This window comes from Hyla sarda, chromosome 1 (assembly GCF_029499605.1).
Source record: "Hyla sarda isolate aHylSar1 chromosome 1, aHylSar1.hap1, whole genome shotgun sequence".
In the NCBI taxonomy this organism is placed as follows: Eukaryota; Metazoa; Chordata; class Amphibia; order Anura; family Hylidae; genus Hyla; species Hyla sarda.
In genome coordinates, this window is record NC_079189.1 from 620,602,174 (window position 1) to 620,746,352 (window position 144,179).

Genomic DNA, 144,179 nt, shown 5'->3' on the forward strand with positions numbered 1-144,179 from the left:
TATAGATATACACACCACACATATACTATAGATATATACATCACACATATACTATAGATATATACATCACACATATACTATAGATATAGACATCACACATATACCATAGATATACACATCACACATATACTATAGATCTACACATCACACATATACTATAGATATACACATCACACATATACTATAGATATATACACATCACACATATACTATAGATATACACATCACACATATACTATAGATATACACATCACACATATACTATAGATATAGACATCACACTTATACTATAGATATAGACATCACACATATACTATAGATATAGACATCACACATATACTATAGATATAGACATCACACATATACTATAGATATACACATCACACATATACTATAGATTTATACACCACACACATATACTATAGATATACACATCACACATATACTATAGATATATACATCACACATATACTATAGATATTTACATCACACATATATTATAGATATATACATCACACATATACTATAGATATACACATCACACATATACTATAGATATACACATCACACATATACTATAGATATATACATCACACATATACTATAGAGATATACATCACACAAATACTATAGATATAGACATCACACATATACTATAGATATAGACATCACACATATACTATAGATATAGACATCACACATATACTATAGATATACACACCACACATATACTATAGATATATACATCACACATATACTATAGATATATACATCACACATATACTATAGATATAGACATCACACATATACTATAGATATAGACATCACACATATACTATAGATATAGACATCACACATATACTATAGATATACACATAACACATATACTATAGATATATACATCACACATATACTATAGATATAGACATCACACATATACTATAGATATATACATCACACATATACTATAGATATACACATCACACATATACTATAGATATATACATCACACATATACTATAGATATATACATCACACATATACTATAGATATATACATCACACATATATTATAGATATATACATCACACATATACTATAGATATACACATCACACATATACTATAGATATACACATCACACATATACTATAGATATATACATCACACATATACTATAGAGATATACATCACACATATACTATAGATATAGACATCACACATATACTATAGATATAGACATCACACATATACTATAGATATATACATCACACATATACTATAGATATATACATCACACATATACTATAGATATACACACCACACATATACTATAGATATACACATCACACATATACTATAGATATAGACATCACACATATACTATAGATATAGACATCACACATATACTATAGATATAGACATCACACATATACTATAGATATAGACATCACACATATACTATAGATATATACATCACACATATACTATAGATATAGACATCACACATATACTATAGATATAGACATCACACATATACTATAGATATAGACATCACACATATACTATAGATATAGACATCACACATATACTATAGATATATACATCACACATATACTATAGATATATACATCACATATATACTATAGATATACACATCACACATATACTATAGATATATACATCACACATATACTATAGATATATACATCACACATATACTATAGATATATACATCACACATATACTATAGATATACACACCACACATATACTATAGATATATACATCACACATATACTATAGATATATACATCACACATATACTATAGATATATACATCACATATATACTATAGATATACACATCACACATATACTATAGATATATACATCACACATATACTATAGATATATACATCACACATATACTATAGATATATACATCACACATATACTATAGATATACACACCACACATATACTATAGATATATACATCACACATATACTATAGATATACACATCACACATATACTATAGATATACACATCACACATATACTATAGATATATACATCACACATATACTATAGCGATATACATCACACATATACTATAGATATAGACATCACACATATACTATAGATATACACATCACACATATACTATAGATATACACATCACACATATACTATAGATATAGACATCACACATATACTATAGATATATACATCACACATATACTATAGATATAGACATCACACATATACTATAGATATAGACATCACACATATACTATAGATATACACACCACACATATACTATAGATATATACATCACACATATACTATAGATATAGACATCACACATATACTATAGATATAGACATCACACATATACTATAGATATATACACCACACACATATACTATAGATATACACATCACACATATACTATAGATATATACATCACACATATACTATAGATATATACATCACACATATACTATAGATATAGACATCACACATATACTATAGATATATACACATCACACATATACTATAGATATAGACATCACACATATACTATAGATATAGACATCACACATATACTATAGATATAGACATCACACATATGTTATAGATATATACACCACACATATATACTATAGATATACACATCACACATATACTATAGATATAAACATCACACATATACTATAGATATAGACATCACACATATACTATAGATATAGACATCACACATATACTATAGATATAGACATCACACATATACTATAGATATATACATCACACATATACTATAGATATATACACCACACATATACTATAGATATATACACCACACATATACTATAGATATATACATCACACATATACTATAGATATAGACATCACACATATACTATAGATATATACACCACACATATATACTATAGATATAGACATCAAACATATACTATAGATATAGACATCACACATATACTATAGATATATACACCACACATATATATATACTATAGATATACACATCACACATATACTATAGATATAGACATCACACATATACTATAGATATAGACATCACACATATACTATAGATATAGACATCACACATATACTATAGATATAGACATCACACATATACTATAGATATAGACATCACACATATACTATAGATATACACACCACACATATACTATAGATATATACATCACACATATACTATAGATATATACATCACACATATACTATAGATATAGACATCACACATATACTATAGATATACACATCACACATATACTATAGATATACACATCACACATATACTATAGATATACACATCACACATATACTATAGATATACACATCACACATATACTATAGATATAGACATCACACTTATACTATAGATATAGACATCACACATATACTATAGATATACACATCACACATATACTATAGATATACACATCACACATATACTATAGATATACACATCACACATATACTATAGATATACACATCACACATATACTATAGATATAGACATCACACATATACTATAGATATATACATCACACATATACTATAGATATAGACATCACACATATACTATAGATATACACATCACACATATACTATAGATATATACATCACACATATACTATAGATATAGACATCACACATATACTATAGATATATACATCACACATATACTATAGATATTCACATCACACATATACTATAGATATATACATCACACATATACTATAGATATATACATCACACATATATTATAGATATATACATCACACATATACTATAGATATACACATCACACATATACTATAGATATACACATCACACATATACTATAGATATAGACATCACACATATACTATAGATATATACATCACACATATACTATAGAGATATACATCACGCATATACTAGAGATATAGACATCACGCATATACTATAGATATAAACATCACACATATACTATAGATATAGACATCACACATATACTATAGATATAGACATCACACATATACTATAGATATAGACATCACACATATACTAAAGATATACACACCACACATATACTATAGATATAGACATCACACATATACTATAGATATATACACATCACACATATACTATAGATATAGACATCACACATATACTATAGATATAGACATCACACATATACTATAGATATAGACATCACACATATACTATAGATATACACACCACACATATATACTATAGATATACACACCACACATATATACTATAGATATACACCACACATATATACTATAGATATACACATCACACATATACTATATATATATACATCACACATATACTATAGATATAGACATCACACATATACTATAGATATAGACATCACACATATACTATAGATATATACACCACACATATATACTATAGATATAGACATCACACATATACTATAGATATATACACCACACATATATACTATAGATATAGACATCACACATATACTATAGATATACACATCACACATATACTATAGATATAGACATCACACATATACTATAGATATAGACATCACACATATACTATAGATATAGACATCACACATATACTATAGATATAGACATCACACATATACTATAGATATATACATCACACATATACTATAGATATATACACCACACATATACTATAGATATATACACCACACATATACTATAGATATAGACATCACACATATACTATAGATATAGACATCACACATATACTATAGATATATACACCACACATATATACTATAGATATAGACATCACACATATACTATAGATATAGACATCACACATATACTATAGATATAGACATCACACATATACTATAGATATAGACATCACACATATACTATAGATATAGACATCACACATATACTATAGATATAGACATCACACATATACTATAGATATAGACATCACACATATACTATAGATATACACACCACACATATACTATAGATATATACATCACACATATACTATAGATATATACATCACACATATACTATAGATATAGACATCACACATATACCATAGATATACACATCACACATATACTATAGATCTACACATCACACATATACTATAGATATACACATCACACATATACTATAGATATATACACATCACACATATACTATAGATATACACATCACACATATACTATAGATATACACATCACACATATACTATAGATATAGACATCACACTTATACTATAGATATAGACATCACACATATACTATAGATATAGACATCACACATATACTATAGATATAGACATCACACATATACTATAGATATACACATCACACATATACTATAGATATATACACCACACACATATACTATAGATATACACATCACACATATACTATAGATATATACATCACACATATACTATAGATATTTACATCACACATATATTATAGATATATACATCACACATATACTATAGATATACACATCACACATATACTATAGATATACACATCACACATATACTATAGATATATACATCACACATATACTATAGAGATATACATCACACAAATACTATAGATATAGACATCACACATATACTATAGATATAGACATCACACATATACTATAGATATAGACATCACACATATACTATAGATATACACACCACACATATACTATAGATATATACATCACACATATACTATAGATATATACATCACACATATACTATAGATATAGACATCACACATATACTATAGATATAGACATCACACATATACTATAGATATAGACATCACACATATACTATAGATATACACATCACACATATACTATAGATATATACATCACACATATACTATAGATATAGACATCACACATATACTATAGATATAGACATCACACATATACTATAGATATATACATCACACATATACTATAGATATACACATCACACATATACTATAGATATATACATCACACATATACTATAGATATATACATCACACATATACTATAGATATATACATCACACATATATTATAGATATATACATCACACATATACTATAGATATACACATCACACATATACTATAGATATACACATCACACATATACTATAGATATATACATCACACATATACTATAGAGATATACATCACACATATACTATAGATATAGACATCACACATATACTATAGATATAGACATCACACATATACTAGAGATATAGACATCACACATATACTATAGATATACACACCACACATATACTATAGATATACACATCACACATATACTATAGATATACACATCACACATATACTATAGATATATACATCACACATATACTATAGATATATACATCACACATATACTATAGATATACACATCACACATATACTATAGATATATACATCACACATATACTATAGAGATATACATCACACATATACTATAGATATAGACATCACACATATACCATAGATATACACATCACACATATACTATAGATATACACATCACACATATACTATAGATATACACATCACACATATACTATAGATATATACATCACACATATACTATAGATATATACATCACACATATACTATAGATATAGACATCACACATATACTATAGATATAGACATCACACATATACTATAGATATAGACATCACACATATACTATAGATATAGACATCACACATATACTATAGATATAGACATCACACATATACTATAGATATAGACATCACACATATACTATAGATATATACATCACACATATACTATAGATATATACATCACACATATACTATAGATATATACATCACACATATACTATAGATATATACATCACACATATACTATAGATATATACATCACACATATACTATAGATATACACACCACACATATACTATAGATATATACATCACACATATACTATAGATATATACATCACACATATACTATAGATATATACATCACATATATACTATAGATATACACATCACACATATACTATAGATATATACATCACACATATACTATAGATATATACATCACACATATACTATAGATATATACATCACACATATACTATAGATATACACACCACACATATACTATAGATATATACATCACACATATACTATAGATATAGACATCACACATATACTATAGATATAGACATCACACATATACTATAGATATAGACATCACACATATACTATAGATATACACATCACACATATACTATAGATATACACATCACACATATACTATAGATATAGACATCACACATATACTATATATATATATATATATATACACACATATACTATAGATATATACATCACACATATACTATAGATATAGACATCACACATATACTATAGATATATACATCACACATATACTATAGATATAGACATCACACATATACTATAGATATATATATATACACACATATACTATAGATATACACATCACACATATACTATAGATATAGACATCACACATATACTATAGATATATACATCACACATATACTATAGATATAGACATCACACATATACTATAGATATATACATCACACATATACTATAGATATAGACATCACACATATACTATAGATATATACATCACATATATACTATAGATATATACATCACACATATACTATAGATATATACATCACACATATACTATAGATATATACATCACACATATACATCACACATATACTATAGATATACACATCACACATATACTATAGATATATACATCACACATATACTATAGATATAGACATCACACATATACTATAGATATAGACATCACACATATACTATAGATATAGACATCACACATATACTATAGATATATACATCACACATATACTATAGATATATACATCACACATATACTATAAATATATACATCACACATACTATAGAGATATATACATCACACATATACTATAGATATATACATCACACATATACTATAGATATATACATCACACATATACTATAGATATATACATCACACATATACTATAGATATGCACATCACACATATACTATAGATATGCACATCACACATATACTATATATATATATATATATACACACACACACACATATACTATAGATATATACATCACACATATACTATAGATATATACATCACACATATACTATAGATATATACATCACATATATAATATAGATATATACATCACACATATACTATAGATATACACACATCACACATATACTATAGATATACACACATCACACATATACTATAGATATACACATCACACATATACTATAGATATATACATCACACATATACTATAGATATATACATCACACATATACTATAGATATATACATCACACATATACTATAGATATAGACATCACACATATACTATAGATATAGACATCACACATATACTATAGATATAGACATCACACATATACTATAGATATATACATCACACATATACTATAGATATACACATCACACATATACTATAGATATACACATCACACATATACTATAGATATATACATCACACATATACTATAGATATAGACATCACACATATACTATAGATATATACACCACACATATATACTATAGATATAGACATCACACATATACTATAGATATACACATCACACATATACTATAGATATAGACATCACACATATACTATAGATATACACATCACACATATACTATAGATATAGACATCACACATATACTATAGATATACACATCACACATATACTATAGATATAGACATCACACATATACTATAGATATAGACATCACACATATACTATAGATATAGACATCACACATATACTATAGATATATACATCACACATATACTATAGATATATACATCACACATATACTATAGATATAGACATCACACATATACTATAGATATACACATCACACATATACTATAGATATAGACATCACACATATACTATAGATATATACACCACACATATATACTATAGATATAGACATCACACATATACTATAGATATACACATCACACATATACTATAGATATAGACATCACACATATACTATAGATATACACATCACACATATACTATAGATATAGACATCACACATATACTATAGATATACACATCACACATATACTATAGATATAGACATCACACATATACTATAGATATAGACATCACACATATACTATAGATATAGACATCACACATATACTATAGATATATACATCACACATATACTATAGATATATACATCACACATATACTATAGATATGTGGTAGCCCTTGGGGGGGTGTAGGGTAGTTTGGATGTTGTAGTAGATAATGGGTTAATGTTAACCCTATAGTTCGTGACGCCAGGCTGAGGGCTAGTATGCTGAGGCAATTCTCCGGCCTATCGCCGCCCTTCCCAGTAACGATAGGTGCATATAATGACTGAAGGTCCACAAGGTGGTTGAACTTTAACTTGAAGAACTTTACTTAGATGCTTGCGGTACATCCAATGCACAGTAACAGTCTCAGGAATACAGTCTCTATATATCTCTATGACTGACAATTGTTACGGACCTTGAAATAGATTAAAGTCTCTGAATTTAGGGTAATTATTGCAGATCCGTCCGGATTTAGGGGATAGATAAGGTCCGGTGATGCTGCAGAGTGTTTAGGGATTGATACACTCACGATTTTGAAGATATCAGCTGTTGCCGCAAGGCTCAGGCCTAACTCACTGCGATAGACAGCTGCGCAGATCCTGCTCGTTTGACAGCCTGGAACAAGGGAGCGAGAACATGGCCGCCGCTCCCTTATAGGGGGAGGGGCGGGGCGAATCTGATTGGTCCGAACATCTGTCACTCACTGTTACACAGTGTGATACGATTGACTATGTCACAAGGACCTCCAAAGGTCCTTAAGCAGAAATACCATAGAGTTCACCTGACCACATGACCCGCAGGTCCTGCTACGCTAGGGACAGGTAATTAAACATTTATTTACATTTATACAATCCTATATATCCAAATCCTAAGTGGTTACTGGACAATTTCTATCTGGATGAGGGGGGACATGGGGTGAACTAGACAATTAGGACCCCGACGTCCTAGGGACTCTGGCTAAGGGGACCCACATACACAGGTACCGGATAGGATACGGTACCGGGACACACAGATATATACATCACACATATATACATCACACATATACATCACACATATACTATAGATATATACATCACACATATATACATCACACATATACTATAGATATATAAATCACACATATACATCACACATATACATCACACATATATACATCACACATATACTATAGATATATACATCACACATATAAATCACTCATACACATCACACATATATACATCACACTTATATACATCACACATAGTATAGATAGATATATAAATCACACATATATACATCACACATAGTATAGTTAGATATATAAATCACACGTATATACATCACACATATACATCACACATAGTATAGATAGATATATAAATCACAAATATATACATCACACATAGTATAGATAGATATATAAATCACACATACATCGGGGGAGATTTATAAGAGGAAATGTCCTTTAGTTCCCCATAGCAACCAATCAGATTTCTTCTTTCATGTTGGAAACGGTCTGTTGTCGGGATTCGAACCCGTGACCAGCCACATCCCAGGCGGTTGCCCTGCTTACTAGGCTGCCGTCTTCTCTGGACATTCCTCCCTATTAGCCTTCCTCATCACCCCTGATTCCCCACACTTGGTACTTCCCTATATAAGTCCAGCCCCTTGCACTCTAACTTGCTGATTATTGAGCTCCTGAGCCTTGATCAAGCGTCTCCTCATCTGCTGCTCTTGCTACTACTGAAGTCCACTGCTGACCAGGAATTGTCTACCGACTACTCTTCTGCTTTGTCCCTACTTACTGAACTGCTACCACCGTTGCCATCTGGATTGTCTGACCACGCTTACTGCCGCCTGCCCTGACCCACCGCCTGCCTACGCCTCTGCCAGACTTCCTGCACTTACTACCTGCCTGGGGTCCTTGTCACTGGGCTCCACTCCTACCTCCAGCCAGCGGTCCTCTGACTCAGGTGAGCCTGTAGGATTGTTACACCTGTAAAAAATTAAAGCAGCAATCTCATTGGTTGCTATGGGAAACTCAGGGACCTCTGGACAGAACAGTAAGAAAAGACGATCACTGAAAACTCTGATCTGAAGAAATATTTCTGCTGCAGAAGGTTCTCAAGAGCTCAGAGGCCTCCATGATTCTTATATAGAGGAAGGAACAACCAGGACTCTTCTAGAGCTGAGGGGCCTCCATGATTCTTATATAGAGGAAGGAACAACCAGGACTCTTCTAGAGCTGAGGGGCCTCCATGATTCTTATATAGAAAAAGGAACAACAAGGACTCTTCTAGAGCTGAGGGGCCTCCATGATTCTTATATAGAAGAAGGAACAACAAGGACTCTTCTAGAGCTGAGGGGCCTTCATGATTCTTATATAGAAGAAGGTAACAACCTGGACTCTTCTAGAGCTGAGGGGTCTCCATGATTTTTATATAGAACAAGGAACAACCAGGACTCTTCTAGAGCTGAGGGGCCCCCATGATTCTTATATAGAACAAGGAACAACCAGGACTCCTCAAGAGCTCATTGGCCTTCATGATTCTTATATAGAAGAAGGAACAACCAGGACTCTTCTAGAGCTGAGGGGCCTCCAAGATTCTTATATAGAAGAAGGAACAAAAAGGACTCTTCTAGAGCTGAGGGGCCCCCATGATACTTATATAGAAGAAGGAACAACCAGGACCCATCTAGAGCTGAGGGGGCTCCATGATTCTTATATAGAAGAAGGAACAACAAGGACTCTTCTAGAGCTGAGGGACCTCCATGATTCTTATATAGAAGAAGGAACAACCAGGACTCTTCTAGAGCTGAGGGGCCCCCATGATTCTTACATAGAACAAGGAACAACAAGGACTCTTCTAGAGCTGAGGGGTCTCCATGATTCTTATATAGAAGAAGGAACAACAAGGACTCTTCTAGAGCTGAGGGGCCCCCATGATTCTTATATAGAACAAGGAACAACCAGGACTCCTCTAGAGCTCAGTGGCCTTCATGATTCTTATATAGAAGAAGGAACAACAAGGACTCTTCTAGAGCTGAGGGACCTCCATGATTCTTATTTAGAAGTAGGAACAACCAGGACTCCTCTAGAGCTCATTGGCCTTCATGATTCTTATATAGAAGAAGGAAAAACCAGGACTCTTCTAGAGCTGAGGGGCCTCCAAGATTCTTATATAGAAGAAGGAACAACAAGGACTCTTCTAGAGCTGAGGGGCCCCCATGATTCTTATATAGAACAAGGAACAACCAGAACTCCTCTAGAGATCAGTGGCCTTCATGATTCTTATATAGAAGAAGGAGCAACAGGACTCTTCTAGAACTGGGGGACCTCCATGATTCTTATATAGAAGAAGGAACAACCAGGACTTTTCTAGAGCTGAGGGGCCCCCATGATTCTTATATAGAACAAGGAACAACCAGGACTCTTCTAGAGCTGAGGGGCCTCCATGATTCTTATTTAGAGGAAGGAACAACCAGGACTCTTCTAGAGCTGAGGGGTCTCCATGATTCTTATATAGAACAAGGAACAACCCGGACTCTTGTAGAGCTGAGGGGCCCCCATGATTCTTATATAGAACAAGGAACAACCAGGACTCCTCTAGAGCTCAGTGGCCTTCATGATTCTTATATAGAAGAAGGAACAACCAGGACTCTTCTAGAGCTGAGGGACCTCCATGATTCTTACATAGAGGAAGGAACAACAAGGACTCTTCTAGAGCTGAGGGGCCCCCATGATTCTTATATAGAACAAGGAACAACAAGGACTCTTCTAGAGCTGAGGGGCCTCCATGATTCTTATATAGAGGAAGGAACAACCAGGACTCATCTAGAGCTGAGGGGCCTCCATGATTCTTATATAGAAGAAGGAACAACCAGAAATCATCTTGAGCTGAGGGGCCTCCATGATTCTTATATAGAAGAAGGAACAACTAGGACCCTTCTAGAGTTGAGGGGCCCCCTTGATTCTTATATAGAACAAGGAACAACCAGGACTCCTCTAGAGCTCATTGGCCTTCATGATTCTTATATAGAAGAAGGAACAACAAGGACTCTTCTAGAGCTGAGGGGCCCCCATGATTCTTATATAGAACAAGGAACAACCAGGACTCCTCTAGAGATCAGTGGCCTCCATGATTCTTATATAGAAGAAGGAACAACCAGGACTCCTCTAGAGCTCATTGGCCTCATGATTCTTATATAGAAGAAGGAACAACCAGGACTCTTCTAGAGCTGAGGGGCCTCCAAGATTCTTATATAGAAGAAGGAACAACAAGGACTCTTCTAGAGCTGAGGAACCCCCATGATTCTTATATAGAAGAAGGAACAACCAGGACTCCTCTAGAGCTCATTGGCCTCATGATTCTTATATAGAAGAAGGAACAACCAGGACTCTTCTAGAGCTGAGGGGCCTCCAAGATTCTTATATAGAAGAAGGAACAACCAGGACTCTTATAGAGCTGAGGGGCCCCCATGATTCTTATATAGAAGAAGGAACAACAAGGACTCTTCTAGAGCTGAGGGGCCTTAATAATACTTATATAGAAGAAGGAAAAACAAGGACTCTTCTAGAGCTGAGGGGCCTCCATGATTCTTATATAGAAGAAGGAACAACAAGGACTCTTCAAGAGCTGAGGGGCCTCCAAGATTCTTATATAGAAGAAGGAACAACAAGGACTCTTCTAGAGCTGAGGGGCCCCCATGATTCTTATATAGAAGAAGGAACAACAAGGACTCTTCTAGAGCTGAGAGGCCTCCATGATTCTTATATAGAAGAAGGAACAATCAGGACTCTTCTAGAGCTGAGGGGCCTCCAAGATTCTTATATAGAAGAAGGAACAACAAGGACTCTTCTAGAGCTGAGGGGCCCCCATGATTCTTATATAGAACAAGGATGAACCAGGACTCCTCTAGAGCTCAGTGGCCTTCATGATTCTTATATAGAAGAGGGAACAAACAGGACTCTTCTAGAGCTGAGGGGCCTCCATTATTCTTATATAGAAGAAGGAACAACCAGGACTCTTCTAGAGCTGAGGGGCCCCCATGATTCTTATATAGAACAAGGAACAACCAGGACTCTTCTAGAGCTGAGGGAACTCCATGAATCTTATATAGAGGAAGAAACAACCAGGCCTCTTCTAGAGCTGAGGGGTCTCCATGATTCTTATATAGAACAAGGAACAACAAGGACTCTTCTAGAGCTGAGGGGCCTCCATGATTCTTATATAGAGGAAGGAACAACCAGGACTCTTCTAGAGCTGAGGGGTCTCCATGATTCTTATATAGAAGAAGGAACAACAAGGACTCTTCTAGAGCTGAGGGGCCTCCATGATTCTTATATAGAGGAAGGAACAACAAGGACTCATCAAGAGCTGAGGGGCCTCCATTATTCTTATATAGAAGAAGGAACAACCAGGAGTCTTCTAGAGCTGAGGGGCCTCCATGATTCTTATATAGAAGAAGGAGCAACCAGGACTCTTCTAGAGCTGAGGGGCCCCCATGATTCTTACATAGAACAAGGAACAACAAGGACTCTTCTAGAGCTGAGGGGTCTCCATGATTCTTATATAGAAGAAGGAACAACAAGGACTCTTCTAGAGCTGAGGGGCCCCCATGATTCTTATATAGAACAAGGAACAACCAGGACTCCTCTAGAGCTCAGTGGCCTTCATGATTCTTATATAGAAGAAGGAACAAAAAGGACTTTTCTAGAGCTGAGGGACCTCCATGATTCTTATTTAGAAGTAGGAACAACCAGGACTCCTCTAGAGCTCATTGGCCTTCATGATTCTTATATAGAAGAAGGAAAAACCAGGACTCTTCTAGAGCTGAGGGGCCTCCAAGATTCTTATATAGAAGAAGGAACAACAAGGACTCTTCTAGAGCTGAGGGGTCTCCATGATTCTTATATAGAACAAGGAACAACCAGGACTCTTGTAGAGCTGAGGGGCCTCCATGATTCTTATATAGAGGAAGAAACAACCAGGCCTCTTCTAGAGCTGAGGGGTCTCCATGATTCTTATATAGAACAAGGAACAACCAGGACTCTTCTAGAGCTGAGGGGCCTCCATGATTCTTATATAGAGGAAGGAACAACCAGGACTCTACTAGAGCTGAGGGGTCTCCATGATTCTTATATAGAAGAAGGAACAACAAGGACTCTTCTAGAGCTGAGGGGCCTCCATGATTCTTATATAGAGGAAGGAACAACCAGGACTCATCTGGAGCTGAGGGGCCTCCATGATTCTTATATAGAAGAAGGAACAACCAGGAGTCTTCTAGAGCTGAGGGGCCTCCATGATTCTTATATAGAGGAAGGAACAACCAGGACTCATCTAGAGCTGAGGGGCCTCCATGATTCTTATATAGAAGAAGGAGCAACCAGGACTCTTCTAGAGCTGAGGGGGTCTCCATGATTCTTATATAGAAGAAGGAACAACCAGGACTCTTCTAGAGCTGAGGAGCCTCCATGATTCTTGTATAGAAGAAGGAACAACCAGGAATCTTCTAGAGCTGAGGGGCCTTTTTGATTCTTATATAGAACAAGGAACAACCAGGACCCTTCTAGAGTTGATGGGCCCCCATGATTCTTATATAGAAGAAGGAACAACAAGGACTCTTCTAGAGCTGAGGGGTCTCCATGATTCTTATATAGAAGAAGGAACAACCAGGGCTCTTCTGGAGCTGAGGGGTCTCCATGATTCTTATATAGAAGAAGGAACAACCAGGACTCTTCTAGATCTGAGAGGCCTCCATGATTCTTATATAGAAGAAGGAACAACAAGGAGTTTTCTAGAGCTGAGGAGCCTCCATGATTCTTATATAGAAGAACGAACAACCAGGACTCTTCTAGATTTGAGAGGCCTCCATGATTCTTATATAGAAGAAGGAACAACCAGGAATCTTCTAGAGCTGAGGGGCCTTTTTGATTCTTATATCAAACAAGGAACAACCAGGACCCTTCTAGAGTTGATGGGCCCCCATGATTCTTATATAGAAGAAGGAACAACAAGGACTCTTCTAGAGCTGAGGGGTCTCCATGATTCTTATATAGAGGAAGGAACAACCTAGACTCTTCTAGAGCTGAGGGACCTCCATGATTCTTATATAGAGGAAGGAACAACCAGGACTCTACTAGAACTGAGGGGCCTCCATGATTCTTATATAGAGGAAGAAACAACCAGGACGCTTCTAGAGCTGATGGGTCTCCATGATTCTTATATAGAAGAAGGAACAACCAGGACTCTTCTAGGGCTGATGTCCCTCCATGATTCTTATATAGAAGAAGGAACAACAAGGACTCTTCTAGAGCTGAGGGGTCTCCATGATTCTTATATAGAAGAAGGAACAACCAGGACTCTTCTAGAGCTGAGGGGCCTCCATGATTCTTATATAGAGGAAGGAACAACCAGGACTCATCTAGAGCTGAGGGGCCTCCATTATTCTTATATAGAAGAAGGAACAACCAGGAGTCTTCTAGAGCTGAGGAGCCTCCATGATTCTTATATAGAGGAAGGAACAACCAGGACTCATCTAGAGCTGAGGGGTCTCCATGATTCTTATATAGAAGAAGGAACAATAAGGACTCTTCAAGAGCTGAGGGGCCTCCATGATTCTTATATAGAGGAAGGAACAACCAGGACTCATCTAGAGCTGAGGGGGCTCCATGATTCTTATATAGAAGAAGGAACAACCAGAACTCTTCTAGAGCTAAGGGTTCTCCATGATTCTTATATAGAAGAAGGAACAACCAGGACTCTTCTAGAGCTGAGAGGCCTCCATGATTCTTATATAGAACAAGGAACAACCAGAAATCTTCTAGAGCTGAGGGGCCTTTTTGATTCTTATATAGAACAAGGAACAACCAGGACTCTTCTAGAGCTGAGGGGCCTCCATGATTCTTATATAGAAGAAGGAACAACCAGGACTCTTCTAGAGCTGAGGGGCCTCCATGATTCTTATATAGAAGAAGGAACAACCAGGACTCTTCTAGAGCTGAGGGGCCTCCATGATTCTTATATAGAAGAAGGAACAACCAGGACTCTTCTAGAGCTGAGGGGCCTCCATTATTCTTATATAGAAGAAGGAACAACCAGGACTCTTTGAGAACTGAGAGGCCTCCATGATTCTTATATAGAAGGAACAACCAGGACTCTTCTAGAGCTGAGAGGCCTCCATGATTCTTATATAGAGGAAGGAACAACCAGGACTCATCTAGAGCTGAGGGGCCTCCATGATTCTTATATAGAAGAAGGAACAACCAGGACTCTTCTAGAGCTGAGAGGTCTCCATGATTCTTATATAGAAGAAGGAACAACCAGGACTCTTCTAGAGCTGAGGGGCCTCCATGATTCTTATATAGAGGAAGGAACAACCAGGACTCATCTAGAGCTGAGGGACCTCCATGATTCTTCTATAGAAGGAGCAACCAGGACTCTTCTAGAGCTGAGGGGGTCTCCATGATTCTTATATAGAAGAAGGAACAACCAGGACTCTTCTAGAGCTGAGAGGTCTCCATGATTCTTATAAAGAAGGAACAACCAGGAGTTTTCTAGAGCTGAGGGGCCTCCATGATTCTTATATAGAAGAACGAACATCCAGGACTTTTCTAGATCTGAGAGGCCTCCATGATTTTTATATAGAAGAAGGAACAACCAGGAATCTTCTAGAGCTGAGGGGCCTTTTTCATTCTTATATAGAACAAGGAACAACCAGGACCCTTCTAGAGTTGATGGGCCCCCATGATTCTTATATAGAAGAAGGAACAACAAGGACTCTTCTAGAGCTGAGGGGTCTCCATGATTCTTATGTAGAGGAAGGAACAACCAGGGCTCTTCTGGAGCTGAGGGGTCTCCATGATTCTTATATAGAAGAAGGAACAACCAGGACTCTTCTAGATCTGAGAGGCCTCCATGATTCTTATATAGAAGAAGGAACAACCAGGAATCTTCTAGAGCTGAGGGGCCTTTTTGATTCTTATATAGAACAAGGAACAACCAGGACCCTTCTAAAGTTGATGGGCCCCCATGATTCTTATATAGAAGAAGGAACAACAAGGACTCTTCTAGAGCTGTGGGGTCTCCATGATTCTTATATAGAGGAAGGAACAACCAGGACTCTTCTAGAGCTGAGGGACCTCCATGATTCTTATATAGAGGAAGGAACAACCAGGACTCTTCTAGAGCTGAGGGGCCACCATGATTCTTATATAGAGGAAGGAACAACCAGGACTCTTCTAGAGCTGAGGGGTCTCCCTGATTCTTATATAGAAGAAGGAACAACCAGGACTCTTCTAGAGCTGATTTCCCTCCATGATTCTTATATAGAAGAAGGAACAACAAGGACTCTTCTAGAGCTGAGGGGTCTCCATGACTCTTATATAGAAGAAGGAACAACCAGGACTCTTCTAGAGCTGAGGGGCCTCCATGATTCTTATATAGAGGAAGGAACAACCAGGACTCATCTAGAGCTGAGGGGCCTCTATTATTCTTATATAGTAGAAGGAACAACCAGGAGTCTTCTAGAGCTGAGGAGCCTCCATGATTCTTATATAGAGGAAGGAACAACCAGGACTCATCTAGAGCTGAGGGGTCTCCATGATTCTTATAGAGAAGAAGGAACAATAAGGACTCTTCAAGAGCTGAGGGGCCTCCATGATTCTTATATAGAGGAAGGAACAACCAGGACTCATCTAGAGCTGAAGGGGCTCCATGATTCTTATATAGAAGAAGGAACAACCAGGACTCTTCTAGAGCTGAGGGGTCTCCATTATTCTTATATAGAAGAAGGAACAACCAGGACTCTTCTAGAGCTGAGGGGCCTTCATGATTCTTATATAGAGGAAGGAACAACCAGGATTCTTCTAGAGCTGAGGGTTCTCCATGATTCTTATATAGAAGAAGGAACAACCAGGACTCTTCTAGAGCTGATGTCCATCCATGATTCTTATATAGAAGAAGGAACAACAAGGACTCCTCTAGAGCTGAGGGGTCTCCATGACTCTTATATAGAAGAAGGAACAACCAGGACTCTTCTAGAGCTGAGGGGCCTCCATGATTCTTATATAGTAGAAGGAACAACCAGGAGTCTTCTAGAGCTGAGGGGTCTCCATTATTCTTATATAGAAGAAGGAACAACCAGCACTCTTCTAGAGCTGAGAGGCCTCCATGATTCTTATATAGAACAAGGAACAACAAGGACTCTTCTAGAGCTGAGGGGTCTCCATGATTCTTATACAGAAGAAGGAATAACCAGGACTCTTCTAGAGCTGAGGGCCTCCATGATTCTTATATAGAAGAAGGAACAACCAGGGCTCTTCTCGAGTTAAGGGGCCTCCATGATTCTTATATAGAAGAAGGAACAACCAGGGCTCTTCTAGAGTTGAAGGGCCTCCATGATTCTTATATAGAAGAAGGAACGACCAGGAATCTTCTAGAGCTGAGGGGCCTTTTTGATTCTTATATAGAACAAGGAACAACCAGGACTCTTCTAGAGCTGAGGGGCCTCCATAATTCTTATATAGGAGAAGGAACAACCAGGACTCTTCTAGAGCTGAGGTGCCTCCATGATTCTTATATAGAAGAAGGAACAACCAGGACTCTTCTAGAGCTGAGGGGCCTCCATGATTCTTATATAGAAGAAGGAACAACCAGGACTCTTCTAGAGCTGAGGGGCCTCTATGATTCTTATATAGAAGAAGGAACAACCAGGACTCTTCTAGAACTGAGAGGCCTCCATGATTCTTATATAGAAGGAACAAACAGGACTCTTCTAGAGCTGAGGGGCCTCCATGATTCTTATATAAAAGAAGGAATAACCAGGACTCTTCTAGAGCTGAGGGCCTCCATGATTCTTATATAGAAGAAGGAACAACCAGGGCTCTTCTAGAGTTGAGGGGCCTCCATGATTCTTATATAGAAGAAGGAACAACCAGGAATCTTCTAGAGCTGAGGGGCCTTTTTGATTCTTATATAGAACAAGGAACAACCAGGACTCTTCTAGAGATTATTGGCCTTCATGATTCTTATATAGAATAAGGAACAACCAGGACTCTTCTAGAGCTGTGGTGCCTCCATGATTCTTATATAGGAGAAGGAACAACCAGGACTCTTCTAGAGCAGAGAGGCCTCCATGATTCTTATATAGAAGAAGGAACAACCAGGACTCTTCTAGAACTGAGAGGCCTCCATGATTCTTATATAGAAGGAACAATCAGGACTCTTCTAGAGCTAAGGGGCCTCCATGATTCTTATATAGAAGAAGGAATAACCAGGACTCTTCTAGAGCTGAGGGCCTCCATGATTCTTATATAGAAGAAGGAACAACCAGGGCTCTTCTAGAACTGAGAGGCCTCCATGATTCTTATATAGAAGAAGGAACAACCAGGACTCTTCTAGAACTGAGAGGCCTCCATGATTCTTATATAGAAGGAACAACCAGGACTCTTATAGAGCTGAGGGGCCTCCATGATTCTTATATAGAAGAAGGAATAACCAGGACTCTTCTAGAGTTGAGGGCCTCCATGATTCTTATGTAGAAGAAGGAACAACCAGGGCTCTTCTAGAGTTGAGGGGCCTCCATGATTCTTATATAGAAGAAGGAACAACCAGGAATCTTCTAGAGCTGAGGGGCCTTTTTGATTCTTATATAGAACAAGGAACAACCAGGACTCTTCTAGAGATTGTTGGCCTTCATGATTCTTATATAGGAGAAGGAACAACCAGGACTCTTCTAGAGCTGAGGGGCCTCCATGATTCTTATATAGAAGAAGGAACAACCAGGACTCTTCTAGAGCTGAGGGGCCTCCATGATTCTTATATAGAAGAAGGAACAACCAGGACTCTTCTAGAACTGAGAGGCCTCCATGATTCTTATATAGAAGGAACAACCAGGACTCTTCTAGAGCTGAGGGGCCTCCATGATTCTTATATAGAAGAAGGAACAACCAGGACTCTTCTAGAGCTGAGGGGCCTCCATGATTGTTATATAGAAGAAGGAACAACCAGAACTCTTCTAGAACTGAGAGGTCTCCATGATTCTTATATAGAAGAAGGAACAACCAGGACTCATCTAGAGCTGAGTGGCCTCCATGATTCTTATATAGAACAAGGAACAACCAGGACTCTTCTAGAACTGAGAGGTCTCCATGATTCTTATATAGAAGAACGAACAACCAGGACTCTTCTAGAGCTGAGGGGCCTCCATGATTCTTATATAGAACAAGGAACAACCAGGACTCTTCTAGAGCTGAGGGGTCTCCATGATTCTTATATAGAAGAATGAATAACCAGGGCTTTTCTAGAGATGAGGGGCCTCCATTATTCTTATATAGAAGAAGGAACAACCAGGAAACTTCTAGAGCTGAGGGGCCTTTTTGATTCTTATATAGAACAAGGAACAACCAGGACTCTTCTAGAGCTTATTGGCCTTCATGATTCTTATATAGAAGAAGGAAGAACCAGGACTCTTCTAGAGCTGAGGGGCTTCCATGATTCTTATATATGAGAAGGAACAACCAGGAATCTTCTAGAGCTGAGGGGCCTCCATGATTCTTATATAGAAGAAGGAACAACCAGGACTCTTCTAGAGCTGAGAGGCCTCCATGATTCTTATGTAGAAGGAACAACCAGGACTCTTCTAGAGCTGAGGGGCCTCCATGATTCTTATATAGAAGAAGGAACAACCAGGACTCTTCTAGAGCTGAGGGGCTTCCATGATTTTTATATAGAAGGAGGAACAACCAGGACTCTTGTAGAACTGAGAGGTCTCCATGATTCTTATATAGAAGAAGGAAAAAACAGGACTCTTCTAGAGCAGAGTGGCCTCCATGATTCTTATATAGAACAAGGAACAACCAGGACTGTTCTAGAACTGAGAGGTCTCCATGATTCTTATATAGAAGAACGAACAACCAGGACTCTTCTAGAGCTGAGGGGCCTCCATGATTCTTATATAGAACAAGGAGCAACCAGGACTCTTCTAGAGCTGAGGGACCTCCATGATTCTTATATTGAGGAAGGAACAACCAGGACTCTTCTAGAACTGAGAGGTCTCCATGATTCTTATATAGAAGAAGGAACAACCTGGACTCTTCTAGAGCTGAGGGGCCTCCATGATTCTTATATAGGAGAAGGAATAACCAGGACTCTTCTAGAACTGAGAGGTCTCCATGATTCTTATATAGAAGAAGGAACAACCAGGACTCTTCTAGAGCTGAGTGGCCTCCATGATTCTTATATAGAACAAGGAATAACCAGGACTCTTCTAGAACTGAGAGGTCTCCATGATTTTTATATAGAAGAACGAACAACCAGGACTTTTCTAGAGCTGAGGGGCCTCCATGTTTCTTATATAGAACAAGGAACAACCAGGACTCTTCTAGAGCTGAGTGGCCTCCATGATTCTTATATAGAAGGAACAACCAGGACTCTTCTAGAGCTGAGGGGCCTCCATGATTCTTATATAGAAGAAGGAACAACAAGGACTTTTCTAGAGCTGAGGGGCCTCCATGATTCTTATATAGAAGAAAGAACAACCAGGACTCTTCTAGAGCTGAGGGGCCTCCATGATTCTTATATAGAAGAAGGAACAACCAGGACTCTTCTAGAGCTGAGGGGTCTCCATGATTCTTATATAGAGGAAGGAACAACCAGGGCTCTTCTGGAGCTGAGGGGTCTCCATGATTCTTATATAGAAGAAGGAACAACCAGGACTCTTCTAGATCTGAGAGGCCTCCATGATTCTTATATAGAAGAAGGAACAACCAGGAATCTTCTAGAGCTGAGGGGCCTTTTTGATTCTTATATAGAACAAGGAACAACCTGGACCCTTCTAGAGTTGATGGGCCCCCATGATTCTTATATAGAAGAAGGAACAACAAGGACTCTTCTAGAGCTGAGGGGTCTCCATGATTCTTATATAGAGGAAGGAACAACCAGGACTCTTCTAGAGCTGAGGGACCTCCATGATTCTTATATAGAGGAAGGAACAACCAGGACTCTTCTAGAGCTGAGGGGCCTCCATGATTCTTATATAGAGGAAGGAACAACCAGGACTCTTCTAGAGCTGAGGGGCCTCCATGATTCTTATATAGAGGAAGGAACAACCAGGACTCTTCTAGAGCTGAGGGGTCTCCCTGATTCTTATATAGAAGAAGGAACAACCAGGACTCTTCTAGAGCTGATTTCCCTCCATGATTCTTATATAGAAGAAGGAACAACAAGGACTCTTCTAGAGCTGAGGGGTCTCCATGACTCTTATATAGAAGAAGGAACAACCAGGACTCTTCTAGAGCTGAGGGGCCTCTATTATTCTTATATAGTAGAAGGAACAACCAGGAGTCTTCTAGAGCTGAGGAGCCTCCATGATTCTTATATAGAGGAAGGAACAACCAGGACTCATCTAGAGCTGAGGGGTCTCCATGATTCTTATATAGAAGAAGGAACAGTAAGGACTCTTCAAGAGCTGAGGGGCCTCCATGATTATTATATAGAGGAAGGAACAACCAGGACTCGTCTAGAGCTGAGGGGGCTCCATGATTCTTATATAGAAGAAGGAACAACCAGGACTCTTCTAGAGCTGATGTCCCTCCATGATTCTTATATAGAAGAAGGAACAACAAGGACTCTTCTATAGCTGAGGGGTCTCCATGACTCTTATATAGAAGAAGGAACAACCAGGACTCTTCTAGAGCTGAGGGGCCTCCATGATTCTTATATAGAGGAAGGAACAACCAGGACTCATCTAGAGCTGAGGGGTCTCCATGATTCTTATATAGAAGAAGGAACAATACGGACTCTTCAAGAGCTGAGGGGCCTTTTTGATTCTTATATAGAACAAGGAACAACCAGGACCCTTCTAGAGTTGATGGGCCCCCATGATTCTTATATAGAAGAAGGAACAACAAGGACTCTTCTAGAGCTGAGGGGTCTCCATGATTCTTATATAGAGGAAGGAACAACCAGGACTCTTCTAGAGCTGAGGGGTCTCCCTGATTCTTAAATAGAAGAAGGAACAACCAGGACTCTTCTAGAGCTGATTTCCCTCCATGATTCTTATATAGAAGAAGGAACAACAAGGACTCTTCTAGAGCTGAGGGGTCTCCATGACTCTTATATAGAAGAAGGAATAAACAGGACTCTTCTAGAGCTTAGGGGCCTCCATGATTCTTACATAGAGGAAGGAACAACCAGGACTCATCTAGAGCTGAGGGGCCTCTATTATTCTTATATAGTAGAAGGAACAACCAGGAATCTTCTAGAGCTGAGGGGCCTCCATGATTCTTATATAGAGGAAGGAACAACCAGGTCTCATCTAGAGCTGAGGGGTCTCCATGATTCTTATATAGAAGAAGGAACAATAAGGACTCTTCAAGAGCTGACGGGCCTCCATGATTCTTATATAGAGGAAGGAACAACCAGGACTCATCTAGAGCTGAGGGGGCTCCATGATTCTTATATAGAGGAAGGAACAACCAGGACTCTTCTAGAGCTGAGGGGCCTCCATGATTCTTATATAGAGGAAGGAACAACCAGGACTCTTCTAGAGCTGAGGGGTCTCCATGATTCTTATATAGAAGAAGGAACAACCAGGACTCTTCTAGAGCTGATGTCCCTCCATGATTCTTATATAGAAGAAGGAACAACAAGGACTCTTCTAGAGCTGAGGGGTCTCCATGACTCTTATATAGAAGAAGGAACAACCAGGACTCTTCTAGAGCTGAGGGGCCTCCATGATTCTTATATAGAGGAAGGAACAACCAGGACTCATCTAGAGCTGAGGGGCCTCTATTATTCTTATATAGTAGAAGGAACAACCAGGACTCTTCTAGAGCTGAGAGGCCTCCATGATTCTTATATAGAACAAGGAACAACAAGGACTCTTCTAGAGCTGAGGGGTCTCCATGATTCTTATATAGAAGAAGGAATAACCAGGACTCTTCTAGAGCTGAGGGCCTCCATGATTCTTATATAGAAGAAGGAACAACCAGGGCTCTTCTAGAGTTAAGGGGCCTCCATGATTCTTATATAGAAGAAGGAACAACCAGGGCTCTTCTAGAGTTGAGGGGCCTTTTTGATTCTTATATAGAACAAGGAACAACCAGGACTCTTATAGAGATTATTGGCCCTCATGATTCTTATATAGAACAAGGAACAACCAGGACTCTTCTAGAGCTGAGGGGCCTCCATGATTCTTATATAGGAGAAGGAACAACCAGGACTCTTCTAGAGCTGAGGGGCCTCCATGATTCTTATATAGAAGAAGGAACAACCAGGACTCCTTTAGAGCTGAGGGGCCTCCATGATTCTTATATAGAAGAAGGAACAACCAGGACTCTTCTAGAACTGAGAGGCCTCCATGATTCTTATATAGAAGGAACAACCAGGACTCTTCTAGAGCTGAGGGGCCTCCATGATTCTTATATAGAAGAAGGAATAACCAGGACTCTTCTAGAGCTGAGGGCCTCCATGATTCTTATATAGAAGAAGGAACAACCAGGGCTCTTCTAGAGTTGAGGGGCCTCCATGATTCTTATATAGAAGAAGGAACAACCAGGAATCTTCTAGAGCTGAGGGGCCTTTTTGATTCTTATATAGAACAAGGAACAACCACGACTCTTATAGAAATTATTGGCCTTCATGATTCTTATATGGAAGAAGGAACAACCAGGACTCTTCTAGAGCTGTGGGGCCTCCATGATTCTTATATAGGAGAAGGAACAACCAGGACTCTTCTAGAGCAGAGTGTCCTCCATGATTCTTATATAGAAGAAGGAACAACCAGGACTCTTCTAGAACTGAGAAGCCTCCATGATTCTTATATAGAAGGAACAACCAGGACTCTTCTAGAGCTGAGGGGCCTCCATGATTCTTATATAGGAGAAGGAACAACCAGGACTCTTCTAGAGCTGAGGGGCCTCCATGATTCTTATATAGAAGGAACAACCAGGACTCTTCTAGAGCTGAGGGGCCTCCATGATTCTTATATAGAAGAAGGAACAACCAGGACTCTTCTAGAACTGAGAGGCCTCCATGATTCTTATATAGAAGGAACAACCAGGACTCTTCTAGAGCTGAGGGGCCTCCATGATTCTTATATAGAAGAAGGAATAACCAGGACTCTTCTAGGGCTGAGGGCCTCCATGATTCTTATATAGAAGAAGGAACAACCAGGGCTCTTCTAGAGTTGAGGGGCCTCCATGATTCTTATATAGAAGAAGGAACAACCAGGAATCTTCTAGAGCTGAGGGGCCTTTTTGATTCTTATATAGAACAAGGAACAACCACGACTCTTCTAGAAATTATTGGCCTTCATGATTCTTATATGGAAGAAGGAACAACCAGGACTCTTCTAGAGCTGTGGGGCCTCCATGATTCTTATATAGGAGAAGGAACAACCAGGACTCTTCTAGAGCAGAGTGTCCTCCATGATTCTTATATAGAAGAAGGAACAACCAGGACTCTTCTAGAACTGAGAGGCCTCCATGATTCTTATATAGAAGGAACAACCAGGACTCTTCTAGAGCTGAGGGGCCTCCATTATTCTTATATAAAAGAAGGAACAACCAGGACTCTTCTAGAACTGAGAGGCCTCCATGATTCTTATATAGAAGGAACAACCAGGACTCTTCTAGAGCTGAGGGGCCTCCATGATTCTTATATAGAAGAAGGAATAACCAGGACTCTTCTAGGGCTGAGGGCCTCCATGATTCTTATATAGAAGAAGGAACAACCAGGGCTCTTCTAGAGTTGAGGGGCCTCCATGATTCTTATATAGAAGAAGGAACAACCAGGAATCTTCTAGAGCTGAGGGGCCTTTTTGATTCTTATATAGAACAAGGAACAACCACGACTCTTCTAGAAATTATTGGCCTTCATGATTCTTATATGGAAGAAGGAACAACCAGGACTCTTCTAGAGCTGTGGGGCCTCCATGATTCTTATATAGGAGAAGGAACAACCAGGACTCTTCTAGAGCAGAGTGTCCTCCATGATTCTTATATAGAAGAAGGAACAACCAGGACTCTTCTAGAACTGAGAGGCCTCCATGATTCTTATATAGAAGGAACAACCAGGACTCTTATAGAGCTGAGGGGCCTCCATGATTCTTATATAGAAAAAGGAATAACCAGGACTCTTCTAGAGCTGAGGGCCTCCATGATTCTTATGTAGAAAAAGGAACAACCAGGGCTCTTCTAGAGTTGAGGGGCCTCCATGATTCTTATATAGAAGAAGGAACAACCAGGAATCTTCTAGAGCTGAGGGGCCTTTTTGATTCTTATATAGAACAAGGAACAACCAGGACTCTTCTAGAGATTATTGGCCTTCATGATTCTTATATAGAAGAAGGAACAACCAGGACTCTTCTAGAGCTGAGGGGCCTCCATGATTCTTATATAGGAGAAGGAACAACCAGGACTCTTCTAGAGCTGAGGGGCCTCCATGATTCTTATATAGAAGAAGGAACAACCAGGACTCTTCTAGAGCTGAGGGGCCTCCATGATTCTTATATAGAAGAAGGAACAACCAGGACTCTTCTAGAACTGAGAGGCCTCCATGATTCTTATATAGAAGGAACAACCAGGACTCTTCTAGAGCTGAGGGGCCTCCATGATTCTTATATAGAAGAAGGAACAACCAGGACTCTTCTAGAGCTGAAGGGCCTCCATGATTCTTATATAGAAGAAGGAACAACCAGGACTCTTCTAGAACTGAGAGGTCTCCATGATTTTTATATAGAAGAAGGAACAACCAGGACTCATCTAGAGCTGAGTGGCCTCCATGATTCTTATATAGAACAAGGAACAACCAGGACTCTTCTAGAACTGAGAGGTCTCCATGATTCTTATATAGAAGAACGAACAACCAGGACTCTTCTAGAGCTGAGGGGCCTCCATGATTCTTATATAGAACAAGGAACAACCAGGACTCTTCTAGAGCTGAGGGGTCTCCATGATTCTTATATAGAAGAAGGAATAACCAGGGCTCTTCTAGAGTTGAGGGGCCTCCATGATTCTTATATAGAGGAAGGAACAACCAGGACTCTTCTAGAGCTGAGGGGCCTCTATTATTCTTATATAGTAGAAGGAACAACCAGGAGTCTTCTAGAGCTGAGGGGCCTTTTTGATTCTTATATAGAACAAGGAACAACCAGGACTCTTCTAGAGCTTATTGGCCTTCATGATTCTTATATAGAAGAAGTAAGAACCAGGACTCTTCTAGAGCTGAGGGGCCTCCATGATTCTTATATAGGAGAAGGAACAACCAGGACTCTTCTAGAGCTGAGGGGCCTCCATGATTCTTATATAGAAGAAGGAACAACCAGGACTCTTCTAGAGCTGAGAGGCCTCCATGATTCTTATATAGAAGGAACAACCAGGACTCTTCTAGAGCTGAGGGGCCTCCATGATTCTTATATAGAAGAAGGAACAACCAGGACTCTTCTAGAGCTGAGGGGCTTCCATGATTTTTATATAGAAGGAGGAACAACCAGGACTCTTCTAGAACTGAGAGGTCTCCATGATTCTTATATAGAAGAAGGAAAAAACAGGACTCTTCTAGAGCAGAGTGGCCTCCATGATTCTTATATAGAACAAGGAACAACCAGGACTGTTCTAGAACTGAGAGGTCTCCATGATTCTTACATAGAAGAACGAACAACCAGGACTCTTCTAGAGCTGAGGGGCCTCCATGATTCTTATATAGGAGAAGGAATAACCAGGACTCTTCTAGAACTGAGAGGTCTCCATGATTCTTATATAGAAGAAGGAACAACCAGGACTCTTCTAGAGCTGAGTGGCCTCCATGATTCTTATATAGAACAAGGAACAACCAGGACTCTTCTAGAACTGAGAGGTCTCCATGATTCTTATATAGAAGAACGAACAACCAGGACTTTTCTAGAGCTGAGGGGCCTCCATGATTCTTATGTAGAACAAGGAACAACCAGGACTCTTCTAGAGCTGAGTGGCCTCCATGATTCTTATATAGAAGGAACAACCAGGACTCTTCTAGAGCTGAGGGGCCTCCATGATTCTTATATAGAAGAAGGAACAACAAGGACTCTTCTAGAGCTGAGAGGCCTCCATGATTCTTATATAGAACAAAGAACAACCAGGACTCTTCTAGAGCTGAGGGGCCTCCATGATTCTTATATAGAAGAAGGAAAAACCAGGACTCTTCTAGAGCTGAGGGGCCTCCATGATTCTTATATAGAAGAAGGAACAACCAGGACTCTTCTAGAGCTGAGGGGTCTCCATGATTCTTATATAGAGGAAGGAACAACCAGGACTCATCTAGAGCTGAGGGGTCTCCATGATTCTTATATAGAAGAAGGAACAACCAGGACTCTTCTAGAGCTGAGGGGCTTCCATGATTCTTATATTGAGGAAGGAACAACCAGGACTCATCTAGAGCTGAGGGGTCTCCATGATTCTTATATGGCAGGAACAACCAGGACTCTTCTAGAGCTGAGGGGCCTCCATGATTCTTATATAGAAGAAAGAACAACCAGGACTCTTCTAGAGCTGAGGGCCTCCATGATTCTTATATAGAAGAAGGAATAACCAGGACTCTTCTAGAGCTGAGGGCCTCCATGATTCTTATATAGAAGAAGGAACAACCAGGACTCATCTAGAGCTGAGGGGCCTCCATGATTCTTACATAGAAGAAGGAACAACCAGGACTCATCTAGAGCTGAGGGGTCTCCATGATTCTTATATAGAACAAGGAACAACCAGGACTCTTCTAGAGCTGAGGGGTCTCCATGATTCTTATATGGCAGGAACAACCAGGACTCTTCTAGAGCTGAGGGGCCTCCATGATTCTTATATAGAGGAAGGAACAACCAGGACTCATCTAGAGCTGAGGGGTCTCCATGATTCTTATATGGCAGGAACAACCAGGACTCTTCTAGAGCTGAGGGGCCTCCATGATTCTTATATAGAAGAAAGAACAACCAGGACTCTTCTAGAGCTGAGGGCCTCCATGATTCTTATATAGAAGAAAGAACAACCAGGACTCTTCTAGAGCTGCTGCCCCCTAAACTAAGAAGTCAAGAGGAGACCGAGAACCCAGGGAGCACTGCGCCCCACACATCCTGTGTACAGATGGGAGAAACTTCCAGAACCATCACTGCTCCGCAATTTGTGCTTTAAGAGAGAAAGAAGCCTCTACCCTGTAGGCACTGCCCATCACCTGCTCAATCCTATCTCTGAGCTCTACAGGCAGTTCTTTCTACCTCATATCTTGGTGTTTGCTCTGATATACATTGTCAGCTGTGAGATCTTATATAGACAGGACCGTTGGGGGGGCGGAGCAAAGCTAGCAGTCTGTGTGAGGGGCAGCATACCTAGCAGTCTGTGTAGGGGGCGGAGCATAGCTAGCAGTCTGTGTGGGGGGCAGCATACCTAGCAGTCTGTGTGGGGGCAGCATACCTAGCAGTCTGTGTGGGGGGCAGCATACCTAGCAGTCTGTGTGGGGGCAGCATACCTAGCAGTCTGTGTGGGGGGCAGCATACCTAGCAGTCTGTGTGGGGGCAGCATACCTAGCAGTCTGTGTGAGGGGCAGCATACCTAGCAGTCTGTGTGAGGGGCAGCATACCTAGCAGTCTGTGTAGGGGGCGGAGCATAGCTAGCAGTCTGTGTGAGTGGCAGCATACCTAGCAGTCTGTGTGGGGGGCAGCATACCTGTTACGCCGAGCGCTCCGGGTCCCCGCTCCTCCCCGGAGCGCTCGCTTCTCTCTCGCTACCGCAGCGCTCCGGGCAGCTCCACTGACCCGGTGCGCTGCGATACCGTCTCCAGCCGGGATGCGATTCGCGATGCGGGTAGCGCCCGCTCGCGATGCGCATCCCGGCTCCCGTACCTGACTCGCTCTCCGTCTGTCCTGTCCCGGCGCGCGCGGCCCCGCTCCCTAGGGCGCGCGCGCGCCGGGTCTCTGCGATTTAAAGGGCCACTGGGCCGCTGATTGGCGCAGTGGTTCCAATTAGTGTGTTCACCTGTGCACTTCCCTATATCACCTCACTTCCCCTGCACTCCCTTGCCGGATCTTGTTGCCATTGTGCCAGTGAAAGCGTTCCTTGTGTGTTCCTAGCCTGTGTTCCAGACCTCCTGCCGTTGCCCCTGACTACGATCCTTGCTGCCTGCCCCGACCTTCTGCTACGTCCGACCTTGCTTCTGTCTACTCCCTTGTACCGCGCCTATCTTCAGCAGTCAGAGAGGTTGAGCCGTTGCTAGTGGATACGACCTGGTCACTACCGCCGCAGCAAGACCATCCCGCTTTGCGGCGGGCTCTGGTGAAAACCAGTAGTGACTTAGAACCGGTCCACTAGCACGGTCCTCGCCATCCCTCTCTGGCACAGAGGATCCACCTCCTGCCAGCCGGCATCGTGACAGTAGATCCGGCCATGGATCCCGCTGAAGTTCCTCTGCCAGTTGTCGCCGACCTCACCACGGTGGTCGCCCAGCAGTCACAACAGATAGCGCAACAAGGCCACCAGCTGTCTCAACTGACCGTTATGCTACAGCAGCTACTACCACAGCTTCAGCAATCATCTCCTCCGCCAGCTCCTGCACCTCCTCCGCAGCGAGTGGCCGCTTCTGGTCTACGACTATCCTTGCCGGATAAATTTGATGGGGACTCTAAATTCTGCCGTGGCTTTCTTTCACAATGTTCCCTGCACTTGGAGATGATGTCGGACCAGTTTCCTACTGAAAGGTCTAAGGTGGCTTTCGTAGTCAGCCTTCTGTCTGGGAAAGCTCTGTCTTGGGCCACACCGCTCTGGGACCGCAATGACCCCGTCACTGCCTCTATACACTCCTTCTTCTCGGAAATTCGAAGTGTCTTTGAGGAACCTGCCCGAGCCTCTTCTGCTGAGACTGCCCTGTTGAACCTGGTCCAGGGTAATTCTTCCGTTGGCGAGTACGCCGTACAATTCCGTACTCTTGCTTCAGAATTATCCTGGAATAATGAGGCCCTCTGCGCGACCTTTAAAAAAGGCCTATCCAGCAACATTAAAGATGTTCTGGCCGCACGAGAAATCCCTGCTAACCTGCATGAACTCATCCATCTTGCCACTCGCATTGACATGCGTTTTTCCGAAAGGCGTCAGGAGCTCCGCCAGGATATGGACTTTGTTCGCACAAGGCATTTTTTCTCCCCGGCTCCTCTCTCCTCTGGTCCCCTGCAATCCGTTCCTGTGCCTCCCGCCGTGGAGGCTATGCAGGTCGACCGGTCTCGCCTGACACCTCAAGAGAGGACACGACGCCGCATGGAGAATCTCTGCCTGTACTGTGCCAGTACCGAACACTTCCTGAAGGATTGTCCTATCCGTCCTCCCCGCCTGGAAAGACGTACGCTGACTCCGCACAAAGGTGAGACAGTCCTTGATGTCTACTCTGCTTCTCCACGTCTTACGGTGCCTGTGCGGATATCTGCCTCTGCCTTCTCCTTCCCTGCTGTGGCCTTCTTGGATTCCGGATCTGCAGGAAATTTTATTTTGGCCTCTCTCGTCAACAGGTTCAACATCCCAGTGACCAGTCTCGCCAGACCCCTCTACATCAATTGTGTAAACAATGAAAGATTGGACTGTACCATACGTTTCCGCACGGAGCCCCTTCTAATGTGCATCGGACCTCATCACGAGAAGATTGAATTTTTGGTCCTCCCCAATTGCACTTCCGAAATCCTCCTTGGACTACCCTGGCTTCAACTCCATTCCCCAACCCTGGATTGGTCCACTGGGGAGATCAAGAGTTGGGGGCCCTCTTGTTTCAAGGACTGCCTAAAACCGGTTCCCAGTACCCCTTGCCGTGACTCTGTGGTTCCCCCTGTAACCGGTCTCCCTAAGGCCTATATGGACTTTGCGGATGTTTTTTGCAAAAAACAAGCTGAGACTTTACCTCCTCACAGGCCTTATGACTGTCCCATTGACCTCCTCCCGGGTACTACTCCACCCCGGGGCAGAATTTATCCTCTCTCTGTCCCAGAGACTCTTGCTATGTCTGAGTACATCCAGGAAAATTTAAAAAAAGGCTTTATCCGTAAATCCTCCTCTCCTGCCGGAGCCGGATTTTTCTTTGTGTCCAAAAAAGATGGCTCTCTACGTCCTTGCATTGACTACCGCGGTCTTAATAAAATCACGGTAAAGAACCGCTACCCCCTACCCCTCATCTCTGAACTCTTTGATCGCCTCCAAGGTGCCCACATCTTTACCAAACTGGACTTAAGAGGTGCTTATAATCTCATCCGCATCAGAGAGGGGGATGAATGGAAAACGGCATTTAACACTAGAGATGGACACTTTGAGTATCTGGTCATGCCCTTTGGCCTGTGCAACGCCCCTGCCGTCTTCCAAGACTTTGTTAATGAAATTTTTCGTGATCTCTTATACTCCTGTGTTGTTGTATATCTGGACGATATCCTGATTTTTTCTGCCAATCTAGAAGAACACCGCCAGCATGTCCGTATGGTTCTTCAGAGACTTCGTGACAATCAACTTTATGCCAAGATAGAGAAATGTCTGTTTGAATGCCAATCTCTTCCTTTCCTAGGATACTTGGTCTCTGGCCAGGGACTACAAATGGATCCAGACAAACTCTCTGCCGTCTTAGATTGGCCACGCCCCTCCGGACTCCGTGCTATCCAACGTTTTTTGGGGTTCGCCAATTATTACAGGCAATTTATTCCACATTTTTCTACCGTTGTGGCCCCTATCGTGGCTTTAACCAAAAAAAATGCCAATCCCAAGTCTTGGCCTCCTCAAGCGGAAGACGCCTTTAAACGGCTCAAGTCTGCCTTTTCTTCGGCTCCCGTGCTCTCCAGACCTGACCCATCTAAACCCTTCCTATTGGAGGTTGATGCCTCCTCTGTAGGAGCTGGAGCGGTCCTTCTACAAAAAAATTCTTCCGGGCATGCTGCTACTTGTGGTTTTTTTTCTAGGACCTTCTCTCCGGCGGAGAGGAACTACTCCATTGGGGATCGAGAGCTTCTAGCCATTAAATTAGCACTTGAGGAATGGAGGCATCTGCTGGAGGGATCAAGATTTCCAGTTATTATTTACACCGATCACAAGAATCTCTCCTATCTCCAGTCTGCCCAACGGCTGAATCCTCGCCAGGCCAGGTGGTCTCTGTTCTTTGCCCGATTTAATTTTGAAATTCACTTTCGGCCTGCCGATAAGAACATTAGGGCCGATGCTCTCTCTCGTTCCTCGGATGCCTCGGAAGTTGAACTCTCTCCGCAACACATCATTCCTCCTGACTGCCTGATTTCCACTTCTCCAGCCTCCATCAGGCAAACTCCTCCAGGAAAGACCTTCGTCTCTCCACGCCAACGCCTCGGAATCCTCAAATGGGGTCACTCCTCCCATCTCGCAGGTCATGCAGGCATCAAGAAATCTGTGCAACTCATCTCTCGCTTCTATTGGTGGCCGACTCTGGAGACGGATGTCGTGGACTTTGTGCGAGCCTGCACTGTCTGTGCCCGGGATAAGACTCCTCGCCAGAAGCCCGCTGGTTTTCTTCATCCTCTGCCTGTCCCCGAACAGCCTTGGTCTCTGATTGGTATGGATTTTATTACAGACCTACCCCCATCCCGTGGCAACACTGTTGTTTGGGTGGTCGTTGATCGATTCTCCAAGATGGCACATTTCATCCCTCTTCCTGGTCTTCCTTCAGCGCCTCAGTTGGCTAAACAATTTTTTGTACACATTTTTCGTCTTCACGGGTTGCCCACACAGATAGTCTCGGATAGAGGCGTCCAATTCGTGTCAAAATTCTGGAGGGCTCTCTGTAAACAACTCAAGATTAAATTAAACTTTTCTTCTGCATATCATCCTCAATCCAATGGACAAGTAGAAAGAATTAACCAGGTCTTGGGTGATTATTTACGACATTTTGTTTCCTCCCGCCAGGATGATTGGGCAGATCTTCTACCATGGGCCGAATTCTCGTATAACTTTAGAGTCTCTGAATCTTCCTCCAAATCCCCATTTTTCGTGGTGTACGGCCGTCACCCTCTTCCCCCCCTCCCTACTCCCTTGCCCTCTGGTTTGCCCGCTGTAGATGAAGTGACTCGTGATCTTTCCACCATATGGAAAGAGACCCAAGATTCTCTTTTACAGGCTTCATCTCGCATGAAAAAGTTTGCCGATAAGAAAAGAAGAGCTCCCCCCATTTTTGCTCCCGGAGACAAGGTATGGCTCTCCGCTAAATATGTCCGCTTTCGTGTCCCCAGTTACAAACTGGGTCCACGCTATCTTGGTCCTTTCAAAGTCTTGTGCCAAATTAATCCTGTCTCTTACAAACTTCTTCTTCCTCCTTCTCTCCGTATTCCTAATGCCTTTCATGTCTCTCTTCTTAAACCACTCATCATCAACCGTTTCTCTCCCAAGTTAGTTTCTCCCACTCCTGTCTCCGGTTCTTCTGACGTCTTCTCAGTGAAAGAGATACTGGCCTCCAAGACGGTCAGAGGAAAAAGGTTCTTTTTGGTGGATTGGGAGGGCTGTGGACCTGAAGAGAGATCCTGGGAACCTGAGGACAACATCCTAGACAAAAGTCTGCTCCTCAGGTTCTCAGGCTCTAAGAAGAGGGGGAGACCCAAGGGGGGGGGTACTGTTACGCCGAGCGCTCCGGGTCCCCGCTCCTCCCCGGAGCGCTCGCTTCTCTCTCGCTACCGCAGCGCTCCGGGCAGCTCCACTGACCCGGTGCGCTGCGATACCGTCTCCAGCCGGGATGCGATTCGCGATGCGGGTAGCGCCCGCTCGCGATGCGCATCCCGGCTCCCGTACCTGACTCGCTCTCCGTCTGTCCTGTCCCGGCGCGCGCGGCCCCGCTCCCTAGGGCGCGCGCGCGCCGGGTCTCTGCGATTTAAAGGGCCACTGCGCCGCTGATTGGCGCAGTGGTTCCAATTAGTGTGTTCACCTGTGCACTCCCTATTTATACCTCACTTCCCCTTCACTCCCTCGCCGGATCTTGTTGCCATTGTGCCAGTGAAAGCGTTTCCTTGTGTGTTCCTAGCCTGTGTTCCAGACCTCCTGCCGTTGCCCCCGACTACGATCCTTGCTGCCTGCCCCGACCTTCTGCTACGTCCGACCTTGCTTCTGTCTACTCCCTTGTACCGCGCCTATCTTCAGCAGTCAGAGAGGTTGAGCCATTGCTAGTGGATACGACCTGGTCACTACCGCCGCAGCAAGACCATCCCGCTTTGCGGCGGGCTCTGGTGAAAACCAGTAGTGACTTAGAACCGATCCACTAGCACGGTCCACGCCAATCCCTCTCTGGCACAGAGGATCCACTACCTGCCAGCCGGCATCGTGACAATACCTAGCAGTCTGTGTGGGGGCAGCATACCTAGCAGTCTGTGTGGGGGGCAGCATACCTAGCAGTCTGTGTAGGGGGCGGAGCATAGCTAGCAGTCTGTGTGAGTGGCAGCATACCTAGCAGTCTGTGTGGGGGCAGCATACCTAGCAGTCTGTGTGGGGGGCAGCATACCTAGCAGTCTGTGTGGGGGGCAGCATACCTAGCAGTCTGTGTGGGGGGCAGCATACCTAGCAGTCTGTGTGGGGGGCAGCATACCATAGCAGTCTGTGTGAGGGGCAGCATACCTAGCAGTCTGTGTGGGGGCAGCATACCTAGCAGTCTGTGTGAGGGGCAGCATACCTAGCAGTCTGTGTGAGGGGCAGCATACCTAGCACTCTGTGTGGGGGGCAGCATACCTAGTAGTCTGTGTGAGGGCAGCATACCTAGCAGTCTGTGTGGGGGCAGCATACCTAGCAGTCTGTGTGGGGGCAGCATACCTAGCAGTCTGTGTGAGGGGCAGCATACCTAGCAGTCTGTGTGGGGCGGTGGTATACCTAGCAGTCTGTGTGGGGGCAGCATACCTAGCAGTCTGTGTGTGGGGGGCAGCATACCTAGCACTCTGTGAGGGGGGCAGCATACCTAGCAGTCTGTGTGAGGGGCAGCATACCTAGCAGTCTGTGTGGGGGCAGCATACCTAGCAGTCTGTGTGAGGGGCAGCATACCTAGCAGTCTGTGTGTGGGGGGCAGCATACCTAGCAGTCTGTGTGTGGGGGCAGCATACCTAGCAGTCTGTGTGGGGGGCAGCATACCTAGCAGTCTGTGTGAGGGCAGCATACCTAGCAGTCTGTGTGGGGGCAGCATACCTAGCAGTCTGTGTGTGGGGGCAGCATACCTAGCAGTCTGTGTGGGGGGCAGCATACCTAGCAGTCTGTGTGAGGGCAGCATACTGAGCAGTCTGTGTGGGGGCAGCATACCTAGCAGTCTGTGTGAGGGGCAGCATACCTAGCAGTCTGTGTGGGGGGCAGCATACCTAGCACTCTGTGTGAGGGCAGCATACCTAGCAGTCTGTGTGGGGGGCAGCATACCTAGCAGTCAGTGTAGGGGGCGGCATACCTAGCAGTCTGTGTGGGGGGCAGCATACCTAGCAGTCTGTGTGGGGGGCAGCATACCTAGCAGTCTGTGTGGGGGGTGGCATACCTAGCAGTCTGTGTGGGGGGCGGCATACCTAGCAGTCTGTGTGGGGGGCGGCATACCTAGCAGTCTGTGTGGGGGGCAGCATACCTAGCAGTCTGTGTGAGGGCAGCATACCTAGCAGTCTGTTTGAGGGCAGCATACCTAGCAGTCTGTGTGGGGGCAGCATACTGAGCAGTCTGTGTGGGGGCAGCATACCTAGCAGTCTGTGTGGGGGGCAGCATACCTAGCAGTCTGTGTGGGGGGCAGCATACCTAGCAGTCTGTGTGGGGGGCGGCATACCTAGCAGTCTGTGTGGGGGGCGGCATACCTAGCAGTCTGTGTGAGGGGCAGCATACCTAGCAGTCTGTGTGGGGGGCAGCATACCTAGCAGTCTGTGTGGGGGGCAGCATACCATAGCAGTCTGTGTGAGGGGCAGCATACCTAGCAGTCTGTGTGGGGGCAGCATACCTAGCAGTCTGTGTGAGGGGCAGCATACCTAGCAGTCTGTGTGAGGGGCAGCATACCTAGCACTCTGTGTGGGGGGCAGCATACCTAGCAGTCTGTGTGAGGGCAGCATACCTAGCAGTCTGTGTGGGGGCAGCATACCTAGCAGTCTGTGTGGGGGCAGCATACCTAGCAGTCTGTGTGAGGGGCAGCATACCTAGCAGTCTGTGTGGGGCGGTGGTATACCTAGCAGTCTGTGTGGGGGCAGCATACCTAGCAGTCTGTGTGTGGGGGGCAGCATACCTAGCACTCTGTGAGGGGGGCAGCATACCTAGCAGTCTGTGTGAGGGGCAGCATACCTAGCAGTCTGTGTGGGGGCAGCATACCTAGCAGTCTGTGTGAGGGGCAGCATACCTAGCAGTCTGTGTGTGGGGGGCAGCATACCTAGCAGTCTGTGTGTGGGGGCAGCATACCTAGCAGTCTGTGTGGGGGGCAGCATACCTAGCAGTCTGTGTGAGGGCAGCATACCTAGCAGTCTGTGTGGGGGCAGCATACCTAGCAGTCTGTGTGTGGGGGCAGCATACCTAGCAGTCTGTGTGGGGGGCAGCATACCTAGCAGTCTGTGTGAGGGCAGCATACCTAGCAGTCTGTGTGGGGGCAGCATACTGAGCAGTCTGTGTGGGGGCAGCATACCTAGCAGTCTGTGTGAGGGGCAGCATACCTAGCAGTCTGTGTGGGGCGGTGGTATACCTAGCAGTCTGTGTGTGGGGGCAGCATACCTAGCACTCTGTGTGGGGGGCAGCATACCTAGCAGTCTGTGTGGGGGGCAGCATACCTAGCAGTCAGTGTAGGGGGCGGCATACCTAGCAGTCTGTGTGGGGGGCAGCATACCTAGCAGTCAGTGTAGGGGGCGGCATACCTAGCAGTCTGTGTGGGGGGCAGCATACCTAGCAGTCTGTGTGGGGGGCAGCATACCTAGCAGTCTGTGTGGGGGGTGGCATACCTAGCAGTCTGTGTGGGGGGCGGCATACCTAGCAGTCTGTGTGGGGGGCAGCATACCTAGCAGTCTGTGTGAGGGCAGCATACCTAGCAGTCTGTTTGAGGGCAGCATACCTAGCAGTCTGTGTGGGGGCAGCATACCTAGCAGTCTGTGTGAGGGGCAGCATACCTAGCAGTCTGTGTGGGGGGCGGCATACCTAGCACTCTGTGTGAGGGCAGCATACCTAGCAGTCTGTGTGGGGGGCAGCATACCTAGCAGTCAGTGTAGGGGGCGGCATACCTAGCAGTCTGTGTGGGGGGCAGCATACCTAGCAGTCTGTGTGGGGGGCAGCATACCTAGCAGTCTGTGTGGGGGGTGGCATACCTAGCAGTCTGTGTGGGGGGCGGCATACCTAGCAGTCTGTGTGGGGGGCGGCATACCTAGCAGTCTGTGTGGGGGGCAGCATACCTAGCAGTCTGTGTGAGGGCAGCATACCTAGCAGTCTGTTTGAGGGCAGCATACCTAGCAGTCTGTGTGGGGGCAGCATACTGAGCAGTCTGTGTGGGGGCAGCATACCTAGCAGTCTGTGTGGGGGGCAGCATACCTAGCAGTCTGTGTGGGGGGCAGCATACCTAGCAGTCTGTGTGGGGGGCGGCATACCTAGCAGTCTGTGTGGGGGGCGGCATACCTAGCAGTCTGTGTGAGGGGCAGCATACCTAGCAGTCTGTGTGGGGGGCAGCATACCTAGCAGTCTGTGTGGGGGGCAGCATACCATAGCAGTCTGTGTGAGGGGCAGCATACCTAGCAGTCTGTGTGGGGGCAGCATACCTAGCAGTCTGTGTGAGGGGCAGCATACCTAGCAGTCTGTGTGAGGGGCAGCATACCTAGCACTCTGTGTGGGGGGCAGCATACCTAGCAGTCTGTGTGAGGGCAGCATACCTAGCAGTCTGTGTGGGGGCAGCATACCTAGCAGTCTGTGTGGGGGCAGCATACCTAGCAGTCTGTGTGAGGGGCAGCATACCTAGCAGTCTGTGTGGGGCGGTGGTATACCTAGCAGTCTGTGTGGGGGCAGCATACCTAGCAGTCTGTGTGTGGGGGGCAGCATACCTAGCACTCTGTGAGGGGGGCAGCATACCTAGCAGTCTGTGTGAGGGGCAGCATACCTAGCAGTCTGTGTGGGGGCAGCATACCTAGCAGTCTGTGTGAGGGGCAGCATACCTAGCAGTCTGTGTGTGGGGGGCAGCATACCTAGCAGTCTGTGTGTGGGGGCAGCATACCTAGCAGTCTGTGTGGGGGGCAGCATACCTAGCAGTCTGTGTGAGGGCAGCATACCTAGCAGTCTGTGTGGGGGCAGCATACCTAGCAGTCTGTGTGTGGGGGCAGCATACCTAGCAGTCTGTGTGGGGGGCAGCATACCTAGCAGTCTGTGTGAGGGCAGCATACCTAGCAGTCTGTGTGGGGGCAGCATACTGAGCAGTCTGTGTGGGGGCAGCATACCTAGCAGTCTGTGTGAGGGGCAGCATACCTAGCAGTCTGTGTGGGGCGGTGGTATACCTAGCAGTCTGTGTGTGGGGGCAGCATACCTAGCACTCTGTGTGGGGGGCAGCATACCTAGCAGTCTGTGTGGGGGGCAGCATACCTAGCAGTCAGTGTAGGGGGCGGCATACCTAGCAGTCTGTGTGGGGGGCAGCATACCTAGCAGTCAGTGTAGGGGGCGGCATACCTAGCAGTCTGTGTGGGGGGCAGCATACCTAGCAGTCTGTGTGGGGGGCAGCATACCTAGCAGTCTGTGTGGGGGGTGGCATACCTAGCAGTCTGTGTGGGGGGCGGCATACCTAGCAGTCTGTGTGGGGGGCAGCATACCTAGCAGTCTGTGTGAGGGCAGCATACCTAGCAGTCTGTTTGAGGGCAGCATACCTAGCAGTCTGTGTGGGGGCAGCATACCTAGCAGTCTGTGTGAGGGGCAGCATACCTAGCAGTCTGCTAGGTATGCTGCCCCCCACACAGACTGCTAGGTATGCTGCCCCCCACACAGACTGCTAGGTATGCTGCCCGCACACAGACTGCTAGGTATGCTGCCCGCACACAGACTGCTAGGTATGCTGCCCCTCACACAGACTGCTAGGTATGCCGCCCCCCACACAGAGTGCTAGGTATGCTGCCCCCCACACAGACTGCTAGGTATGCTGCCCCCCACACAGACTGCTAGGTATGCTGCCCCCCACACAGACTGCTAGATATGCCGCCCCCTACACTGACTGCTAGGTATGCTGCCCCCACAAAGACTGCTAGGTATGCTGCCCCCCACACAGACTGCTAGGTATGCCGCCCCCTACACTGACTGCTAGGTATGCTGCCCCCACACAGACTGCTAGGTATGCTGCCCCCACACACAGACTGCTCGGTATGCTGCCCCCACACAGACTGCTAGGTATGCTGCCCCCCACACAGACTGCTCGGTATGCTGCCCCTCACACGGGGCGCTCGGTATGCTGCCCCCCACACAGACTGCTCGGTATGCTGCCCCTCACACGGAGTGCTCGGTATGCTGCTCCCCCCACACAGACTGCTAGATATGCTGCCTCCCCACACAGACTGCTAGGTATGCTGCCCCCCACACAGACTGCTAGGTATGCTGCCCCCCACACAGACTGCTAGGTATGCTGCCCCCCACACAGACTGCTAGGTATGCTGCCCCCACACAGACTGCTAGGTATGCCGCCCCCCACACAGACTGCTAGGTATGCCGCCCCCCACACAGACTGCTAGGTATGCTGCCCCCCACACAGACTGCTAGGTATGCTGCCCCCCACACAGACTGCTAGGTATGCTGCCCCCACACCGACTGCTAGGTATGCTGCCCCCACACAGACTGCTAGGTATGCTGCCCCCCACACAGACTGCTAGGTATGCCGCCCCCCACACAGACTGCTAGGTATGCTGCCCCCCACACAGACTGCTAGGTATGCTGCCCCCCACACAGACTGCTAGGTATGCCGCCCCCTACACTGACTGCTAGGTATGCTGCCCCCACAAAGACTGCAAGGTATGCTGCCCCCACACAGACTGCTAGGTATGCTGCCCGCACACAGAGTGCTAGGTATGCTGCCCCCACACAGACTGCTAGGTATGCTGCCCCCACACAGACTGCTAGGTATGCTGCCCCCCACACAGACTGCTCGGTATGCTGCCCCTCACACGGAGTGCTCGGTATGCTGCCCCCCACACAGACTGCTCGGTATGCTGCCCCTCACACGGAGTGCTCGGTATGCTGCTCCCCCCACACAGACTGCTAGGTATGCTGCCCCCACACCGACTGCTAGGTATGCTGCCCCCACACAGACTGCTAGGTATGCTCCCCCCACACCGACTGCTAGGTATGCTGCCCCCCACACAGACTGCTAGGTATGCTGCCCCCCACACAGACTGCTAGGTATGCTGCCCGCACACAGACTGCTAGGTATGCTGCCCGCACACAGACTGCTAGGTATGCCACCCCCCACACAGACTGCTAGGTATGCTGCCCCCCACACAGACTGCTAGGTATGCCGCCCCCTACACTGACTGCTAGGTATGCTGCCCCCACAAAGACTGCTAGGTATGCTGCCCCCCACACAGACTGCTAGGTATGCTGCCCCCCACACAGACTGCTAGGTATGCTGCCCGCACACAGACTGCTAGGTATGCTGCCCGCACACAGACTGCTAGGTATGCTGCCCGCACACAGACTGCTAGGTATGCCACCCCCCACACAGACTGCTAGGTATGCTGCCCCCCACACAGACTGCTAGGTATGCTGCCCCCCACACAGACTGCTAGGTATGCCGCCCCCTACACTGACTGCTAGGTATGCTGCCCCCACAAAGACTGCTAGGTATGCTGCCCCCCACACAGACTGCTAGGTATGCTGCCCCCCACACAGACTGCTAGGTATGCTGCCCGCACACAGACTGCTAGGTATGCTGCCCGCACACAGACTGCTAGGTATGCCACCCCCCACACAGACTGCTAGGTATGCTGCCCCCCACACAGACTGCTAGGTATGCTGCCCCCCACACAGACTGCTAGGTATGCCGCCCCCTACACTGACTGCTAGGTATGCTGCCCCCACAAAGACTGCTAGGTATGCTGCCCCCCACACAGACTGCTAGGTATGCCGCCCCCTACACTGACTGCTAGGTATGCTGCCCCCACACAGACTGCTAGGTATGCTGCCCGCACACAGAGTGCTAGGTATGCTGCCCCCACACACAGACTGCTCGGTATGCTGCCCCCACACAGACTGCTAGGTATGCTGCCCCCCCCACAGACTGCTCGGTATGCTGCCCCTCACACGGGGCGCTCGGTATGCTGCCCCCCACACAGACTGCTCGGTATGCTGCCCCTCACACGGAGTGCTCGGTATGCTGCTCCCCCCACACAGACTGCTAGATATGCTGCCTCCCCACACAGACTGCTAGGTATGCTGCCCCCCACACAGACTGCTAGGTATGCTGCCCCCCACACAGACTGCTAGGTATGCTGCCCCCCACACAGACTGCTAGGTATGCTGCCCCCACACAGACTGCTAGGTATGCCGCCCCCCACACAGACTGCTAGGTATGCCGCCCCCCACACAGACTGCTAGGTATGCTGCCCCCCACACAGACTGCTAGGTATGCTGCCCCCCACACAGACTGCTAGGTATGCTGCCCCCACACCGACTGCTAGGTATGCTGCCCCCACACAGACTGCTAGGTATGCTGCCCCCCACACAGACTGCTAGGTATGCCGCCCCCCACACAGACTGCTAGGTATGCTGCCCCCCACACAGACTGCTAGGTATGCTGCCCCCCACACAGACTGCTAGGTATGCCGCCCCCTACACTGACTGCTAGGTATGCTGCCCCCACAAAGACTGCAAGGTATGCTGCCCCCACACAGACTGCTAGGTATGCTGCCCGCACACAGAGTGCTAGGTATGCTGCCCCCACACAGACTGCTAGGTATGCTGCCCCCACACAGACTGCTAGGTATGCTGCCCCACACACAGACTGCTCGGTATGCTGCCCCTCACACGGAGTGCTCGGTATGCTGCCCCCCACACAGACTGCTCGGTATGCTGCCCCTCACACGGAGTGCTCGGTATGCTGCTCCCCCCACACAGACTGCTAGGTATGCTGCCCCCACACCGACTGCTAGGTATGCTGCCCCCACACAGACTGCTAGGTATGCTCCCCCCACACCGACTGCTAGGTATGCTGCCCCCCACACAGACTGCTAGGTATGCTGCCCCCCACACAGACTGCTAGGTATGCTGCCCGCACACAGACTGCTAGGTATGCTGCCCGCACACAGACTGCTAGGTATGCCACCCCCCACACAGACTGCTAGGTATGCTGCCCCCCACACAGACTGCTAGGTATGCTGCCCCCCACACAGACTGCTAGGTATGCCGCCCCCTACACTGACTGCTAGGTATGCTGCCCCCACAAAGACTGCTAGGTATGCTGCCCCCCACACAGACTGCTAGGTATGCCGCCCCCTACACTGACTGCTAGGTATGCTGCCCCCACACAGACTGCTAGGTATGCTGCCCGCACACAGAGTGCTAGGTATGCTGCCCCCACACACAGACTGCTCGGTATGCTGCCCCCACACAGACTGCTAGGTATGCTGCCCCCCACACAGACTGCTCGGTATGCTGCCCCTCACACGGGGCGCTCGGTATGCTGCCCCCCACACAGACTGCTCCGTATGCTGCCCCTCACACGGAGTGCTCGGTATGCTGCTCCCCCCACACAGACTGCTAGGTATACCACCGCCCGACACAGACTGCTAGGTATGCTGCCCCCACACACAGACTGCTCAGTATGCTGCCCCCACACAGACTGCTAGGTATGCTGCCCCCCACACAGACTGCTCGGTATGCTGCCCCTCACACGGAGTGCTCGGTATGCTGCCCCCCCACACAGACTGCTAGATATGCTGCCTCCCCACACAGACTGCTAGGTATGCTGCCCCCCACACAGACTGCTAGGTATGCTGCCCCCCACACAGACTGCTAGGTATGCTGCCCCCCACACAGACTGCTAGGTATGCTGCCCCCACACAGACTGCTAGGTATGCCGCCCCCCACACAGACTGCTAGGTATGCCGCCCCCCACACAGACTGCTAGGTATGCTGCCCCCCACACAGACTGCTAGGTATGCTGCCCCCCACACAGACTGCTAGGTATGCTGCCCCCACACCGACTGCTAGGTATGCTGCCCCCACACAGACTGCTAGGTATGCTGCCCCCCACACAGACTGCTAGGTATGCCGCCCCCCACACAGACTGCTAGGTATGCTGCCCCCCACACAGACTGCTAGGTATGCTGCCCCCCACACAGACTGCTAGGTATGCCGCCCCCTACACTGACTGCTAGGTATGCTGCCCCCACAAAGACTGCAAGGTATGCTGCCCCCACACAGACTGCTAGGTATGCTGCCCGCACACAGAGTGCTAGGTATGCTGCCCCCACACAGACTGCTAGGTATGCTGCCCCCACACAGACTGCTAGGTATGCTGCCCCCCACACAGACTGCTCGGTATGCTGCCCCTCACACGGAGTGCTCGGTATGCTGCCCCCCACACAGACTGCTCGGTATGCTGCCCCTCACACGGAGTGCTCGGTATGCTGCTCCCCCCACACAGACTGCTAGGTATGCTGCCCCCACACCGACTGCTAGGTATGCTGCCCCCACACAGACTGCTAGGTATGCTCCCCCCACACCGACTGCTAGGTATGCTGCCCCCCACACAGACTGCTAGGTATGCTCCCCCCACACCGACTGCTAGGTATGCTGCCCCCCACACAGACTGCTAGGTATGCTTCCCCTCACACGGACTGCTAGGTATGCTGCCCCCACACAGACTGCTAGGTATGCTGCCCCCCACACAGACTGCTAGGTATGCTGCCCGCACACAGACTGCTAGGTATGCCGCCCCCACACAGACTGCTAGGTATGCTGCCCGCACACAGAGTGCTAGGTATGCTGCCCCCCACACAGACTGCTAGGTATGCCGCCCCCCACACAGACTGCTAGGTATGCCGCCCCCCACACAGACTGCTAGGTATGCCACCCCCCACACAGACTGCTAGGTATGCTGCCCCCCACACAGACTGCTAGGTATGCTGCCCCCCACACAGACTGCTAGGTATGCCGCCCCCTACACTGACTGCTAGGTATGCTGCCCCCACAAAGACTGCTAGGTATGCTGCCCCCCACACAGACTGCTAGGTATGCCGCCCCCTACACTGACTGCTAGGTATGCTGCCCCCACACAGACTGCTAGGTATGCTGCCCGCACACAGAGTGCTAGGTATGCTGCCCCCACACACAGACTGCTCAGTATGCTGCCCCCACACAGACTGCTAGGTATGCTGCCCCCCACACAGACTGCTCGGTATGCTGCCCCTCACACGGGGCGCTCGGTATGCTGCCCCCCACACAGACTGCTCGGTATGCTGCCCCTCACACGGAGTGCTCGGTATGCTGCTCCCCCCACACAGACTGCTAGGTATACCACCGCCCGACACAGACTGCTAGGTATGCTGCCCCCACACACAGACTGCTCAGTATGCTGCCCCCACACAGACTGCTAGGTATGCTGCCCCCCACACAGACTGCTCGGTATGCTGCCCCTCACACGGAGTGCTCGGTATGCTGCCCCCCACACAGACTGCTCGGTATGCTGCCCCTCACACGGAGTGCTCGGTATGCTGCCCCCCCACACAGACTGCTAGATATGCTGCCTCCCCACACAGACTGCTAGGTATGCTGCCCCCCACACAGACTGCTAGGTATGCTGCCCCCCACACAGACTGCTAGGTATGCTGCCCCCCACACAGACTGCTAGGTATGCTGCCCCCACACAGACTGCTAGGTATGCTGCCCCCACACAGACTGCTAGGAATGCTGCCCCCCACACAGACTGCTAGGTATGCCGCCCCCCACACAGACTGCTAGGTATGCCGCCCCCCACACAGACTGCTAGGTATGCTGCCCCCCACACAGACTGCTAGGTATGCTGCCCCCACACCGACTGCTAGGTATGCTGCCCCCACACAGACTGCTAGGTATGCTGCCCCCCACACAGACTGCTAGGTATGCCGCCCCCAACACAGACTGCTAGGTATGCTGCCCCCCACACAGACTGCTAGGTATGCTGCCCCCCACACAGACTGCTATTTATGCCGCCCCCTACACTGACTGCTAGGTATGCTGCCCCCACAAAGACTGCAAGGTATGCTGCCCCCACACAGACTGCTAGGTATGCTGCCCGCACACAGAGTGCTAGGTATGCTGCCCCTACACAGACTGCTAGGTATGCTGCCCCCACACAGACTGCTAGGTATGCTGCCCCCCACACAGACTGCTCGGTATGCTGCCCCTCACACGGAGTGCTCGGTATGCTGCCCCCCACACAGACTGCTCGGTATGCTGCCCCTCACACGGAGTGCTCGGTATGCTGCTCCCCCCACACAGACTGCTAGGTATGCTGCCCCCCACACCGACTGCTAGGTATGCTGCCCCCACACAGACTGCTAGGTATGCTCCCCCCACACCGACTGCTAGGTATGCTGCCCCCCACACAGACTGCTAGGTATGCTTCCCCTCACACGGACTGCTAGGTATGCTGCCCCCACACAGACTGCTAGGTATGCTGCCCCCCACACAGACTGCTAGGTATACCGCCCCCCACACGGAGTTCTCGGTATGCTGCTCCCCCCACACAGACTGCTAGGTATGCTGCCCCCACACCGACTGCTAGGTATGCTGCCCCCACACAGACAGCTAGGTATGCTTCCCCTCACACGGACTGCTAGGTATGCTGCCCCCCACACAGACTGCTAGGTATACCGCCCCCCACACAGACTGCTAGGTATACCGCCCCCCACACGGATTGCTCGGTATGCTGCCCCTCACACAGACTGCTAGGTATGCTGCCCCCACACAGACTGCTAGGTATGCTGCCCCCACACAGAGTGCTAGGTATGCTGCCCCCACACACAGACTGCTCAGTATTCTGCCCCTCCCACGGAGTGCTCGGTATGCTGCCCCCCACACAGACTGCTAGGTATACCGCCCTCCACACAGACTGCTAGGTATGCTGCCCCCCACACAGACTGCCATGTATGCTGCCCCCACACAGACTGCCAGGTATGCTGCCCCCACACAGACTGCCAGGTATGCTGCCCCCACACAGACTGCCAGATATGCTGCCCCCCACACAGACTGCTCGGTATGCTGGCCCCCACACAGACTGATTGGTATGCTGCTCCCCACACACAGACTGCTAGGTATGCTGCCCCCCACACAGACTGCTAGGTATGCTTCCCCTCACACGGAGTGCTAGGTATGTTTCCCCCACACAGACTGCTAGGTATGCTGCCCCCCACACAGACTGCTAGGTATGCTGCCCCCCACACAGACTGCTAGGTATGCTGCCCCCCACACAGACTGCTAGGTATGCTGCCCCCACACAGAGTGCTAGGTATGCTGCCCCCACACACAGACTGCTAGGTATGCTGCCCCCCACACAGACTGCTCAGTATGCTTCCCCTCACACGGAGTGCTCGGTATGTTTCCCCCACACAGACTGCTAGGTATGCTGCCCCCCACACAGACTGCTCGGTATGCTGCCCCCACACAGACTGCTAGGTATGCTGCCCCCCACACAGAGTGCTAGGTATGCTGCCCCCACACAGAGTGCTAGGTATGCTGCCCCCACACACAGACTGCTAGGTATGCTGCCCCCCACACAGACTGCTCAGTATGCTGCCCCTCACACGGAGTGCTCGGTATGCTGCCCCCCACACAGACTGCTTGGTATGCTGCCCCCCACACAGATTGCTAGGTATGCTGCCCCTCACACAGACTGCTAGGTATGCGTCCCCTCACACGGAGTGCTCGGTACACTGCCCCCCACACAGACTGCTCGGTATGCTGCCCCTCACACTGAGTGCTCGGTATGCTGCCCCCAGCACAGACTGCTAAGTATTCTTCCCCTCACACAGACTACTAGGTATACCACCCCACCCACACACACAGACTGCTAGGTATACCACCCCACCCACACACACAGACTGCTAGGTGTGCTGCCCCTCACACAGAGTGCTAGCTATGCTCCCTCCCCACACAGACTGCTAGGTATGCTACCCCCCAAACCTAGCAGATTAGTGACAAAACCGTTATATATCTATGGGTTTATGGTTAATAAATGCCGACAGGTCTTATTGGGGAAAGGGTGAGAAGGCTAACTGTAAGTCCTAGTATGTTCACTGGGATTTGGCCAGGGTGCGGTAGCCCTTCTTGGTGTCCCTTCTGCCGGTCTAGGGGAGGTGTGTGTGGAGGTTCCTCACCTCCCTTCCATACCTCGTGGCATTTCTGTTTCGGCAGGAATGCCGAACAAGTTTTACTGGCTCCTTGGTGACAAATTGGTTTTTGCCTAGTTGTTCACCAGGAGCACTTTTTGGTCCCTGAGTAGCTTCGGCAAAAGGGGACATCGTACTTAGAACCTTGTAGGTGCCTTCTGGCCTGGAGGGGAAGGGTTTGGTTTGTTGGGGGCCTCTCTCCTTCCGCATCCTTGTGCACGTTTTTTTTGTGTGAACACTTTTTTCTTACACTTGTGTGACTCGAGAGCACGGACCTCGGCTTTTCAATAAAAACAAAAACCAGTAGGGGAAAAAGGGCATCAGGGCAGGGTTATGGCTGGAGCCAAAGGACTGAACTTTACGATTCTTGAGTCGGGTCAGTAAGAGAAGTCAAGTGTCAGCCATAAACCTACCGGCATGAACAAAGACAGCACAAAAAATAAACTCAAAAATTTTCACCAAAAAAACTAATTTTTTCCATTGTCTTGTCGAAGAAGATATTTTAACACATTGTCCTACTTGTGGCCACGCTGCCCTATTTTTTCTCGTTGACTGGTTTCCTACTTACTACAAGGCAGGACTGTGCAGAGCTCAGAGGAGCGAGGACTGTGGAAGCCGCCAGATCATCAGACAAGGGATGGCCGACCCAGTGTTCTATGCTCAGCTGAACCTGACAGATGCGAGGCCTCCGCTGCGCGAGACAACACCTCATCCTAAAGGTAAGAGAAGAACCATGTATGGAGACCAGACGCCGTTCCTCTAGATGAGGTCCCTATCTGCCTGAACATTGATGACTGTCACCGCCGGCCTCTGGGTATTTCACCAAATTTTTGTTGGAGCTGAATCTTGGCTTAGAGTCCACCATGAAATGTCCCTCTGAGGGTTGTGGACACTTCTAGACTGTGCGGAAAGTCTTGCGGTCAGTATTCTGGAGTAGTCTGAGCCACTGATGGTTGCAGATGGTTTTCCATAGTGTGGGATGAGATTTTAAGGAAAAAGCATAGTCAGATAAACTTTAGTTTATAGAAGACACCGGGGAGGTGATCGGCGGGAGCCCCACGTCTCATCACCATGGACGACCATGAACCCAGCTGTAGACTGAGGAAGACGTCAGGTCAGTTCTGGTATAATGTGATGGATCGTGGATTACAATGATTGAGTCCGTCCTGACTTCCGAGTCCCTTGGGTCTTAAAGGGGTACTCCATTGGGAACATCTTATCCCCTATCCTTTGGACATTATGACCCGGAGTGCAGCATAAAATCCAGAAATCAGAGGACATGGAGCGAGGCCGCACATCATCAGAGACAGACGCAGAGTATGAGAGAATGGTGAAATTGTGTAAAAACACTATAATCACTTACAGATGTGATATATACCGCCCACTTGTGGTGACAGCGCAGTATAATCACTTACTCTTGTTATTACCTATAGATGTGATATATACCGCCCCTTGTGGTGACAGCGCAGTATAATCACTTACACTAGTTATTACCTATAGATGTGATATATACCGCCCCCTTGTGGTGACATCGCAGTATAATCACTTACTCTTGTTATTACCTATAGATGTGATATATACCGCCCCCTTGTGGTGACAGCGCAGTATAATCACTTACACTTGTTATTACCTATAGATGTGATATATACCGCCCCCTTGTGGTGACAGCGCAGTATAATCACTTACACTTGTTATTACCTATAGATGTGATATATACCGCCCCCTTGTGGTGACAGCGCAGTATAATCACTTACACTTGTTATTACCTATAGATGTTATATATACCGCCCCCTTGTGGTGACAGCGCAGTATAATCACTTACTCTTGTTATTACCTATAGATGTGATATATACCGCCCCCTTGTGGTGACAGCGCAGTATAATCACTTACTCTTGTTATTACCTATAGATGTGATATATACCGCCCCCTTGTGGTGACAGCGCAGTATAATCACTTACACTTGTTATTACCTATAGATGTGATATATACCGCCCCCTTGTGGTGACAGCGCAATATAATCACTTACACTTGTTATTACCTATAGATGTGATATATACCGCCCCCTTGTGGTGACAGCGCAGTATAATCGCTTACACATGTTATTACCTATAGATGTGATATATACCGCCCCCTTGTGGTGACAGCGCAGTATAATCACTTACACTTGTTATTACCTATAGATGTGATATATACCGCCCCCTTGTGGTGACAGCGCAGTATAATCACTTACACTTGTTATTACCTATAGATGTGATATATACCGCCCCCTTGTGGTGACAGCGCAGTATAATCACTTACACTTGTTATTACCTATAGATGTGATATATACCGCCCCCTTGTGGTGACAGCGCAGTATAATCACTTACACATGTTATTACCTATAGATGTGATATATACCGCCCCCTTGTGGTGACAGCGCAGTATAATCACTTACACATGTTATTACCTATAGATGTGATATATAGCGCCCCCTTGTGGTGACAGCGCAATATAATCACTTACTCTTGTTATTACCTATAGATGTGATATATACCGCCCCCTTGTGGTGACAGCGCAGTATAATCACTTACACTTGTTATTACCTATAGATGTGATATATACCGCCCCCTTGTGGTGACAGCGCAGTATAATCACTTACACTTGTTATTACCTATAGATGTGATATATACCGCCCCCTTGTGGTGACAGCGCAGTATAATCACTTACACTTGTTATTACCTATAGATGCGATATATATACCGCCCCCTTGTGGTGACAGCGCAGTATAATCACTTACACTTGTTATTACCTATAGATGTGATATATACCGCCCCCTTGTGGTGACAGCGCAGTATAATCACTTACACTTGTTATTACCTATAGATGTGATATATACCGCCCCCTTGTGGTGACAGCGCAGTATAATCACTTACACTTGTTATTACCTATAGATGTGATATATACCGCCCCCTTGTGGTGACAGCGCAGTATAATCACTTACACTTGTTATTACCTATAGATGTGATATATACCGCCCCCTTGTGGTGACAGCGCAGTATAATCACTTACACATGTTATTACCTATAGATGTGATATATATACCGCCCCCTTGTGGTGACAGCGCGCTATAATCACTTACACTTGTTATTACTTCTGTAATGGAGACGCATCGTTCTGTTACATGGCGGCTGTAATAACGTGGTCACTCAGTGTATACTTTATAAGGTGGAACGGACTATTACCAGAATAGGGGGAGGTAGAAGTTTCCACTCGGCCCTCGGAGGGGACATAGAGGAATGTGAGAGGATTATTGAGCGCGGTCAGTGGGTCCTGTAGAGCGTCAGCTCTTATGGCCACCGATGATTTTATTACTATTTCTTCGTATGATTCTCATTCTCTCTCCGCCTGATTGTACTGCGCTTCAGACTGTGTTGGCGCCATATTAATCACCGCTTCTCTCTCCACAGGACACTTCTCTAGGATAAAGAAATCGTTATTTGGCCTCTTATTAGTGATCTGTGTAATAATGGGGACGATTATTGTATATATATGTATACAAGGTGAGAAACATCACCCCCATCATCCCTGACCCCAGGAGCTCACAATCTACTCTACTATCATACAATGTATCACTCCCATCATCCCTGATCCCAGGAGATCACAATCTAATCTCCTATCATACAATGTATCACTCCCATCATCCCTGACCCCAGGAGCTCACAATCTAATCTCCTATCATACAATGTATCACTCCCATCATCCCTGACCCCAGGAGATCACAATCTAATCTCCTATCACATACAATGTATCACTCCCATCATCCCTGACCCCAGGAGATCACAATCTAATCTCCTATCATACAATGTATTACTCCCATCATCCCTGACCCCAGGAGATCACAATCTAATCTCCTATCATACAATGTATCACTCCCATCATCCCTGACCCCAGGAGATCACAATCTAATCTCCTATCATACAATGTATCACTCCCATCATCCCTGACCCCAGGAGATCACAATCTAATCTCCTATCATACAATGTATTACTCCCATCATCCCTGACCCCAGGAGATCACAATCTAATCTCCTATCATACAATGTATCACTCCCATCATCCCTGACCCCAGGAGATCACAATCTAATCTCCTATCACATACAATGTATCACTCCCATCATCCCTGACCCCAGGAGATCACAATCTAATCTCCTATCATACAATGTATCACTCCCATCATCCCTGACCCCAGGAGCTCACAATCTAATCTCCTATCATACAATGTATCACTCCCATCATCCCTGACCCCAGGAGCTCACAATCTAATCTCCTATCATACAATGTATCACTCCCATCATCCCTGACCCCAGGAGATCACAATCTAATCTCCTATCATACAATGTATCACTCCCATCATCCCTGACCCCAGGAGATCACAATCTAATCTCCTATCATACAATGTATCACTCCCATCATCCCTGACCCCAGGAGCTCCCAATCTAATCTCCTATCATACAATGTATCACTCCCATCATCCCTGACCCCAGGAGCTCACAATCTAATCTCCTATTACATACAATGTATCACTCCCATCATCCCTGACCCCAGGAGCTCACAATCTAATCTCCTATCACATACAATGTATCACTCCCATCATCCCTGACCCCAGGAGATCACAATCTAATCTCCTATCACATACAATGTATCATCACTCCCATCATCCCTGACCCCAGGAGATCACAATCTAATCTCCTATAATATACAATGTATCACTCCCATCATCCCTGACCCCAGGAGCTCACAATCTAATCTCCTATCATACAATGTATCACTCCCATCATCCCTGACCCCAGGAGATCACAATCTAATCTCCTATCATACAATGTATCACTCCCATCATCCCTGACCCCAGGAGATCACAATCTAATCTCCTATCATACAATGTATCACTCCCATCATCCCTGACCCCAGGAACTCACAATCTAATCTCTTATCATACAATGTATCACCCCCATCATCCCTGACCCCAGGAGCTCACAATCTAATCTCCTATCATACAATGTATCACTCCCATCATCCCTGACCCCAGGAGATCACAATCTAATCTCCTATCATACAATGTATCACTCCCATCATCCCTGACCCCAGGAGCTCACAATCTAATCTCTTATCATACAATGTATCACTCCCATCATCCCTGACCCCAGGAGCTCACAATCTAATCTCCTATCATACATTGTATCACTCCCATCATCCCTGACCCCAGGAGATCACAATCTAATCTCCTATCATACAATGTATCACTCCCATCATCCCTGACCCCAGGAGATCACAATCTAATCTATCACATACAATGTATCACTCCCATCATCCCTGACCCCAGGAGATCACAATCTAATCTCCTATCATACAATGTATCATCACTCCCATCATCCCTGACCCCAGGAGATCACAATCTAATCTCCTATCATACAATGCATCACTCCCATCATCCCTGACCCCAGGAGATCACAATCTAATCTCCTATCACATACAATGTATCACTCCCATCATCCCTGACCCCAGGAGCTCACAATCTAATCTCCTATCATACAATGTATCACTCCCATCATCCCTGACCCCAGGAGATCACAATCTAATCTCCTATCACATACAATGTATCACTCCCATCATCCCTGACCCCAGGAGATCACAATCTAATCTCCTATCACATACAATGTATCACTCCCATCATCCCTGACCCCAGGAGCTCACAATCTAATCTCCTATCATACAATGTATCACTCCCATCATCCCTGATCCCAGGAGATCACAATCTAATCTCCTATCATACAATGTATCACTCCCATCATCCCTGACCCCAGGAGCTCACAATCTAATCTCCTATCATACAATGTATCACTCCCATCATCCCTGACCCCAGGAGATCACAATCTAATCTCCTATCATACAATGTATCACTCCCAACATCCCTGACCCCAGGAGCTCACAATCTAATCTCCTATCATACAATGTATCACTCCCATCATCCCTGACCCCAGGAGATCACAATCTAATCTCCTATCACATACAATGTATCACTCCCATCATCCCTGACCCCAGGAGCTCACAATCTAATCTCCTATCATACAATGTATCACTCCCAACATCCCTGACCCCAGGAGCTCACAATCTAATCTCCTATCATACAATGTATCACTCCCATCATCCCTGACCCCAGGAGATCACAATCTAATCTCCTATCACATACAATGTATCACTCCCATCATCCCTGACCCCAGGAGATCACAATCTAATCTCCTATCATACAATGTATCACTCCCATCATCCCTGACCCCAGGAGATCACAATCTAATCTCCTATCATACAATGTATCACTCCCATCATCCCTGACCCCAGGAGATCACAATCTAATCTCCTACCACATACAATGTATCACTCCCATCATCCCTGACCCCAGGAGATCACAATCTAATCTCCCATCATACAATGTATCACTCCCATCATCCCTGACCCCAGGAGATCACAATCTAATCTCCTATCATACAATGTATCACTCCCATCATCCCTGACCCCAGGAGCTCACAATCTAATCTCCTATCATACAATGTATCACTCTCATCATACCTGACCCCAGGAGATCACAATCTAATCTCCTATCACATACAATGTATCACTCCCATCATCCCTGACCCCAGGAGCTCACAATCTAATCTCCTATCATACAATGTATCACTCCCATCATCCCTGACCCCAGGAGATCACAATCTAATCTCCTATCATACAATGTATCACTCCCATCATCCCTGACCCCAGGAGATCACAATCTAATCTCCTATCATACAATGTATCACTCCCATCATCCCTGACACCAGGAGATCACAATATAATCTCCTATCATACAATGTATCACTCCCATCATCCCTGACCCCAGGAGGTCACAATCTAATCTCCTATCATACAATGTATCACTCCCATCATCCCTGACCCCAGGAGATCACAATCTAATCTCCTATCATACAATGTATCACCCCCATCATCCCTGACCCCTGGAGCTCACAATCTAATCTCCTATCATACAATGTATCACTCCCATCATCCCTGACCCCAGGAGATCACAATCTAATCTCCTATCATACAATGTATCACTCCCATCATCCCTGACCCCAGGAGATCACAATCTAATCTCCTATCATACAATGTATCACCCCCATCATCCCTGACCCCTGGAGCTCACAATCTAATCTCCTATCATACAGTGTATCACTCCCATCATCCCTGACCCCAGGAGCTCACAATATAATCTCCTATCACATACAATGTATCACTCCCATCATCCCTGACCCCAGGAGGTCACAATCTAATCTCCTATCATACAATGTATCACTCCCATCATCCCTGACCCCAGGAGGTCACAATCTAATCTCCTATCATACAATGTATAACTCCCATCATCCCTGACCCCAGGAGCTCACAATCTAATCTCCTATCATACAATGTATCACTCCCATCATCTCTGACCCCAGGAGCTCACAATCTAATCTCCTATCATACAATGTATCACTCCCATAATCCCTGACCCCAGGAGCTCACAATCTAATCTCCTATCACATACAATGTATCACTCCCATCATCCCTGACCCCAGGAGGTCACAATCTAATCTCCTATCATACAATGTATCACTCCCATCATCCCTGACCCCAGGAGGTCACAATCTAATCTCCTATCATACAATGTATAACTCCCATCATCCCTGACCCCAGGAGCTCACAATCTAATCTCCTATCATACAATGTATCACTCCCATCATCTCTGACCCCAGGAGCTCACAATCTAATCTCCTATCACATACAATGTATCACTCCCATCATCCCTGACCCCAGGAGATCACAATCTAATCTATCACATACAATGTATCACTCCCATCATCCCTGACCCCAGGAGATCACAATCTAATCTCCTATCATACAATGTATCACTCCCATCATCCCTGACCCCAGGAGATCACAATCTAATCTCCTATCATACAATGTATCACTCCCATCATCCCTGACCCCAGGTGATCACAATCTAATCTCCTATCACATACAATGTATCACTCCCATCATCCCTGACCCTAGTAGCTCACAATCTAATCTCCTATCATACAATGTATCACTCCCATCATCTCTGACCCCAGGAGATCACAATCTAATCTCCTATCATACAATGTATCACTCCCATCATCCCTGACCCCAGGAGCTCACAATCTAATCTCCTATCATACAATGTATCACTCCCATCATCCCTGACCCCAGGAGATCACAATCTAATCTCCTATCATACAATGTATCACTCCCATCATCCCTGACCCCAGGAGATCACAATCTAATCTCCTATCATACAATGTATCATCACTCCCATCATCCCTGACCCCAGGAGATCACAATCTAATCTCCTATCATACAATGTATCACTCCCATCATCCCTGACCCCAGGAGATCACAATCTAATCTCCTATCATACAATGTATCACTCCCATCATCCCTGACCCCAGGAGCTCACAATCTAATCTCCTATCATACAATGTATCACTCCCATCATCCCTGACCCCAGGAGATCACAATCTAATCTCCTATCATACAATGTATCACTCCCATCATCCCTGACCCCAGGAGATCACAATCTAATCTCCTATCATACAATGTATCACCCCCATCATCCCTGACCCCAGGAGATCACAATCTAATCTCCTATCATACAATGTATCACTCCCATCATCCCTGACCCCAGGAGATCACAATCTAATCTCCTATCATACAATGTATCACTCCCATCATCCCTGACCCCAGGAGCTCACAATCTAATCTCCTATCATACCATGTATCACTCCCATCATCCCTGACCCCCGGAGATCACAATCTAATCTCCTATCACATACAATGTATCACTCCCATCATCCCTGACCCCAGGAGCTCACAATCTAATTTTCTATCATACAATGTATCACTCCCATCATCCCTGACCCCAGGAGATCACAATCTAATCTCCTATCATACAATGTATCACTCCCATCATCCCTGACCCCAGGAGATCACAATCTAATCTCCTATCACATACAATGTATCACTCCCATCATCCCTGACCCCAGGAGCTCACAATCTAATCTTCTATCATACAATGTATCACTCCCATCATCCCTGACCCCAGGAGATCACAATCTAATCTCCTATCACATACAATGTATCACTCCCATCATCCCTGACCCCAGGAGATCACAATCTAATCTCCTATCATACAATGTATCACTCCCATCATCCCTAACCCCAGGAGCTCACAATCTAATCCCCTACCATACAATGTATCACTCCCATCATCCCTGACCACAGGAGCTCACAATCTAATCTCCTATCACATACAATGTATCACTCCCATCATCCCTGACCCCAGGAGCTCACAATCTAATCTTCTATCATACAATGTATCACTCTCATCATCCCTGACCCCAGGAGCTCACAATCTAATCTCCTTTCATACAATGTATCACTCCCATCATCCCTGACCCCAGGAGCTCACAATCTAATCTCCTATCACATACAATGTATCACTCCCATCATCCCTGACCCCAGGAGATCACAATCTAATCTCCTATCACATACAATGTATCACTCCCATCATCCCTGACCCCAGGAGATCACAATCTAATCTCCTTTCATACAATGTATCACTCCCATCATCCCTGACCCTAGGAGCTCACAATCTAATCTCCTATCATACTATGTATCACTCCCATCATCTCTGACCCCAGGAGATCACAATCTAATCTCCTATCACATACAATGTATCACTCCCATCATCCCTGACCCCAGGAGATCACAATCTAATCTCCTATCATACAATGTATCACTCCCATCATCCCTGACCCCAGGAGATCACAATCTAATCTCCTATCACATACAATGTATCACTCCCATCATCCCTGACCCCAGGAGCTCACAATCTAATCTCCTATCATACAATGTATCACTCCCATCATCCCTGACCCCAGGAGATCACAATCTAATCTCCTATCATACAATGTATCACTCCCATCATCCCTGACCCCAGGAGATCACAATCTAATCTCCTATCATATACAATGTATCACTCCCATCATCCATGACCCCAGGAGATCACAATCTAATCTCCTATCATATAATGTATCACTCCCATCATCCCTGACCCCAGGAGCTCACAATCTAATCTCCTATCATACCATGTATCACTCCCATCATCCCTGACCCCAGGAGCGCACAATCTAATCTCCTATCATACAATGTATCACTCCCATCATCCCTGACCCCAGGAGATCACAATCTAATCTCCTATCACATACAATGTATCACTCCCATCATCCCTGACCCCAGGAGATCACAATCTAATCTCCTATCATACAATGTATCACTCCCATCATCCCTGACCCCAGGAGATCACAATCTAATCTCCTATCACATACAATGTATCACTCCCATCATCCCTGACCCCAGGAGCTCACAATCTAATCTTCTATCATACAATGTATCAGTCCCATCATCCCTGACCCCAGGAGATCACAATCTAATCTCCTATCATACAATGTATCACTCCCATCATCCCTGACCCCAGGAGATCACAATCTAATCTCCTATCATACAATGTATCACTCCCATCATCCCTGACCCCAGGAGATCACAATCTAATCTCCTATCACATACAATGTATCACTCCCATCATTCCTGACCCCAGGAGCTCAAAATCTAATCTTCTATCATACAATGTATCACTCCCATCATCCCTGACCCCAGGAGATCACAATCTAATCTCCTATTGCATACAATGTATCACTCCCATCATCCCTGACCCCAGGAGATCACAATCTAATCTCCTATCACATACAATGTATCACTCCCATCATCCCTGACCCCAGGAGCTCACAATCTAATCTCCTATCATACAATGTATCACTCCCATCATCCCTGACCCCAGGAGATCACAATCTAATCTCCTATCATACAATGTATCACTCCCAACATCCCTGACCCCAGGAGCTCACAATCTAATCTCCTATCATACAATGTATCACTCCCATCATCCCTGACCCCAGGAGATCACAATCTAATCTCCTATCACATACAATGTATCACTCCCATCATCCCTGACCCCAGGAGCTCACAATCTAATCTCCTATCATACAATGTATCACTCCCAACATCCCTGACCCCAGGAGCTCACAATCTAATCTCCTATCATACAATGTATCACTCCCATCATCCCTGACCCCAGGAGATCACAATCTAATCTCCTATCACATACAATGTATCACTCCCATCATCCCTGACCCCAGGAGATCACAATCTAATCTCCTATCATACAATGTATCACTCCCATCATCCCTGACCCCAGGAGATCACAATCTAATCTCCTATCATACAATGTATCACTCCCATCATCCCTGACCCCAGGAGATCACAATCTAATCTCCTACCACATACAATGTATCACTCCCATCATCCCTGACCCCAGGAGATCACAATCTAATCTCCCATCATACAATGTATCACTCCCATCATCCCTGACCCCAGGAGATCACAATCTAATCTCCTATCATACAATGTATCACTCCCATCATCCCTGACCCCAGGAGCTCACAATCTAATCTCCTATCATACAATGTATCACTCTCATCATACCTGACCCCAGGAGATCACAATCTAATCTCCTATCACATACAATGTATCACTCCCATCATCCCTGACCCCAGGAGCTCACAATCTAATCTCCTATCATACAATGTATCACTCCCATCATCCCTGACCCCAGGAGATCACAATCTAATCTCCTATCATACAATGTATCACTCCCATCATCCCTGACCCCAGGAGATCACAATCTAATCTCCTATCATACAATGTATCACTCCCATCATCCCTGACACCAGGAGATCACAATATAATCTCCTATCATACAATGTATCACTCCCATCATCCCTGACCCCAGGAGGTCACAATCTAATCTCCTATCATACAATGTATCACTCCCATCATCCCTGACCCCAGGAGATCACAATCTAATCTCCTATCATACAATGTATCACCCCCATCATCCCTGACCCCTGGAGCTCACAATCTAATCTCCTATCATACAATGTATCACTCCCATCATCCCTGACCCCAGGAGATCACAATCTAATCTCCTATCATACAATGTATCACTCCCATCATCCCTGACCCCAGGAGATCACAATCTAATCTCCTATCATACAATGTATCACCCCCATCATCCCTGACCCCTGGAGCTCACAATCTAATCTCCTATCATACAGTGTATCACTCCCATCATCCCTGACCCCAGGAGCTCACAATATAATCTCCTATCACATACAATGTATCACTCCCATCATCCCTGACCCCAGGAGGTCACAATCTAATCTCCTATCATACAATGTATCACTCCCATCATCCCTGACCCCAGGAGGTCACAATCTAATCTCCTATCATACAATGTATAACTCCCATCATCCCTGACCCCAGGAGCTCACAATCTAATCTCCTATCATACAATGTATCACTCCCATCATCTCTGACCCCAGGAGCTCACAATCTAATCTCCTATCATACAATGTATCACTCCCATAATCCCTGACCCCAGGAGCTCACAATCTAATCTCCTATCACATACAATGTATCACTCCCATCATCCCTGACCCCAGGAGGTCACAATCTAATCTCCTATCATACAATGTATCACTCCCATCATCCCTGACCCCAGGAGGTCACAATCTAATCTCCTATCATACAATGTATAACTCCCATCATCTCTGACCCCAGGAGCTCACAATCTAATCTCCTATCACATACAATGTATCACTCCCATCATCCCTGACCCCAGGAGATCACAATCTAATCTATCACATACAATGTATCACTCCCATCATCCCTGACCCCAGGAGATCACAATCTAATCTCCTATCATACAATGTATCACTCCCATCATCCCTGACCCCAGGAGATCACAATCTAATCTCCTATCATACAATGTATCACTCCCATCATCCCTGACCCCAGGTGATCACAATCTAATCTCCTATCACATACAATGTATCACTCCCATCATCCCTGACCCTAGTAGCTCACAATCTAATCTCCTATCATACAATGTATCACTCCCATCATCTCTGACCCCAGGAGATCACAATCTAATCTCCTATCATACAATGTATCACTCCCATCATCCCTGACCCCAGGAGCTCACAATCTAATCTCCTATCATACAATGTATCACTCCCATCATCCCTGACCCCAGGAGATCACAATCTAATCTCCTATCATACAATGTATCACTCCCATCATCCCTGACCCCAGGAGATCACAATCTAATCTCCTATCATACAATGTATCATCACTCCCATCATCCCTGACCCCAGGAGATCACAATCTAATCTCCTATCATACAATGTATCACTCCCATCATCCCTGACCCCAGGAGATCACAATCTAATCTCCTATCATACAATGTATCACTCCCATCATCCCTGACCCCAGGAGCTCACAATCTAATCTCCTATCATACAATGTATCACTCCCATCATCCCTGACCCCAGGAGATCACAATCTAATCTCCTATCATACAATGTATCACTCCCATCATCCCTGACCCCAGGAGATCACAATCTAATCTCCTATCATACAATGTATCACCCCCATCATCCCTGACCCCAGGAGATCACAATCTAATCTCCTATCATACAATGTATCACTCCCATCATCCCTGACCCCAGGAGATCACAATCTAATCTCCTATCATACAATGTATCACTCCCATCATCCCTGACCCCAGGAGCTCACAATCTAATCTCCTATCATACCATGTATCACTCCCATCATCCCTGACCCCCGGAGATCACAATCTAATCTCCTATCACATACAATGTATCACTCCCATCATCCCTGACCCCAGGAGCTCACAATCTAATTTTCTATCATACAATGTATCACTCCCATCATCCCTGACCCCAGGAGATCACAATCTAATCTCCTATCATACAATGTATCACTCCAATCATCCCTGACCCCAGGAGATCACAATCTAATCTCCTATCACATACAATGTATCACTCCCATCATCCCTGACCCCAGGAGCTCACAATCTAATCTTCTATCATACAATGTATCACTCCCATCATCCCTGACCCCAGGAGATCACAATCTAATCTCCTATCACATACAATGTATCACTCCCATCATCCCTGACCCCAGGAGATCACAATCTAATCTCCTATCATACAATGTATCACTCCCATCATCCCTAACCCCAGGAGCTCACAATCTAATCCCCTACCATACAATGTATCACTCCCATCATCCCTGACCACAGGAGCTCACAATCTAATCTCCTATCACATACAATGTATCACTCCCATCATCCCTGACCCCAGGAGCTCACAATCTAATCTTCTATCATACAATGTATCACTCTCATCATCCCTGACCCCAGGAGCTCACAATCTAATCTCCTTTCATACAATGTATCACTCCCATCATCCCTGACCCCAGGAGCTCACAATCTAATCTCCTATCACATACAATGTATCACTCCCATCATCCCTGACCCCAGGAGATCACAATCTAATCTCCTATCACATACAATGTATCACTCCCATCATCCCTGACCCCAGGAGATCACAATCTAATCTCCTTTCATACAATGTATCACTCCCATCATCCCTGACCCTAGGAGCTCACAATCTAATCTCCTATCATACTATGTATCACTCCCATCATCTCTGACCCCAGGAGATCACAATCTAATCTCCTATCACATACAATGTATCACTCCCATCATCCCTGACCCCAGGAGATCACAATCTAATCTCCTATCATACAATGTATCACTCCCATCATCCCTGACCCCAGGAGATCACAATCTAATCTCCTATCACATACAATGTATCACTCCCATCATCCCTGACCCCAGGAGCTCACAATCTAATCTCCTATCATACAATGTATCACTCCCATCATCCCTGACCCCAGGAGATCACAATCTAATCTCCTATCATACAATGTATCACTCCCATCATCCCTGACCCCAGGAGATCACAATCTAATCTCCTATCATATACAATGTATCACTCCCATCATCCATGACCCCAGGAGATCACAATCTAATCTCCTATCATATAATGTATCACTCCCATCATCCCTGACCCCAGGAGCTCACAATCTAATCTCCTATCATACCATGTATCACTCCCATCATCCCTGACCCCAGGAGCGCACAATCTAATCTCCTATCATACAATGTATCACTCCCATCATCCCTGACCCCAGGAGATCACAATCTAATCTCCTATCACATACAATGTATCACTCCCATCATCCCTGACCCCAGGAGATCACAATCTAATCTCCTATCATACAATGTATCACTCCCATCATCCCTGACCCCAGGAGATCACAATCTAATCTCCTATCACATACAATGTATCACTCCCATCATCCCTGACCCCAGGAGCTCACAATCTAATCTTCTATCATACAATGTATCAGTCCCATCATCCCTGACCCCAGGAGATCACAATCTAATCTCCTATCATACAATGTATCACTCCCATCATCCCTGACCCCAGGAGATCACAATCTAATCTCCTATCATACAATGTATCACTCCCATCATCCCTGACCCCAGGAGATCACAATCTAATCTCCTATCACATACAATGTATCACTCCCATCATTCCTGACCCCAGGAGCTCAAAATCTAATCTTCTATCATACAATGTATCACTCCCATCATCCCTGACCCCAGGAGATCACAATCTAATCTCCTATCACATACAATGTATCACTCCCATCATCCCTGACCCCAGGAGATCACAATCTAATCTCCTATCACATACAATGTATCACTCTCATCATCCCTAACCCCAGGAGCTCACAATCTAATCCCCTATCATACAATGTATCACTCCCATCATCCCTGACCACAGGAGCTCACAATCTAATCTCCTATCATACAATGTATCACTCCCATCATCCCTGACCCCAGGAGATCACAATCTAATCTCCTATCATACAATGTATCACTCCCATCATCTCTGACCCCAGGAGATCACAATCTAATCTCCTATCATACAATGAATCACTCCCATCATCCCTGACCCCAGGAGATCACAATCTAATCTCCTATCATACAATGTATCACTCCCATCATCCCTGACCCTAGGAGCTCACAATCTAATCTCCTATCATACAATGTATCACTCCCATCATCTCTGACCCCAGGAGATCACAATCTAATCTCCTATCACATACAATGTATCACTCCCATCATCCCTGACCCCAGGAGATCACAATCTAATCTCCTATCATACAATGTATCACTCCCATCATCCCTGACCCCAGGAGATCACAATCTAATCTTCTATCACATACAATGTATCTCTCCCATCGTCCCTGACCCCAGGAGCTCACAATCTAATCTCCTATCATACAATGTATCACTCCCATCATCCCTGACCCCAGGAGCTCACAATCTAATCTCCTATCATACAATGTATCACTCCCATCATCCCTGACCCCAGGAGATCACAATCTAATCTCCTATCATACAATGTATCACTCCCATCATCCCTGACCCCAGGAGATCACAATCTAATCTCCTATCATACAATGTATCATCACTCCCATGATCCCTGACCCCAGGAGATCACAATCTAATCTCCTATCATACAATGTATTACTCCCATCATCCCTGACCCCAGGAGATCACAATCTAATCTCCTATCATACAATGTATCACTCCCATCATCCCTGACCCCAGGAGCTCACAATCTAATCTCCTATCATACAATGTATCACTCCCATCATCCCTGACCCCAGGAGATCACAATCTAATCTCCTATCATACAATGTATCACTCCCATCATCCCTGACCCCAGGAGATCACAATCTAATCTCCTATCATACAATGTATCACCCCCATCATCCCTAACCCCAGGAGATCACAATCTAATCTCCTATCATACAATGTATCACTCCCATCATCCCTGACCCCAGGAGCTCACAATCTAATCTCCTATCATACCATGTATCACTCCCATCATCCCTGACCCCAGGAGCTCACAATCTAATCTCCTATCATACAATGTATCACTCCCATCATCCCTGACCCCAGGAGATCACAATCTAATCTCCTATCACATACAATGTATCACTCCCATCATCCCTGACCCCAGGAGATCACAATCTAATCTCCTATCATACAATGTATCACTCCCATCATCCCTGACCCCAGGAGCTCACAATCTAATCTCCTATCACATACAATGTATCACTCCCATCATCCCTGACCCCAGGAGATCACAATCTAATCTCCTATCATACAATGTATCACTCCCATCATCCCTGACCTCAGGAGATCACAATCTAATCTCCTATCACATACAATGTATCACTCCCATCATCCCTGACCCCAGGAGATCACAATCTAATCTCCTATCATACAATGTATCACTCCCATCATCCCTGACCCCAGGAGATCACAATCTAATCTCCTATCACATACAATGTATCACTCCCATCATCCCTGACCCCCGGCGCTCACAATCTAATCTTCTATCATACAATGTATCACTCCCATCATCCCTGACCCCAGGAGATCACAATCTAATCTCCTATCACATACAATGTATCACTCCCATCATCCCTGACCCCAGGAGATCACAATCTAATCTCCTATCATACAATGTATCACTCCCATCATCCCTGACCCCAGGAGATCACAATCTAATCTCCTATCACATACAATGTATCACTCCCATCATCCCTGACCCCAGGAGCTCACAATCTAATCTTCTATCATACAATGTATCACTCCCATCATCCCTGACCCCAGGAGATCACAATCTAATCTCCTATCACATACAATGTATCACTCCCATCATCCCTGACCCCAGGAGATCACAATCTAATCTCTTATCATACAATGTATCACTCCCATCATCCCTAACCCCAGGAGCTCACAATCTAATCCCCTATCATACAATGTATCACTCCCATCATCCCTGACCACAGGAGCTCACAATCTAATCTCCTATCACATACAATGTATCACTCCCATCATCCCTGACCCCAGGAGCTCACAATCTAATCTCCTATCACATACAATGTATCACTCCCATCATCCCTGACCCCAGGAGATCACAATCTAACTCCTATCACATACAATGTATCACTCCCATCATCCCTGACCCCAGGAGATCACAATCTAATCTCCTATCATACAATGTATCACTCCCATCATGCCTGACCCCAGGAGATCACAATCTAATCTCCTATCACATACAATGTATCACTCTCATCATCCCTGACCCCAGGAGCTCACAATCTAATCTCCTATAACATACAATGTATCACTCCCATCATCTCTGACCCCAGGAGATCACAATCTAATCTCCTATCACATACAATGTATCACTCCCATCATCCCTGACCCCAGGAGATCACAATCTAATCTCCTATCATACAATGTATCACTCCCATCATCCCTGACCCCAGGAGATCACAATCTAATCTCCTATCACATACAATGTATCATCACTCCCATCATCCCTGACCCCAGGAGCTCACAATATAATCTCCTATCATACAATGTATCACTCCCATCATCTCTGACCCCAGGAGATCACAATCTAATCTCCTATCATACAATGAATCACTCCCATCATCCCTGACCCCAGGAGATCACAATCTAATCTCCTATCATACAATGAATCACTCCCATCATCCCTGACCCCAGGAGATCACAATCTAATCTCCTATCATACAATGTATCACTCCCATCATCCCTGACCCTAGGAGCTCACAATCTAATCTCCTATCATACAATGTATCACTCCCATCATTCCTGACCTCAGGAGATCACAATCTAATCTCCTATCATACAATGTATCACTCCCATCATCCCTGACCTCAGGAGATCACAATCTAATCTCCTATCATACAATGTATCACTCCCATCATCTCTGACCCCAGGAGATCACAATCTAATCTCCTATCACATACAATGTATCACTCCCATCATCCCTGACCCCAGGAGATCACAATCTAATCTCTTATCATACAATGTATCACTCCCATCATCCCTGACCCCAGGAGATCACAATCTAATCTCCTATCACATACAATGTATCACTCCCATCATCCCTGACCCCAGGAGCTCACAATCTAATCTCCTATCATACAATGTATCACTCCCATCATCCCTGACCCCAGGAGCTCACAATCTAATCTCCTATCATACAATGTATCACTCCCATCATCCCTGACCCCAGGAGATCACAATCTAATCTCCTATCATACAATGTATCACTCCCATCATCCCTGAACCCAGGAGATCACAATCTAATCTCCTATCATACAATGTATCATCACTCCCATCATCCCTGACCCCAGGAGATGACAATCTAATCTCCTATCATACAATGTATCACTCCCATCATCTCTGACCCCAGGAGCTCACAATATAATCTCCTATCACATACAATGTATCACTCCCATCATCCCTGACCCCAGGAGATCACAATCTAATCTCCTATCATACAATGTATCACTCCCATCATCCCTGACCCCAGGAGATCACAATCTAATCTCCTATCACATACAATGTATCACTCCCATCATCCCTGACCCCAGGAGGTCACAATCTAATCTCCTATCATACAATGTATCACTCCCATCATCCCTGACCCCAGGAGGTCACAATCTAATCTCCTATAATACAATGTATAACTCCCATCATCCCTGACCCCAGGAGCTCACAATCTAATCTTCTATCATACAATGTATCACTCCCATCATCTCTGACCCCAGGAGCTCACAATCTAATCTCCTATCACATACAATGTATCACTCCCATCATCCCTGACCCCAGGAGATCACAATCTAATCTATCAAATACAATGTATAACTCCCATCATCCCTGACCCCAGGAGATCACAATCTAATCTCCTATCATACAATGTATCACTCCCATCATCCCTGACCCCAGGAGATCACAATCTAATCTCCTATCATACAATGTATCACTCCCATCATCCCTGACCCCAGGAGATCACAATCTAATCTCCTACCACATACAATGTATCACTCCCATCACCCCTGACCCCAGGAGATCACAATCTAATCTCCTATCATACAATGTATCACTCCCATCATCCCTGACCTCAGGAGATCACAATCTAATCTCCTATCACATACAATGTATAACTCCCATCATCCCTGACCCCAGGAGATCACAATCTAATCTCCTATCATACAATGAATCACTCCCATCATCCCTGACCCCAGGAGATCACAATCTAATCTCCTATCATACAATGTATCACTCCCATCATCCCTGACCTCAGGAGATCACAATCTAATCTCCTATCACATACAATGTATAACTCCCATCATCCCTGACCCCAGGAGGTCACAATCTAATCTCCTATCATACAATGTATCACTCCCATCATCCCTGACCCTAGTAGCTCACAATCTAATCTCCTATCATACAATGTATCACTCCCATCATCTCTGACCCCAGGAGATCACAATCTAATCTCCTATCACATACAATGTATCACTCCCATCATCCCTGACCCCAGGAGATCACAATCTAATCTCCTATCATACAATGTATCACTCCCATCATCCCTGACCCCAGGAGATCACAATCTAATCTCCTATCACATACAATGTATCACTCCCATCATCCCTGACCCCAGGAGCTCACAATCTAATGTCCTATCATACAATGTATCACTCCCATCATCCCTGACCCCAGGAGATCACAATCTAATCTCCTATCATACAATGTATCACTCCCATCATCCCTGACCCCAGGAGATCACAATCTAATCTCCTATCATACAATGTATCATCACTCCCATCATCCCTGACCCCAGGAGATCACAATCTAATCTCCTATCATACAATGTATCACTCCCATCATCCCTGACCCCAGGAGATCACAATCTAATCTCCTATCATACAATGTATCACTCCCATCATCCCTGACCCCAGGAGCTCACAATCTAATCTCCTATCATACAATGTATCACTCCCATCATCCCTGACCCCAGGAGATCACAATCTAATCTCCTATCATACAATGTATCACTCCCATCATCCCTGACCCCAGGAGATCACAATCTAATCTCCTATCACACAATGTATCACTCCCATCATCCCTGACCCCAGGAGCTCACAATCTAATCTCCTATCATACAATGTATCACTCCCATCATCCCTGACCCCAGGAGCTCACAATCTAATCTCCTATCATACAATGTATCACTCCCATCATCCCTGACCCCAGGAGCTCACAATCTAATCTCCTATCATACCATGTATCACTCCCATCATCCCTGACCCCCGGAGATCACAATCTAATCTCCTATCACATACAATGTATCACTCCCATCATCCCTGACCCCAGGAGATCACAATCTAATCTCCTATCATACAATGTATCACTCCCATCATCCCTGACCCCAGGAGATCACAATCTAATCTCCTATCACATACAATGTATCACTCCCATCATCCCTGACCCCAGGAGCTCACAATCTAATCTTCTATCATACAATGTATCACTCCCATCATCCCTGACCCCAGGAGATCACAATCTAATCTCCTATCACATACAATGTATCACTCCCATCATCCCTGACCCCAGGAGATCACAATCTAATCTCCTATCACATACAATGTATCACTCCCATCATCCCTGACCCCAGGAGATCACAATCTAATCTCCTATCATACAATGTATCACTCCCATCATCCCTAACCCCAGGAGCTCACAATCTAATCCCCTACCATACAATGTATCACTCCCATCATCCCTGACCACAGGAGCTCACAATCTAATCTCCTATCACATACAATGTATCACTCCCATCATCCCTGACCCCAGGAGCTCACAATCTAATCTTCTATCATACAATGTATCACTCTCATCATCCCTGACCCCAGGAGCTCACAATCTAATCTCCTATCATACAATGTATCACTCCCATCATCCCTGACCCCAGGAGATCACAATCTAATCTCCTATCACATACAATGTATCACTCCCATCATCCCTGACCCCAGGAGATCACAATCTAATCTCCTTTCATACAATGTATCACTCCCATCATCCCTGACCCTAGGAGCTCACAATCTAATCTCCTATCATACAATGTATCACTCCCATCATCTCTGACCCCAGGAGATCACAATCCAATCTCCTATCACATACAATGTATCACTCCCATCATCCCTGACCCCAGGAGATCACAATCTAATCTCCTATCATACAATGTATCACTCCCATCATTCCTGACCCCAGGAGATCACAATCTAATCTCCTATCATATACAATGTATCACTCCCATCATCCATGACCCCAGGAGATCACAATCTAATCTCCTATCATATAATGTATCACTCCCATCATCCCTGACCCCAGGAGCTCACAATCTAATCTCCTATCATACCATGTATCACTCCCATCATCCCTGACCCCAGGAGCTCACAATCTAATCTCCTATCATACAATGTATCACTCCCATCATCCCTGACCCCAGGAGATCACAATCTAATCTCCTATCACATACAATGTATCACTCCCATCATCCCTGACCCCAGGAGATCACAATCTAATCTCCTATCATACAATGTATCACTCCCATCATCCCTGACCCCAGGAGATCACAATCTAATCTCCTATCACATACAATGTATCACTCCCATCATCCCTGACCCCAGGAGCTCACAATCTAATCTTCTATCATACAATGTATCACTCCCATCATCCCTGACCCCAGGAGATCACAATCTAATCTCCTATCACATACAATGTATCACTCTCATCATCCCTAACCCCAGGAGCTCACAATCTAATCCCCTATCATACAATGTATCACTCCCATCATCCCTGACCACAGGAGCTCACAATCTAATCTCCTATCATACAATGTATCACTCCCATCATCCCTGACCCCAGGAGATCACAATCTAATCTCCTATCATACAATGTATCACTCCCATCATCTCTGACCCCAGGAGATCACAATCTAATCTCCTATCATACAATGAATCACTCCCATCATCCCTGACCCCAGGAGATCACAATCTAATCTCCTATCATACAATGTATCACTCCCATCATCCCTGACCCTAGGAGCTCACAATCTAATCTCCTATCATACAATGTATCACTCCCATCATCTCTGACCCCAGGAGATCACAATCTAATCTCCTATCACATACAATGTATCACTCCCATCATCCCTGACCCCAGGAGATCACAATCTAATCTCCTATCATACAATGTATCACTCCCATCATCCCTGACCCCAGGAGCTCACAATCTAATCTCCTATCATACAATGTATCACTCCCATCATCCCTGACCCCAGGAGATCACAATCTAATCTCCTATCATACAATGTATCACTCCCATCATCCCTGACCCCAGGAGATCACAATCTAATCTTCTATCACATACAATGTATCTCTCCCATCGTCCCTGACCCCAGGAGCTCACAATCTAATCTCCTATCATACAATGTATCACTCCCATCATCCCTGACCCCAGGAGCTCACAATCTAATCTCCTATCATACAATGTATCACTCCCATCATCCCTGACCCCAGGAGATCACAATCTAATCTCCTATCATACAATGTATCACTCCCATCATCCCTGACCCCAGGAGATCACAATCTAATCTCCTATCATACAATGTATCATCACTCCCATGATCCCTGACCCCAGGAGATCACAATCTAATCTCCTATCATACAATGTATTACTCCCATCATCCCTGACCCCTGGAGATCACAATCTAATCTCCTATCATACAATGTATCACTCCCATCATCCCTGACCCCAGGAGCTCACAATCTAATCTCCTATCATACAATGTATCCCTCCCATCATCCCTGACCCCAGGAGATCACAATCTAATCTCCTATCATACAATGTATCACCCCCATCATCCCTAACCCCAGGAGATCACAATCTAATCTCCTATCATACAATGTATCACTCCCATCATCCCTGACCCCAGGAGCTCACAATCTAATCTCCTATCATACCATGTATCACTCCCATCATCCCTGACCCCAGGAGCTCACAATCTAATCTCCTATCATACAATGTATCACTCCCATCATCCCTGACCCCAGGAGATCACAATCTAATCTCCTATCACATACAATGTATCACTCCCATCATCCCTGACCCCAGGAGATCACAATCTAATCTCCTATCATACAATGTATCACTCCCATCATCCCTGACAACAGGAGCTCACAATCTAATCTCCTATCACATACAATGTATCACTCCCATCATCCCTGACCCCAGGAGATCACAATCTAATCTCCTATCATACAATGTATCACTCCCATCATCCCTGACCCCAGGAGATCACAATCTAATCTCCTATCACATACAATGTATCACTCCCATCATCCCTGACACCCGGAGCTCACAATCTAATCTTCTATCATACAATGTATCACTCCCATCATCCCTGACCCCAGGAGATCACAATCTAATCTCCTATCACATACAATGTATCACTCCCATCATCCCTGACCCCAGGAGATCACAATCTAATCTCCTATCATACAATGTATCACTCCCATCATCCCTGACCCCAGGAGATCACAATCTAATCTCCTATCACATACAATGTATCACTCCCATCATCCCTGACCCCAGGAGATCACAATCTAATCTCCTATCATACAATGTATCACTCCCATCATCTCTGACCCCAGGAGATCACAATCTAATCTCCTATCACATACAATGTATCACTCCAATCATCCCTGACCCCAGGAGATCACAATCTAATCTCCTATCACATACAATGTATCACTCCCATAATCCCTAACCCCAGGAGCTCACAATCTAATCCCCTATCATACAATGTATCACTCCCATCATCCCTGACCACAGGAGCTCACAATCTAATCTCCTATCACATACAAAGTATCACTCCCATCATCCCTGACCCCAGGAGCTCACAATCTAATCTTCTATCATACAATGTATCACTCTCATCATCCCTGACCCCAGGAGCTCACAATCTAATCTCCTATCATACAATGTATCACTCCCATCATCCCTGACCCCAGGAGATCACAATCTAATCTCCTATCACATACAATGTATCACTCCCATCATCCCTGACCCCAGGAGATCACAATCTAATCTCCTATCATACAATGTATCACTCCCATCATCCCTGACCCTAGGAGCTCACAATCTAATCCCCTATCATACAATGTATCACTCCCATCATCCCTGACCACAGGAGCTCACAATCTAATCTCCTATCATACAATGTATCACTCCCATCATCCCTGACCCCAGGAGATCACAATCTAATCTACTATCATACAATGTATCACTCCCATCATCTCTGACCCCAGGAGATCACAATCTAATCTCCCATCATCCCTGACCCCAGGAGATCACAATCTAATCTCCTTACATACAATGTATCACTCTCATCATCCCTAACCCTAGGAGCTCACAATCTAATCCCCTATCATACAATGTATCACTCCCATCATCCCTGACCACAGGAGCTCACAATCTAATCTCCTATCATACAATGTATCACTCCCATCATCCCTGACCCCAGGAGATCACAATCTAATCTCCTATCATACAATGTATCACTCCCATCATCTCTGACCCCAGGAGATCACAATCTAATCTCCTATCATACAATGAATCACTCCCATCATCCCTGACCCCAGGAGATCACAATCTAATCTCCTATCATACAATGTATCACTCCCATCATCCCTGACCCTAGGAGCTCACAATCTAATCTCCTATCATGCAATGTATCACTCCCATCATCTCTGACCCCAGGAGATCACAATCTAATCTCCTATCACATACAATGTATCACTCCCATCATCCCTGACCCCAGGAGATCACAATCTAATCTCCTATCATACAATGTATCACTCCCATCATCCCTGACCCCAGGAGCTCACAATCTAATCTCCTATCATACAATGTATCACTCCCATCATCCCTGACCCCAGGAGATCACAATCTAATCTCCTATCATACAATGTATCACTCCCATCATCCCTGACCCCAGGAGATCACAATCTAATCTTCTATCACATACAATGTATCTCTCCCATCGTCCCTGACCCCAGGAGCTCACAATCTAATCTCCTATCATACAATGTATCACTCCCATCATCCCTGACCCCAGGAGCTCACAATCTAATCTCCTATCATACAATGTATCACTCCCATCATCCCTGACCCCAGGAGATCACAATCTAATCTCCTATCATACAATGTATCACTCCCATCATCCCTGACCCCAGGAGATCACAATCTAATCTCCTATCATACAATGTATCATCACTCCCATGATCCCTGACCCCAGGAGATCACAATCTAATCTCCTATCATACAATGTATTACTCCCATCATCCCTGACCCCTGGAGATCACAATCTAATCTCCTATCATACAATGTATCACTCCCATCATCCCTGACCCCAGGAGCTCACAATCTAATCTCCTATCATACAATGTATCACTCCCATCATCCCTGACCCCAGGAGATCACAATCTAATCTCCTATCATACAATGTATCACTCCCATCATCCCTGACCCCAGGAGATCACAATCTAATCTCCTATCATACAATGTATCACCCCCATCATCCCTAACCCCAGGAGATCACAATCTAATCTCCTATCATACAATGTATCACTCCCATCATCCCTGACCCCAGGAGCTCACAATCTAATCTCCTATCATACCATGTATCACTCCCATCATCCCTGACCCCAGGAGCTCACAATCTAATCTCCTATCATACAATGTATCACTCCCATCATCCCTGACCCCAGGAGATCACAATCTAATCTCCTATCACATACAATGTATCACTCCCATCATCCCTGACCCCAGGAGATCACAATCTAATCTCCTATCATACAATGTATCACTCCCATCATCCCTGACAACAGGAGCTCACAATCTAATCTCCTATCACATACAATGTATCACTCCCATCATCCCTGACCCCAGGAGATCACAATCTAATCTCCTATCATACAATGTATCACTCCCATCATCCCTGACCCCAGGAGATCACAATCTAATCTCCTATCACATACAATGTATCACTCCCATCATCCCTGACACCCGGAGCTCACAATCTAATCTTCTATCATACAATGTATCACTCCCATCATCCCTGACCCCAGGAGATCACAATCTAATCTCCTATCACATACAATGTATCACTCCCATCATCCCTGACCCCAGGAGATCACAATCTAATCTCCTATCATACAATGTATCACTCCCATCATCCCTGACCCCAGGAGATCACAATCTAATCTCCTATCACATACAATGTATCACTCCCATCATCCCTGACCCCAGGAGCTCACAATCTAATCTTCTATCATACAATGTATCACTCCCATCATCCCTGACCCCAGGAGATCACAATCTAATCTCCTATCACATACAATGTATCACTCCAATCATCCCTGACCCCAGGAGATCACAATCTAATCTCCTATCACATACAATGTATCACTCCCATAATCCCTAACCCCAGGAGCTCACAATCTAATCCCCTATCATACAATGTATCACTCCCATCATCCCTGACCACAGGAGCTCACAATCTAATCTCCTATCACATACAAAGTATCACTCCCATCATCCCTGACCCCAGGAGCTCACAATCTAATCTTCTATCATACAATGTATCACTCTCATCATCCCTGACCCCAGGAGCTCACAATCTAATCTCCTATCATACAATGTATCACTCCCATCATCCCTGACCCCAGGAGATCACAATCTAATCTCCTATCACATACAATGTATCACTCCCATCATCCCTGACCCCAGGAGATCACAATCTAATCTCCTATCATACAATGTATCACTCCCATCATCCCTGACCCTAGGAGCTCACAATCTAATCTCCTATCATACAATGTATCACTCCCATCATCTCTGACCCCAGGAGATCACAATCTAATCTCCTATCACATACAATGTATCACTCCCATCATCCCTGACCCCAGGAGATCACAATCTAATCTTCTATCATACAATGTATCACTCTCATCATCCCTGACCCCAGGAGCTCACAATCTAATCTCCTATCATACAATGTATCACTCCCATCATCCCTGACCCCAGGAGATCACAATCTAATCTCCTATCATACAATGTATCACTCCCATCATCCCTGACCCCAGGAGATCACAATCTAATCTCCTATCACATACAATGTATCACTCCCATCATCCCTGACCCCAGGAGATCACAATCTAATCTCCTATCATACAATGTATCACTCCCATCATCCCTGACCCCAGGAGATCACAATCTAATCTCCTATCACATACAATGTATCACTCCCATCACCCCTGACCCCAGGAGATCACAATCTAATCTCCTATCATACAATGTATCACTCCCATCATCCCTGACCCCAGGAGATCACAATCTAATCTCCTATCACATACAATGTATCACTCCCATCATCCCTGACCCCAGGAGCTCACAATCTAATCTCCTATCATACAATGTATCACTCCCATCATCCCTGACCCCAGGAGATCACAATCTAATCTCCTATCACATACAATGTATCATTCCCATCATCCCTGACCCCAGGAGATCACAATCTAATCTCCTATCATACAATGTATCACTCCCATCATCCCTGACCCCAGGAGATCACAATCTAATCTCCTATCACATACAATGTATCACTCCCATCATCCCTGACCCCAGGAGATCACAATCTAATCTCCTATCATACAATGTATCACTCCCATCATCCCTGACCCCAGGAGATCACAATCTAATCTCCTATCATACAATGTATCACTCCCATCATCCCTGACCCCAGGAGCTCACAATCTAATCTCCTATCATACAATGTATCACTCCCATCATCCCTGACCCCAGGAGCTCACAATCTAATCTTCTATCATACAATGTATCACTCCCATCATCCCTGACCCCAGGAGATCACAATCTAATCTCCTATCATACAATGTATCACTCCCATCCTCCCTGACCCCAGGAGATCACAATCTAATCTCCTATCATACAATGTATCACTCCCATCATCCCTGACCCCAGGAGATCACAATCTAATCTCCTATCACATACAATGTATCACTCCCATCATCCCTGAGCCCAGGAGCTCACAATCTAATCTTCTATCATACAATGTATCACTCCCATCATCCCTGACCCCAGGAGATCACAATCTAATCTCCTATCACATACAATGTATCACTCTCATCATCCCTAACCCCAGGAGCTCACAATCTAATCCCCTATCATACAATGTATCACTCCCATCATCCCTGACCACAGGAGCTCACAATCTAATCTCCTATCATACAATGTATCACTCCCATCATCCCTGACCCCAGGAGATCACAATCTAATCTCCTATCATACAATGTATCACTCCCATCATCTCTGACCCCAGGAGATCACAATCTAATCTCCTATCATACAATGAATCACTCCCATCATCCCTGACCCCAGGAGATCACAATCTAATCTCCTATCATACAATGTATCACTCCCATCATCCCTGACCCCAGGAGATCACAATCTAATCTCCTATCATACAATGTATCACTCCCATCATCCCTGACCCCAGGAGATCACAATCTAATCTCCTATCATACAATGTATCACTCCCATCATCCCTGACCCCAGGAGATCACAATCTAATCTCCTATCATACAATGTATCACTCCCATCATCCCTGACCCTAGGAGCTCACAATCTAATCTCCTATCATACAATGTATCACTCCCATCATCTCTGACCCCAGGAGATCACAATCTAATCTCCTATCACATACAATGTATCACTCCCATCATCCCTGACCCCAGGAGATCACAATCTAATCTCCTATCATACAATGTATCACTCCCATCATCCCTGACCCCAGGAGATCACAATCTAATCTCCTATCATACTGTTACGCCGAGCGCTCCGGGTCCCCGCTCCTCCCCGGAGCGCTCGCTTCACTCCCTCCGCTGCAGCGCTCCGGTCACGTCCTCTGACCCGGGGCGCTGCGATTCCGCTGCCAGCCGGGATGCGATTCGCGATGCGGGTAGCGCCCGCTCGCGATGCGCACCCCGGCTCCCCTACCTGACTCGCTCCCCGTCTGTTCTGTCCCGGCGCGCGCGGCCCCGCTCCCTAGGGCGCGCGCGCGCCGGGTCTCTGCGATTTAAAGGGCCACTGCGCCGCTGATTGGCGCAGTGGTTCCAATTAGGGTTTTCACCTGTGCACTTCCCTATATTACCTCACTTCCCTTGCACTCCCTTGCCGGATCTTGTTGCCTTAGTGCCAGTGAAAGCGTTCCTTGTGTGTTCCTTGCCTGTGTTTCCAGACCTTCTGCCGTTGCCCCTGACTACGATCCTTGCTGCCTGCCCCGACCTTCTGCTACGTCCGACCTTGCTTCTGCCTACTCCCTTGTACCGCGCCTATCTTCAGCAGCCAGAGAGGTGAGCCGTTGCTAGTGGATACGACCTGGTCACTACCGCCGCAGCAAGACCATCCCGCTTTGCGGCGGGCTCTGGTGAAAACCAGTAGTGGCTTAGAACCGGTCCACTAGCACGGTCCACGCCAATCCCTCTCTGGCACAGAGGGTCCACTACCTGCCAGCCGGCATCGTGACAGTAGATCCGGCCATGGATCCCGCTGAAGTTCCTCTGCCAGTTGTCGCTGACCTCACCACGGTGGTCGCCCAGCAGTCACAACAGATAGCGCAACAAGGCCAACAGCTGTCTCAACTGACCGTTATGCTACAACAGTTGCTACCACAGCTTCAGCAGTCATCTCCTCCGCCAGCTCCTGCACCTCCTCCGCAGCGAGTGGCCGCTCCTGGGATACGCTTATCCTTGCCGGATAAATTTGATGGGGACTCTAAGTTTTGCCGTGGCTTTCTTTCCCAATGTTCCCTGCATCTGGAGATGATGTCGGACCTGTTTCCCACTGAAAGGTCTAAGGTGGCTTTCGTAGTCAGTCTTCTGTCCGGAAAAGCCCTGTCATGGGCCACACCGCTCTGGGACCGCAATGACCCCGTCACTGCCTCTGTACACTCCTTCTTCTCGGAAATCCGAAGTGTCTTTGAGGAACCTGCCCGAGCCTCTTCTGCTGAGACTGCCCTGTTGAACCTGGTCCAGGGTAATTCTTCCGTTGGCGAGTATGCCGTACAATTCCGTACGCTTGCTTCTGAATTGTCCTGGAATAATGAGGCCCTCTGCGCGACCTTCAAAAAAGGCCTATCCAGCAACATTAAAGATGTTCTGGCCGCACGAGAAATTCCTGCTAATCTACATGAACTTATTCACCTAGCCACTCGCATTGACATGCGTTTTTCTGAAAGGCGTCAGGAACTCCGCCAAGATATGGACTCTGTTCGCACGAGGCGTTTCGTCTCCTCGGCTCCTCTCTCCTCTGGTCCCCTGCAATCTGTTCCTGTGCCTCCCGCCGTGGAGGCTATGCAGGTCGACCGGTCTCGCCTGACACCTCAAGAGAGGACACGACGCCGTATGGAGAACCTCTGCCTGTACTGTGCTAGTACCGAACACTTCCTGAGGGATTGTCCTATCCGTCCTCCCCGCCTGGAAAGACGTACACTGACTCCGCACAAAGGTGAGACAGTCCTTGATGTCTACTCTGCTTCTCCACGTCTTACTGTGCCTGTGCGGATGTCTGCCTCTGCCTTCTCCTTCTCTACAGTGGCCTTCTTGGACTCTGGATCTGCAGGAAATTTTATTTTGGCCTCTCTCGTCAACAGGTTCAACATCCCGGTGACCAGTCTCGCCAGACCCCTCTACATCAATTGTGTAAATAATGAAAGATTGGACTGTACCATACGTTTCCGCACGGAGCCCCTTCTTATGAGCATCGGATCTCATCATGAGAGGATTGAACTTTTGGTCCTCCCCAATTGCACCTCGGAGATTCTCCTTGGACTTCCCTGGCTTCAACTTCATTCCCCAACCCTGGATTGGTCCACTGGGGAGATCAAGAGTTGGGGGTCCTCTTGTTCCAAGAACTGTCTAAAACCGGTTCCCAGTAACCCTTGCCGTAACTCTGTGGTTCCTCCAGTAACCGGTCTCCCTAAGGCCTATATGGACTTCGCGGATGTTTTCTGCAAAAAACAAGCTGAGACTCTACCTCCTCACAGGCCTTATGATTGCCCTATCGACCTCCTCCCGGGTACTACTCCACCCCGGGGCAGAATTTATCCTCTCTCTGCCCCAGAGACTCTTGCCATGTCCGAATACGTCCAGGAGAATCTAAAAAAGGGCTTTATCCGTAAATCCTCCTCTCCTGCCGGAGCCGGATTTTTCTTTCTGTCCAAAAAAGATGGCTCCCTACGTCCTTGCATTGACTACCGCGGTCTTAATAAAATCACGGTTAAGAACCGCTACCCCTTACCCCTCATCTCTGAACTCTTTGATCGCCTCCAAGGTGCCCACATCTTCACTAAATTGGACTTAAGAGGCGCCTATAACCTCATCCGCATCAGAGAGGGGGACGAGTGGAAAACGGCATTTAACACCAGAGATGGACACTTTGAGTATCTGGTCATGCCCTTTGGACTGTGCAATGCCCCTGCCGTCTTCCAAGACTTTGTCAATGAAATTTTTCGTGATTTGTTATACTCCTGTGTTGTTGTATATCTGGACGATATCCTAATTTTTTCTGCCAATCTAGAAGAACACCGCCAGCATGTCCGTATGGTTCTTCAGAGACTTCGTGACAACCAACTCTATGCCAAAATTGAGAAATGTCTGTTTGAATGCCAATCTCTTCCTTTTCTAGGATATTTGGTCTCTGGCCAGGGACTACAGATGGATCCAGACAAACTCTCTGCCGTCTTAGATTGGCCACGCCCCTCCGGACTCCGTGCTATCCAACGCTTTTTGGGGTTCGCCAATTATTACAGGCAATTTATTCCACATTTTTCTACCATTGTGGCTCCTATCGTGGCTTTAACCAAAAAAAATGCTGATCCCAAGTCCTGGCCTCCTCAAGCAGAAGACGCCTTTAAACGACTCAAGTCTGCCTTTTCTTCGGCTCCCGTGCTCTCCAGACCTGACCCTTCCAAACCCTTCCTATTGGAGGTTGATGCCTCCTCAGTGGGAGCTGGAGCTGTTCTTCTACAAAAAAATTCTTCCGGGCATGCTGTCACTTGTGGTTTTTTCTCTAGGACCTTCTCTCCAGCGGAGAGGAACTACTCCATCGGGGATCGAGAGCTTCTAGCCATTAAATTAGCACTTGAGGAATGGAGGCATCTGCTGGAGGGATCAAGATTTCCTGTTATTATCTACACCGACCACAAGAACCTCTCCTACCTCCAGTCTGCCCAACGGCTGAATCCTCGCCAGGCCCGGTGGTCTCTGTTCTTTGCCCGATTTAATTTTGAGATTCACTTTCGTCCTGCCGATAAGAACATTAGGGCCGATGCTCTCTCTCGTTCCTCGGATGCCTCAGAAGTTGATCTCCCTCCGCAACACATCATTCCACCTGACTGCCTGATCTCCACTTCTCCTGCCTCCATCAGGCAGACTCCTCCAGGAAAGACCTTTGTTTCTCCACGCCAACGCCTCGGAATCCTCAAATGGGGTCACTCCTCCCATCTCGCAGGTCATGCGGGCATCAAGAAATCTGTGCAACTCATCTCCCGCTTCTATTGGTGGCCGACTCTGGAGACGGATGTTGGGGACTTTGTGCGAGCCTGCACTATCTGTGCCCGGGATAAGACTCCTCGCCAGAAGCCCGCTGGTTTTCTTCATCCTCTGCCTGTCCCCGAACAGCCTTGGTCTCTGATTGGTATGGATTTTATTACTGATTTACCCCCTTCCCGTGGCAACACCGTTATTTGGGTGGTCGTTGATCGATTCTCCAAAATGGCACATTTCATCCCTCTTCCTGGTCTTCCTTCTGCGCCTCAGTTGGCTAAACAATTTTTTGTACACATTTTTCGTCTTCACGGGTTGCCTACGCAGATTGTCTCGGATAGAGGGGTCCAATTCGTGTCTAAATTCTGGAGGGCTCTCTGTAAACAACTCAAGATTAAATTAAATTTTTCCTCTGCATATCATCCCCAGTCCAATGGACAAGTAGAAAGAATTAACCAGATCCTGGGTGATTATTTGCGACATTTTGTTTCCTCCCGCCAGGATGACTGGGCAGATCTCCTTCCATGGGCCGAATTCTCGTATAACTTCAGGGTCTCTGAATCTTCCTCCAAATCCCCATTTTTCGTGGTGTACGGCCGTCACCCTCTTCCCCCACTCCCTACCCCCTTGCCCTCTGGTCTGCCCGCTGTGGATGAAATTTCTCGTGACCTTTCCATTATATGGAGAGAGACCCAAAATTCTCTCTTACAGGCTTCTTCACGCATGAAGAGGTTCGCGGATAAGAAAAGAAGAGCTCCCCCCGTTTTTTCCCCTGGAGACAAGGTATGGCTCTCCGCTAAATATGTCCGCTTCCGTGTCCCTAGCTACAAGTTGGGACCACGCTATCTTGGTCCTTTCAAAATTTTGTGTCAAATTAATCCTGTCTCTTATAAACTTCTTCTTCCTCCTTCTCTTCGTATCCCTAATGCCTTTCACGTCTCTCTTCTCAAACCACTCATCCTCAACCGTTTTTCTCCCAAGTCTGTTCCTCCCACTCCTGTTTCCGGCTCCTCGGACGTCTTCTCGGTCAAGGAAATTTTGGCTGCCAAAAAGGTCAGAGGGAAAAATTTTTTTTTAGTAGACTGGGAGGGTTGTGGTCCTGAAGAGAGATCCTGGGAACCTGAGGACAACATCCTTGACAAAAGTCTGCTCCTCAGGTTCTCAGGCTCCAAGAAGAGGGGGAGACCCAAGGGGGGGGGTACTGTTACGCCGAGCGCTCCGGGTCCCCGCTCCTCCCCGGAGCGCTCGCTTCACTCCCTCCGCTGCAGCGCTCCGGTCACGTCCTCTGACCCGGGGCGCTGCGATCCCGCTGCCAGCCGGGATGCGATTCGCGATGCGGGTAGCGCCCGCTCGCGATGCGCACCCCGGCTCCCCTACCTGACTCGCTCCCCGTCTGTTCTGTCCCGGCGCGCGCGGCCCCGCTCCCTAGGGCGCGCGCGCGCCGGGTCTCTGCGATTTAAAGGGCCACTGCGCCGCTGATTGGCGCAGTGGTTCCAATTAGGGTTTTCACCTGTGCACTTCCCTATATTACCTCACTTCCCTTGCACTCCCTTGCCGGATCTTGTTGCCTTAGTGCCAGTGAAAGCGTTCCTTGTGTGTTCCTTGCCTGTGTTTCCAGACCTTCTGCCGTTGCCCCTGACTACGATCCTTGCTGCCTGCCCCGACCTTCTGCTACGTCCGACCTTGCTTCTGCCTACTCCCTTGTACCGCGCCTATCTTCAGCAGCCAGAGAGGTGAGCCGTTGCTAGTGGATACGACCTGGTCACTACCGCCGCAGCAAGACCATCCCGCTTTGCGGCGGGCTCTGGTGAAAACCAGTAGTGGCTTAGAACCGGTCCACTAGCACGGTCCATGCCAATCCCTCTCTGGCACAGAGGGTCCACTACCTGCCAGCCGGCATCGTGACACATACAATGTATCACTCCCATCATCCCTGACCCCAGGAGATCACAATCTAATCTCCTATCATACAATGTATCACTCCCATCATCCCTGACCCCAGGAGCTCACAATCTAATCTCCTATCATACAATGTATCACTCCCATCATCCCTGACCCCAGGAGATCACAATCTAATCTCCTATCATACAATGTATCACTCCCATCATCCCTGACCCCAGGAGATCACAATCTAATCTCCTATCATACAATGTATCATCACTCCCATGATCCCTGACCCCAGGAGATCACAATCTAATCTCCTATCATACAATGTATTACTCCCATCATCCCTGACCCCTGGAGATCACAATCTAATCTCCTATCATACAATGTATCACTCCCATCATCCCTGACCCCAGGAGCTCACAATCTAATCTCCTATCATACAATGTATCACTCCCATCATCCCTGACCCCAGGAGATCACAATCTAATCTCCTATCATACAATGTATCACTCCCATCATCCCTGACCCCAGGAGCTCACAATCTAATCTCCTATCATACCATGTATCACTCCCATCATCCCTGACCCCAGGAGCTCACAATCTAATCTCCTATCATACAATGTATCACTCCCATCATCCCTGACCCCAGGAGATCACAATCTAATCTCCTATCACATACAATGTATCACTCCCATCATCCCTGACCCCAGGAGATCACAATCTAATCTCCTATCATACAATGTATCACTCCCATCATCCCTGACAACAGGAGCTCACAATCTAATCTCCTATCACATACAATGTATCACTCCCATCATCCCTGACCCCAGGAGATCACAATCTAATCCCCTATCATACAATGTATCACTCCCATCATCCCTGACCCCAGGAGATCACAATCTAATCTCCTATCATACAATGTATCACTCCCATCATCCCTGACCTCAGGAGATCACAATCTAATCTCCTATCACATACAATGTATCACTCCCATCATCCCTGACCCCAGGAGATCACAATCTAATCTCCTATCATACAATGTATCACTCCCATCATCCCTGACCCCAGGAGATCACAATCTAATCTCCTATCACATACAATGTATCACTCCCATCATCCCTGACCCCCGGAGCTCACAATCTAATCTTCTATCATACAATGTATCACTCCCATCATCCCTGACCCCAGGAGATCACAATCTAATCTCCTATCACATACAATGTATCACTCCCATCATCCCTGACCCCAGGAGATCACAATCTAATCTCCTATCATACAATGTATCACTCCCATCATCCCTGACCCCAGGAGATCACAATCTAATCTCCTATCACATACAATGTATCACTCCCATCATCCCTGACCCCAGGAGCTCACAATCTAATCTTCTATCATACAATGTATCACTCCCATCATCCCTGACCCCAGGAGATCACAATCTAATCTCCTATCACATACAATGTATCACTCCAATCATCCCTGACCCCAGGAGATCACAATCTAATCTCCTATCACATACAATGTATCACTCCCATCATCCCTGACCCCAGGAGCTCACAATCTAATCTCCTATCATACAATGTATCACTCCCATCATCCCTAACCCCAGGAGCTCACAATCTAATCCCCTATCATACAATGTATCACTCCCATCATCCCTGACCACAGGAGCTCACAATCTAATCTCCTATCACATACAAAGTATCACTCCCATCATCCCTGACCCCAGGAGCTCACAATCTAATCTTCTATCATACAATGTATCACTCTCATCATCCCTGACCCCAGGAGCTCACAATCTAATCTCCTATCATACAATGTATCACTCCCATCATCCCTGACCCCAGGAGATCACAATCTAATCTCCTATCACATACAATGTATCACTCCCATCATCCCTGACCCCAGGAGATCACAATCTAATCTCCTATCATACAATGTATCACTCCCATCATCCCTGACCCTAGGAGCTCACAATCTAATCTCCTATCATACAATGTATCACTCCCATCATCTCTGACCCCAGGAGATCACAATCTAATCTCCTATCACATACAATGTATCACTCCCATCATCCCTGACCCCAGGAGATCACAATCTAATCTTCTATCATACAATGTATCACTCTCATCATCCCTGACCCCAGGAGCTCACAATCTAATCTCCTATCATACAATGTATCACTCCCATCATCCCTGACCCCAGGAGATCACAATCTAATCTCCTATCATACAATGTATCACTCCCATCATCCCTGACCCCAGGAGATCACAATCTAATCTCCTATCACATACAATGTATCACTCCCATCATCCCTGACCCCAGGAGCTCACAATCTAATCTCCTATCATACAATGTATCACTCCCATCATCCCTGACCCCAGGAGCTCACAATCTAATCTCCTATCATACAATGTATCACTCCCATCATCCCTGACCCCAGGAGATCACAATCTAATCTCCTATCATACAATGTATCACTCCCATCATCCCTGACCTCAGGAGATCACAATCTAATATCCTATCATACAATGTATCATCACTCCCATCATCCCTGACCCCAGGAGATCACAATCTAATCTCCTATCATACAATGTATCACTCCCATCATCCCTGACCCCAGGAGATCACAATCTAATCTCCTATCATACAATGTATCACTCCCATCATCCCTGACCCCAGGAGCTCACAATCTAATCTCCTATCATACAATGTATCACTCCCATCATCCCTGACCCCAGGAGATCACAATCTAATCTCCTATCATACAATGTATCACTCCCATCATCCCTGATCCCAGGAGCTCACAATCTAATCTTATATCATACAATGTATCACCCCCATCATCCCTAACCCCAGGAGATCACAATCTAATCTCCTATCATACAATGTATCACTCCCATCATCCCTGACCCCAGGAGCTCACAATCTAATCTCCTATCATACCATGTATCACTCCCATCATCCCTGACCCCAGGAGCTCACAATCTAATCTCCTATCATACAATGTATCACTCCCATCATCCCTGACCCCAGGAGATCACAATCTAATCTCCTATCACATACAATGTATCACTCCCATCATCCCTGACCCCAGGAGATCACAATCTAATCTCCTATCATACAATGTATCACTCCCATCATCTCTGACCCCAGGAGATCACAATCTAATCTCCTATCATACAATGTATCACTCCCATCATCCCTGACCCCAGGAGCTCACAATCTAATCTCCTATCACATACAATGTATCACTCCCATCATCCCTGACCCCAGGAGATCACAATCTAATCTCCTATCATACAATGTATCACTCCCATCATCCCTGACCCCAGGAGCTCACAATCTAATCTCCTATCACATACAATGTATCACTCCCATCATCCCTGACCCCAGGAGCTCACAATCTAATCTCCTATCACATACAATGTATCACTCCCATCATCCCTGACCCCAGGAGATCACAATCTAATCTCCTATCATACAATGTATCACTCCCATCATCCCTGACCCCAGGAGCTCACAATCTAATCTCCTATCACATACAATGTATCACTCCCATCATCCCTGACCCCAGGAGCTCACAATCTAATCTCCTATCACATCCAATGTATCACTCCCATCATCCCTGACCCCAGGAGATCACAATCTAACTCCTATCACATACAACGTATCACTCCCATCATCCCTGACCCCAGGAGATCACAATCTAATCTCCTATCATACAATGTATCACTCCCATCATCCCTGACCCCAGGAGATCACAATCTAATCTCCTATCATACAATGTATCACTCCCATCATCCCTGACCCCATGAGATCACAATCTAATCTCCTATCACATTCAATGTATCACTCCCATCATCCCTGACCCCAGCAGATCACAATCTAATCTCCTATCACTTACAATGTATCACTCCCATCATCCCTGACCCCAGGAGATCACAATCTAATCTCCTATCATACAATGTATCACTCCCATCATCCCTGACCCCAGGAGATCACAATCTAATCTCCTATCACATACAATGTATCACTTCCATCATCCCTGACCCCAGGAGATCACAATCTAATCTCTTATCATACATTGTATCACTCCCATCATCCCTGACCCCAGGAGATCACAATCTAATCTCCTATCATACAATGTATCACTCCCATCATCCCTGACCCCAGGAGCTCACAATATAATCTCCTATCACATACAATGTATCACTCCCATCATCCCTGACCCCAGGAGATCACAATCTAATCTCCTATCATACAATGTATCACTCCCATCATCTCTGACCCCAGGAGATCACAATCTAATCTCCTATCATACAATGTATCACTCCCATCATCCCTAACCCCAGGAGCTCACAATCTAATCCCCTATCATACAATGTATCACTCCCATCATCCCTGACCCCATGAGATCACAATCTAATCTCCTATCACATTCAATGTATCACTCCCATCATCCCTGACCCCAGCAGATCACAATCTAATCTCCTATCACTTACAATGTATCACTCCCATCATCCCTGACCCCAGGAGATCACAATCTAATCTCCTATCATACAATGTATCACTCCCATCATCCCTGACCCCAGGAGATCACAATCTAATCTCCTATCACATACAATGTATCACTTCCATCATCCCTGACCCCAGGAGATCACAATCTAATCTCTTATCATACATTGTATCACTCCCATCATCCCTGACCCCAGGAGATCACAATCTAATCTCCTATCATACAATGTATCACTCCCATCATCCCTGACCCCAGGAGCTCACAATATAATCTCCTATCACATACAATGTATCACTCCCATCATCCCTGACCCCAGGAGATCACAATCTAATCTCCTATCATACAATGTATCACTCCCATCATCTCTGACCCCAGGAGATCACAATCTAATCTCCTATCATACAATGAATCACTCCCATCATCCCTGACCCCAGGAGATCACAATCTAATCTCCTATCATACAATGTATCACTCCCATCATCCCTGACCCTAGGAGCTCACAATCTAATCTCCTATCATACAATGTATCACTCCCATCATCTCTGACCCCAGGAGATCACAATCTAATCTCCTATCACATACAATGTATCACTCCCATCATCCCTGACCCCAGGAGATCACAATCTAATCTCCTATCATACAATGTATCACTCCCATCATCCCTGACCCCAGGAGATCACAATCTAATCTCCTATCACATACAATGTATCACTCCCATCATCCCTGACCCCAGGAGCTCACAATCTAATCTTCTATCATACAATGTATCACTCCCATCATCCCTGACCCCAGGAGCTCACAATCTAATCTCCTATCATACAATGTATCACTCCCATCATCCCTGACCCCAGGAGATCACAATCTAATCTCCTATCATACAATGTATCACTCCCATCATCCCTGACCCCAGGAGATCACAATCTAATCTCCTATCATACAATGTATCATCACTCCCATCATCCCTGACCCCAGGAGATCACAATCTAATCTCCTATCATACAATGTATCACTCCCATCATCCCTGACCCCAGGAGATCACAATCTAATCTCCTATCATACAATGTATCACTCCCATCATCCCTGACCCCAGGAGCTCACAATCTATTCTCCTATCATACAATGTATCACCCCCATCATCCCTAACCCCAGGAGATCACAATCTAATCTCCTATCATACAATGTATCACTCCCATCATCCCTGACCCCAGGAGCTCACAATCTAATCTCCTATCATACAATGTATCACTCCCATCATCCCTGACCCCAGGAGATCACAATCTAATCTCCTATCACATACAATGTATCACTCCCATCATCCCTGACCCCAGGAGATCACAATCTAATCTCCTATCATACAATGTATCACTCCCATCATCCCTGACCCCAGGAGCTCACAATCTAATCTCCTATCACATACAATGTATCACTCCCATCATCCCTGACCCCAGGAGATCACAATCTAATCTCCTATCATACAATGTATCACTCCCATCATCCCTGACCCCAGGAGATCACAATCTAATCTCCTACCACATACAATGTATCACTCCCATCATATCTGACCCCAGGAGCTCACAATCTAATCTCCTATCACATACAATGTATCACTCCCATCATCCCTCACCCCAGGAGATCACAATCTAATCTCCTATCATACAATGTATCACTCCCATCATCCCTGACCCCAGGAGCTCACAATCTAATCTCCTATCACATACAATGTATCACTCCCATCATCCCTGACCCCAGGAGCTCACAATCTAATCTCCTATCACATACAATGTATCACTCCCATCATCCCTGACCCCAGGAGATCACAATCTAACTCCTATCACATACAATGTATCACTCCCATCATCCCTGACCCCAGGAGATCACAATCTAATCTCCTATCATACAATGTATCACTCCCATCATCCCTGACCCCAGGAGATCACAATCTAATCTCCTATCACATACAATGTATCACTCTCATCATCCCTGACCCCAGGAGATCACAATCTAATCTCCTATCACATACAATGTATCACTCCCATCATCTCTGACCCCAGGAGATCACAATCTAATCTCCTATCACATACAATGTATCACTCCCATCATCCCTGACCCCAGGAGATCACAATCTAATCTCCTATCATACAATGTATCACTCCCATCATCCCTGACCCCAGGAGATCACAATCTAATCTCCTATCACATACAATGTATCACTCCCATCATCCCTGACCCCAGGAGATCACAATCTAATCTCCTATCACATACAATGTATCACTCCCATCATCCCTAACCCCAGGAGCTCACAATCTAATCCCCTATCATACAATGTATCACTCCCATCATCCCAGACCACAGGAGCTCACAATCTAATCTCCTATCACATACAATGTATCACTCCCATCATCCCTGACCCCAGGAGCTCACAATCTAATCTTCTATCATTCAATGTATCACTCTCATCATCCCTGACCCCAGGAGCTCACAATCTAATCTCCTATCATACAATGTATCACTCCCATCATCCCTGACCCCAGGAGCTCACAATATAATCTCCTATCATACAATGTATCACTCCCATCATCTCTGACCCCAGGAGATCACAATCTAATCTCCTATCATACAATGAATCACTCCCATCATCCCTGACCCCAGGAGATCACAATCTAATCTCCTATCATACAATGTATCACTCCCATCATCCCTGACCCTAGGAGCTCACAATCTAATCTCCTATCATACAATGTATCACTCCCATCATCTCTGACCCCAGGAGATCACAATCTAATCTCCTATCACATACAATGTATCACTCCCATCATCCCTGACCCCAGGAGATCACAATCTAATCTCTTATCATACAATGTATCACTCCCATCATCCCTGACCCCAGGAGATCACAATCTAATCTCCTATCACATACAATGTATCACTCCCATCATCCCTGACCCCAGGAGCTCACAATCTAATCTCCTATCATACAATGTATCACTCCCATCATCCCTGACCCCAGGAGCTCACAATCTAATCTCCTATCATACAATGTATCACTCCCATCATCCCTGACCCCAGGAGATCACAATCTAATCTCCTATCATACAATGTATCACTCCCATCATCCCTGAACCCAGGAGATCACAATCTAATCTCCTATCATACAATGTATCATCACTCCCATCATCCCTGACCCCAGGAGATGACAATCTAATCTCCTATCATACAATGTATCACTCCCATCATCCCTGACCCCAGGAGATCACAATCTAATCTCCTATCATACAATGTATCACTCCCATCATCCCTGACCCCAGGAGCTCACAATCTAATCTCCTATCATACAATGTATCACTCCCATCATCCCTGACCCCAGGAGCTCACAATATAATCTCCTATCACATACAATGTATCACTCCCATCATCCCTGACCCCAGGAGCTCACAATCTAATCTTCTATCATACAATGTATCACTCCCATCATCCCTGACCCCAGGAGATCACAATCTAATCTCCTATCATACAATGTATCACTCCCATCATCCCTGACCCAAGGAGATCACAATCTAATCTCCTATCATACAATGTATCACTCCCATCATCCCTGACCCCAGGAGCTCACAATATAATCTCCTATCACATACAATGTATCACTCCCATCATCCCTGACCCCAGGAGCTCACAATCTAATCTTCTATCATACAATGTATCACTCTCATCATCCCTGACCCCAGGAGCTCACAAATTAATATCCTATCATACAATGTATCACTCCCATCATCCCTGACCCCAGGAGATCACAATCTAATCTCCTATCACATACAATGTATCACTCCCATCATCCCTGACCCCAGGAGATCACAATCTAATCTCCTATCATACAATGTATCACTCCCATCATCCCTGACCCTAGGAGCTCACAATCTAATCTCCTATTATACAATGTATCACTCCCATCATCTCTGACCCCAGGAGATCACAATCTAATCTCCTATCACATACAATGTATCACTCCCATCATCCCTGACCCCAGGAGATCACAATCTAATCTCCTATCATACAATGTATCACTCCCATCATCCCTGACCCCAGGAAATCACAATCTAATCTCCTATCACATACAATGTATCACTCCCATCATCCCTGACCCCAGGAGCTCACAATCTAATCTCCTATCATACAATGTATCACTCCCATCATCCCTGACCCCAGGAGCTCACAATCTAATCTCCTATCATACAATGTATCACTCCCATCATCCCTGACCCCAGGAGATCACAATCTAATCTCCTATCATACAATGTATCACTCCCATCATCCCTGACCTCAGGAGATCACAATCTAATCTCCTATCATACAATGTATCATCACTCCCATCATCCCTGACCCCAGGAGATCACAATCTAATCTCCTATCATACAATGTATCACTCCCATCATCCCTGACCCCAGGAGATCACAATCTAATCTCCTATCATACAATGTATCACTCCCATCATCCCTGACCCCAGGAGATCACAATCTAATCTCTTATCATAAAATGTATCACTCCCATCATCCCTGACCCCAGCAGCTCACAATCTAATCTTATATCATACAATGTATCACCCCCATCATCCCTAACCCCAGGAGATCACAATCTAATCTCCTATCATACAATGTATCACTCCCATCATCCCTGACCCCAGGAGCTCACAATCTAATCTCCTATCATACCATGTATCACTCCCATCATCCCTGACCCCAGGAGCTCACAATCTAATCTCCTATCATACAATGTATCACTCCCATCATCCCTGACCCCAGGAGATCACAATCTAATCTCCTATCACATACAATGTATCACTCCCATCATCCCTGACCCCAGGAGATCACAATCTAATCTCCTATCATACAATGTATCACTCCCATCATCTCTGACCCCAGGAGATCACAATCTAATCTCCTATCATACAATGTATCACTCCCATCATCCCTGACCCCAGGAGCTCACAATCTAATCTCCTATCACATACAATGTATCACTCCCATCATCCCTGACCCCAGGAGATCACAATCTAATCTCCTATCATACAATGTATCACTCCCATCATCCCTGACCCCAGGAGCTCACAATCTAATCTCCTATCACATACAATGTATCACTCCCATCATCCCTGACCCCAGGAGCTCACAATCTAATCTCCTATCACATACAATGTATCACTCCCATCATCCCTGACCCCAGGAGATCACAATCTAATCTCCTATCATACAATGTATCACTCCCATCATCCCTGACCCCAGGAGCTCACAATCTAATCTCCTATCACATACAATGTATCACTCCCATCATCCCTAACCCCAGGAGCTCACAATCTAATCTCCTATCACATACAATGTATCACTCCCATCATCCCTGACCCCAGGAGATCACAATCTAACTCCTATCACATACAACGTATCACTCCCATCATCCCTGACCCCAGGAGATCACAATCTAATCTCCTATCATACAATGTATCACTCCCATCATCCCTGACCCCAGGAGATCACAATCTAATCTCCTATCACATACAATGTATCACTCCCATCATCCCTGACCCCAGGAGATCACAATCTAATCTCCTATCATACAATGTATCACTCCCATCATCCCTGACCCCATGAGATCACAATCTAATCTCCTATCACATTCAATGTATCACTCCCATCATCCCTGACCCCAGCAGATCACAATCTAATCTCCTATCACTTACAATGTATCACTCCCATCATCCCTGACCCCAGGAGATCACAATCTAATCTCCTATCATACAATATATCACTCCCATCATCCCTGACCCCAGGAGATCACAATCTAATCTCCTATCACATACAATGTATCACTTCCATCATCCCTGACCCCAGGAGATCACAATCTAATCTCTTATCATACATTGTATCACTCCCATCATCCCTGACCCCAGGAGATCACAATCTAATCTCCTATCATACAATGTATCACTCCCATCATCCCTGACCCTAGGAGCTCACAATCTAATCTCCTATCATACAATGTATCACTCCCATCATCCCTGACCCCAGGAGCTCACAATATAATCTCCTATCACATACAATGTATCACTCCCATCATCCCTGACCCCAGGAGATCACAATCTAATCTCCTATCATACAATGTATCACTCCCATCATCCCTGACCCCAGGAGAACACAATCTAATCTCCTATCATACAATGTATCACTCCCATCATCTCTGACCCCAGGAGATCACAATCTAATCTCCTATCATACAATGAATCACTCCCATCATCCCTGACCCCAGGAGATCACAATCTAATCTCCTATCATACAATGTATCACTCCCATCATCCCTGACCCTAGGAGCTCACAATCTAATCTCCTATCACATACAATGTATCACTCCCATCATCCCTGACCCCAGGAGATCACAATCTAATCTCCTATCATACAATGTATCACTCCCATCATCCCTGACCCCAGGAGATCACAATCTAATCTCCTATCACATACAATGTATCACTCCCATCATCCCTGACCCCAGGAGCTCACAATCTAATCTCCTATCATACAATGTATCACTCCCATCATCCCTGACCCCAGGAGCTCACAATCTAATCTCCTATCATACAATGTATCACTCCCATCATCCCTGACCCCAGGAGATCACAATCTAATCTCCTATCATACAATGTATCACTCCCATCATCCCTGACCCCAGGAGATCACAATCTAATCTCCTATCATACAATGTATCATCACTCCCATCATCCCTGACCCTAGGAGATCACAATCTAATCTCCTATCACATACAATGTATCACTCCCATCATCCCTGACCCCAGGAGATCACAATCTAATCTCCTATCATACAATATATCACTCCCATCATCCCTGACCCCAGGAGATCACAATCTAATCCCTATCACATACAATGTATAACTCCCATCATCCCTGACCCCAGGAGCTCACAATCTAATCTCCTATCATACAATGTATCACTCCCATCATCCCTGACCCCAGGAGCTCACAATCTAATCTCCTATCATACAATGTATCACTCCCATCATCCCTGACCCCAGGAGATCACAATCTAATCTCCTATCATACAATGTATCACTCCCATCATCCCTGACCCCAGGAGATCACAATCTAATCTCCTATCATACAATGTATCATCACTCCCATCATCCCTGACCCCAGGAGATCACAATCTAATCTCCTATCATACAATGTATCACTCCCATCATCCCTGACCCCAGGAGATCACAATCTAATCTCCTATCATACAATGTATCACCCCCATCATCCCTAACCCCAGGAGATCACAATCTAATCTCCTATCATACAATGTATCACTCCCATCATCCCTGACCCCAGGAGCTCACAATCTAATCTCCTATCATACAATGTATCACTCCCATCATCCCTGACCCCAGGAGATCACAATCTAATCTCCTATCACATACAATGTATCACTCCCATCATCCCTGACCCCAGGAGATCACAATCTAATCTCCTATCATACAATGTATCACTCCCATCATCCCTGACCCCAGGAGCTCACAATCTAATCTCCTATCATACAATGTATCACTCCCATCATCCCTGACCCCAGGAGATCACAATCTAATCTCCTATCACATACAATGTATCACTCCCATCATCCCTGACCCCAGGAGATCACAATCTAATCTCCTATCATACAATGTATCACTCCCATCATCCCTGACCCCAGGAGATCACAATCTAATCTCCTACCACATACAATGTATCACTCCCATCATCCCTGACCCCAGGAGCTCACAATCTAATCTCCTATCACATACAATGTATCACTCCCATCATCCCTCACCCCAGGAGATCACAATCTAATCTCCTATCATACAATGTATCACTCCCATCATCCCTGACCCCAGGAGCTCACAATCTAATCTCCTATCACATACAATGTATCACTCCCATCATCCCTGACCCCAGGAGCTCACAATCTAATCTCCTATCACATACAATGTATCACTCCCATCATCCCTGACCCCAGGAGATCACAATCTAACTCCTATCACATACAATGTATCACTCCCATCATCCCTGACCCCAGGAGATCACAATCGAATCTCCTATCATACAATGTATCACTCCCATCATCCCTGACCCCAGGAGATCACAATCTAATCTCCTATCACATACAATGTATCACTCTCATCATCCCTGACCCCAGGAGATCACAATCTAATCTCCTATCACATACAATGTATCACTCCCATCATCTCTGACCCCAGGAGATCACAATCTAATCTCCTATCACATACAATGTATCACTCCCATCATCCCTGACCCCAGGAGATCACAATCTAATCTCCTATCATACAATGTATCACTCCCATCATCCCTGACCCCAGGAGATCACAATCTAATCTCCTATCACATACAATGTATCACTCCCATCATCCCTGACCCCAGGAGATCACAATCTAATCTCCTATCATACAATGTATCACTCCCATCATCCCTGACCCCAGGAGCTCACAATCTAATCTCCTATCATACAATGTATCACTCCCATCATCCCTGACCCCAGGAGATCACAATCTAATCTCCTATCATACAATGTATCACTCCCATCATCCCTGACCCCAGGAGATCACAATCTAATCTCCTATCATACAATGTATCACTCCCATCATCCCTGACCCCAGGAGATCACAATCTAATCTCCTATCATACAATGTATCACTCCCATCATCCCTGACCCCAGGAGATCACAATCTAATCTCCTATCATACAATGTTGAGTCCAAAACCAAAAGGTAAAATCACAATTTTCATTCCTTCTTTTCCAGCCTCTTCCCTTCAGTGTTCACATAATATGTTTATAGCTGAGAACCTTCCGGGGAATGAGACCAACCGACCTCCGACCTCTGTGACCATCACCGGGCTACCGAAAGCTTCTCTCTCAGGTGAGACACAATCTTTTTCTGAGGAAAAGTCATCTCAACCACATATATATGATGACCCTGAAATTAGAACCTCCATATAGTGTCCCTCACAAATGAAGTTATTTTTTCCATAGAGATCTGGATCCATCTGACCAGGACATGTTTCTCTATAGAGATCTGGATCCATCTGACCAGGACATGTTTCTCTATAGAGATCTGGATCCATCTGACCAGGACATGTTTCTCTATAGAGATCTGGATCCATCTGACCAGGACATGTTTCTCTATAGAGATCTGGATCCATCTGACCAGGTCATGTTTCTCTATAGAGATCTGGATCCATCTGACCAGGTCATGTTTCTCTATAGAGATCTGGATCCCTCTGACCAGGCCATATTTCTCTATAGAGATCTGGATCCATCTGACCAGGCCATGTTTCTCTATAGATCAGCATCCATCTGACCAGGCCATGTTTCTATATAGAGATCTGGATCCATCTGACCAGGTCATGTTTCTCTATAGAGATCTGGATCCATCTGACCAGGCCATGTTTCTGTAAAGAGATCTGGATCCATCTGACCTGGCCATGTTTCTCTATAGAGATCTGGATCCATCTGACCAGGCCATGTTTCTCTATAGAGATCTGGATCCATCTGACCAGGCCATGTTTCTCTATAGAGATCTGTATCCATCTGAACAGGCCATGTTTCTCTATAGAGATCTGGATCCATCTGACCGGGCCATGTTTCTCTATAGAGATCTGGATCCATCTGACCGCGCCATGTTTCTCTATAGAGATCTGGATCCATCTGACCGGGCCATGTTTCTCTATAGAGATCTGGATCCCTCTGACCAGGCCATGGTTCTCTACAGAGATCTGGATCCATCTGACCAGGCCATGGTTCTCTATAGAGATCTTGATCCATCTGACCAGGACATGTTTCTCTATAGAGATCTGGATCCATCTGACCAGGACATGTTTCTCTATATAGATCTGGATCCATCTGACCAGGTCATGTTTCTCTATAGAGATCTTGATCCATCTGACCAGGACATGTTTCTCTAAATAGATCTTGATCCATCTGACCAGGTCATGTTTCTTTATAGAGATCTTGATCCATCTGACCAGGACATGTTTCTCTATAGAGATCTGGATCCATCTGACTAGGTCATGCTTCTCTATAGAGATCTGGACCCATCTGACCAGGCCATGTTTCTCTATAGAGATCTGGATCCCTCTGACCAGGCCATGTTTCTCTATAGAGATCTGGATCCATCTGACCAGGCCATGTTTCTCTATAGAGATCTGGATCCCTCTGACCAGGCCATGTTTCTCTATATAGATCTGGATCCATCTGACCAGGTCATGTTTCTCTATAGAGATCTTGATCCATCTGACCAGGACATGTTTCTCTATATAGATCTTGATCCATCTGACCAGGTCATGTTTCTTTATAGAGATCTTGATCCATCTGACCAGGACATGTTTCTCTATAGAGATCTGGATCCATCTGACTAGGTCATGCTTCTCTATAGAGATCTGGACCCATCTGACTAGGCCATGTTTCTCTATAGAGATCTGGACCCATCTGACCAGGACATGTTTCTCTATAGAGATCTGGATCCATCTGACCAGGCCATGTTTCTCTATAGATCAGCATCCATCTGACCAGGCCATGTTTCTATATAGAGATCTGGATCCATCTGACCAGGTCATGTTTCTCTATAGAGATCTGGATCCATCTGACCAGGCCATGTTTCTGTAAAGAGATCTGGATCCATCTGACCTGGCCGTGTTTATCTATAGAGATCTGGATCCATCTGACCAGGCCATGTTTGTCACGATGCCGGCTGGCAGGAGGTGGATCCTCTGTGCCAGAGAGGGATGGCGAGGACCGTGCTAGTGGACCGGTTCTAAGACACTACTGGTTTTCACCAGAGCCCGCCGCAAAGCGGGATGGTCTTGCTGCGGCGGTAGTGACCAGGTCGTATCCACTAGCAACGGCTCACCTCTCTGGCTGCTGAAGATAGGCGCGGTACAAGGGAGTAGACAGAAGCAAGGTCGGACGTAGCAGAAGGTCGGGGCAGGCAGCAAGGATCGTAGTCAGGGGCAACGGCAGGAGGTCTGGAACACAGGCTAGGAACACACAAGGAACGCTTTCACTGGCACGATGGCAACAAGATCCGGCAAGGAAGTGCAGGGGAAGTGAGGTGATATAGGGAAGTGCACAGGTGATCAGACTAATTGGAACCACTGCGCCAATCAGCGGCGCAGTGGCCCTTTAAATCGCAAAGACCCGGCGCGCGCGCGCCCTAAGGAGCGGGGCCGCGCGCGCCGGGACAGGACCGACGGGGAGCGAGTCAGGTACGGGAGCCGGGGTGCGCATCGCGAGCGGGCGCTACCCGCATCGCGAATCGCATCCCGGCTGGAGGCGGTATCGCAGCGCCCCGGGTCAGTGGATCTGACCGGAGCGCTGCAGTGAGGAGAGTGTAGCGAGCGCTCCGGGGAGGAGCGGGGACCCGGAGCGCTCGGCGTAACAGTACCCCCCCCCCTTGGGTCTCCCCCTCTTCTTAGAGCCTGAGAACCTGAGGAGCAGACTTTTGTCTAGGATATTGTCCTCAGGTTCCCAGGATCTCTCTTCTGGACCACAACCCTCCCAATCCACTAAAAAAAAGGTTTTCCCTCTGACCTTTTTGGATGCCAGAATTTCTTTGACGGAGAAGATGTCCGAGGAGCCGGAAACAGGAGTGGGAGGAACAGATTTGGGAGAGAAACGGTTGATGATAAGTGGTTTAAGAAGAGAAACGTGAAAGGCATTAGGAATACGAAGAGAAGGAGGAAGAAGAAGTTTGTAAGAGACAGGATTAATCTGGCACAAAATTTTGAAAGGACCAAGATAGCGTGGTCCCAACTTGTAGCTAGGGACACGGAAGCGGACATATTTAGCGGAGAGCCATACCTTGTCTCCAGGGGAAAAAATGGGAGGAGCTCTTCTTTTCTTATCCGCGAACTTCTTCATGCGTGATGAAGCCTGTAAGAGAGAATTTTGGGTCTCTCTCCATATGATGGAAAGGTCACGAGAAATTTCATCCACAGCGGGCAGATCAGAGGGCAACGGGGTAGGGAGGGGGGGAAGAGGGTGACGGCCGTACACCACGAAAAATGGGGATTTGGAGGAAGATTCAGAGACTCTGACGTTATACGAGAATTCGGCCCATGGAAGAAGATCTGCCCAGTCATCCTGGCGGGAGGAAACAAAATGTCGTAAATAATCACCCAAGACCTGGTTAACTCTTTCTACTTGTCCATTGGATTGAGGATGATATGCAGAAGAAAAATTTAATTTAATCTTGAGTTGTTTACAGAGAGCCCTCCAGAATTTAGACACGAATTGGACGCCTCTATCCGAGACGATCTGCGTAGGCAACCCGTGAAGACGAAAAATGTGTACAAAAAATTGTTTAGCCAACTGAGGCGCTGAAGGAAGACCAGGAAGAGGGATGAAATGTGCCATTTTGGAGAATCGATCAACGACCACCCAAATAACAGTGTTGCCACGGGAAGGGGGTAAATCAGTAATAAAATCCATACCAATCAGAGACCAAGGCTGTTCGGGGACAGGTAGAGGATGAAGAAAACCAGCGGGCTTCTGGCGAGGAGTCTTATCCCGGGCACAGATAGTGCAGGCTCGCACAAAGTCCACAACATCCGTCTCCAGAGTCGGCCACCAATAGAAGCGAGAGATGAGTTGCACAGATTTCTTGATGCCCGCATGACCTGCGAGATGGGAGGAGTGACCCCATTTGAGGATTCCGAGGCGTTGGTGTGGAGAAACAAAGGTCTTTCCTGGAGGAGTTTGCCTGATGGAGGCTGGAGAAGTGGAAATCAGGCAGTCAGGAGGAATGATGTGTTGCGGAGAGAGTTCAACTTCAGAAGCATCCGAGGAACGAGAGAGAGCATCGGCCCTAATGTTCTTATCGGCAGGCCGAAAGTGAATTTCAAAATTAAATCGGGCAAAGAACAGAGACCACCTGGCCTGGCGAGGATTCAGCCGTTGGGCAGACTGGAGGTAGGAGAGGTTCTTGTGATCGGTGTAAATAATAACTGGAAATCTTGATCCCTCCAGCAGATGCCTCCATTCCTCAAGTGCTAATTTAATGGCTAGAAGCTCTCGATCCCCGATGGAGTAGTTCCTCTCCGCCGGAGAGAAGGTCCTAGAAAAAAAACCACAAGTAACAGCATGCCCGGAAGAATTTTTTTGTAGAAGGACAGCTCCAGCTCCCACTGAGGAGGCATCAACCTCCAATAGGAAGGGTTTGGAAGGGTCAGGTCTGGAGAGCACGGGAGCCGAAGAAAAGGCAGACTTGAGCCGTTTAAAGGCGTCTTCCGCTTGAGGAGGCCAAGACTTGGGATCGGCATTTTTTTTGGTTAAAGCCACGATAGGAGCCACAACGGTAGAAAAATGTGGAATAAATTGCCTGTAATAATTGGCGAACCCCAAAAAGCGTTGAATAGCACGGAGTCCGGAGGGGCGTGGCCAATCTAAGACGGCAGAGAGTTTGTCTGGATCCATTTGTAGTCCCTGGCCAGAGACCAAGTATCCTAGGAAAGGAAGAGATTGACATTCAAACAGACATTTCTCTATTTTGGCATAGAGTTGATTGTCACGAAGTCTCTGAAGAACCATACGGACATGCTGGCGGTGTTCTTCTAGATTGGCAGAAAAAATCAGGATATCGTCCAGATATACAACAACACAGGAGTATAAAAGATCACGAAAAATTTCATTAACAAAGTCTTGGAAGACGGCAGGGGCGTTGCACAGGCCAAAGGGCATGACCAGATACTCAAAGTGTCCATCTCTGGTGTTAAATGCCGTTTTCCACTCATCCCCCTCTCTGATGCGGATGAGATTATAAGCACCTCTTAAGTCCAGTTTGGTAAAGATGTGGGCACCTTGGAGGCGATCAAAGAGTTCAGAGATGAGGGGTAGGGGGTAGCGGTTCTTAACCGTGATTTTATTAAGACCGCGGTAGTCAATGCAAGGACGTAGGGAGCCATCTTTTTTGGACACAAAGAAAAATCCGGCTCCGGCAGGAGAGGAGGATTTACGGATAAAGCCCTTTTTTAAATTTTCCTGGACGTATTCAGACATGGCAAGAGTCTCTGGGGCGGATAGAGGATAAATTCTCCCCCGGGGTGGAGTAGTGCCCGGGAGGAGGTCGATAGGACAATCATAAGGCCTGTGAGGAGGTAGAGTCTCAGCTTGTTTTTTGCAAAAAACATCCGCAAAGTCCATATAGGCCTTGGGGAGACCGGTTACAGGAGGAACCACAGAGTCACGGCAAGGGTTACTGGGAACCGGTTTTAGGCAGTCCTTGGAACAAGAGGGCCCCCAACTCTTGATCTCCCCAGTGGACCAATCCAGGGTTGGGGAATGAAGTTGAAGCCAGGGAAGTCCAAGGAGAATTTCAGAAGTGCAATTGGGGAGGACCAAAAGTTCAATCCTCTCGTGGTGAGATCCGATGCACATTAGAAGGGGCTTCGTGCGGAAACGTATGGTACAGTCCAATCTTTCATTGTTTACACAATTGATGTAGAGGGGTCTGGCGAGACTGGTCACTGGGATGTTGAACCTGTTGACGAGAGAGGCCAAAATAAAATTTCCTGCAGATCCGGAGTCCAAGAAGGCCATAGTAGAGAAGGAGAAGGCAGAGGCAGACATCCGCACAGGCACAGTAAGACGTGGAGAAGCAGAGTAGACATCAAGGACTGTCTCACCTTTGTGCGGGGTCAGCGTACGTTTTTCCAGGCGGGGAGGACGGATAGGACAATCCCTCAGGAAGTGTTCGGTACTAGCACAGTACAGGCAGAGGTTCTCCATGCGGCGTCGTGTCCTCTCTTGAGGTGTCAGGCGAGACCGGTCGACCTGCATAGCCTCCACGGCGGGAGGCACAGGAACGGATTGCAGGGGACCAGAGGAGAGAGGAGCCGAGGAGAAGAAACGCCTCGTGCGAACAGAGTCCATATCCTGGCGGAGCTCCTGACGCCTTTCGGAAAAACGCATGTCAATGCGAGTGGCTAGGTGAATGAGTTCATGTAGATTAGCAGGGATTTCTCGTGCGGCCAGAACATCTTTAATGTTGCTGGATAGGCCTTTTTTAAAGGTCGCGCAGAGGGCCTCATTATTCCAGGATAATTCTGAAGCAAGAGTACGAAATTGGATGGCGTACTCGCCAACAGAAGAATTACCCTGGACCAGGTTCAACAGGGCAGTCTCAGCAGAAGAGGCTCGGGCAGGTTCCTCAAAGACACTTCGGATTTCCGAGAAGAAGGAGTGTACAGAGGCAGTGACGGGGTCATTGCGGTCCCAGAGCGGTGTGGCCCAAGACAGGGCTTTTCCAGACAGAAGGCTGACTACGAAAGCCACCTTAGACCTTTCAGTGGGAAACTGGTCCGACATCATCTCCAAGTGCAGGGAGCATTGGGAAAGAAAGCCACGGCAAAACTTAGAGTCCCCATCAAATTTATCCGGCAAGGATAGGCGTAAACCAGAAGCGGCCACTCGCTGCGGAGGAGGTGCAGGAGCTGGCGGAGGAGATGATTGCTGAAGCTGTGGTAGTAACTGCTGTAGCATAACGGTCAGTTGAGACAGCTGTTGGCCTTGTTGCGCTATCTGTTGTGACTGCTGGGCAACCACCGTGGTGAGGTCGGCGACAACTGGCAGAGGAACTTCAGCGGGATCCATGGCCGGATCTACTGTCACGATGCCGGCTGGCAGGAGGTGGATCCTCTGTGCCAGAGAGGGATGGCGAGGACCGTGCTAGTGGACCGGTTCTAAGACACTACTGGTTTTCACCAGAGCCCGCCGCAAAGCGGGATGGTCTTGCTGCGGCGGTAGTGACCAGGTCGTATCCACTAGCAACGGCTCACCTCTCTGGCTGCTGAAGATAGGCGCGGTACAAGGGAGTAGACAGAAGCAAGGTCGGACGTAGCAGAAGGTCGGGGCAGGCAGCAAGGATCGTAGTCAGGGGCAACGGCAGGAGGTCTGGAACACAGGCTAGGAACACACAAGGAACGCTTTCACTGGCACGATGGCAACAAGATCCGGCAAGGAAGTGCAGGGGAAGTGAGGTGATATAGGGAAGTGCACAGGTGATCAGACTAATTGGAACCACTGCGCCAATCAGCGGCGCAGTGGCCCTTTAAATCGCAAAGACCCGGCGCGCGCGCGCCCTAAGGAGCGGGGCCGCGCGCGCCGGGACAGGACCGACGGGGAGCGAGTCAGGTACGGGAGCCGGGGTGCACATCGCGAGCGGGCGCTACCCGCATCGCGAATCGCATCCCGGCTGGAGACGGTATCGCAGCGCACCGGGTCAGTGGAGCTGCCCGGAGCGCTGCGGTAGCGAGAGAGAAGCGAGCGCTCCGGGGAGGAGCGGGGACCCGGAGCGCTCGGCGTAACAGGTATGCTGCCCCCCACACAGACTGCTAGGTATGCTGCCACTCACACAGACTGCTAGCTATGCTCCGCCCCCTACACAGACTGCTAGGTATGCTGCCCCTCACACAGACTGCTAGGTATGCTGCCCCCACACAGACTGCTAGGTATGCTGCCCCCCACACAGACTGCTAGGTATGCTGCCCCCACACAGTGGATCTGACCGGAGCGCTGCAGTGAGGAGAGTGTAGCGAGCGCTCCGGGGAGGAGCGGGGACCCGGAGCGCTCGGCGTAACAATGTTTCTCTATAGAGATCTGGATCCATCTGACCAGGCCATGTTTCTCTATAGAGATCTGGATCCATCTGACCAGGACATGTTTCTCTATAGAGATCTGGATCCATCTGACCAGGCCATGTTTCTATACAGAGATCTGGATCCATCTGACCAGACCATGTTTCTCTATAGAGATCTGGATCCATCTGACCAGGCCATGTTTCTCTATAGAGATCTGGATCCATCTGACCAGGCCATGTTTCTCTATAGATCTGGATCCATCTGACCAGGCCATGTTTCTCTATAGATCGGGATCCATCTGACCAGACCATGTTTCTCTATAGAGATCTGGGTCCATCTGACCAGGCCATGTTTCTCTATAGAGATCTGGATCCATCTGACTAGGCCATGTTTCTCTATAGAGATCTGGATCCATCTGACCAGGCCATGTTTCTCTATAGATCAGCATCCATCTGACCAGGCCATGTTTCTATATAGAGATTTGGATCCATCTGACCAGGTCATGTTTCTCTATAGAGATCTGGATCCATCTGACCAGGCCATGTTTCTGTAAAGAGATCTGGATCCATCTGACCTGGCCGTGTTTATCTATAGAGATCTGGATCCATCTGACCAGGCCATGTTTCTCTATAGAGATCTGGATCCATCTGACCAGGCCATGTTTCTCTATAGAGATCTGGATCCATCTGACCAGGACATGTTTCTCTATAGAGATCTGGATCCATCTGACCAGGCCATGTTTCTATACAGAGATCTGGATCCATCTGACCAGACCATGTTTCTCTATAGAGATCTGGATCCATCTGACCAGGCCATGTTTCTCTATAGAGATCTGGATCCATCTGACCAGGCCATGTTTCTCTATAGATCTGGATCCATCTGACCAGGCCATGTTTCTCTATAGATCTGGATCCATCTGACCAGGCCATGTTTCTCTATAGAGATCTGGATCCATCTGACCAGGACATGTTTCTCTATATAGATCTGGATCCATCTGACCAGGTCATGTTTCTCTATAGAGATCTGGATCCATCTGACCAGGTCATGTTTCTCTATATAGATCTGGATCCATCTGACCAGGTCATTTTTCTCTATAGAGATCTGGATCCATCTGACCAGGCCATGTTTCTCTATAGAGATCTGGATCCATCTGACCAGGACATGTTTCTCTACAGAGATCTGGATCCATCTGACCAGGTCATGTTTCTCTACATAGATCTGGATCCATCTGACCAGGTCATGTTTCTCTATAGAGATCTGGATCCATCTGACCAGGCCATGTTTCTCTATAGAGATCTGGATCCATCTGACCAGGACATGTTTCTCTATATAGATCTGGATCCATCTGACCAGGTCATGTTTCTCTATAGAGATCTGGATCCATCTGACCAGGCCATGTTTCTCTATAGAGATCTGGATCCATCTGACCAGGACATGTTTCTCTATAGAGATCTGGATCCATCTGACCAGGTCATGTTTCTCTATAGAGATCTGGATCCATCTGACCAGGCCATGTTTCTCTATAGAGATCTGGATCCATCTGACCAGGACATGTTTCTCTATAGAGATCTGGATCCATCTGACCAGGTCATGTTTCTCTATAGAGATCTGGATCCATCTGACCAGGTCATGTTTCTCTATAGAGATCTGGATCCATCTGACCAGGTCATGTTTCTCTATAGAGATCTGGAACCATCTGACCAGGCCATGTTTCTCTATAGAGATCTGGATCCATCTGACCAGGACATGTTTCTCTATAGAGATCTGGATCCATCTGACCAGGACATGTTTCTCTATAGAGATCTGGGTCCATCTGACCAGGCCATGTTTCTCTATAGAGATCTGGATCCATCTGACCAGGACATGTTTCTCTATAGAGATCTGGATCCATCTGACCAGGTCGTGTTTCTCTATAGAGATCTGGATCCATCTGACCAGGTCGTGTTTCTCTATAGAGATCTGGATCCATCTGACCAGGCCATGTTTCTATGTAGAGATCTGGATCCATCTGACCAGACCATGTTTCTCTATAGTGATCTGGATCCATCTGACCAGGTCATGTTTCTCTATAGAGATCTGGATCCATCTGACCAGGACATGTTTTTCTATAGAGATCTGGATCCATCTGACCAGACCATGTTTTTCTATAGAGATCTGGATCCATCTGACCAGACCATGTTTCTCTATTGTTTCGTCCTGGTTAGTCACAGGTGTTAGTCAGACACCAGCATTGTATTATTATTATATGTTTCCTGACTGCTCCTCATGTTTATCAGAACGGTTCTTGATATCCTCTCCGGACTCCATTTTGTGATGTTTTTTCGTTCTCAGGACCCTCTTTCACTAGACATTTTTCCTTAATCAGAATGCAGGCCAGGTACCTTATGTCTAACCTTTGTCTCTGCCCACCATTTTACTACCTCTCCTGTTGCGGCACCCATCCTGGCCCATAGAGCGTGTGCCCTCTGCCAGCTTCTGAAAGGGGAACTCCCCTGGCCCAGCTTTCTGAATGTCCGGTTCAGAAGGCTTGGAGAAGTGGCTGCAGTCGCAATGTCAGTCACAGCGTCACACACCCTCCCATAGACATCAATGGAGGGGGCTTGGTGTGACATCATGAGGGGTGTGGCCATGACACCGTGGCCCCTGCTCCAAGCCTTCTGAACCGGATGTTCAGAAGGCTGGGGCACGGGAGTACCCCTTTAAAGGGCCAGTGAGCACATTCCAAGTCTGTCCCCCACCTATCACTGCTCAGCACTACTTATTTTAGACTGTTCCAAACGCTCCAGCTTTGTTATCTTGTCTAGTGTTCCAGAGATATTCTGCTGTAGTGTTTTGTATCCTGTGATCACTTCCGACCATCACAACAACTCCTCTGCCCGATCCTCTACTCGATCTTCTGCCCGATCCTCTACTCTATCTTCTGCCCGATCTTCTGCCTGATCCTCTGCCTGATCCTCTGCCCGATCCTCTACTCGATCCTCTGCTCGATCCTCTGCTCGATCTTCTGCCTGATCCTCTGCTCGATCTTCTGCCTGATCCTCTGCCTGATCCTCTGCCTGATCTTCTGCCTGATCCTCTGCCCAATCCTCTACTCGATCTTCTACCTGATCCTCTACTCGATCCTCTGCCCGATCCTCTGCCAGATCTTCTGCTCGATCCTCTGCCCGATCCTCTGCCCGATCCTCTACTCGATCCTCTGCCCACTGGGCCTCCATACCATCCAGAAGTTTCTGGGATCTCACATCTTCTATAGATAATTCATCCCCAATGTTTCCTTCCTGCACCGTTATCTGCCTCATATAATAAATGGGCCCCTCAGGCTGAGGTCGCGTTCCTTCTCCACGGCTCCGGTTCTCCATCGTCCAGATGTTGTGGAGCAGTTTTCCTGAGAAGTAGAAACCTCCGTGATTTAAGTAAGCCGGGACCTATCCCAGAAAAACTCCAAAGTCAAGTCTGTGACTAGTGGTTATTTCTCCAGCAGAGAGGAACTGCACCATCGGGGATGTTCATTGGAGATACCTCCTGGAATGTTCTGCACCCCTGGATTATTTACAACGATTACATATACAGAACCTACTCACAGTCAGCGCGGCCAAGTCAGAGGGCGCCCTTCTGCTCATTGTAACTTCTGTCTACATTTGTATCCTGAAGAGAAGAACAAGATCAACACATGGCTGATCCTTCTAATCTAGTCATTGGGGCTCTCGTAAAGAGAAGAGCCCATAAAAGTCTTCGAGAAGAGTCCATACAATGTCAGACTTGATGTCCCCTTATTTCTTGTGACCTTCCATTTCTGAGGATGTCCAGGACTTTGTCTCTGTCTTAACCTCTTTGGCCAGATTAAAGCCAAGGTCTGGTCATTTGTTGCCTCGGTCTGTTCCAGATGGTCCCTGACAACACGTTGCAATAGACTTCATTACAAACCTCCCACCCTCTGCTGGTTATACCATGACCTGGGTGGTAGTAGACCGGTTCTCCAAGATGGCTCATATGGTTTTCTGGTCTGCGCTGCCCTCCACTGCCCTCCTTTCCGGCCCTTTTCCACCTGTATGACCTGGCGTTCTTATTTTCTTGGACCGGGATATGTAATCCAATGGTTCCCAACTGGTTTCACCAGACTTTTCCTGCCATTGCTGACACTGTCCTATTCATCACTCTATGATGACATTCATCTTAATCTTTGTTTTTTCCAGATGTCTGCTCGGAGGGTTGGCTTCTACTGAACCAGAAGTGTTACTTCTTCTCTGAAGAGAGGCGATCCCAGGCAGAGAGTCACCAGTCATGTACATCTCTAGAGGCGAAGCTGGCCACCATCAAACCCACGCAAACTATTCTGAAAGTAAGGAATCCAGGGGGACAAGGTGTTCTGCATAGCTATATAGAGTATATTGGGGTCTATGGGTCCTCAGCTGTGGGGTCATATTGTTTATATAGAGTATATTGGGGTCTATGGGTCCTCAGCTGTGGGGTCATATTGTTTATATAGAGTATATTGGGGTCTATGGGTCCTCAGCTGTGGGGTCATATTGTTTATGTAGAGCATATTGGGGTCTATGGGTCCTCAGCTGTGGGGTCATATTGTTTATATAGAGCATATTGGGGTCTATGGGTCCTCAGCTGTGGGTTCATATTGTTTATATAGAGTATAACGAGGTCTATGGGTCCTCAGCTGTGGGGTCATATTGTTTATATAGAGTATATCGAGGTCTATGGGTCCTCAGCTGTGGGGTCATATTGTTTATATAGAGTATATTGAGGTCTATGGGTCCTCAGCTGTGGGGTCATATTGTTTATATAGAGTATATTGGGGTCTATGGGTGCTCAGCAGTGGGGTCATATTGTTTACATGGAGTATATTGGGGTCTATGGGTCCTCAGCTGTGGGGTCATATTTTTATATAGAGTATATTGAGGTCTATGGGTCCTCAACTGTGGGGTCATATTGTTTATATGGAGTATATTGGGGTCTATGGGTCCACAGCTGTGGGGTCATATTGTTTATATTGAGTATATTTGGGTCCATGGGTCCTCAGCTGTGGGGTCATATTGTTTATATAGAGTATATTGAGGTCTATGGGTCCTCAGCTATGGGGTCATATTGTTTATATAGAGTATATTGAGGTCTATGGGTCCTCAGCTGTGGGGTCATATTGTTTATATAGAGTATATTGAGGTCTATGGGTCCTCAGCTGTGGGGTCATATTGTTTATATAGAGTATATTGAGGTCTATGGGTCCTCAGCTGTGGGGTCATATTGTTTATATAGAGTATATTGAGGTCTATGGGTCCTCAGCTGTGGGGTTATATTGTTTATATAGAGTATATTGAGGTCTATGGGTCCTCAGCTGTGGGGTCATATTGTTTATATAGAGTATATTGAGGTCTATGGGTCCTCAGCTGTCTATCATATTGTTTATATAGAGTATATTGGGGTCTATGGGTCCTCAGCTGTGGGGTCATATTGTTTATATAGAGTATATTGAGGTCTATGAGTCCTCAGCTGTGGGGTCATATTGTTTATATAGAGGTCTATGGGTCCTCAGCTGTGGATCATATTGTTTATATAGAGTATGTTGGGGTCTATGGGTCCTCAGCTGTGGGGTCATATTGTTTATATAGAGTATATTGAGGTCTACGGGTCCTCAGCTGTGGGGCCATAATGTTTATATAGAGTATGTTGGGGTCTATGGGTCCTCAGCTGTGGGGTCATATTTTTATATAGAGTATATTGGGGTCTATGGGTCCTCAGCTGTGGGGTCATATTGTTTATATAGAGTATATTGAGGTCTATGGGTCCTCAGCTGTGGGGTCATATTGTTTATATGGAGTATATTGGGGTCTATGGGTCCTCAGCTGTGGGGTCATATTTTTATATAGAGTATATTGGGGTCTATGGGTCCTCAGCTGTGGGGTCATATTGTTTATATGGAGTATATTGGGGTCTATGGGTCCTCAGCTGTGGGGTCATATTGTTTATATTGAGTATATTTGGGTCCATGGGTCCTCAGCTGTGGGGTCATATTGTTTATATAGAGTATATTGGGGTCTATGGGTCCTCAGCTATGGGGTCATATTGTTTATATAGAGTATATTGAGGTCTATGGGTCCTCAGCTGTGGGGTCATATTGTTTATATAGAGTATATTGAGGTCTATGGGTCCTCAGCTGTGGGGTCATATTGTTTATATAGAGTATATTGAGGTCTATGGGTCCTCAGCTGTGGGGTCATATTGTTTATATAGAGTATATTGAGGTCTATGGGTCCTCAGCTGTGGGGTCATATTGTTTATATAGAGTATATTGAGGTCTATGGGTCCTCAGCTGTGGGGTCATATTGTTTATATAGAGTATATTGAGGTCTATGGGTCCTCAGCTGTCTATCATATTGTTTATATAGAGTATATTGGGGTCTATGGGTCCTCAGCTGTGGGGTCATATTGTTTATATAGAGTATATTGGGGTCTATGGGTCCTCACCTGTGGGGTCATATTGTTTATATAGAGGTCTATGGGTCCTCAGCTGTGGATCATATTGTTTATATAGAGTATGTTGGGGTCTATGGGTCCTCAGCTGTGGGGTCATATTGTTTATATAGAGTATATTGGGGTCTATGGGTCCTCACCTGTGGGGTCATATTGTTTATATAGAGGTCTATGGGTCTCCAGCTGGTCTGACACATTATATTAGGTGTACAGGGGAGTCCAGGGGCCCCTATACTTCAGGGCCACACCGGCCCTCCTGATATAACTGACTTGTGGTTGTATTTTTAGGGTTTTATTTGGAGCCTCGGAGGAGATTATTGGGTTGGTCTAAAGAAAGAACGTCGTGACCGATACTGGGAGGATCTCTGGTACTGGTCAGACGGCGCCATCGAGGAGTAAGTCATTGTGGGTAATCACATCTATATATCACAGACACCAGGATCGGGCCCTGTAGGTGGGAGGGATCACGTGATCTCTGGGGGGGTCATGACCTGTTATGAGTCTGGGGACACCGCTTTAATTAGTCAGTGGTCACCACCGGCCCCTCAGCTCTGGGTCTTACAGACTCTTTCACTACACGGGACCCCTGGTTGGGTTCTCAGATTCCCCTTTAATATCTGCTTAACCCTAAATGTTCCTGGGCGGATCTGGTACACCACGGGTGGGTGGGGGTGCACATTGCTCCTCTGTTATTCTCAGTAGTTTACAGCACCCCCTAGTGGTAGCGGCAGGAAGTGCGCAGTATACAGACTATAAACAGTATATCCAGGTTGTAGGATGATTTTTGTCCTTTTTCCCTTAACTTTCCTCTTTTATATAATTTTTTTTCCCCTTTTCTGTAGAAATCTCCTCAGCGATGATGACTCCAAATCATGTGCGAAGATCGGCAAAAAGTCATCGACCGAACCGAAACCAGAACCGTGCTCCACAGAACTGCGCTGGATCTGTGAGAAACCAGCGGCGATGCCAGATACCCTGTGATGCATTGTGGGTACAGGGCAGGAGGAGCCGCCAGGGACTAGAGTCACATGACTATTAAGGGGCACATCATCAGCCATTAGACTTGCTTTGAGGGGGCGTGGTGTGACATCACGAGGGGGCATGGTCGTGACATCACGATCCCTGCCGCCCGCATGCACCCGTCCTAAAGGAGTTCTCCTTTAAAAGGGTACTCCGGTGGAAAACTTTTTCTTTTTAAATGAACTTGTGCCAGAAAGTTAAACAGATTTGTAAATTACTTCTATTAAAAAATCCTAATCCTTCCAGTACTAATTAGCAGCTGTATGCTACAGAGGAAATTCTTTTCTCTTTGAATTTCTTTTTTTGTCTTGTCCACAGTGCTGGGGACCCCCGCGATCTCCCTACTGCACCCGACGTTCGTTTAGAATGTTGGAGGCTCGTGACATCACGGCCACGCCCCCTCAATGCAAGTCTATGGGAGGGGGCGTGATGTCCGTCATGCCCCCTCCCATAGACTTGCATTGAGGGGGCGTGGCCGTGATGTCACGAGCGGGGCGTGACCATGACGTCAAAAGCCTCCGTCCCACATCACCAGTCATCCGGCACCGAGCGAAGTTTGCTCCGTGCACCAGATGTCTGGGGTGCCGCAGCCAAGATCCCAGGGGTCCCCAGCGATCAAACATCTTATCCCCTATACTTTGGATAGGGGATAAGATGTCTAGGGGCAGAATACCCCTTTAAGGCCTGCAGGACTACAAGTATGTGGCATAAATTACCAGTATGTTTCCCTATTTAGGAGTTTCTTATGTGACTGCTGTACAGTCAGACACTTGTCAGCAGGATCATTGCCCCTAGCAACCACTCCAACAGATTATCCCAGGCTCAGTTATTAGCAAACATCGTGCTGCAACTCAAATGCTGACCTCACTACGTTGCCCGCATCCTCCACCAAATGTGATTGGTGCAGACTGGTGTGTTACATAGTTAGTACGGTCGAAAAAAGACATATGTCCATCAAGTTCAACCAGGGAATTAAGGGGTAGGGGTGCACTATAGAGGCAAGGAGACAGTGCTTTTCAAATCAAAGTTCAGTGTTTTATTCACACTCAGCACACGGCAAACAGTTTTTAAACGCAGAACAAAAGGAAAACATAACAAAAGTCCACCTGTATTTCCTAGGTGTTTGTTCACACCTGAGTTTCTGCCATGCGGCATCAAGCAAGTCTTTTACAGGCCTCCAGCTAGGCTGTTCAGCAGCTTTCACTCTTGGAGCAACCACAGGGAAGACTCCACATACAGCTCTCTCGGGCAGTGTGAGCTGCAACTAGCAATTCCCCCTCAGCTGGTGGAGCAGGCTGCCTCTAAGGCCAACAAAAGGCGGCCTGGATTGTGGAGAATGACCCCCACCCTACACTTGGTCATTCCCAGTAAGAGCCGTCCCGGATTGGCCTTCCAGCTGTACTACGGCCATAGTGTCAACATGCAGCACAGACACTTAATAATACCGACTCTTAAGAGCCTCGGGGACACATATCGCCCATCAACCACCATACCCTTCACCTTCTTACATACAACCCCCCCCCCCCCTTTGTTCAAGCCCAAGGGGGTGAATAATTGTGCAACAGTGGACTCATGACAGGGCATCGGTGCTGCCTAGCAACCGACCAGCCCTGTGTTCAACCGTGAACTCAAAGTATTGTGAGGACAAAAACCACCGGGTGACCCTGGCATTTTTGTCCTTAGCCTGGCACATCCACTTTAGGGGGAAATGATCCGTCACGATACGAAACTTCCTCCCCAACAAATAATAGCGGAGAGACTCGAGTGCCCACTTATTGGCCAGGCACTCTCTCTCCACTATACTATACCTGGTCTCGGCCGGGGTAAGTTTGCATCTGAGAGAGACCATGGGATGCTCCTCCCTGTTGACATCCTGTGAGAGTACAGCACCGAGACCTACCTCAGAAGCCTCCGACTGTACTACAAACTCCTTTTTGAAGTCGGGTGTCACCAAAACCGGAGACCCACATAGGGCCGACTTCAAAGCGGAGAAAGCCTGCTCTGCCTGTTTGTTCCAGCGCACCATTACGGACTTGCATTACTTCAGGAGGTCTGTTAATGGTGCAGCTACTGTAGCAAAGTGGGGGATAAACCTCATATAGTAACCTACCATCCCCAGGAACGACTTCACTTGTCGGGTAGTGACAGGTCGGGGCCAATTCCGGATGGCCTCTACTTTGTTTATCTGGGGTTTGACAACTCCACGCCCAATGATGTACGTAGTTGGTCTCTTCTAACCCAATTGCACATTTTTTGGGGTTAGCAGTTAACCCGGCCTTCCTGGGGGGAGTCTACAATGGCCTGCAGTTTAGGAAGGTGACTTTCCCAGTCTGTACTGTGGATGATGATATCGTCCAGATAGGCTGAAGCATACCGACTATGTGGCCAGAGCTCAATGTCCATTAGCCTTTGGAACGTAGCGGGAGCGCCATGTAAACTAAAGGGTACCACCTTGTATTAAAACCGGGGGCTCCACCCCTAACAAACCTGGCCAGGGGCTCCAACCCTCCGTTCCTGTAACTGAGTGACATACTCAACTACACTCTTGTGCGGCGTGGGCTGTTGTTTCCGCGCCTCTTTGGATATGTCTAACAGACCACGTGGATTTCTGCCATACAGCAGTTCAAAGGGCGAGAACAGAGTAGAGGCCTGGGGCACTTCTCACACTGCGAACATGAGATAGGGCAGCAAAAATCCACCACCCGTTTCAACATATTTTTTAATGTTTGGTTAAACATTCCTACCAGGCCGTCTGCAGGTGGTACACGGAGGTCCGTAGCTGTTTTACCTGCAGTAACTTACCTAGCTCTTTCATAAATAAATGGGGTGCCCTTGGGGGGTGTCAGTCAACACCTCTTTAGCCGAGCCCACTCGGGAAAACATCTCCATTAGCTCCTTAGCTATGAGTTTGGCCGAGGTATGTCGCAGAGGCAGCGCCTTGGGATACCGAGTCGCATAGTCCTGGACTACCAGGATGTGTTGGTGCCCCCTAGTGGATTTCGGCAACGGGCCTACCAGATCCATAGCGATCCATTCAAACGGGACCTCGATAATCGGGAGGCGGACCCTGGGACTACGGTAATGTGGCTGGGGGCTAGGGATTTGACAGGTTGGACAAGATTCACAATACCTTTCAACCTCTTTATACACACCGTGCCAGTAAAAACAATGCAAAATTGGGTCCTGTGTCTTCTGCAGGCCCAGGTGCCCCCCTAGAACATGTTGATAGGCTAATTTTAACACCAGCCTCCGATTTGTTTTAGGCACCACCCACTGTTCCACAATCTCACCCCGCACTTGATTTACCCAGTACAGCATCCCCTGGTGGACCACAAAACGGGGGTATACCGTCTCAGCCCCCGGTTGTTGTGGTGCACCTTCCACAACTAAGACATTTTCCCAGGCCCGAGATAATGTCGGGTCCTGGTTCTGTGCTGTAGTGAAATTTTCTCCAGAGACATTGAGGTCTGCCAACTCGGGACCTGACGGCAGATCCTCCACATCTCCGTACGGAAGTTATGTGGGAACATACATTTCCCATTGATTTACATGGGACTTTAAAAAAAAAAAACGCCCCTCACAAATGGGGGTAGTTAAGGGTTAAATTAACTATCCTATATTTTAAGTGGACATATAAGTAACATGTGACCAAGTATTATGGAAATATCTCCAGCCGTTTGGAAGTTATGCAGTAACATATATTTCCCATTGACTTGTATGGGACTTTAAACAAAAACCCCGCCCCTGGCAAATGGGGGTAAGGGTTAACCTCTTATGGACGTAGGGCGTACCTGTACGCCCTACGCCTGGTCCTGGTATTTAAAACGGGGTCATGCCGTGACCCCACGTCATACCGGGTCGGTCGCGGAGGCTAATGATAGCCGGGACCCTGGGCTAATAGCGTGCACCACCGATCATTGTACCGCACGCTATTAACCCTTTATCAACTTTGATCGTCGCGTCTAAAATGAAAGTGAAAGCTTCTCGGCAGCTCTTTCGAGCTGATCGGGACTATCGCAATAAAATCTATGGCTTTGCAGGGATCAGTGTAAAAGATCAGTGTGTGCAGTTATAGTCTCCTATGGGATAACAATGATCAGTATAAGAGACCAGTGTGTAGTGTTGTAGTCTCCTATGGGATAGCAATGATCAGTATAAGAGATCAGTGTGTACAGTGTTGTAGTTTCCTATGGGATAGCAATGATCAGTGTGCGCAGTGTTATAGTCTCCTATGGGATAATAATGATCAGTATAAGAGATCAGTGTGTACAGTGTTGTAGTCTCCTATGGGATAACAATGATCAGTGTGTGCAGTGTTATAGGTCCCTATGGGATAACAATGATCAGTATAAGAGATCAGTGTGTGCAGTGTTATAGTCTCCTATGGCATATTACTGATCAGTATGTGCAGTGTTATAGTCTCCTATGGGATAATAATGATCATTATAAGAGATCAGTGTGTGCAGTGCTATAGTCTCCTATGGGATAATAATGATCAGTATAAGAGATCAGTGTGTGCAGTGTTATAGTCTCCTATGGGATAACAATGATCAGTATAAGAGATCAGTGTGTACAGTGTTGTAGTCTCCTATGGCAAATTAATGATCAGTATAAGAGATCAGTGTGTTCAGTGTTATAGTCTCCTATGGAATAACAATGATCAGTATAATAGATCAGTGTGTGCAGTTTTATAGTCTCCTATGGGATAACAATGATCAGTATAAGAGATCAGTGTGATCAGTATTATATTCTCCTATGGGATAATAATGATCCGTATAAGAGATCAGTGTGTGCAGTGTTATAGGTCCCTATGGGATAACAATGATCAGTATAAGAGATCAGTGTGTACAGTGTTGTAGTCTCCTATGGGATAACAATGATCAGTATAAGAGATCAGTGTGTACAGTGTTGTAGTCTCCTATGGAATAACAATGATCAGTGTGTGCAGTGCTATATTCTCCTATGGGATAATAATGATCAGTATAAGAGATCAGTGTGTGCAGTGTTATATGTCCCTATGGGATAACAATGATCAGTATAAGAGATCAGTGTGTGCAGTGTTATAGTCTCCTATGGGATAACAATGATCAGTATAAGAGATCAGTGTGATCAGTATTATATTCTCATATAGGATAATAATGATCAGTATAAGAGATCAGTGTGTGCAGTGTTGCAGTCTCCTATGGGATAACAATGATCAGTGTGTGCAGTGCTATATTCTCCTATGGGATAATAATGATCAGTATAAGAGATCAGTGTGTGCAGTGTTATAGGTCCCTATGGGATAACAATGATCAGTATAAGAGATCAGTTTGTCCAGTGTTGTAGTCTCCTATGGGATAACAATTATCAGTGTGTGCAGTGTTATAGTCTCATATGGGATAACAATGATCAGTATAAGATCAGTGTGATCAGTGTTATAGGTCCCTATGGGATAATAATGATCAGTATAAGAGATCAGTGTGTGCAGTGTTATAGTCTCCTATGGGATAATAATGATCAGTATAAGAGATCAGTGTGTGCAGTGTTATAGTCTCCTATGGGATAACAATGATCAGTATAAGAGATCAGTGTGTGCAATGTTATAGTCTCCTATGGGATAACAGTGATCAGTATAAGAGATCAGTGTGTGCATTGTTATACTGATCATTATTATCCCATAGGAGACTATAACACTGCACACACTGATCTCTTATACTGATCATTATTATCCCATAGGAGACTATAAGAGATCAGTGTGTGCAGTGTTATAGTCTCCTATGGGATAATAATGATCAGTATAAGAGATCAGTGTGTGCAGTGTTATAGGTCCCTATGGGATAATAATGATCAGTATAAGAGATAAGTGTGATCAGTATTATAATCTCCTATGGGATAATAATGATCAGTATAAGAGATCAGTGTGATCAGTATTATAGTCTCCTATGGGATAATAATGATCAGTATAAGAGATCAGTGTGTGCAGTGTTATAGTCTCCTAAGGGATAATAACGATCAGTATAAGAGATCAGTGTGATCAGTATTATAGTCTCCTATGGGATAACAATGATCAGTATGAGAGATCAGTGTGATCAGTATTATAATCTCCTATGGGATAATAATGATCAGTATAAGTGATCAGTGTGATCAGTATTATAGTCTCCTATGGGATAATAATGATCAGTATAAGAGATCAGTGTGTGCAGTGTTATAGTCTCCTATGGGATAACAATGATCAGTATAAGAGATCAGTGTGTGCAGTGTTATAGTCTCCTATGGGATAATAATGATCAGTATTAGAGATCAGTGTGTGCAGTGTTATAGGTCCCTATGGGATAATAATGATCAGTATAAGAGATCAGTGTGTGCAGTGTTATAGTCTCCAATGGGATAACAATGATCAGTATAAGAGATCAGTGTGTGCAGTGTTATAGTCTCCTATGGGATAATAATGATCAGTATTAGAGATCAGTGTGTGCAGTGTTATAGGTCCCTATGGGATAATAATGATCAGTATAAGAGATCAGTGTGTGCAGTGTTATAGTCTCCTATTGGGATAATAATGATCAGTATAAGAGATCAGTGTGTGCAGTGTTATAGTCTCCTATGGGATAATAATGATCAGGTTAAGAGATCAGTGTGATCAGTATTATAGTCTCCTATGGGATAATAATGATCAGTATAAGAGATCAGTGTGTACAGTGTTATAGTCTCCTATGGGATAATAATGATCAGTATAAGAGATCAGTGTGTGCAGTGTTATAGTCTCCTATTGGGATAATAATGATCAGTATAAGAGATCAGTGTGTGCAGTGTTATAGTCTCCTATGGGATAATAATGATCAGGTTAAGAGATCAGTGTGTGCAGTGTTATAGTCTCCTATGGGATAACAATGATCAGTATAAGAGATCAGTGTGTACAGTGTTATAGTCTCCTATGGGATAATAATGATCAGTATAAGAGATCAGTGTGTGCAGTGTTATAGTCTCCTATGGGATAAAAATGATCAGTATAAGAGATCAGTGTGTGCAGTGTTATAGTCTCCTATGGGATAACAATGATCAGTATAAGAGATCAGTGTGTGCAGTGTTAGTCTCCTATGGGATAACAATGATCAGTATAAGAGATCAGTGTGTGCAGTGTTATAGTGTCCTATAGGATAATAGTGATTAGTATAAGAGATCAGTGTGTGCAGTGTTATAGTCTCCTATGGGATAACAATGATCAGTATAAGAGATCAGTGTGTACAGTGTTATAGGTCCCTATGGGATAATAATGATCAGTATAAGAGATCAGTGTGTGCAGTGTTATAGTCTCCTATGGGATAATAGTGATCAGTATAAGAGATCAGTGTGTGCCGTGTTATAGGTCCCTATGGGATAACAATGATCAGTATAAGAGATCAGTGTATGCAGTGTTATAGTCTCCTATGGGATAACAATGATCAGTATAAGAGATCAGTGTGTGCAGTGTTATAGGTCCCTATGGGATAATAATGATCAGTATAAGAGATCAGTGTGTGCAGTGTTATAGTCTCCTATGGGATAATAATGATCAGTATAAGAGATCAGTGTGTGCAGTGTTATAGGTCCCTATGGGATAATAATGATCAGTATAAGATATCAGTGTGTGCAGTGTTATAGGTCCTATGGGATAATAATGATCAGTATAAGAGATCAGTGTGTGCAGTGTTATAGTCTCCTATGGGATAATAATGATCAGTATAAGAGATCAGTGTGTGCAGTGTTATAGTCTCCTATAGGATAATAATGATCAGTATAAGAGATCAGTGTGTGCAGTGTTATAGGTCCCTATGGGATAATAATGATCAGTATAAGAGATCAGTGTGTGCAGTGTTATAGTCTCCTATGGGATAATAATGATCAGTATAAGAGATCAGTGTGTGCAGTTTTATAGTCTCCTATGGGATAATAATGATCAGTATAAGAGATCAGTGTGTGCAGTGTTATAGTCTCCTATGGAATAATAATGATTAGTATAAGAGATCAGTGTGTGCAGTGTTATAGGTCCCTATGGGATAACAATGATCAGTATAAGAGATCAGTGTGTGCAGTGTTATAGTCTCCAATGGGATAATAATGATCAGTATAAGAGATCAGTGTGTGCAGTGTTATAGTCTCCTATGGGATAATAGTGATCAGTATAAGAGATCAGTGTGTGCAGTGTTATAGGTCCCTATGGGATAACAATGATCAGTATAAGAGATCAGTGTGTGCAGTGTTATAGTCTCCTATGGGATAATAATGATCAGTATAAGAGATCAGTGTGTGCAGTGTTATAGTCTCCTATGGGATAATAGTGATCAGTATAAGAGATCAGTGTGTGCAGTGTTATAGTCTCCTATGGGATAATAATGATCAGTATAAGAGATCAGTGTGTGCAGTGTTATAGTCTCCTATGGGATAATAGTGATCAGTATAAGAGATCAGTGTGTGCAGTGTTATAGGTCCCTATGGGATAATAATGATCAGTATAAGAGATCAGTGTGTGCAGTGTTATAGTCTCCTATGGGATAATAATGATCAGTATGAGAGATCAGTGTGTGCAGTGTTATAGTCTCCTATGGGATAACAATGATCAGTATAAGAGATCAGTGTGTGCAGTGTTATAGGTCCCTATGGGATAATAATGATCAGTATAAGAGATCAGTGTGTGCAGTGTTATAGTCTCCTATGGGATAATAATGATCAGTATAAGAGATCAGTGTGTGCAGTGTTATAGTCTCCTATGGGATAACAATGATCAGTATAAGAGATCAGTGTGTGCAGTGTTATAGTCTCCTATGGGATAATAATGATCAGTATAAGAGATCAGTGTGTGCAGTGTTATAGTCTCCTATGGGATAATAATGATCAGTATAAGAGATCAGTGTGTGCAGTGTTATAGTCTCCTATGGGATAACAATGATCAGTATAAGAGATCAGTGTGTGCAGTGTTATAGGTCCCTATGGGATAATAATGATCAGTATAAGAGATCAGTGTGTGCAGTGTTATAGTCTCCTATGGGATAATAATGATCAGTATAAGAGATCAGTGTGTGCAGTGTTATAGTCTCCTATGGGATAACAATGATCAGTATAAGAGATCAGTGTGTGCAGTGTTATAGTCTCCTATGGGATAATAATGATCAGTATAAGAGATCAGTGTGTGCAGTGTTATAGTCTCCTATGGGATAACAATGATCAGTATAAGAGATCAGTGTGTGCAGTGTTATAGGTCCCTATGGGATAATAATGATCAGTATAATAGATCAGTGTGTGCAGTGTTATAGTCTCCAATGGGATAACAATGATCAGTATAAGAGATCAGTGTGTGCAGTGTTATAGTCTCCTATGGGATAACAATGATCAGTATAAGAGATCAGTGTGATCAGTGTTATAGTCTCCTATGGGATAATAATGATCAGTATAAGAGATCAGTGTGTGCAGTGTTATAGTCTCCTATGGGATAACAATGATCAGTATAAGAGATCAGTGTGTGCAGTGTTATAGGTCCCAATGGGATAATAATGATCAGTATAAGAGATCAGTGTGTGCAGTGTTATAGGCTCCTATGGGATAATAATGATCAGTATAAGAGATCAGTGTGTGCAGTGTTATAGTCTCCTATGGGATAATAATGATCAGTATGAGAGATCAGTGTGATCAGTATTATAGTCTCCTATGGGATAATAATGATCAGTATGAGAGATCAGTGTGATCAGTATTATAGTCTCCTATATATAACACTGCAAAAAGTGAAAAAAAGGGAATAAAGGTAATTTAACCCCTTTCCTAATAAAAGTTTCAATCACCCCCCTTTTCACATAAAAAATAAAGTGTAAATAACAATAAACACACGTGGTATCACATAGCGATAGATATCCAAAGCGTATTTTTGGTCACTTTTTACATCATGAAAAAATGAATAAAAAGCGATCAAAAAGTCCGATCAATACAAAAATGGCACCGATAAAAACTTCAGAACACGACACAAATAATGAGCCCTCATACCGCCCTGTACACGGAAAAATAAAAAAGTTATAGGGGTCAGAAGATGCCAATTGTAAACATATACATTTTCCTGCATGTAGTTTGGATTTTTTCCAATCTATATAATTCGGGGATCATTATAACCGTATGGACCTACAGAATAATGATAAGGGGTCATTATTACCAAAATATGGACTGCGTAATTGTATTGGATTTTTTCTTCAATTTCGTCGCACAATGATTTTTTCCCGTTTTGTCGTAGATTTTTTGGTACAATGACTGATGTCTTTACAAAGTAGAATTGGTGGCGCAAAAAATAAGCATCATATGGAATTTGAGGAGCAAAATTGAAAGAGTTATAATTTTTAGAAGGTGATGAGGAAAAAATGAAAAAACAAAAACAGAAAAACCCTGCGTCCTTAAGGGGTTAAATCCCCGATCCTATGTTTGTTGGTGACATATAAGTAACATGTGACCAAGTGTAATGGTAATATCTACAGCCGTATGGACGTGATACTGGAACATATACACACATATACATACACACACATATATACATATACACACATATACATACACACACATATACATACACACATATATACATACACACACATATATACACACATATATACACACACACGTATATATATACATACATACACATATATATATATACACACACACAAATATATATACACACACACACAAATATATATATATATATATTTATATATATATATACAAAAACACACACACACACACACACACATATATATAAATACATACATATACACACACACACATATATTTATATATATACACACAGACACATATATATATATACACACACACACAACATGAGCGTCATATACCGCCCGGGAAACATAAGTGTACCGTCCTGTATGGGAAATATATATCTGTAATATACTGGACCACAACATGAGCGTCATATACCGCCCGGGAAACATAAGTGTACCGTCCTGTATGGGAAATATATATCTGTAATATACTGGACCACAACATGAGCGTCATATACCGCCCGGGAAACATAAGTGTACCGTCCTGTATGGGAAATATATATCTGTAATATACTGGACCACAACATGAGCGTCATATACCGCCCGGGAAACATAAGTGTACCGTCCTGTATGGGAAATATATATCTGTAATATACTGGACCACAACATGAGCGTCATATACCGCCCGGGAAACATAAGTGTACCGTCCTGTATGGGAAATATATATCTGTAATATACTGGACCACAACATGAACGTCATATACCGCCCGGGAAACATAAGTGTACCGTCCTGTATGGGAAATATATATCTGTAATATACTGGACCACAACATGAGCGTCATATACCGCCCGGGAAACAGAAGTGTACCGTCCTGTATGGGAAATATATATCTGTAATATACTGGAGCACAACATGTGCGTCATATACCGCCCGGGAAACATAAGTGTACCGTCCTGTATGGGAAATATATATCTGTAATATACTGGACCATAACATGAGTGTCATATACCGCCCGAGAAACATAAGTGTACCGTCCTGTATGGGAAATATATATCTGTAATATACTGGACCACAAGATGAGCGTCATATACCGTACAGGAAACATAAGTGTACCGTCCTGTATGGGAAATATATATCTGTAATATACTGGAGCACAACATGAGCGTCATATACCGCCCGGGAAACATAAGTGTACCGTCCTGTATGGGAAATATATATCTGTAATATACTGGACCACAACATGAGCGTCATATACCGCCCGGGAAACATAAGTGTACCGTCCTGTATGGGAAATATATATCTGTAATATACTGGACCACAACATGAGCGTCATATACCGCCCGGGAAACATAAGTGTACCGTCCTGTATGGGAAATATATATCTGTAATATACTGGACCACAACATGAGCGTCATATACCGCCCGGGAAACATAAGTGTACCGTCCTGTATGGGAAATATATATCTGTAATATACTGGAGCACAACATGAGCGTCATATACCGCCCGGGAAACATAAGTGTACCGTCCTGTATGGGAAATATATATCTGTAATATACTGGACCACAACATGAGCGTCATATACCGCCCGGGAAACATAAGTGTACCGTCCTGTATGGGAAATATATATCTGTAATATACTGGACCACAACATGAGCTTCATATACCGCCCGGGAAACATAAGTGTACCGTCCTGTATGGGAAATATATGTCTGTAATATACTGGACCACAACATGAGCGTCATATACCGCCCGGGAAACATAAGTGTACCGTCCTGTATGGGAAATATATATCTGTAATATACTGGAGCACAACATGAGCGTCATATACCGCCCGGGAAACATAAGTGTACCGTCCTGTATGGGAAATATATATCTGTAATATACTGGACCACAACATGAGCGTCATATACCCCCCGGGAAACATAAGTGTACCGTCCTGTATGGGAAATATATATCTGTAATATACTGGACCACAACATGAGCGTCATATACCGCCCGGGAAACATAAGTGTACCGTCCTGTATGGGAAATATATATCTGTAATATACTGGACCACAACATGAGCTTCATATACCGCCCGGGAAACATAAGTGTACCGTCCTGTATGGGAAATATATGTCTGTAATATACTGGACCATAACATGGGCGTCATATACCGCCCGGGAAACATAAGTGTACCGTCCTGTATGGGAAATATATATCTGTAATATACTGGAGCACAACATGAGCGTCATATACCGCCCGGGAAACATAAGTGTACCGTCCTGTATGGGAAATATATATCTGTAATATACTGGACCACAACATGAGCGTCATATACCGCCCGGGAAACATAAGTGTACCGTCCTGTATGGGAAATATATATCTGTAATATACTGGACCATAACATGAGCATCATATACCGCCCGGGAAACATAAGTGTACCGTCCTGTATGGCAAATATATATCTGTAATATACTGGACCACAACATGAGCGTCATATACCGCCCGGGAAACATAAGTGTACCGTCCTGTATGGGAAATATATATCTGTAATATACTGGACCATAACATGAGCGTCATATACCGCCCGGGAAACATAAGTGTACCGTCCTGTATGGGAAATATATATCTGTAATATACTGGACCACAACATGAGCGTCATATACCGCCCGGGAAACATAAGTGTACCGTCCTGTATGGGAAATATATATCTGTAATATACTGGACCACAACATGAGCGTCATATACCGCCCGGGAAACATAAGTGTACCGTCCTGTATGGGAAATATATATCTGTAATATACTGGACCACAACATGAGCGTCATATACCGCCCGGGAAACATAAGTGTACCGTCCTGTATGGGAAATATATATCTGTAATATACTGGACCACAACATGAGCGTCATATACCGCCCGGGAAACAGAAGTGTACCGTCCTGTATGGGAAATATATATCTGTAATATACTGGACCACAAGATGAGCGTCATATACCGCCCGGGAAACATAAGTGTACCGTCCTGTATGGGAAATATATATCTGTAATATACTGGACCACAAGATGAGCGTCATATACCGCCCGGGAAACATAAGTGTACCGTCCTGTATGGGAAAGATATATCTGTAATATACTGGACCACAACATGAGAGTCATATACTGCCCGGGAAACATAAGTGTACCGTCCTGTATGGGAAATATATATCTGTAATATACTGGACCACAACATGAGCGTCATATACCGCCCGGGAAACATAAGTGTACCGTCCTGTATGGGAAATATATATCTGTAATATACTGGAGCACAACATGAGCGTCATATACCGCCCGGGAAACATAAGTGTACCGTCCTGTATGGGAAATATATATCTGTAATATACTGGACCACAACATGAACGTCATATACCGCCCGGGAAACATAAGTGTACCGTCCTGTATGGGAAATATATATCTGTAATATACTGGAGCACAACATGAGCGTCATATACCGCCCGGGAAACATAAGTGTACCGTCCTGTATGGGAAATATATATCTGTAATATACTGGACCACAACATGAGCGTCATATACCGCCCGGGAAACATAAGTGTACCGTCCTGTATGGGAAATATATATCTGTAATATACTGGACCACAACATGAGCGTCATATACCGCCCGGGAAACATAAGTGTACCGTCCTGTATGGGAAATATATATCTGTAATATACTGGACCATAACATGAGCGTCATATACCGCCCGGGAAACATAAGTGTACCGTCCTGTATGGGAAATATATATCTGTAATATACTGGACCACAACATGAGCGTCATATACCGCCCGGGAAACATAAGTGTACCGTCCTGTATGGGAAATATATATCTGTAATATACTGGAGCACAACATGAGCGTCATATACCGCCCGGGAAACATAAGTGTACCGTCCTGTATGGGATATATATATCTGTAATATACTGGAGCACAACATGAGCGTCATATACCGCCCGGGAAACATAAGTGTTCCGTCCTGTATGGGAAATATATATCTGTAATATACTGGACCACAACATGAGCGTCATATACCGCCCGGGAAACATAAGTGTACCGTCCTGTATGGGAAATATATATCTGTAATATACTGGACCACAACATGAGCGTCATATACCGCCCGGGAAACATAAGTGTACCGTCCTGTATGGGAAATATATATCTGTAATATACTGGACCACAACATGAGCGTCATATACCACCCGGGAAACATAAGTGTACCGTCCTGTATGGGAAATATATATCTGTAATATACTGGACCATAACATGAGCGTCATATACCGCCCGGGAAACATAAGTGTACCGTCCTGTATGGGAAATATATATCTGTAATATACTGGACCACAACATGAGCGTCATATACCGCCCGGGAAACATAAGTGTACCGTCCTGTATGGGAAATATATATCTGTAATATACTGGACCACAACATGAGCGTCATATACCGCCCGGGAAACATAAGTGTACCGTCCTGTATGGGAAATATATATCTGTAATATACTGGACCACAACATGAGCGTCATATACCGCCCGGGAAACATAAGTGTACCGTCCTGTATGGGAAATATATATCTGTAATATACTGGACCACAACATGAGCGTCATATACCGCCCGGGAAACAGAAGTGTACCGTCCTGTATGGGAAATATATATCTGTAATATACTGGACCACAAGATGAGCGTCATATACCGCCCGGGAAACATAAGTGTACCGTCCTGTATGGGAAATATATATCTGTAATATACTGGACCACAAGATGAGCGTCATATACCGCCCGGGAAACATAAGTGTACCGTCCTGTATGGGAAAGATATATCTGTAATATACTGGACCACAACATGAGAGTCATATACTGCCCGGGAAACATAAGTGTACCGTCCTGTATGGGAAATATATATCTGTAATATACTGGACCACAACATGAGCGTCATATACCGCCCGGGAAACATAAGTGTACCGTCCTGTATGGGAAATATATATCTGTAATATACTGGAGCACAACATGAGCGTCATATACCGCCCGGGAAACATAAGTGTACCGTCCTGTATGGGAAATATATATCTGTAATATACTGGACCACAACATGAACGTCATATACCGCCCGGGAAACATAAGTGTACCGTCCTGTATGGGAAATATATATCTGTAATATACTGGAGCACAACATGAGCGTCATATACCGCCCGGGAAACATAAGTGTACCGTCCTGTATGGGAAATATATATCTGTAATATACTGGACCACAACATGAGCGTCATATACCGCCCGGGAAACATAAGTGTACCGTCCTGTATGGGAAATATATATCTGTAATATACTGGACCACAACATGAGCGTCATATACCGCCCGGGAAACATAAGTGTACCGTCCTGTATGGGAAATATATATCTGTAATATACTGGACCATAACATGAGCGTCATATACCGCCCGGGAAACATAAGTGTACCGTCCTGTATGGGAAATATATATCTGTAATATACTGGACCACAACATGAGCGTCATATACCGCCCGGGAAACATAAGTGTACCGTCCTGTATGGGAAATATATATCTGTAATATACTGGAGCACAACATGAGCGTCATATACCGCCCGGGAAACATAAGTGTACCGTCCTGTATGGGATATATATATCTGTAATATACTGGAGCACAACATGAGCGTCATATACCGCCCGGGAAACATAAGTGTTCCGTCCTGTATGGGAAATATATATCTGTAATATACTGGACCACAACATGAGCGTCATATACCGCCCGGGAAACATAAGTGTACCGTCCTGTATGGGAAATATATATCTGTAATATACTGGACCACAACATGAGCGTCATATACCGCCCGGGAAACATAAGTGTACCGTCCTGTATGGGAAATATATATCTGTAATATACTGGACCACAACATGAGCGTCATATACCACCCGGGAAACATAAGTGTACCGTCCTGTATGGGAAATATATATCTGTAATATACTGGACCACAACATGAGCATCATATACCGCCCGGGAAACATAAGTGTACCGTCCTATATGGGAAATATATATCTGTAATATACTGGACCACAACATGAGCGTCATATACCGCCCGGGAAACATAAGTGTACCGTCCTGTATGGGAAATATATATCTGTAATATACTGGACCACAACATGAACGTCATATACCGCCCGGGAAACATAAGTGTACCGTCCTGTATGGGAAATATATATCTGTAATATACTGGACCACAACATGAGCGTCATATACCCCCCGGGAAACATAAGTGTACCGTCCTGTATGGGAAATATATATCTGTAATATACTGGACCACAACATGAGCGTCATATACCGCCCGAGAAACATAAGTGTACCGTCCTGTATGGGAAATATATATCTGTAATATACTGGAGCACAACATGAGCGTCATATACCGCCCGGGAAACATAAGTGTACCGTCCTGTATGGGAAATATATATCTGTAATATACTGGACCACAACATGAGCGTCATATACCGCCCGGGAAACATAAGTGTACCGTTCTGTATGGGAAATATATATCTGTAATATACTGGACCACAACATGAGCGTCATATACCGCCCGGGAAACATAAGTGTACCGTCCTGTATGGGAAATATATATCTGTAATATACTGGACCACAACATGAGCGTCATATACCGCCCGGGAAACATAAGTGTACCGTCATGTATGGGAAATATATATCTGTAATATACTGGACCACAACATGAGTGTCATATACCACCCGGGAAACATAAGTGTACCGTCCTGTATGGGAAATATATATCTGTAATATACTGGACCACAACATGAGTGTCATATACCACCCGGGAAACATAAGTGTACTGTCCTGTATGGGAAATATATATCTGTAATATACTGGACCACAACATGAGCGTCATATACCGCCCGGGAAACATAAGTGTACCGTCCTGTATGGGAAATATATATCTGTAATATACTGGACCACAACATGAGCGTCATATACCGCCCGGGAAACATAAGTGTACCGTCCTGTATGGGAAATATATATCTGTAATATACTGGACCACAACATGAGCGTCATATACCGCCCGGGAAACATAAGTGTACCGTCCTGTATGGGAAATATATATCTGTAATATACTGGACCACAACATGAGCGTCATATACCGCCCGGGAAACATAAGTGTACCGTCCTGTATGGGAAATATATATCTGTAATATACTGGACCACAACATGAGCGTCATATACCGCCCAGGAAACATAAGTGTACCGTCCTGTATGGGAAATATATATCTGTAATATACTGGACCACAACATGAGCGTCATATACCGCCCGGGAAACATAAGTGTACCGTCCTGTATGGGAAATATATATCTGTAATATACTGGACCACAACATGAGCGTCATATACCACCCGGGAAACATAAGTGTACCGTCCTGTATGGGAAATATATATCTGTAATATACTGGACCACAACATGAGCATCATATACCGCCCGGGAAACATAAGTGTACCGTCCTGTATGGGAAATATATATCTGTAATATACTGGACCACAACATGAGCGTCATATACCGCCCGGGAAACATAAGTGTACCGTCCTGTATGGGAAATATATATCTGTAATATACTGGACCACAACATGAGCATCATATACCGCCCGGGAAACATAAGTGTACCGTCCTGTATGGGAAATATATATCTGTAATATACCGGACCACAACATGAGCGTCATATACCGCCCGGGAAACAGAAGTGTACCGTCCTGTATGGGAAATATATATCTGTAATATACTGGACCACAACATGAGCGTCATATACCGCCCGGGAAACATAAGTGTACCGTCCTGTATGGGAAATATATATCTGTAATATACTGGACCACAACATGAGCGTCATATACCACCCGGGAAACATAAGTGTACCGTCCTATATGGGAAATATATATCTGTAATATACTGGACCACAACATGAGCGTCATATACCGCCCGGGAAACATAAGTGTACCGTCCTGTATGGGAAATATATATCTGTAATATACTGGACCACAACATGAGCGTCATATACCGCCCGGGAGACATAAGTGTACCGTCCTGTATGGGAAATATATATCTGTAATATACTGGACCACAACATGAGCGTCATATACCGCCCGGGAAACATAAGTGTACCGTCCTGTATGGGAAATATATATCTGTAATATACTGGAGCACAACATGAGCGTCATATACCGCCCGGGAAACATAAGTGTATCGTCCTGTATGGGAAATATATATCTGTAATATACTGGACCACAACATGTGCGTCATATACCACCCGGGAAACATAAGTGTACCGTCCTGTATGGGAAATATATATCTGTAATATACTGGACCACAACATGAGCGTCAAATACCGCCCGGGAAACATAAGTGTACCGTCCTGTATGGGAAATATATATCTGTAATATACTGGACCACAACATGAGCGTCATATACCGCCCGGGAAACATAAGTGTACCGTCCTGTATGGGAAATATATATCTGTAATATACTGGACCACAACATGAGCGTCATATACCGCCCGGGAAACATAAGTGTACCGTCCTGTATGGGAAATATATATCTGTAATATACTGGACCACAACATGAGCGTCATATACCGCCCGGGAAACATAAGTGTACCGTCCTGTATGGGAAATATATATCTGTTGTCACGATGCCGGCTGGCAGGTAGTGGATCCTCTGTGCCAGAGAGGGATTGGCGTGGACCGTGCTAGAGGATCGGTTCTAAGTCACTACTGGTTTTCACCAGAGCCCGCCGCAAAGCGGGATGGTCTTGCTGCGGCGGTAGTGACCAGGTCGTATCCCCTAGCAACGGCTCAACCTCTCTGGCTGCTGAAGATAGGCGCGGTACAAGGGAGTAGACAGAAGCAAGGTCGGACGTAGCAGAAGGTCGGGGCAGGCAGCAAGGATCGTAGTCAGGGGCAACGGCAGAAGGTCTGGAATCACAGGCAAGGAACACACAAGGAACGCTTTCACTGGCACTAGGGCAACAAGATCCGGCGAGGGAGTGAAGGGGAAGTGAGGTGATATAGGGAAGTGCACAGGTGTAAACACTAATTGGAACCACTGCACCAATCAGCGGTGCAGTGGCCCTTTAAATCGCAAAGACCCGGCGCGCGCGCGCCCTAGGGAGCGGGGCCGCGCGCGCCGGGACAGAACTGACGGGGAGCGAGTAAGGTACGGGAGCCGGGGTGCGCATCGCGAGCGGGCGCTACCCGCATCGCGAATCGCATCCCGGCCGGAGGTAGTAACGCAGCGCCCCGGGTCCGTGGAACCGACCGGGGCGCTGCAGTGAGGGAAGTGTAGCGAGCGCTCCGGGGAGGAGCGGGGACCCGGAGCGCTCGGCGTAACAGTACCCCCCCCCTTGGGTCTCCCCCTCTTCTTGGGGCCTGAGAACCTGAGGATCAGACTTTTGTCCAGGATATTGTCCTCAGGTTCCCAGGACCTCTCTTCTGGACCACAACCCTCCCAATCCACTAAAAAAAAAGTTCTTCCCCTGACCTTTTTAGAGGCCAAAATCTCTTTGACAGAGAAGATGTCCGAGGAGCCGGAAACAGGAGTGGGAGGAACAGATTTAGGAGAAAAACGGTTGAGGATGAGAGGTTTAAGAAGAGAGACGTGAAAGGCATTAGGGATACGAAGAGAAGGAGGAAGAAGAAGTTTGTAAGAGACAGGATTAATTTGACACAAAACTTTAAAAGGACCAAGATAGCGTGGTCCCAACTTATAGCTCGGGACACGGAAACGGACATATTTAGCGGAGAGCCATACCTTGTCTCCAGGGGAAAAAATGGGAGGAGCTCTTCTTTTCTTATCTGCGAATCTCTTCATGCGAGAAGAAGCCTGTAAGAGAGAATTTTGGGTCTCTTTCCATATGGTGGAAAGATCACGAGAAATTTCATCCACAGCGGGCAGACCAGAGGGCAAGGGGGTAGGGAGGGGGGGAAGAGGGTGACGGCCGTACACCACGAAAAACGGAGATTTGGAGGAAGATTCAGAGATTCTGAAATTATACGAGAATTCGGCCCAAGGTAGAAGATCTGCCCAGTCATCCTGGCGGGAGGAAACAAAATGTCGTAAATAGTCACCCAAGATCTGGTTAATTCTCTCTACTTGTCCATTGGATTGAGGATGGTATGCAGAAGAAAAATTTAATTTAATCTTGAGTTGTTTACAGAGAGCCCTCCAGAATTTAGACACAAATTGGACGCCTCTATCCGAGACGATCTGTGTAGGCAACCCGTGAAGACGAAAAATGTGTACAAAAAATTGTTTAGCCAACTGAGGCGCTGAAGGAAGACCAGGAAGAGGGATGAAATGTGCCATTTTGGAGAATCGATCAACGACCACCCAAATAACAGTGTTGCCATGGGATGGGGGTAAGTCAGTAATAAAATCCATACCAATCAGAGACCAAGGTTGTTCGGGGACAGGTAGAGGATGAAGAAAACCAGCGGGCTTCTGGCGAGGAGTCTTATCCCGGGCACAGATAGTGCAGGCTCGCACAAAGTCCACCACATCAGTCTCTAGAGTCGGCCACCAATAGAAGCGAGAGATGAGTTGCACAGATTTCTTGATGCCCGCATGACCTGCGAGATGGGAGGAGTGACCCCATTTGAGGATCCCAAGGCGTTGGCGTGGAGAAACAAAGGTCTTTCCTGGAGGAGTTTGCCTGATGGAGGCTGGAGAAGTGGAAATCAGGCAGTCAGGAGGAATGATGTGTTGAGGAGAGAGTTCAATTTCAGAGGCATCTGAGGAACGAGAGAGAGCATCGGCCCTAATGTTTTTATCAGCAGGCCGAAAGTGAATTTCAAAATTAAATCGGGCAAAGAACAGAGACCACCTGGCCTGACGAGGATTCAGCCGTTGGGCAGACTGGAGGTAGGAGAGGTTCTTGTGATCGGTGTAAATAATAACTGGAAATCTTGATCCCTCCAGCAGATGCCTCCATTCCTCAAGTGCTAATTTAATGGCTAGAAGCTCTCGATCCCCGATGGAGTAGTTCCTCTCCGCCGGAGAGAAGGTCCTGGAAAAAAAACCACAAGTAACAGCATGCCCGGAAGAGTTTTTTTGTAGAAGGACAGCTCCAGCTCCCACTGAGGAGGCATCAACCTCCAATAGGAAGGGTTTAGATGGGTCAGGTCTGGAGAGCACGGGAGCCGAAGAAAAGGCAGACTTGAGTCGTTTAAAGGCGTCTTCCGCTTGAGGAGGCCAAGACTTGGGATCGGCATTTTTTTTTGTTAAAGCCACAATAGGAGCCACAATGGTAGAAAAATGTGGAATAAATTGCCTGTAATAATTGGCGAACCCCAAAAAACGTTGGATGGCACGGAGTCCGGAGGGGCGTGGCCAATCTAAGACGGCAGAGAGTTTATCTGGGTCCATTTGTAGTCCCTGGCCAGAGACCAAGTATCCTAGAAAAGGAAGAGATTGGCATTCAAACAGACATTTCTCTATTTTGGCATAGAGTTGATTATCACGAAGTCTCTGAAGAACCATACGGACATGCTGGCGGTGTTCTTCAAGATTGGCAGAAAAAATCAGGATATCGTCCAGATATACAACAACACAGGAGTATAGTAGATCACGAAAAATTTCATTAACAAAGTCTTGGAAGACGGCAGGGGCGTTGCATAGACCAAAGGGCATGACCAGATACTCAAAGTGTCCATCTCTGGTGTTAAATGCCGTTTTCCATTCATCCCCCTCTCTGATGCGGATGAGATTATAAGCACCTCTTAAGTCCAGTTTGGTAAAAATATGGGCACCTTGGAGACGATCAAAGAGTTCAGAGATGAGGGGTAGGGGGTAGCGGTTCTTAACCGTGATTTTATTAAGACCGCGGTAGTCAATGCAAGGACGTAGAGAGCCATCTTTTTTGGACACAAAGAAAAATCCGGCTCCGGCAGGAGAGGAGGATTTACGGATAAAGCCCTTTTTTAAATTTTCTTGGACGTATTCAGACATGGCAAGAGTCTCTGGGACGGACAGAGGATAGATTCTGCCCCGGGGTGGAGTAGTGCCCGGGAGGAGGTCAATGGGACAATCATAAGGCCTGTGAGGAGGTAGAGTCTCAGCTTGTTTTTTGCAAAAAACGTCCGCAAAGTCCATATAGGCCTTAGGGAGACCGGCTACATGAGGAAGCACAGGGACACGGCAAGGTTTACTGGGAACCGGTTTTAAGCAGTCCTTGGAACAAGAGGGCCCCCAACTCTTGATCTCCCCAGTGGACCAATCCAGGATTGGGGAATGGAGTTGAAGCCAGGGAAGTCCAAGAAGGATTTCAGAAGTGCAATTGGGGAGGACCAACAGTTCAATCCTCTCGTGATGAGATCCGATGCACATTAGAAGGGGCTCCGTGCGGAAACGTATAGTACAGTCCAATCTTTCATTGTTTACACAATTGATGTAGAGGGGTCTGGCGAGACTGGTCACCGGGATGTTGAACCTGTTGACGAGAGAGGCTAAGATGAAATTTCCTGCAGATCCAGAGTCCAGGAAGGCCACAGCAGAGAAGGAGAAGGCAGAGGCAGACATCCGCACAGGCACAGTAAGACGTGGAGAAGCAGAGTAGACATCAAGGACTGTCTCACCTTTGTGCGGAGTCAGCGGACGTCTTTCCAGGCGGGGAGGACGGATAGGACAATCCTTCAGGAAGTGTTCGGTACTAGCACAGTACAGGCAGAGATTCTCCATGCGGCGTCGTGTCCTCTCTTGGGGTGTCAGGCGAGACCGGTCGACCTGCATAGCCTCCACGGCGGGAGGCACAGGAACAGATTGCAGGGGACCAGAGGAGAGAGGAGCCGGGGAGAAGAAACGCCTCGTGCGAACAGAGTCCATATCCTGGCGGAGCTCCTGACGCCGTTCGGAAAAACGCATGTCAATGCGAGTGGCAAGATGGATGAGTTCATGTAGGTTAGCAGGGATTTCTCGTGCGGCCAGAACATCTTTAATGTTGCTGGATAGGCCTTTTTTAAAGGTCGCGCAGAGTGCCTCATTATTCCAGGATAATTCTGAAGCAAGGGTACGGAACTGTACGGCATACTCGCCAACGGAAGAATTACCCTGGACCAGGTTCAACAGGGCAGTCTCAGCAGAAGAGGCTCGGGCAGGTTCCTCAAAGACACTTCGAATTTCCGAGAAGAAGGAGTGTACAGAGGCAGTGACGGGGTCATTGCGGTCCCAGAGCGGTGTGGCCCAAGCCAGGGCTTTTCCAGACAGCAGGCTGACTACGAAAGCCACCTTAGACCTTTCAGTGGGGAACTGGTCCGACATCATCTCCAAGTGTAATGAACATTGGGAAAGAAAGCCACGGCAAAACTTAGAGTCCCCATCAAATTTATCCGGCAAGGATAGTCGTATTCCAGAAGCGGCCACTCGCTGCGGAGGAGGTACAGGAGCTGGCGGAGGAGATGATTGCTGGAGCTGTGGTAGTAACTGTTGTAGCATAACAGTCAGTTGAGACAGCTGTTGGCCTTGTTGCGCAATCTGTTGTGACTGCTGGGCGACCACCGTGGTGAGGTCAGCGACAACTGGCAGAGGAACTTCAGCGGGATCCATGGCCGGATCTACTGTCACGATGCCGGCTGGCAGGTAGTGGATCCTCTGTGCCAGAGAGGGATTGGCGTGGACCGTGCTAGAGGATCGGTTCTAAGTCACTACTGGTTTTCACCAGAGCCCGCCGCAAAGCGGGATGGTCTTGCTGCGGCGGTAGTGACCAGGTCGTATCCCCTAGCAACGGCTCAACCTCTCTGGCTGCTGAAGATAGGCGCGGTACAAGGGAGTAGACAGAAGCAAGGTCGGACGTAGCAGAAGGTCGGGGCAGGCAGCAAGGATCGTAGTCAGGGGCAACGGCAGAAGGTCTGGAATCACAGGCAAGGAACACACAAGGAACGCTTTCACTGGCACTAGGGCAACAAGATCCGGCGAGGGAGTGAAGGGGAAGTGAGGTGATATAGGGAAGTGCACAGGTGTAAACACTAATTGGAACCACTGCACCAATCAGCGGTGCAGTGGCCCTTTAAATCGCAAAGACCCGGCGCGCGCGCGCCCTAGGGAGCGGGGCCGCGCGCGCCGGGACAGAACTGACGGGGAGCGAGTAAGGTACGGGAGCCGGGGTGCGCATCGCGAGCGGGCGCTACCCGCATCGCGAATCGCATCCCGGCCGGAGGTAGTAACGCAGCGCCCCGGGTCCGTGGAACCGACCGGGGCGCTGCAGTGAGGGAAGTGTAGCGAGCGCTCCGGGGAGGAGCGGGGACCCGGAGCGCTCGGCGTAACATCTGTAATATACTGGAGCACAACATGAGCGTCATATACCGCCCGGGAAACATAAGTGTACCGTCCTGTATGGGAAATATATATCTGTAATATACTGGACCACAACATGAGCGTCATATACCGCCCGGGAAACATAAGTGTACCGTTCCTGTATGGGAAATATATATCTGTAATATACTGGACCACAACATGAACGTCATATACCGCCCGGGAAACATAAGTGTATCGTCCTGTATGGGAAATATATATCTGTAATATACTGGACCACAACATGAGGGTCATATACCACCCGGGAAACATAAGTGTACCGTCCTGTATGGGAAATATATATCTGTAATATACTGGACCACAACATGAGGGTCATATACCGCCCGGGAAACATAAGTGTACCGTCCTGTATGGGAAATATATATCTGTAATATACTGGACCACAACATGAGCGTCATATACCGCCCGGGAAACATAAGTGTACCGTCCTGTATGGGAAATATATATCTGTAATATACTGGAGCACAACATGAGCGTCATATACCGCCTGGGAAACATAAGTGTACCGTCCTGTATGGGAAATATATATCTGTAATATACTGGAGCACCACATGAGCGTCATATACCGCCCGGGAAACATAAGTGTACCGTCCTGTATGGGAAATATATATCTAATATACTGGACCACAACATGAGCCTCATATACCGCCCGGGAAACATAAGTGTACCGTCCTGTATGGGAAATATATATCTGTAATATACTGGACCACAACATGAGCGTCATATATCGCCCGGGAAACATAAGTGTACCGTCCTGTATGGGAAATATATATCTGTAATATACTGGACCACAACATGAGCGTCATATACCGCCCGGGAAACATAAGTGTATCGTCCTATATGGGAAATATATATCTGTAATATACTGGACCACAACATGAGCGTCATATACCGCCCGGGAAACATAAGTGTACCGTCCTGTATGGGAAATATATATCTGTAACATACTGGACCACAACATGAGCGTCATATACCGCCCGAGAAACATAAGTGTACCGTCCTGTATGGGAAATATATATCTGTAACATACTGGACCACAACATGAGCGTCATATACCGCCCAGGAAACATAAGTGTACCGTCCTGTATGGGAAATATATATCTGTAACATACTGGACCACAACATGAGCGTCATATACCGCCCGGGAAACATAAGTGTACCGTCCTGTATGGGAAATATATATCTGTAATATACTGGACCACAACATGAGCGTCATATACCGCCCGGGAAACATAAGTGTACCGTCCTGTATGGGAAATATATATCTGTAATATACTGGACCACAACATGAGCGTCATATACCGCCCGGGAAACATAAGTGTACCGTCCTGTATGGGAAATATATATCTGTAATATACTGGAGCACAACATGAGCGTCATATACCGCCCGGGAAACATAAGTGTACCGTCCTGTATGGGAAATATATATCTGTAATATACTGGACCACAACATGAGCGTCATATACCGCCCGGGAAACATAAGTGTACCGTCCTGTATGGGAAATATATATCTGTAATATACTGGACCACAACATGAGAGTCATATACCGCCCGGGAAACATAAGTGTACCGTCCTGTATGGGAAATATATATCTGTAATATACTGGACCACAACATGAGCGTCATATACCGCCCGGGAAACATAAGTGTACCGTCCTGTATGGGAAATATATATCTGTAATATACTGGACCACAACATGAGCGTCATATACCTCCCGGGAAACATAAGTGTACCGTCCTGTATGGGAAATATATATCTGTAATATACTGGGCCACAACATGAGCGTCATATACCGCCCAGGAAACATAAGTGTACTGTCCTGTATGGGAAATATATATCTGTAATATACTGGAGCACAACATGAGCGTCATATACCGCCCGGGAAACATAAGTGTACCGTCCTGTATGGGAAATATATATCTGTAATATACTGGACCACAACATGAGCGTCATATACCACCCGGGAAACATAAGTGTACCGTCCTGTATGGGAAATATATATCTGTAATATACTGGACCACAACATGAGCGTCATATACCGCCCGGGAAACATAAGTGTACCGTCCTGTATGGGAAATATATATCTGTAATATACTGGACCACAACATGAGCGTCATATACCGCCCGGGAAACATAAGTGTACTGTCCTGTATGGGAAATATATATCTGTAATATACTGGACCACAACATGAGCGTCATATACCGCCCGGGAGACATAAGTGTACCGTCCTGTATGGGAAATATATATCTGTAATATACCGGACCACAACATGAGCGTCATATACCGCCCGGGAAACATAAGTGTACCGTCCTGTATGGGAAATATATGTCTGTAATATACTGGACCACAACATGAGCGTCATATACCGCCCGGGAAACATAAGTGTACCGTCCTGTATGGGAAATATATATCTGTAATATACTGGACCACAACATGAGCGTCATATACCGCCCGGGAAACATAAGTGTACCGTCCTGTATGGGAAATATATATCTGTAATATACTGGACCACAACATGAACGTCATATACCGCCCGGGAAACATAAGTGTACCGTCCTGTATGGGAAATATATATCTGTAATATACTGGACCACAACATGAGCGTCATATACCGCCCGGGAAACATAAGTGTACCGTCCTGTATGGGAAATATATATCTGTAATATACTGGAGCACAACATGAGCGTCATATACCGCCCGGGAAACATAAGTGTACCGTCCTGTATGGGAAATATATATCTGTAATATACTGGACCACAACATGAGCGTCATATACCGCCCGGGAAACATAAGTGTACCGTCCTGTATGGGAAATATATATCTGTAATATACTGGACCACAACATGAACGTCATATACCGCCCGGGAAACATAAGTGTACCGTCCTGTATGGGAAATATATATCTGTAATATACTGGACCACAACATGAGCGTCATATACCGTACAGGAAACATAAGTGTACCGTCCTGTATGGGAAATATATATCTGTAATATACTGGAGCACAACATGAGCGTCATATACCGCCCGGGAAACATAAGTGTACCGTCCTGTATGGGAAATATATGTCTGTAATATACTGGACCACAACATGAGCGTCATATACCGCCCGGGAAACATAAGTGTACCGTCCTGTATGGGAAATATATATCTGTAATATACTGGACCACAACATGAGCGTCATATACCGCCCGGGACACATAAGTGTACCGTCCTGTATGGGAAATATATATCTGTAATATACTGGACCACAACATGAGCGTCATATACCACCCGGGAAACATAAGTGTACCGTCCTGTATGGGAAATATATATCTGTAATATACTGGACCACAACATGAGAGTCATATACCGCCCGGGAAACATAAGTGTACCGTCCTGTATGGGAAATATATATCTGTAATATACTGGACCACAACATGAGCGTCATATACCACCCGGGAAACATAAGTGTACCGTCCTGTATGGGAAATATATATCTGTAATATACTGGACCACAACATGAGCGTCATATATCGCCCGGGAAACATAAGTGTACCGTCCTGTATGGGAAATATATATCTGTAATATACTGGACCACAACATGAGCGTCATATACCGCCCGGGAAACATAAGTGTATCGTCCTATATGGGAAATATATATCTGTAATATACTGGACCACAACATGAGCGTCATATACCGCCCGGGAAACATAAGTGTACCGTCCTGTATGGGAAATATATATCTGTAACATACTGGACCACAACATGAGCGTCATATACCGCCCGAGAAACATAAGTGTACCGTCCTGTATGGGAAATATATATCTGTAACATACTGGACCACAACATGAGCGTCATATACCGCCCAGGAAACATAAGTGTACCGTCCTGTATGGGAAATATATATCTGTAACATACTGGACCACAACATGAGCGTCATATACCGCCCGGGAAACATAAGTGTACCGTCCTGTATGGGAAATATATATCTGTAATATACTGGACCACAACATGAGCGTCATATACCGCCCGGGAAACATAAGTGTACCGTCCTGTATGGGAAATATATATCTGTAATATACTGGACCACAACATGAGAGTCATATACCGCCCGGGAAACATAAGTGTACCGTCCTGTATGGGAAATATATATCTGTAATATACTGGACCACAACATGAGCGTCATATACCGCCCGGGAAACATAAGTGTACCGTCCTGTATGGGAAATATATATCTGTAATATACTGGAGCACAACATGAGCGTCATATACCGCCCGGGAAACATAAGTGTACCGTCCTGTATGGGAAATATATATCTGTAACATACTGGACCACAACATGAGCGTCATATACCACCTGGGAAACATAAGTGTACCGTCCTGTATGGGAAATATATATCTGTAATATACCGGACCACAACATGACCGTCATATACCGCCCGGGAAACATAAGTGTACCGTCCTGTATGGGAAATATATATCTGTAATATACTGGACCACAACATGAGCGTCATATACCACCCGGGAAACATAAGTGTACCGTCCTGTATGGGAAATATATATCTGTAATATACTGGACCACAACATGAGCGTCATATACCGCCCGGGAAACATAAGTGTACCGTCCTGTATGGGAAATATATATCTGTAATATACTGGACCACAACATGAGCGTCATATACCGCCCGGGAAACATAAGTGTACTGTCCTGTATGGGAAATATATATCTGTAATATACTGGACCACAACATGAGCGTCATATACCGCCCGGGAAACATAAGTGTACCGTCCTGTATGGGAAATATATATCTGTAATATACTGGACCACAACATGAACGTCATATACCGCCCGGGAAACATAAGTGTACCGTCCTGTATGGGAAATATATATCTGTAATATACTGGACCACAACATGAGCGTCATATACCGCCCGGGAAACATAAGTGTACCGTCCTGTATGGGAAATATATATCTGTAATATACTGGAGCACAACATGAGCGTCATATACCGCCCGGGAAACATAAGTGTACCGTCCTGTATGAGAAATATATATCTGTAATATACTGGACCACAACATGAGCGTCATATACCGCCCGGGAAACATAAGTGTACCGTCCTGTATGGGAAATATATATCTGTAATATACTGGACCACAACATGAGCGTCATATACCGCCCGGGAAACATAAGTGTACCGTCCTGTATGGGAAATATATATCTGTAATATACTGGACCACAACATGAACGTCATATACCGCCCGGGAAACATAAGTGTACCGTCCTGTATGGGAAATATATATCTGTAATATACTGGACCACAACATGAGCGTCATATACCGTACAGGAAACATAAGTGTACCGTCCTGTATGGGAAATATATATCTGTAATATACTGGAGCACAACATGAGCGTCATATACCGCCCG

The 144,179-nt window shown here is 45.5% G+C and overlaps 1 protein-coding gene across 1 annotated transcript; it reads left to right on the top strand.

The window, feature by feature from the left end:
• The first annotated feature begins 50,201 nt into the window (after positions 1-50,201).
• LOC130312636 (early activation antigen CD69-like) lies at positions 50,202-113,961 on the top strand. The gene is made up of 6 exons (XM_056552587.1): positions 50,202-50,301; positions 53,029-53,121; positions 98,584-98,700; positions 110,608-110,753; positions 113,183-113,289; positions 113,737-113,961. The coding sequence occupies exons 1-6, from the start codon at positions 50,220-50,222 to the stop codon at positions 113,873-113,875; spliced, it is 684 nt and encodes a 227-aa protein (XP_056408562.1). The 5' UTR covers positions 50,202-50,219; the 3' UTR covers positions 113,876-113,961.
• The last annotated feature ends 30,218 nt before the right edge of the window (positions 113,962-144,179 follow it).

Bases quoted from the DNA above. Each gene is read 5' to 3' on its own strand.
- LOC130312636 (XM_056552587.1), top strand. From the start codon at position 50,220: ATGGCCGACCCAGTGTTCTATGCTCAGCTGAACCTGACAGATGCGAGG. The intron at 50,302-53,028 runs GTAAGAGAAGAA...CTCTCTCCACAG, and splicing joins GACAACACCTCATCCTAAAG to GACACTTCTCTAGGATAAAG. The intron at 98,701-110,607 runs GTGAGACACAAT...TGTTTTTTCCAG, and splicing joins ACCGAAAGCTTCTCTCTCAG to ATGTCTGCTCGGAGGGTTGG.